Here is a 131378-nt window from a genome sequence, read left to right on the forward strand (position 1 = left end):
ACTTCCGAGGATGGATAGTGATGTAGCCCCTATTCCTCTTTAATCGAAAAAAAAAAAACAGTCTTCGTTTGCATACATCTCATAATGAGAAAATTATTTCATGAATTTATTTCTTTTATGTTCTTTTTCAAAAGTTATACAATTTAACACGTTCAAATGTGATTAACAAAATTTACATTAGGTAATCGTTTAAAAAACTGTCACAACATTCAGCACAGTAATATTTCTGAAACATAAAAATAAGATTTATAAAATGATGAAAGCTTAGAGAAAGTTGTTTTGATTTAAGTACAAGAAATTGAGTTTAAGAAGCAAATATTATTTTTTATGTTTCATACTTGCAATTAAACTGAATTTACTTCAAAACATTCATTAAACAAAAGATGTTACATTTAATTTTAATTAAAGGAGCTATTCAAGTTTTTTTTTATTATTAAAAAATATTACCAGCAACCAGTGCCGTAACTTCACCCCTCGGGGCCCTGGGGCAAAAATTTTTGGCGGAGGCCCTTTCAAAAAAATTCAGTACTCCATCTCTGACAGTCATTTTAGCTATTTATGTATTATGTTAGCGAATATATTTATGAAAACAAGTTATTTGTTCGCATATAAATTGGATTACAAAACATTGAAAGTATTCCACATTGCAAAATACAAAGTTTTAGCGAAATCAATTAATCTTGAGAAATTAAATTTTAAAAAAGTCGTACTTATAAAACACGGTTTCTAAAGAACTAATCAACCAATTACGCTCAAATTTTGTATTTTCCATGTGGAATTAGATACTTTAAAATGATACAAAAAAACAAAAAAAATGTATGCCTTACGATTCAAAAGTTTTCAGACTATTATTGTCCGGAAGTGGACTGATCGTTAAGACACGGTTGTCAGCAGATCACCAAAGTTAAGCATCACTGGCTGCATTTAGTGTGCGAGTGGGTGACCATTTGAATCAATCTGCGTAGGGACCGAGGGTGTGCGGTATTGGTCCTCGTTAAACTGTTCTACCGTAAAGTGCTCGACTTCGCGTGCTGGTCGCCGGGCTACCGAAGCGAGGGTGCCCCCCTCTGCAGAGGATCAAACCTCAAGGAATGTTTCCCAGACCGTCGCTAATAGTCTATTGTGCAGCACCAGTGCGACGTAAATGATCAACATCAAACTATTATGAAATAAAAAATGATAAATATTTACTAAAATTTATTTTTTGCATGGAATTATCTCTAGATAAAAGAATTTTATAATCGTGTGCAAAAATTTTTCAATTCCCTTAAAAAGCTCTCAATCTGTAGTGAAATACAAAAAAAAAGAAGAAAAAAAAAATAACATTTGGGGGTCCAAACTTTGGATAGCTGACCCGACCCAACTATTGGGACCATATTTCCCAGATTACAGCTACCTATTATATTACGGGGGTTAGAAAATCTAATGTTTCCTCTACATATAATGTTAATCATAAAATACCAATTTTATAAACCTGTTGAATTCGGTTATTATACCGTTAGGGTGGTCTTTTCAAGACAAAAACATTATAAAAATGAAAATTATTTTTTAGTTTCAAGTCTATAAGTTTTTGATCGCGTTATGGAAACTGAAGGAAATTATAGATTTTTTTTTTCTATCGGCACATATATCCACATTTTAAAAAGTCCTAATTGAAAAAATATACAGAAATTTTTTCTCTATATACATCGATTAACAAAAACAAAGTTGCCTTACTCCTACATGGACAGGTCCCTAGAAAATATAGCTATATTTTGAAAAGAATTCGTTCTTGAATATTTGGCCTATGTATTCATGACGCCATGTAATCATATGTGGCAAAATTATGACAAAGAGTAATACTTTTTGTTGTTGTTTTTTTTATGAAAGAAAAATGAGAAAAAGTCTAAGCATATTTGCTAATTAAAAAAAAAAAATCCTTTTAATGGTTTGTCATGACAATGAATTTTAATTGCTACGGATTTCTAAGCTGATGTTCATAGCTTTTTTATTAAATTAAATGCGTTTTTTTATTAAATTAAAGATTATTTCTTTTTATATAAAATAAAGAATGCATTTCATTTTTTAATAAAAACAAAGTTGTTAAAAACCCGAAAAATTCGAAGTTCCAATTTAAAAAATTTAAGGGTCTTAACAATTTAAAAAATATAAAATAAGAACAAAATCCATGCACACAATAAACAGTAAAATTATCAATTAAAGTACTATACAAATTAAATTTTATACACGAACATAAAAAAAAGCAATTTTTATGTTACCATTCTTATAAAAGAATTCTAACAGTATATAAATATAAAATTTAAATGTATTAAATGAATGCAAACATTTACTTTGAGTTTTCCTGTTTTCCAAAGAAAATTTGTATTAAGAATGGGAATTATTGATATCACAATTTATGTTTGAAAAAAAGGAAGTTGCAAATAATTTTAATAACTCTTAATTAAAGTTAAATTTTAATTTCAAAAATTGAACAAAATAAAAGGTAACAGAAAATTTATATCTGAATAAAAAATGGTTTATTTAAATGACTCTATCAAATGAGTTAAAAACTGGAATTTAACTGCAACGTTTTACGTTTGTCTCTGAAACTCTCTCTCTTGACAAAATGACCGAAGTATATGTCGACAAGAGTCATCCCCTTGAATGGACCTTAAAAGCTTACATCTGTTTTCCTAGAACATCTAGATAATTGCTAGTTTAAGACAACTTGAGGGACATATAGATGGTACTGTAAATATAGGACATTTTATAAAAGCACAAAAGAGCCCAGGGTTATAAAAATGATTAGGGCAATTTAAAGAAGGAAAAGGTCATTTTCCCATGGTGTAAAAGGAGATGGATATCTTTTGAGGAGTCAGATAACTGTGGGTCAACTCTGTGGGTGGTATGAAGGCTTTAACACCTTCATACCACCCACAGTCAAAAGATGCTTTCAAATATATCTATTAGTCTCAGTGAGGATGCAAAACAGTGATACTTATTTTAGTTTTCTAAACTCTTGTTATGTTTTTTTATGATGTGCTCCTCTTCTCTTTTCGTGTTTTAGTTTTAATTTTCTTAATTAGTTAAAAGTTGTAATATGTAGAAAAAAATTGAAACAAAACCGAAGTATTTTTCTTGGGGGGATTTCTACTTCAATTTGGAAAATAGCTAGTAAATTGGAAAAAAAAAAGTAGTTTGCTTTTCTGAAATTCTCAATTCTATTTTACTTTATTGTAGCGAATGTCAAATTTTCAGAAGGGGAAGCGCACATTATCTTCCATCTCAACTAAATTTCAGAGAAAAATAAAGTTTTCGATTTGGAAAATAGCTTTAAAGTCGAAAATAAGAGTTAAATATAAATTTTACTCGACTTTATTCCTGCGAATGTCTGAAATTCAGAAGGGGTGAAGTATATATTCTTTACCCCCTCACTTTAATTTAAGAGGAAAATAAAATTTTCTTTTTGGAAAATAGCTTCAAAGTTCTTTTTTTTAAACAAAAAAAAAACAATTTTTCTGGACTATATTATTTCAAATGTCTAAATTTCAGAAGATACAAATTTTTTTTTAGCCCCCCTTACTTTATATCAGAAGAAAATAAGTTTTCGATCCCCTTACTATAATTTAAGAGGAAAATGAAGTTCTCTATTTGGAAAATATCGTCAAAGTTATGAAACAAAATAATTTTTTTCTTGTTAAATTTCCAACTTTACTTGATTTTATTCTATTAATGTCTAAATTACAGAAGATGAAAAGCAAATTTTTCACCCCCTCACTTTTATTTCAGAAGAAAATAAAGCTTTCTATTCAGAAAATAGATTCAAAGATGACATTTTTTTAGTTATAAATTTTTATTATTTTCGAGCACTTTGAAATTTCAGAAGGGGCGAAACACTATGTTCGTCCCCTCATTACAATTTCGGAAGAAAATAGAGTGAAAATTGGAAATAAAATATTTTTTCTACTTTTACTTTACTTACATATAAAACATATTAATCGTCCATAACAGAATAAAGTTTCCTACTTGATGTATATCTTCAAGGCTGAGAAAGAATAGCTTTTTCCCCCTCTAAAATTACCTATTTTAATAGACTTCATCTTGGCGAATAACTAAATATCAGAAGAGGCAAAGCACATAAATGTTAGAGGAATATAAAGTTTTCTATTTCAAAAATAGCTTCAAAATTAAAATTTTTTTTTTTTTTAAATCACTGATTTTACTTGACTTTATTTTTGTGTCTAAATTTCAGGAGGGGTGAAACGCATCGTTTGCCCAATCACTTAAATTTCAGAGGGGCCCTCTGCCTCCCTTTGGTTGGCACGCCACTGAGTCAGACGCAATCAACTACATGCAGCTGTGGCCTTTCCCCTTCTCTGCAAAGCGGGTTTGTTCTTTTGAGAAAGGGAAATAATTTTCGAAAAGGTGTTTTACAGTTTCTTACACTTCCCTTTATGTTATAGTAGGTACGCAATTACAAAAAAGAAAATTTTCATCAACTCTATCTTAACACAATTTCTTTCCTACATATAATTAGAGTGCTCTATTTTGAAAAAAAAAAACATGATGTGGTCTCTGATGTCATGATGTGTGGGGCCCCCTTGACCGTCGAGGCCCCAGGGCGGTGCCCCGGCGTAGTTACGGCCCTGCCAACAACTCAGGATTCTAATGCTGAGAGAATAAAAAACAACTTATAACCAGTAACCAAGGCAACAACTTCTACCAAGATGTGCTTACAAGAATGCATTTTAATTTTAATCCACAGCTTTTCAATACTGAAGCTTATTTTACAGGCATTACATAAGTACAAAATCAGAAAAATACAATGAAAACTCCATTATAAAATATTTTGAAAAGAAAAAAACATTTCAGTTTCATTAAATTGTGTTAAATCTAATGATATTTCCATGAAATTTTTTACCAATAATAGAAGCAAGAGAGTTTTTCCTCAGTGAGAAATGGCCAATGTTCAGTCAGTCACTTTTTACATATGCCGCAAAAATGAATGCACCAGTATGAATCAGAATGCCATTTGAAAGATTCCTTTGACACGTGCAACAAGAATTAGGTTTTTCAGCTGGGTCAACAAAACAATGATTAGTTTGATTAGCTTTCGTTAAGAAAGACTTATTACAGATTCTACGAGAATATGGTTTCTCAACCAGTATCAACATGAGTGTAAATATTCAGATCACTATTATTTAAAAAAAACCTACTTCATCACATACTTCAAAGATATGCTTTGTCGCTAGTAGGAACAACACTGTATTTAGCCAGATGACATTTCTGAGAAAAATTCTTATTTAGTTATGGTACAACAAAAAAGTTTCTCCCCAGTCCAAATATAAACATCAAAGTCAGTCTTTTAAAGGAAAAAAAAACTCTTTTGAAATATATCAAAATAATGCAGTTTTTAACCAGCATGAATAAAATTATAATAAGTTGGATGCTTTTCAAGTAAAAAAAATAATTTTTTTTTGTCTACAAGAAAATGGTTTCTAAACAGTGTGAACTTGAATGTGACGAGTTAAGTAATCCTTTCTTGAAAAAGTCTTATTACATTTAGTGCATGAAAAATGCTTTTCACCAGTAAGAACACAAATGTCATATTTTGAAGAACTATTTGTGAAATACTCTCATAACATATATTATAAGAATAAGGTTTATTCCCCAGTATGAACATGACTGTGTTTACTCAAATGATGTTTCTGCGAAAAAGTCTTATTACATATTCCACAAGAATAAGGTTTCTCACCAGTATGAAGACGACTATGACGAGTCAGATGAATTCTTTGTGTAAAACTCTTATTACACATACTACAAGAATAAGGTTTCTCACCTGTATGAACTCGAATGTGTTTTAATAGACTCTCTCTATGAGAAAAACTCTTATTACATATACTACAAGAATAAGGTTTCTCACCAGTATGAACACGACTATGTTTAGTCAAACTAGAACCAGTTGGAAATCTCTTATTACATACAGTACATGAATAAAGCTCCTCACCTGTATGAACACGACTATGTAACGTCAAATAAGCTCTACTTGAAAACCCCTTATTACATTTACTACAAGAATAAGGTTTTTCACCAGTATGTACTGGAATGTGCCTAAATAGACTATCTTTTTCAGCACCAGTATGAACACTACTGTGTAGAGTCAAACGACCTCTTCTTGAAAATCTCTTATAACATATACTACAAGAATAAGGCTTCTCACCAGTATGAACATGACTATGTTGAATCAAATTACCTTTTTTTGAAAATCTCTTATAACATATACTACAAGAATAAGGCTTCTCACCTGTATGAACACGACTGTGTTGAGTTAGTAGATTTCTACGTGAAAAACTCTTATTACATATACTACAAGAATAAGGCTTCTCACCTGTATGAACACGACTGTGTTCAGTTAGTACATTTCTACGTGAAAAACTCTTACTACATATACTACAAGAATAAGGCTTCTCACCCATATTAACGCGATTATGTTTAGTGAGATCTCTTTGTGAAAAAACTCTTATTATACTCTTTTTATACTACAAGAATAGGATTTCTCACCAGTATGAAATTTGCAGTGTTTAGTGAAACTATTTCTCTTAGAAATAAATCTAGTTACATATATTACAAGAATAAGGTTATCTTGCAGGATCAAAAAAACTTTTACAGTATAGGATTACTTTTCTGAGAAAAAACTTAATTATAAGTGTAGATAAATTGTGTGTAGTTGAATAAGATCTCTAGAATAACAATCATAAATATGCTGCAAGAAATTAAGACATACTATATCCACTTAGCAATGACATTATAATAGAAATGCATAAAAATAAGAAAAAATATAATTTCCTACTCAAAATAAAATTTTTGCTTTTTCTCTTTTATTTGCAACAAATAGCTGTAAGTAGAAATTGGAAAAACAATTAGCTATTGATTAAAATGAAGGCAATAATTTAAAATAATTTTCACTATTTAATAGCACAAAGAGGACTTCAATAACACATAATTCAAAATGATCATGTTGAATCAAATCACTTACTTTGACTAAATTTTCTAAATAAGCAAAATAAAATACTGTAGAAATATGATCACTTTATAACAAGAATATGATTTATTAATTGCTGCATCAGTGAAAGGATCAATTTAAATTATATTGAGATGCAAAAATTTTTTTCCACAAACTTTAATAATATTTCTATTTTACACAAAGAACTGCAGAAATAATGAACCTCCTTTTGAAGAAAATTCTTTAAATTTAATACACTATGAATGAATGCATTCTTAGACACACTGCAAAATGAATGTTATTTTTAATTTGGAAAACTTCTTACAAAAATAAACAGTAATGCTGCTTACTATTTTGAACCTGAAGTTATCAAATTAGATTTCATTTACAATTTATTTCACACGCACATGGGTAACTATAGTACAATATATATTACAATATCTGGGTAAATATGATACAAATATATGAAACAATATATATTTTTAAGTCAGACAATATAGATATATATTTTTTACTTTCGCTGATTTGAAACATTTTACATTANTGTGTGTAGTTGAATAAGATCTCTAAAATAACAATCATAAATATGCTGCAAGAAATGAAGACATACTATATCCACTTTGCAATGACATTATAATAAAAATGCATAAAAATAAGAAAAAATATAATTTCCCATTCAAAATAAAATTTTTGCTTTTTCTCTTTTATTTGCAACAACTAGCTGTAAGTAGAAATTGGAAAAACAATTAGCTATTGATTAAAATGAAGGCAAGAATTTAAAATAATTTTCACTATTTAATAGCACAAAGAGGACTTCAATAACACATAATTCAAAATGATCATGTTGAATCAAATCACTTACTTTGAATAAATTTTTTAAATAAGCAACAACAAAAAAATACTGTAGAAATATGATCAATTCATAACAAGAATATGATTTATTAATAGGTGCGTCAGTGAAAGGATCAATTTAAATTATATTGAGATGCAAAAAAAAAAAAATCTCCACAAACTTTAATAATATTTCAATTTTACACAAAAAACTGCAGAAACAATGAACCTCTTAATGTAGAAAACTTCTCTAAATTTAATACACTATGAATCAATGCATTCTTAGACACACTGCGAAATGAATGCTATTTTTAATTTGGAAAACTTCTTACAAAAATAAACAGTAATGCTGTTTACAGCATTAACCTAATGCTGTTAACAGTAAACCTGAAATTATCAAATTAGATTTCATTTACAATTTACTTCACATGCACATGGGTAACTATAGTACAATATATATTACAATATCTGGGTAAATATGATACAAATATATGAAACAATATATATTTTTAAGTCAGACAATATAGATATATATTTTTTACTTTCGCTGATTTGAAACATTTTACATTAGAAACATATATATTTAAAAAAAAAAATTTTTATTGCTAATTTTTGTATCAATGTTTCATCATACACTATAAATACATGCTCTTATAAATCAACATGAATATGAGAGAGTCAAGACAATTTAATTTTATCTAACAATTTTAAATTGCACAAACTGCAAATAAAAAATACTTTCTCAGTGTCAACAAGAAAATCATAATCTATATTACTTGTATATAAGTATCAAATAACATATGCTTTATGAATGTAAGAGAGAGTTTAATTACCTGCAATTAAAATCTATTTACAACTGTTTAATAATGCACTGCATGGAAAAGTTTGTCCAAGGTGTTGTTTAGATTATTGCAAATTCCATTCTTCATGATTAATCTATCAGGTTCGGATATAACAAACACAAAACATTTAAATGAAATTACTTCTTATTGCATACTTCTTAATTACAACAATCATTAACTTCACCTAGAAACTTTCAAGCATAGTGCAAACATAAAATTTCAATGAAAATATTTTTCTCTTAAAATATCATTGCAAGTATGTGTCACACTTAGCCCCAATACTTTTTACCTTTAGTGTTACAACAAAGAATGTTATTGTCAACACAGAAAGATATTGCTTTCAATAATAATATCTCCTTCTGCCAGGAAGCAATTAACACACAGGGCATGAATAGTTTATTAATTACATGAATCGAACAGAAAACATGTTTTTTTTTTTAATTTTTGGGACACACACAACAGGAATTTTATTTACTGTCAGCACAAAGAAAATGTTAATTTATCATTCCATAATTTTTTTTTAAGTATAATATCCAAATCAAGTAAAATACAAAACAAAAATCAGTTTATAAGCAAGATTGTATTGTTTTAATTGGTTGGTATGTATCAGATTGTAAAAGTCTGCGATGAGCTCTTTGCCTTAGCTTATAGCTTTCTATTTCTATTTATATAGTTTAGGGTGGAGGCTTTACAGATAGCTACAGGTTGTTGTAGTAAAGTCCGAAGCGGCTTATGGATGGGTGGTCTAATGTAAACAATAACAAACGTCCTTAAACCGGAAGAAATTTAGAAAATTTCCGGTGTATCCCTCCGCTTATGTTATGACTACGAGGCGATGTGTGAACAAGCCTAATATTCTATGCAGTTTTGTTATTGTAATTTGGGTTCAAATCTAAACATAATTGTACCATTCATAAGAGCTTTCAGAAATGTATTAATTCTCAGAGGTCGTAAGGCCAAAAAAATTTTTGGAAAGTAAATATCTCATTGTGAATAATTCTTAAGGTTTTGCCATATTTTCTATTTTATCCCTTATTTGGCTGCATTTGAATAAAATGTCGCCAAAAATATCTTATTCAGTTAGCCTTATTAGAAAATATTCTAATGATTATAATATTAATATGATAATGCTAGAGTGTAAAGGTTAAAAGAAAGAATTCGGTACATGTGAAATACTGCAAAAGATATGATGGCGCGTTTTTTCAATCTGCGGCGTAAAAGTATATCGGAAGCAGTAACCCGGAAGTCTTGAGAGAGCAATTTAACCACTAGCGCCACCACCCTTAGCTTTACACGATCACCCAGGAGCTCAAACCTCGCAGCCTTCGAACGAGCAAGGAAGAGAAAAATGACATCATTTTGACGTCACGTTTCTACTCCTAGGGAAAACCTGAAACCTCGCGCTTTCGAACGGATTTTGCTAACGAACTGCGATCTTCATTTTTCCTCCCATCTATCGGAAAACTTTCACCTAACAATTTGCTGGTGAAAGCGATTCGAACGTTCGAATAAGGATGCGTTTAACGCTGGGATTAAATTAGATTTCAGATTTCAAAGATAATTTTTACCCAGATATTTTATAATCATTTACCTGGATATTTTATGAATATATTTCAGACATAATTTTTTCTCTCACAAATTTATTATTTCATATTATAAATGGATTAAATAATTAGTTTTGGTTTCTAGCAGAACTTATAATAAAATTTATAATAATCTTGCACAACTTTAAATAAAACGCGAAAAAAAAAATTTTGCTCCAAATTTTTGTGTATTCTTAGCCATAATACGTTTAGTGTAATTAATTTCTTGCAGAACTTATAAAATCTATAATAACGACTTTAAATAAAACGTGAAAATTTTTTATGTTCCAAATTTTTGTGTATTCTCAGCCATTTAGTATAATTATTGCCGTGTTTTTATTAACTCTTATTTTAATTGCCTCGTAATATTTTCAAAATATTTACAGAAAAAAATGGAATTTTTTTCTTTCAAAAATCGGTGAGTTATGACTGAGATTAGTGCATAATAAATAAAAAAGATTGCTATAACTAAATCGTATATAATATAAATAAGAATTACTATAAATTGTATACTTATTTTTAATCCGCTATGCAATTTTCTATCAGAGATTTGAAAGAACTGAAGCTTTTAGAATATGATCGGTTTTGTAATTTTTATAAAGTAGTTGATTAGTTTAGATACATAATTAAGAAGCATAATTTCATTTATTTTCACTTGTCTTTTGAGTTGGGTAGAATACAAGCGGGTAATAAAAAGCATGGAAAATGAAGAGCGGAAATTTTTTCGATATAATCGTCTTTGAATTATTATTAAGTTGCAGTTAAATTTAATTGCATAATTAAGAAACATTTTTATTATTTTTCTGTTCATACTTTAAAATGCGAAAATTTCATCTTTTATTTTCTAAGACAAAAAGATATTTTTACTCTTATATCTATAATGCCAAAATATATTCGACAATTTATTTTCTGAAAAATTATGTATTATTTTCAGAAATAAAATTTGTTAAGATTAAGATTAAAAAAATTCTAAAATCACCTTTTTTAAATTTTTTTTTGTTAGAAATAGCATTAAAAAAGCAATTGAATAAGAAAAGCGTTTTAGAGTTATTTCTTAATCTTCCGTTTGACATTTGATCTTTTTAAAATAATTACTCCTTTAATACAAGTAAAATGGTAAATAACAAATTTTAGGGTGGAAAAAAAAACTTAAGCATTATTTTCTTTTCTGTTTTGAGATTCTCCATTAGGTATCAGCTAAGTTATTCTAAAGATATTCATTTATATTTATTTGTTATTATTAAACTAGCATTATTATGTTTTTATTGAAATAATACTTTAAATTATCTTAATGTATGCGATTAATTCTACTTCAAAAAGTTTTTTTCGAATTTATGCGACGTGTAAAAATAGAGAATTTCTTTTGAATTGCTTTAGCATAATTCATTTATATACAGAATGGTAAATCATAAGAAAAAAATATCCTGCGTCAATCAGAAAAACAATTGACAGAATTTTGTTATTAAAAATGTGTGCAATGAAAACTAGCTGATATTTGCATCGAGCTAAACTACTAACACGAATTTGTAATAAAATAAAATCACGAATAATCCTTATGGCTAGACCATTTTCCATTGCTGTACAATGGAAATGTATAACTAAAAGTTCTAACTCCCAAAAGTTCTAACAAAGTTCTCACGACTTGGCACCCTTGTCTTCTGAGTTGGATTCCATATAAGAGCGTAATAAAAAGACTGGAATATAACGAAAGAAAACTTTTTTAATAAAATTGTTTTTGAAATAATTGTTTTAAAGTTGCTGATAAATTTAGATGCATAATTAAGAAACCTTTTTTTATTATTTATTTCCTTAATTTTCCTGTTCCTAATATTCCAAGAAAAAATTATTTATATTTCTAGTCTTATAATTATGACATCGAAATATACTCGAAAATTTGTTTTTCAAAAATTATGTAATATTTTAAGAAATTTTTTTTTAAAAATAAACATTAAAAGTTTTAAAAAAAAATCACGTTGTTTTAAATATTTTGTTTAAAAATTGTACTAAAAAATTCTAGATTAAAGAAAACTTTTTAGTTATTTCTTAACCTGTTGTTTGACATTTGAATTTTTGAAAATACTTATTGTTAGTATTACAAATTTTAGGGAGAGTAAAAACCAAGCATAATTGTTTTCTGTGTTAATTTTTTTTAAAAATATTAGCTAAGTATTAATAATCTGCTAAGTATTATTAATTTTCAAATATTAACTAATATATTTCGTTTTACCTGTATTCATTGGTAATTATTATACTAGTTTTTTTTTGGTATTATTTGAATAATATTTTAAGTTATCTTCATTGATGCAATTAATTCTAATTCAAAAAGTCTCTTGCAAATTTATGTGGCACCTTAAAACATATATTTTTCCGAATTACTTTTTCATAATTTATTTACATACACAATGGTAAATGATAAGGCAAAAAAAAATAAATAAAATCCAGCATCAAATGTAAAAACAATTGAGGATATTTTGAAATTGAAAATGTGTTTAATTGAAAGTATTAAAAATACTTGTAACGAGTTAAACTTTAAAAACGAATTTGTGATATAAAAAAAATCACGAACTGCCCTTATGGTTAGAACGACACTAGTGAAATTGTGTAACTAATAACTCTAGCATGAAATTCTTAAATAAAGTACAACTACTTGGCATCCTTGTCTTCTGAGTTGGGTTTAATGCAAGAGGATAATAAAAGGCAAAGAATTAATTGCAGAGAATTTTTTTCCAAATCTAGTTCAATATAACACAACGATTGAAAATACCATTTTCAAAAAAGAGATAAATTATTAAATTTGAAAAATAAATATTGCATTGTTTGAATTTATTATAAAAAATATTATAAAAGAGAAGAAAAAAATCTTTCTTTGAAAAAATAACTTACAATTATTAAAATGTATAAGTTTGCAATTGCTAAAAAAAAAAGAGGAATCATAACAACAAAAAAAAAAAAGTGAAAAATTGAAAAAGCAGTTTCTTTTAAAATTGTAATGCAGTTTTTTTTTCAGATTATTTAAACTAGCAATTATTTAAAAAATGCTAGTTTAAAGTTTATTCCATGCATTCTGCCTACTTATTAAAGCTTATTTATTGCGCGTTATTTTGATACTTATTGTAGCTTTAAAACAAAAAGATTTTAGTAGTATAAAGTATAAAGCTACACATTTTATCAATTGCAAATATTAAAAAATAATAACAATTATAAGTAATAGAAGGTGATAAAGTAATCATAAATATAATAAAAATGCAAAATTTTGTGAAATTAAATAACCTTTATTAATCATTAGTTCATTAAATCTAAAAGCTCTAGATAATGTACATATAATTTCTAAAGTTTCCTATTCTAATGATAAAATTTTTGAATGACTCAATTGCATTTATTTAAAACAACATTCAGAGTATGATTTTTAGAAAAGGCAATAAATAAAGATGTATTTGATTTGTATTATTTGATGTATTATTTTTTATTTTAAGAATATTTCTTTCTTTTTTTTGGCAAACTGTTAGTAAATATAGTTATAAGTGAATCGATTCTCTAATATTAAATACAATAATGCAAACAAGTTTAAAACGAATACTACATATTAAATTCTTGAAGAAAGATCAAAGATTAAAATATGTAGATATTTATTTTAGACTATGTATGTAATTGTCAAAGTGAAAGAAGAATACATTCTCTTTCTGAAAGAACACTGTAAACTCTGGGATAGAGGTCACGACCCCCCAGTGAAGGGAGAACGATTAAAGGATAAACAAAAGCCATTGGTCACTTTCTTATAACTATCGATACAAAACGTCACTTCCTAGGGTAAGGGTCCGAACCTTTGTTCGAGGGATGGATTCCCTTCACCGCTCTCTTCGGGAGTTGTGAGGTTTGGATTTTGTTTTACTATCGGACGGTGGTATAGAATAGACTTCGGGGAATAGTGACGTCACCGTCCGTGTTCGAAGTCTGCGAGGTTTGGGGTCCAGGAGGAAGTGATAATTTGTGTCGAAACCTATCCGCAGTTCAACAGTTTGGGTTTTGTATCAATTTACACTTGTGTAAAAATAGCATTTGTCGGAAGATATTTCGGGAGCTGATTAGTGGATGGAGAAATTAAATATTGGCAACTGCAACGCTCGAATACGCCATCTGGGAAGAGACCGGTTTCATGCCTTTGGCCCTTCTCCTCCTCTTTTCAGTTGTATAGAAATGTACTACGATATTTTCCCTTTTCATTTAATAAAAATATTTTTTAAAATTTCCATGATTCTTTTCTTTAGACAGGGTGCGTAGCCAAATCTTTGAATCAAAAATAAGCACTTTTTAAAAAATTTTCAAGCACTTTACAAAAATTTTCAAGCACTCAAAAAATTCATATTCAATCAATGATATTATTGAAAAACAAAAACTTTTTATAAAGAGTTTTAGCGTTAAAAAAAAACCCAAAAAGAAACGGACGTAAATCAAAACAATCAGTACTTTCCCACATCACCGAATGCATTCAACTTGACCCTGCACTCAGAACAAAAGTACCCTTATCCCCTACGTCAAAAAAGTGTTAGAAGCAAAATAAAATAAACAAGAATAAAATTAAAAAGAAAAACATTTCATAAGGTTTATTGAAATTACATACATTTGCTGACTTGTGTGCTCAATATAGGCTTATAAGTCATTGTCAAGTAGAAAATACAGATAGAACAATTCAGAGAAAGACATCACAAAGAATACATCCAGGGTTACGGCGGGATTCGAACCCACTACCTCCACGTTTAACAGAGCGTTTGGACCGACGATACCGCTCGGCCACTCACATTTCATAAGGAACTGATATTCTCTATCCGAATTGGAGCACTCGGGTTTCGGTTTCTTGAGTGCGCGCATGCGCAAGTCATAAAGTGGGTACGACATGAAGTCCGCGTGAATGATTACGTAGCAAACACCCCATTTTTCGTGAAATGCATGGGATCCACCAGATATCGCTGAAGAAAAAAAAATTATTTGTGGAAAAAAAAGCACTTTTTAAAAACACCAGCTGAAAAAAGCACCTTTAAAAGCTTTTAAAAACGAAATTCCCAAAAAAGCACCTTTAAGTACTTTTTACAAACGCTACGCACCCTGTTTAGAGCTATGTTTAATGTAGTTTTCAGTTCCATATAATTTTCCAACTTAAAAGATTTTATGCATATAAAAATCAAGAGTTAATTTAATCTATATGATTTCGTTCTCTATGACTCTCCACACGCTTATGGGGAAAGCATGCGAAGTGTTGCCATAAGTAGATAGTTCTGCTCTAAGCCACCTGCAGCCCATTCCGATCGCCAATTTGCAATCCTTCCGTACACCGAGTTCTTAAATGAGTTGTTCGTTAAGGAAGGCTTGACGGGAATTTTAAGGTGATGTAAGATGATAAATGAAATTTTGGTTTAGGTCTTGTTCCGCAAGCTGGTCTGCGTGTTCTTTTTCCTCTACACCATTGTGAGCTGGAACCCAAATAAACGAGAGAGAACTCACTGTCTGACTTGATTTGGCAATTTGTTCAAGAAAGAGAAGGGAGATTCTCGGAGATTTCCGGGTGCCTTTTTTGAAAGACAGAAGAATTGTCCGTTAGGCAGATATTGTGGTCGTTGCTTGTAGCGCAATGTTTGAGGACTAAAGAAAATGGCCAATCTTTCGGCTGCAAAGATCGATGTTTGAGAAGGAGGAGGATATAAGATCGTGTACCCTTTGGAGTTATATATTCCTACGCTAATTTTGTCTGATTGTTTGGAAGATAAATTGAAACTTTTGAAGGGATTTGATTTGGAGGGTGATATTTAATAACTTCATCTTGAGAGATATTCTTTGTGGCCATCCATCTATGCATAAATGATATAAGTGGAGTAGTTTCACGTTATGGAAAGCTGGAGGGAGGGAGATGTAAGTGATGGTGAGCCGGAGACGATGATTAGAGGGAGATGTGTCGGAAGTAGAATTTTGCTGATAGCGATTCATGTCGTTAAGCTAGTGAACTTAGTCCCGCTTCTTTGAGTAGGAGAGGGAGAGGTGTTCATCGAAGCAAGCCAGTTGCCACTCGAAGTGCAGCATTGCATAATACGTCTAAGGTTCGGAGACCGGTTTGGCTGGAAAAGGAAAAGATGTTACTTCCAAAGTCAAGGACACTCCTGATACAAAAGTTGACTATTCTAGGCAGGTGATCTGATTGTGCACCCCAATGTGTGCTAGAGATGCAATGGAACAGAGAGAGTTTCTAAATTATTTTTTGTTTTAACATTTTGAAGTGATAGTGAAAGGTCATGTTGCAAGAGAAATGTAAGCCGAGTATTCGAAGGTTTTGGCCCAAGGGATCGGTTTGTTGAAAATGATGAAGCTAAAATTATCTGCTATCTGTCTTCCAGGGAATTTAATGGTGGTACTTTTTTTCTGGAGCAATTTCATGGTTCCAATCACTACACTATTTCTGAGTTTGGTGGAGAGAGAGTATTGGATCTTGCGTTTAACTTCGTAACTAGATTCCGCGTCTGCAATAAGATAGATATCGTCCTCGAAGACAAGACTCAATATATCACCAGAGAAACTCAGATTTAGGTCAGGCAAGTATATCATGAAGAGGAAAGGGAAAAGAACTGACCCCTGTAGAACACCTTGATCATTGGCTGATAGCAAATTTCGCCATCACACGGCAATCTTTCTGCGTTTGACAAAATTATGGATGAAGAGGACAGCTCTGCCAGTGCCTCTAATTCAGGGGCTCTAGAATAAATTTGTCGCATCAGTCCAAACTATCATTAACAGTACCGTGTCAAGAAGCACAAACTTTAGTCCTTTTGAACTATTAACTGGTGTAAAACTCAAAAACAATCTTGACCTGCACATCAAAGAAATTTTGAACAACGAATATGAGAATTTCATAATGAGTGAAAGAAACGAACTACGAAAAAAAGTGCGAGAGAATATACTGAAAGAGCAACAGGAGAACAAAAAGAACTTTAACAAGCGTAGAAAAAAACAAAACATCTACAAACAAAGAGATTTAGTTGCTATAAAACGGACTCAATTCGTAACTGGACTTAAATTACGAAAAAAATATCTTGGACCCTACCAGGTGACGGCTGTGAAACCTAAAGGCCGTAATGACGTCCAAAAAATCCCTGGCCATGAGGGGCCAAATATCACATCCACCGCAGTAGATTTCATGAAGCCTTGGACTTCATAATCAGCATCATCAAAAAAATATATATATGCTTTTGCAAAATAAGATAAATTTTCTTTTTTTTTTAATTATTATTTCAGGAAACTCGTTCATGCTTGCGCGGACACAAGAAGTCAAGGATGCCCGATTGAAGAATGGGGAAAAGAACTGCCTCTCATTCCTTCTTCTGCTGCCATCATTCCAGCGCCATCACTTCCCCCGCTCCACCACCAGTCCTCTTTAATCGAAAAAAACAGTTTTCGTTTGCATACATCTCATAACGAGAAAATTATTTCAGGAATATCCGTGAACTGGAAAGTTATTACAAATGTCACATTAAAATTATTAACATATTTCATTATTTAGTATAATAAATAAGCAAAATACAGTTTTTTAGAATTTAAAAAAAAACCTTAATAATAATTCACTAATTTCGATTTTTTAATAGTTTAAGTTATCTTTTGTGTTCTTTTTCAAAAGTTATGCAATCTAAGACGTTCAAATATGATTAACAAAATTTATATTAAGTAATCATTTAAAAAACTGTCATAACATTCAGTACAGTAATATTTCTGAAACATAAATATAAGATTTATAAAATGATAAAAGCTTAGAGAAAGTTGTTTAGATTTAAGTACAAGAAATTGATTTTAAGAAGCAAATATTATTTTTTATGTTTCTTACTTGCAATTAAACTGAATTTACTTCAAAACATTCATTAAACAAAAGATGTTACATTTAATTTTAATTAAAGGTGCTATTTAAATTTTTTTTATTATTAAAAATATTACCAACAACTCAGGATTCTAATGCTGAGAGAATAAAAAACAATTTATAACCAGTAACCAAGGCAACAACTTCTACTAAGATGTGTTTACAAGAATGCATTTTAATTTTAATCCACAACTTTTCAATACTGAAGTTTATTTTGCAGGCATTACATAAGTACAAAATCAGAAAAATACAATGAAAACCGCATTATAAAATGTTTTGAAAAGAAAAAAACATTTCAGTTTCATTAAATTGTGTTAAATCTAATGATATTTCCGTGAAATTTTTTACTTATAAGGGAAGCAAGAAGAGAGTTTTTCCTCAGTGAGAAATGGTCAATGTTCAGTCAGTCACTTTTTACATATGCCGCAAAAATGAATGCACCAGTATGAATAAGAATGCGATTAGAAAGATTCCTTTGACATGTGCAACAAGAATTAGGTTTTTCAGCTGGGTCAACAAAACAATGATTAGTTTGATTAGCTCCTGTTAAGAAAGACTTATTATAGATTCTACAAGAATATGGTTTCTCAACCAGTATGAACATGAGTGTAAATATTCAGATCACTATTATTAAAAAAAAAAACTACTTCATTAATTACTTTAAAGATTTGCTTTGTCGCTAGTAGGAACAACACTGTATTTAGCCAGATGACATTGCTGAGAAAAACTCTTATTTAGTTATGGTACAACAAAAAAATTTCTAGCCAGTCCAAACACAAACATCAAAGTCAGTCTTTTGAAGAAAAGAAAAAAAAAACTCTTTTGAAACATATCATAAGAATGTAGTTTTTAACCAGCATGAACAAAACTATGATAACTTGGATGCTCTTCAAGTAAAAAAAAAAAATTTTTTTTTTTGTATACAAGAATATGGTTTTTAAACAGTGTGAGCCTGAATGCGAGGAGTTAGGTAATACTTTCTTGAAAAAGTCTTATTACATATAGAACTTGAAAAATGTTTTTCACCTGCATGAACACAAATGTCTTATTTTGAAGAACTATTTGTGAAAAACTCTCATAACATATATTATAAGAATAAGGTTTATTTCTCAGTATGAATGTGACTGTGTTTAGTCAAATGACGTCTCTGTGAAAAAGTTTCATTACATATACCACAAGAATAAGGTTTCTCACCAGTATGAATACGACTATGATACGTCAAATTACTTCTTTGTGTAAAACTCTTATTACACATACTACAAGAATAAGGTTTCTCACCGGTATGAACTCGAATGTGTTTAAATAGACTCTCTCTAAGAGAAAAACTCTTATTACATATAGTACAAGAATAAGGTTTCTCACCAGTATGAACACGACTATGTTGAGTCAAATTAGATCCAGTTGGAAATTTCTTATTACATATAGTACATGAATAAAGCTTCTCACCCGTATGAACACGACTATGTGAGGTCAAATAATCTCTACTTGAAAATCTCTTATTACATTTACTACAAGAATAAGGCTTCTCCCCTGTATGAACACGATAATGTACAATCAGTAGAGTTCTACGTGAAAAACTCTTATTACATGTACTACAAGAATAAGGCTTCTCACCAGTATGAACACGTCCATGTTCAGTCAGTTTAACTTTTTGTGAAAAACTCTTATCACATATATCACAAGAATAAGGTTTCTCACCAGTATGAACACGACTATGTCGAGTCAAATTATATCTAGTTGGAAATATCTTATTACATATAGTACATGAATAAAACTTTTCTCCTGTATGAACATGACCATGTCCAGTCAGTAGAACTCTTCGGGAAAAACTCTTATTACATATACTACAAGAATAAGGATTCCTACCCATATTAACACGATTGTGTTTAGTGAGATCTCTTTGTGAAAAAACTCTTATTATACTACAAGAGTAGGATTTCTCACCAGTATAAAATTTACAGAGATTAGTGAGAGTACTTCTTTTAGAAAAAAATCTACTTACATATATTACAAAAATAACGTTATCTTACAGGATCAAAAACACTTTTACAGTATATGTTTACTTTTCTGAGAAAATACTTAATTATAAGTGTAGATAAATTGTGTGTAGTTGAATAAGATCTCTAAAATAACAATCATAAATGTGCTGCAAGAAATGAAGACATACTATATCTACTTTGCAATGACATTAAAATAGAAATGCATAAATATAAGAAAAAATATAATTTTCTATTCAAAATAAAATTTTTGCTTTTCTCTTTTATTTGAAACAAATAGCTGTAAGTAGAAAATGGAAAAACAATTAGCTATTGATTAAAATGAAGGCAATAATTTAAAATAATTTTCACTATTTAATAGTAAAAAGAGGACTTCAATAACACATAATTCAAAATGATCATGTTGAATCAAATCACTTACTTTGACTAAATTTTTTAAATAAGCAAAATAAAATACAGTAGAAATATGATCACTTTATAACAAGAATGTGTTTCATTAATTGCTGCATCTGTGAAAGGATCAATTATTATATTGAGATGCAAAAATTTTTTCCCCCAAACTTTAATAATATTTCTATTTTACACAAAAAACTGCAGAAACAATGAACCTCTTTATGTTGAAAACTCCTTTAAATTTAATACACTATGAATCAATGCATTCTTAGACACACTGCAAAATGAATGTTATTTTTAATTAGGAAAACTTCTTACAAAAATAAACAGTAATGCTGTTTACTATTATGAACCTGAAATTATCAAATTAGATTACATTTACAATTTATTTCACACGCACATGGGTAAATATGGTACAAAAATATGGAACAATATATAGTTTTAAGTCAGACAATATAGATATATTTTTTTTAACTTTTGCTGATTTAAAAGATCTGACATTACAAACATATATATCTAAAAAAAAATTTTAATTGCTAATTTTTGTATCAATGATTCATCATACACTATAAATACATGCTCTTATAAATCACATAAATATGAGAGATTCAAGACAATTTAATTTTACCTAACAATTTTAAATTGCACAAATTGCAAATAAAAAATATTTTCTCAGTGTCAACAAGAAAATCATAATCTATATTACTTGTATATAAATACCAAATAACATATGCTTTATGAATGTAAGAGAGAGTTTAATTACCTGCAATTAAAATCTATGTACAACTGTTTAATAATGCACTGCATGGAAAAGTTCGTCCAAGATGTTAGTTAGATTATTGCAAATTCCATACTTCATGATTAATCTATCAGGCCTGCTTAAATAAACTGTTCGGATATAACAAACACAAAACATTTAAATAAAATTACTTCTTATTGCATAATTTTTAATTACAACAATCATTAACTTCACTTAGAAACTTTCAAGCATAGGGCAAACATTAAATTTCTATGAAAATATTTTTCTCTTAAAACATCATTGCAACTATGTGTCACCCCGATACTTTTTACCGTTAGTGTCACAACAAAGTATGTTATTGTCAACACAGAAAGATATTGCTTTCAATAATAAAATCTCCTTCTGCCAGGAAGCAATTAACACACAGGGCATGAATAGTTTATTAATTACATGAATCGAACAGAAAACACGTTTTTTTTTTTTAATTTTAGGGACACGCACAACAGGAATTTTATTTACTGTCAGCACAAGAAAATGTTATTTTATCATTCCATCAATTTTTGTTCTCATATGATATCCAAATCAAGTAAAATACAAAACAAAAATAATATAATTAAACTTTTCTTTACATATATTAAGTTGCGAAAGTCTTCTTCAGTTTAAGCAAGATAGTATTGTTTAAATTGTTTGGTAAGTTTAAGATTGTAAATGATTACGACGAGCTCTTTGCGTTAGCTTATAGCTGTCTATTTCTATTAATGTAGTTTAGGGTGGAGGCCTGACAGATAGCTAGAGGTTGTTGTAGTAAAGTCAGAAGCGGTTTGTTGCTTGGAAGAATTTGTTTGTAGAGGGATTTGAGTTTGGTCTGGGGATTAAAAGACAAGTTCACGATATCGGTAGATGCTGAATTCAGAAGCGATGACGACTGGTAAAGTTCTTTCCGAGCGTTCAGGAATGAGGAACATTCCAGGAGGAAGTGATAATTTGTGTCTATATCTCCGCAGTTTGGGTTTTGTATCAATTTACACTTGTGTAAAAATAGCATTTGTCGGAAGATATTTCGGGAGCTGATTAGTGGTCGGTGATCTTGAGATCCATCAAGGTGAGGTAAGGAAATGAAATATTGGCCATCGCAATGCTCGAATTCGCCCTCTGGGGAGAGATCGGTTTCATGCCTTTGGCCCTTTTCACCCTTCCCTCTCCTCCGCTTTTCGGTTGTAAAGGAATGTACTACGATATTTCCCTTTTCTTCATATTTTTCCTTTTCATTTAATAAACATATTTTTTAAAATTTCCATGATGCTTTTCTTTAGAACTATGTTTAATGTAGTTTTGGGTTCCATATAGTTTTCCATCTTAAAAGAGTTTAATCTACATGAAAATCAAGGGTTAATTCAATCTGTATGATTCCTTTCTCAATGACTCTCCACACGCTTAAAGGGAAAGCATGCGAAGTCTTGCCATAGGTAGATAGCTTTGCTGACGCTATTTGCAATCCTTCCTACACAGAGTTTTTAAATGAGCTGTTCGTTAAGGAAGGCTTGGCGGAGGTCTTAAGGTGATATAAGATGAGAAATGAAATTTTGGTTAGTGCTTATTTCGCAAGCTGGTCTACGAGTTCGTTTTCGTCTACCCCAGTGTGAGCTGGAACCTAAATAAATAAGAGAGAACTCACTGTCTGACTTGATTTGGCAATTTGTTCAAGAAAGAGAAGGTAGATTTTCGTGTGCCTTTTTTGAAAGACAGAAGGATTGAACGGCTGTCCGTTAGACAGATATTGTGGTCGTTGCTTGTAGTGCAATATTTGAGGGCTAAGAAAATGGCCAATCTTTTGACTGCTGTTGCGAGACTCTTTTTCGGGTATCAATAATACCCGAAAAAGCAAAATTCAAAAAGAAAGAGTTCTTTCAGTGAATGAATTGGAATCGGCGGAGAAAAAATTTATAGAAGTAAAGAAATAATAATATCCAAAAAACAAAAAAAAATTATTGTCTAGGTTTCACTAATGTCCGTCCACATTATTTTTATTTATTGTCTTAGTTCTTAGTTGTTCGTCTTTTATTTATTGTCTTATAGCCACATTATTTTAGTTATTGTCTTTGAGTGTACATATATCAACATCTTCTGGTTTCGTTATTTCTGGAACGTTGGACTGACTTTCAAAGGTTTCATTAAATGACTGCTTTTAAATTTTGTACGCTTTCATTTGAGGTAGCTATTTCTTCATCTTTCTTCCGCATATCCTCTTGATATTGAAGAAGACGTGCTGATTCTATCACAGGATTAATTCTGTACTGCTCTTGATTCTGCTCCTTTGTAATGATTTTTGCCGCATCCTCTGCAATCTTGTCAAAGAAATTAAATTCTTCTACAACTGGCTGCTTTACTACAATTTCAAAATTATCTAAATCAGGAGCTTTATGAAAAGATCCCAAGGTATTCTGATATGAGTCCAGGCTTTGGCGTTCATCTAAACTCATTGTCCCCGTTTCCTTCCTTTGGTTTTTTTTTCTTTTTATTATAGTTTTTGTTTTGTTCACTTTCTCTCTGAATAGCATCATGAGCATCTTTCTCTTTTTCATAATCTATTTTGCTCAAAGGAAGTGCTTCCTGCAAATCTTGCTCATTGGTTTCAGATACAAATTCACTATCCTTCTGCTTCCATTCTTCCCATTGCTTTCGGCTGGCATTAACTGCTTTCATATTACTAGAACCAGACTTATGCTTTGATTTATGTGTTCCAAAGGCAAAGTTTTGCAGTTCAGATACTTCATTGGATGACTTTTTCTTTTTCTCAGATTTTGACTTAGAGTCGTTCGCTTTGGTTTCATAGTTGCCTTACTCTTGCCTGGTAAACAATTACTCTGAGAGGATACATTCTTATTGACTGTTATCTGAAAATAATCCAATGCTGCTGTCTCTAACTCCTTTCTCGACTTTGTCTCGAGACATAGGATCTCTTATACCTAAAATATCAATATCCCATAGTTTTGTTATGCTGCAGGTCTGAGAAAGGAGTGAATTTATGATGAGACTTGCAAATCCATTTTCTGTTTCTTTTGGAACTCTTCCCATAATGGTCCAGCCTAATTTTGTTTCTATAGTCGTTAAACCACATTCCAGTTCATACATGTTTCCAGTAAAAAGTTGTCCACAGATGTCAGCTCAGCTCCAATGAGTAATTCAATTTCCTGTTGGCATTCACCGTAATCTGTTATCCAAATTTCAGGTTTTTCAGCTCTTTCAACCAAGGTCCTTTTAGTCTTGGCAAATTTCCACAAATAACATTTTTATCCAGAACTTGAGAAGTACAGTTGAAATTATCTTTCAAGTCTGCAACTGTTATGTTGTAGCATTTGTGAGATTCATTCTGTATAGTGGAACCTCCAAATAAAATATGTGTCAAATCTTTTGAGCCTTTTCCCACATAACCCATTTTATGAACTGTTTCTTTTAGAATATACGACTGCTGTGAGCCAATGTCAATAATCGCACGAACAGTCCGTTTTTTGGTGTTTGATTTTAACTTCACTAGTAAAGTTTGTAAAAGAACCTCTCCAGAACAGCTAGTACTATATAAAGAAGTTTTTCGTTGTCATTTCTCAGTATTTCTTTTGACTTCTGATTGATTTTGAGCTCAGCGCACATCACAGTCCAATGTTTTTTACCACAATTGATGCACTTTACAAAAGTTTTACATGCTTTTGAACGGTGTCCTACCTTAAGACAGCAAAACAAGCTTTTTCCTGTTTTATCTTTTCTAGTTTTTCTTCATGAGACATCCTAGATGCCAAAAAACAATCTTTACTTTCATGTACTTTTTGGCAAAAAATACAATTGGCTAACTTTTCCTTTTTTTGGTTACCAGAAAATAAATCGTTTGCAGTTGGTACTACTTTATCATGCATGCGCATTTGGCGATATTTTGTCTTTCGTCAATTTAGACTTCTTGAAATCAAAACCGCCAACAGCCATTGAAATTCTCTGTTCACTTTCTACCTCACTTTTCATAAATGACATCAGACCCAGACCATCAAGTCTACCTTTCGGAGTGCCGCCAATTTTCGACTGTCTTTGCCACACTCTAAGAAGCTCCTCAGGAATACATGACTCCACTAACGGGAATAAAATTGCATCATACATTTTAGTGGTTATACCCAATGATTCCAAAGCCCTTAATTGTGATTCTATTTGGTCATATAGAGAAGAAAGTGAAAAAACCATTTGTGATTTTGTGTTTTGTATAATTAAAGATAAAAGTTCTCGAATGTAAAACTCAACTAAAACATCATCTTTTCCAAATCGAGATTTAAAGCTTTCTATCACCTTTGAATAATTTTCGGCTGTTGCCGGATAACTTAAAACAAGTTCTCTCGCACGAGAATTGTCAATTGTACACTGTATAAGATATTGAAATTTATCACCAGGATCTAAAGTTAAATCTTGATCGATTTTTTTAAGCAATGACCAAAATGATAACCAGCCTTTTATACTACCGTCATATTTGGCAAGCTCAATTTTAGGAAGTTTGAATTTACGATTCGGCTGTTATAAGTTTATCAATGAATTTTCTTCATTAAGCTCTTTAAAATATTCATCAAAAATTGTTTCAACTTCATAATAATTATTACAATAATCATCAATTGACTTACTTTCAATTTCTTCTTCTGTAATATCATCGGACTGCAGCATAAGTTCCAATAATTCGTTATCCAACTTTTGAAGTTCTTCGTTTTTTAATTTAAACGTTTTAAATTTAGCTCTAACTTGTACCAAATCTTTGGTTTCGGTTGATTTCATTTAATTTAAAATCTGATTACTTAACCGAGTGAAGGAACTTCGAACTATCTTCCGTTGTTTTTGAATTTTCTCCATTGTATTATTGAAAATACTTCATATGCAAATTTGGATTGCTGCTTAATATCACGTCCTCAGGTCACCAAAATGTTGCGAGACTCTATCGGAAAGTAAAATATTCCGTCCTTCTCTACTTCTCTAAATAATAAATCTGACTAAATAATAAAACTTCTAGCAAAAAAAGATCAACATTTTACTTACATAATAAATAATCCAAGCCAATTTTGTCTGATTGTTTGGATCGGTTGCCAGAACAATACAGTTTGAGAGATTCTGGTGGTGAAACACATCAAGCAGTGCTCGAACCTGTAGAGGAGAAAATTTTTGGTATGGAATGAAAATTGTCAAGATAAATTGAAACTTTTGAAGGGTGATATTTAATAACTTCATCTTGAGAGATATTCTTGGTGGTGGTCATCTATCTATGAATAAATGGTATAAGTAGAGTTGTTTTACGCTATGGAAAGCTGGAGGGAGATGTAAGTGATGGTGAGCAGGAGAAGATGATTAGAGGGAGATGTATCGGAAGTAGAATTTTTGCCGATAGCCATTTATATCGCTAAGCTAGAGAACTCACTCCCGCTTCTTTGAGTAGGAGAGGGATAAGTGTCCATCGAGGCAAGCCAGTTGCCACTCGAAGTGAAGTGTAGCATTGCATAATACGTCTGAGGTTCGGAGACCGGTTTGGCTGGAAAAGGAAAAGATGTTACTTCCAAAGTCAAGGACACTCCTGATACAAGAGTTGACTATTTTAAGCAGGTGATCTGACTGTGCACCCCAATGTGTGTTAGAGATGCAATGGAACACAGAGAGTTTCAAAATTTTTTTTGTTTTACATTTTGAAGTGATAGTGAAAGGTCATGTTGCTAGAGAAATGTAGGCCGAGTATTCGAAGGTTTTGGACCCAAGGGATTGATTTGGAAAAAATTTTGAAGCTAAAATTATCTGTTATCCGTCTTCGAGAGAAGTTAATGGTGGTACTTTTTTTCTGTAACAATTTTAAGGTTCCAATCATTATGCTATTTCTGAATTTGATGGAGAGAGAGCATTGGATCCTGTGTTTCACTTCGTAACTAGATTCTGCGTCTGCAATCAGATAGATATTGTCTCCAAAGACGAGGCTCAATACATCATCAGGGAGACTCAGATGTAGGACAGACAAGTATATCATGAAGAGGAAAGGGAAAAGAACTGACCCCTGTGGAACACCTTTGTTCATTGGGAAATTGGCTGATAGCAAATTTCGCCATCATACGGCAATCTTTCTATGTTTGACAAAATTATGGATGAAGAGGACAGCTCTGCCCGTGATACCAGATTTTAGGAGTTTGAGGATTAAGGCTTCCTGGATGACATTGTCGGAAGCTGCGTGGATGTCAAGTGAGTAGCAGATTACGAACTTCTTTTCTTGTCGAGCCCGAAGGACTTCATGATGGAGGATAGTGAAAACTGAATCTGCTCCTTTGAATGAAGGAAACCGCAAAGGAAAGCACGAAAAATTCCTGTCTTGAGTAAAAAGTCAGTGATGCGTTTTAGGAGCATACGTTTGAGAGTTTTACTTAGAGTGGATGTTAGCGATATAGGTCCATAAAAAGACACCAGATCTGTAGGTTTTCCTTTTTGTAGATTGGAATGACGTGGGCCAATTTCCAGGGCTCTGAGATTTGTCCAGAAGCCCAGATAGAGTTTAATTCATCCAGACGTTTCTGCAGAGCTGCGTCCGAGAGAGAGCGCAATACTTTTAGGGGAAGTTTATCTGGCTCCGGTGATTTGCATTTGGAGGATGAGAGAGCATCTTTGAGTTCCTGTAAAGTGAAGAGTTGATTGAATTCCTGATCTGATCCGCTGAAGTCCAGGGGAAGCCAATTTTTGGTAGGCGGAGAAGAAGGCTGCAAATGCGTTTGCTTGTGCCAAAGCACTATAAAGTTATTGTGGTAATGCTTGAAGGTTCATGAAGGACCTCAAGGTGATTTAATATTGGACGGAGTATTTTATAGAGGGATTTAGATTGTTAAGCGTTAATGCAGATTTCATGCCAGTGTTTCCTGCGGGCTGAGTGGATTGCCTGCCGCAACTCTGCAACGAACTTTCCATAAATTTTCCACGTATCCGGATTTTGAATACGACGAGCAATTCTAAAGTATTTGCGTTTTTTACCTAATAGAAAAAAACACTGAGAGTTCCTGAAAGGTGGAAAGCGTTGATTTAGAGACGATCTAATTGAGCTGTGTTTCTTGAGTTTTTGCTGGTAAATTACTTGAAAACTTTGCGTGGAAAAGTCGTTTTCTGCGAGAATCGTTTCTTCAAGATCTGCGATTAAGTCCTCCCAATGTACTCGAATTTGTTTGCTTAATTGAGGGTTGTTGTTGGAGATTGCCAGAGTGATATTTATCAGTGATCAGCGTGATCAGCGTGATCACTATCAAATGTGTCAGAGGATACAACAAAGTTCGCTTTTGGAAAAAAGTCAGTAGAAGTGATGATGAGATAAAGAAGTGAGGGTTGGCATCCTGGCTTGAAACATGTTGGGAAGTTTGTATTTAGAAGGCAATATTGTGCTTCAAGAAGCCACTCGATAAATCTTTCTACATCTTTTGACGTTGACTGGGCTCCTAGAGCGGCGCGGTGTTGGATGAAGTCTCTTAGTAAGATGAATAAGTTAACTAGCCATTGAAGGGATTGTAGCCAGTCAACTAAAAATCGGCCCTTAGGAGCGTTGAGGTTCACGAGTGTTGTCAGAAGTAGTAATCTGCACGGCTAGTGCTTCGCTGTCGGATGGTGGTAGGTTAGATATGGGTATAACTTTCGTTGGTAAATCACGATCAACTGCAATGATTAGTCCACCCCCGCGGCCATTAATTCGATCCTGTCGAAATATTGTTTTGGTGGGAGCATGAAAATTGTCTTCTTTAGTTAAAAATGTTTCTTGAGGAATTGTCTCTTGAGATTGGAAGAAAGGTTTTAGTTTTAGTCAGTGGAGTTTGTTTTCTACGCTGCAATAGTTCCAAGTAGTAATACTTATTGTAGGCTAATGATTGTGAGTAGAATGAGGGACTGAGGATAATATTTATATCGATGTACTGTCCACTTAAATATGGAAGTAGAGTCTTACAGCTGTAGGAAACTATGATCAGAAAGCAACAAGAAATATTTAGACTAGTACCTAACAATCGAACAAAAGAGATGAAAACAGGGCTCTAAGCTTTTAATCCCTGGTATGGCTGCGAGACACTCCTGGGTGGAGATCCCCGGGTCATGCATGATTTATGCTTGACTGTCATCCATTTTATCCGGTCTTCCAGGACGATTAGTTTTCTTTTTTTGTGTTTTCTTTGAGGAGAGCGAGCGTTATTGTTGCTAGTTAAAGAGTTCTCTGACAATAGGTTCTGAAGTTCGGTGATGTTTGTTATTGCGTTTAGGGATATTTGTCTGAAGAACGTTTCAATCATTGTTTTTTGCACTGTTTGAGCAATCTATTGAACTTGCTCTTTTATAGCCGGAGCAACCATTGTGATTAGGGAGATGTTTCTAATTCTTGGATTGCTGACTGAAATTATTTTTTGGTCACGAATTTGGATGATGAGTCAGATCCTGTGATTTGAGCGTAGGTTTTTTTTTTGCTTTTAATTGATAAAGGTGCCTGGCCTCTGCTATGGTAATGTGGTTTTCAGCCTTCAGTTTACATATTTTTAATTCCTGTTGATAGTAGGAACATCTGGTGACTGTGCTAGGATGAGCTTCGTCACACCGAGCGCAGTGTCTCGCTGCCGTGCATTTTAGAGCATCATGTTTGGAGGGTCCATGTTCCGCAGTTTGTCCACATCGGGTACATACTTTTTCGTGAATACAAATTCGTGTTGGGTGGTCGAAGTACGTGCATTAAAAGCAAGCACGATGTTTGTCGACGAATAACTCAATGTTCAATATCTGGTACCATGTTCTTATTTTTGCAGGTATATAATGTCCGAGAATAGTGACGAGGACAGTAGTTGTTGGTGATGTATTTCAGTCTCTTCTGGTGAATCGAACTAGTTCAAGAGCTTGTAGGCTAGAATTGGCTGTTATTTCGGTAGATAGAGATTCTAGGGATATTTCTGGTTTAATTCCTTTTAGTAGAAATTCGGTGGACAGGAGTTCGTTTAAGATCTTCGTTTTTACTGATGTGCCAAGGATTTCAGTTAACGAAATTGCTTTGATAGCGGTGTCCAGTACGCTTGTGCATGAAATAAGTTGGTCACGGCGTGTGAATTTTAAATATTCAATTGGACCTTTAAGTTTGGAATCAAGTTCCTTTTTAAGTTCAGTTGGTTTTAACTTTGGTACGCTGGATTGTCCGTTCGTTGGTTCAACATAGATAGTGTAACTTCTAACTCTATTTTCTGTGACTAATTTTAATATGTCAGTACTTGGTATTTCTGGAGAATATGAATTCAACATTAGATTATCCATGTTTAATTTTTTAACCCCTATGGTTCACATCTAATAAGCATCATCCGATTCTTCAGCTAAGCCAAGATGTCTAATTTACGTTAACAAAGTTAAATAACGACTTACGTGTAGATATTGAAAATAATGAGTTATATAATTATCCAGTTCAGGAAGAAAACGAGACGAAATACTTTTCCGCTGACTTCTAACCAAAAATTTTTAGCACAGTAAAGGGATTATTTTGGATTTCCAAAATCAAGAAGAAAACTCATCATGCCGACTCACCTGATTAGTAAAATATATTTTTATACGAAAAAAAAAGCTCGCCAATTAGGTTTTTGCTTGCATCTCCTTACTCACGTGTGCGACTGTTTGCATGCAGTGAGAATGGCTCTTGAGTAACGATTTGCATCTTTTTAACACACATAATAAATCCAAGTGTAGGATAAACTCGATTGTAACTGCTCAAGGGAAGGTGGTGATCCAGCTACCCCTCACCTCAAACTGGAAAAATTCTAGGTAACACATCATTAGAAGTGACCCTAAACTACTTCGGAATCCTGTCACCCACGGAATGAAAAAGTCTGTATAGAATTTTTTATTCTGTCTTCCGATCACTTCATATATCCTTTGATTTAACGCTTAAAATACAAGGTCTCCGACCTCTTTTAAAGTAAACTAACTCGTAAAATCTTCCAAATGAGATCGTAATCTATTCCTTGAAGAGTTTAAGAGATAAAATTGTTTTTATTTTTGTCGAGGTGATAGATAGTAAATGTAGGAACATCAAATATTTTGTTCGAAATGGTCGCCAGTTCCTTCTGCAATAAAGAAACAAACATTTTATGTTAAACAAAAGATAAAATCTCAAGATCGGGTTTGGGGGAGTGGAAGGTTGATTAAAAGATCACACACAATTGCCGTAAGATAAGGGAATTTTTTTTTTAATTTTATTATTAAATGTATGTTTTTTCCCCTCTAAATCTTACTTGATTCTTTTCTTTCTGGAAATTATTAAAAAATATTCGTCACAACTGTGGAAAAAGTCACGTTTTATGATAACTAGAGGGAGGTCTGAAGTCGTTTTTTAAAAAAAATCACTTGATTTATGGACATCCTCATAAGCAAATGCTATTCTTCTGCAGCGTTCAACGATAAGGCATAAATAACATTTCAATTTTAAATTATGTTGGAATATTATTTGAAAAACTTTTATACTTTTTTTCTTTTTAATTAAACCTTGAGCATTCTGAGGTTGATTCACCATAAATGATCAGCATTGCTACAACGTATAAAATAATCACCTTAAATATTCAAATTTTTGCACCGTTAGATTTATGAGCTGAGGCCGTTGGATGTTACATAATAAGTTTGTAAACAACGAGTTATGTGATTCTTTTAATAAATTTCAAGAATTTACAACCATTTAATTATCTATTATCTAAGCGCTAAGGTTTATCATAAATTATTTTTTAAAAAAATTATGGATTATATTTATAGAAGTTTTTTTCTTCTTATGTCGAAACATCGTTTCTTTCCAGCGAAATTTCATATAATATGGCATGAGTAGGTCTTTAAGAATGGCCGTTAGCGCCTCGGTGCAAGTTTCTTGACTTGGTCAGCCGCTCCCTTTCATGGAACTGTAGATGAACTGGGTAATATATTGTCCTTTTTCTTGTCGATTTTTCTTCATGTGTGGCACCTAATATGTTATATGGTTATGCTATATAATATGGCACCTAATATGCATATGTCCTCGTTAAACTGTTCTACCGTAAAGTGCTCGACTTCGCGTGCAGGCTGCCGAAGCGGGAGTGCCATCTCCTCTGCTGAGGATCAAACTTGAGATGGCATGTCTTCGGATCATTCTCAGGGATGTTTTCCAGACCGTCATCAATAACCCATTGTGTAGCTCTAGTACAACGCAAATGAACAATCAAATAAAGCATATGTAATACACCTAATATCTAGAGCAGCAGCCGAAATACAGGAGTCATTTTCATTTTGAGCATCTCCTTTGGCTGCTGGGCCTGCATTTATTTATAATTGTTCCGAAACTGACAATAATCCTTTGTAACTTTCTGAATTATCACAGTTAAATAACTTGCCATTTCAATTATTTACATTAAATGTACTATTAATTTCTTTTCTTACATAATTTAAGCAAATTATATCCATAAAATACTAGAATGTTTTGATAGAAGTGAACCAATCCATTTATGAATTGAGCACACAAATTTACTTGTTCATAAAAGTCACAGCGCATTCTGCAGTGCTCGCCGTTTCCGGCGTATTCTGTAACTTTTACATTTTAACGAAAATGTATTCAATAGTTTGATACAGTAATCTTAAAAGGATAAACTGTCGAAAAATGTAATATTTTTTCCCTTCATTTTTTGAAAATTTTACTATGTTGTTTCCCTTAAAACTGTGATAAAGACAAAAACATGCTGTCTCTGAATTTAATCTTCAGATAAATGCATTTAAAAAAAATGTCTGGCCCAGACATTGTGAAATTTTGATTGGGTAAAAAGTTACAAACCAAGTTTTTTTAAATGTCCCAAAATTTCATAATATTTTCTCAGAATATTTGCGTCAATTCACGTCTTGGATATGAAAAAAAGAAAAAAAAATCTTGATACATAGAACAGTACCTACTTCAAGAGGAAATATCAACCGCAAAGGAACGGACAACTTTATGATGAGTGATTGGTCATTTCAATTTGCAAAGTGGGATGCGTCACTTCAGACACCATCTTTCAAAGGCCTCTTGTTTTGCATAATTATAATCAAAATTAGGTCCCGATAAAAATAAAAAAGATTTTTTTTTCTTTGGATGGTGCTTATTTTCGATAATTTATTGGCTGTCTGTTATTCTTCAGTTTAAGTCTTCGTGTTTCTGAAAAAGTAGCTATGATTTGATGGGTATAAATTGATGTGTTATAAAAGAACAGAGAGAAAGTTGCTATGCGTTCATATCTCATTTATGTATAAAAAAAACTTTAAAGCAGCAATATTTTAAAAGAAAGGAAGAAGCAATAGGAAAATTTCTACTAAATATATTTGAAGACCTCTAGTTTATCTTATTTATAGCAGGCGTTGAGCAGCCGATCCAATTCTGAGTTTACGACTATCAATACTCAACTCCATAACCTTGTAATTTTGAACCCAACCCAGAAGACAAGAAAAAACTCCCGAATCAAATATTTTGTATGCAGTGCATTTTTTGAGTATTTTAATTTTAATAATTTTCTTCTAATAATTGTTGCACTATAATAAGTTGCACTATGTAAAAAAAAAAAAAAAAAAAAAAAAAAAAAAAAAANAAAAAAAAAAAAAAAAAAAAAAAAAAAACGGGAGAGAAGAGGGTAAAAAAAAAAGAGAATAAAAGACATAGGAACAAAACAGAAATATTTGCTCAAAATAATGAACCCCGGCTTCCCAATTATTGAGGTGGGGGTGGTCTGGAACCTTCCGGTTACGATTCCCGTGATCACAGCTAAATAACTTGCAATTTCAATTATTTATATTAAATGTACCATTAATTCCTTTCCTTACATAATCTAAACAAATTATGTCAATAAAATGCTAAAATGTTTTAATTAGAAGTGAGCAAATCCATTTTAATTAAATATTAATTTCAAATTTTTATTTTAATTTAATATTTCAATTTTAATTATAATTAAATATTAATTTAATATTTTTAATTAATTTTTCGTGTATTTTATTTTTAATAAATTTTTTGTGTATATTATTTTTAATTAATTTTTTGTGTATTTTATTTTGAATTAATTTTCTTATATTTTTAAATATAATATATTAAGTTGCACTATGTAAAAAAAAAAGAAAAGAAAACGGGAGAGAAGAGCCGAAAAAAAAAGAGAGTAAAAGACATAGAAACAAAACAGAAATATTTACTGAAGATAAAAATTTCTACTAAATATATAGGAAGACCTCTAACATATTTTATTTGTAGCAGGCGTTGGACAGCCGATCCGATTCTGAGTTTACGACTCTCAATTTTCAACTCCGTAACCTTGTAATTTTGAAGCTAACCCAGAAGACAAGAAAAACCATTTTCACGGCTAGTCCGAAAGCAAGGAGGTACTAACCCATGATCCGTCTACCATTGAGGATATTTTTGGACAGCATTGCATTCTATACGAGCCAAAAGCAAAAATCGTATCAATTCGTCACCACTGGGATTCGAACCTTTGTCACTTCATCGGGGGGGGGGGCGAATGCTTTATCCACTGAGCCACCGCTTCGATGAGTAATCAAATTTCAAAAACAGTTCTAATCATAAAATTTCATTTCTCGAAACTATTCAACAGATTTCATTTAAATTTTGCATATTAGTTATTCAAAACCATGTAGTTTAACATTATGTAAAAGTTTGTATACAAATTCAAATAAAAGAATTTCGATCATTATAAAATAAAAAATTTATTAATGATTATAAAAATATTTTTTTAACAATTAAATTACCTTAGGATAAACAAGTTTCATTATTCTCTGCCAAACATTTTTGATTCAGATTATCCTCTAAAAGAGAAAATGTTATCATGTGCAGTTCCCGGCCATATTATTCGACGCACTATAAGATTTTATGCAAAATTATAATTATCAGTTGATGCTATATAACTATATAGTTTTTATTCATGTGAAACCAGTTTGCTTTTGTTTACGCTCCTGTATCAAGTGATTAACATTGTAATGCAATATGTTAAAAATAAAAACAAATAGGAATTATATAAGCATATAAAAAATCACCTGAATAAAAACCCATTACGTGTATAGTTAAATATAAAAGTATTGCATATAAACTCGTGCAAATCATGTACTTATAAAAAAACTACAGTGCGTCTAATAATTTGATCTAATTATTATAATATACTAATATAATGCTGGATATAATAAATATTCGATATTTATATTATATATCGCCTAATTTAACCAATTGATGCACTAACGTAAACAAGTGCAAACTGGTTTTAGTCACATAAAAACAATAAAGCTGTATAATATCACCTGATAATTAAGATTTTACGTAGAATCTTAGAGTGCGTCTAATAATTTAGCCTTCCAAGAAAGTAAAAAAATAATTTCAAAAAAAAATTTTTTTTTTTTGGAGAGGAGAGGGTTTATTTCATGCAAAGCAAGAGCACATTACTCTTATATTTATTTCATCATGTTCGTTGAAAGGAAATAGGTTTTCTTTTCCACTTTCTAAAAAAGCATTAAAAGTTCTGAACCGTGTAGATGAATGATAAGCAATGAAGTTTCCTTTATCGTCTCAGATGCATTCAGGTGATCACTTTATTTTTACGAGTTCTGTGTTTCACTTCTTTTTTGGTACGTCAGACTTCAAATAAATAAAAAGGAAAGCAAAAAATTTTGTAAACAGTATTTCGCTTATATATATTAAGGGGACCGGAAAGTAATGTCGTTTCGGTGCATTTGATATTTGTTATCAAGATTTCATTTTAAAACAATTATGTATTCACCCTCGTTAGCAACAACCTTTCAATGCCGCATCGAAAAAAATGAATCGGTTTTTAAGACTAACGAATATTTAATGCGCTGAAACGACATTACTTTCTGGTCCCCCTAATACTTTACGACGAAAATTTCATTGCTTCATAAATATCACTTGAAACCGACTTTTTCTCCTCTTAAACTATGAAGAAAATAAAAGTTTTCTTTAGCAAGATAAAATGAAATATTGTTCTGGAGATGGCTCTGTATATCTGGTGTACTAAACATAGAACATAGCTGCCAACTTGTACATCTGGTGTGCTGGACATAGAACATAGCTAACTTGTATATCTGGTGTGTCGGACATAGAACATGGCTAACTTGTATATCTGGTGTGTTGGACGTAGTACATAGCAAACTTGTATATCTGGTGTGTTGGACATAGAACATGGCAAACTTGTATATCTGGTGTGGTGGACTTAGAACATAGCTGCCAACTTGTATGTTCGTTGAAAAACGTTTTTATGTTGTAATCAACATTCAATCAAACATTTAAAAAAAGTGGAAATAATTTTCCAACAATTAAACTATTCTGCCAAAACTTAACGTCATAAATGACTTATAAATAAGTCTTATATACATAAGATTGAATTATAAGTTTATATTTGTGGGTAAAACATTTTTTTAAAACTTCTATACCCAGAGTGTTACCGTTTCAAACAAAAATATCTCTTATTGAATCTGTTTCGAGAAATAAATTAGCTAGCTTAAAAATCCTTGAAAATCATAGGATTCGGTAGACACCCAGAATTACTGAGCTTTAAAAAATTGCTATCAGTAAAAAACATTTTCTCAACGGCCATACAAGTTAGAAGCTGTGAACATGGAATGAAATCATTAATAATATCAAAATGCAAAATTAAAAAATATAGAGAAAATAGAAATTAATTTTTTAAACTGTAAATGTGAAAAAAAAGTTTTTTCAAAAGGCACGTTTTTACTAATGTTTTGAAAAAATTTCCTAAGAGATAAAACTATTGAAACAAATAATTAACTCTGAAAGCTACATTGAAAACATTACGATAAGACTTTCTACGGTTTCCCAACTTAAGCGATAACGATATGAATAACAGGACTTTAACGTATTCCAACTTCCATGATTCCAGCGCGTCTGTTATAGAACGTTAGAAATTTTTAATATCTGAGTGAGCTACCGCGTAGCGACATTAACTGATTCAACGGTAATTAAATATCGATAATCGTAGGTAGTGTTGAGGAATGGAGAGGGTTGGTGCCTTGCACCAAAGTAGGTAACGTGAAAACTGATTGGTCGTATGTACGAACTAGACATAAGTTGAGAAAATCAATTTTATGTCTAGCAGATCTGTTGTCTTAATTACTGAGAAATAAAAATTTTTAAAGAAAAAAAGTCAATTGTTAGAACACTTTATTTAGTTCTTTTTCAATACTTATCACTTATCAGAGATACCAACTTGCTACGGACAGCGAATAAATATTTTCGAGTGGTAGTCTTTTAATGTATGATTCTTCATTTAGTAAATTCGATTCATGGGTTCTTACTCACTACTACTTCTAAATAATTCAAAGTTAAGCGTTGCAGTTAAGCCCTTTAAAAAGTTGTCAAAATTAACCCAAGATCTGCATGTTTTAGTTCGCAGTTCACAACCGTTTTTTAAAACGTTTTATCGAATCCGCAGCAGTTGGCATTTCTGACTTATTGACTATTGGGTACTATAGCACTTTAAGAAGAAAAGGATCACGAATACCGGCACATGTGACCTATGCCGGTATTCGTGATCCTCTTCTCTTGAAGTGCTAGTACCCAACCTGATGCCAGCACCAGCTGGTCGTTTATAAGCAAGTTGGCGTGTTCAAGTTGAGCTAAGTTCCTGCACATAAGTTAGAATGCTAATTAACATGAAATTAATTAAATACGGCACCGTATTGCACATTGAATTTGTTGAAATTTAATTCTTCCTCGTCTTATGCATTTTATGGTTACCGTGATTTTCGTTTTGTGTACCTGGAAAATTAGATGCATAATTAATTTGTTTATGTCCTACATGGCTTCAGGCCTGTCTTTGTTAAGTAAGAAATCTATAGTGAAAGAATTGAAATCATTATGAAAGAATCTTCGTGTAAGAATATAGAAGGTGCCACTTAAAAGAATTGATACTTGACGGACTTGGCTTACTCGAAATAGAATGGGAAGAACGGTTACTAACGTAAACAAATACCACGTTTCAACAACCAATCAGGGTCGAGATACCCACACTTCGACACTTGCAGGTATCCCACTAAAACATTAATAGCTATTTATAAAAATTTCTGAGTAAATATATATATCTTATAAAAATATGTGGTAATCACGGACAGAATACGTCGGCCAAAAACTTTTTTTATTTTTTTTCAGGGTAGGTAGCACCCTCAGTATAATTTATAAGACAAATTGACCACTTAAGGAAATGTTTAAATTATTTGCGTCATTTTTGTAATTCATTAAATCTATAAGTAAAATTAAAAGCAAGTAAACAAAAAGCTGTATGAAAAAGCTGTATTATCAGCTGTATGAAAAAGTTGCGATTAAACCAAATTAAAGTCAATGAGGTTAAAAATTAAAAAAGTTATTAAAATTTTTATATATGAGAAGAAGAATTTTAGAATTTTGGGTATTAAAAATATAATTTTATACTTGTACTTTTGTTCTCATAAAACCTTTTTAACTTCGAAACTATAGGTTCTATCGACTTACTTTTGATTTTATTGTATTTAACGTAAAAAATGCATAAGAAGCAATGTTTCAATTGTCTAGATAGCTGCGTCAGACGTATAAATAGGCACAAGTACAAAAATCGTTCTTTTTATGCATCAAACTCTTATAATTCTTGTAACTCCTAAACTATTAGTCTTATTGACTTGGTCCTGATTTCATTCGATTGAGGGGGAAATTCTACATAGGAAATAATATCCTACTTGTGTAGATAAACATTTCAGACGCGTAAGTGCGTATAATTAAAATTATACTTTTTTATACTTCATACTTACTTAATCTCCTATAATTTCTGAACTATTAAACCTAAACGACTTGATTTTGGTGTCATACTACTTAGTGTAAAAGAATATATAGGTATCTATACCTCTCTTGTTTATATAATAGAGTTTAAGTTTCCTTCTTTTTAATCCTTTCAGTAAATTCAAGATGGCGGTTTAAACTCACCTAGGAAAAAAAAGGGCGAACTTCAGACAGTCATATTTTTTTTTATAACAGGTGTTAAACAGTCGACCCAATTCTGAGTTTACGACTAATAATGTTCTCCGCAGCAATGTAATTTTGAACCCAGCCCAGAAAACAAACTTCCAGATCAAGCATCGGGACAAACTAGGTCTGGTGGATTTTTTGATAAAACTAACCCATATTTGTGTTACGTGGATAGGAAAACCACGAAAGCTTTCCCTGGCCCCGACGGCAAGGAGATTCTAAAGTATGATCCGTCTACCACCCAGGATATTTTAGTTCAGCGCCCAGTCAATGCTGGGATTCGAAACTGGGTCACCTCTAGACGGCCTTGCCTTTATCATATTGGATCTAAAGCATAACTTTTAAGACGCAGGAACTCATAATTTCTTGACTACCAGATTACTTTTAAAAATTATAGCACAAATATAATATCAGATTCATTTAAGTTTTTTTTTTATATCATTATATTTTGTACTCTAATATCTTTCACTAAAATAAATTTAATAAATGGAACAATTGAGATATAAGTTTTAATTATTTTAGGAAAAGAACATAAATTTTTTTTTTAGCCTTTAAGGATTATTTCTTAATTATCATTATATATTTATAAAAATATTAGCAAGCAATTTTTCAAAATGGGACTAAAAAAATTAATTATTACTTATTTTATTATTAATTCAAATTAATTTTTATTTATTTAATTATTATTTATTTAATTATTAATTTAAATAATTAGTTTTAATTTAAAACTAGCAATAATTAAATTAATAATAATTTAAAATTAATTAAAAATTAGAGAAAATTTTAGCAATTATTGCTTTTTGCTATCATTATATATATATATGTAAAAACATTAACTAGCAATTTTTCATGTCTGGAGCTGCGGCAAAACCAAATAAGAGCTTATCAAACTATTATGCCAACAGGTTAAATTACCTTAAATAAATTCACAGTGTCCTACTTTTACATTAGATAAAGCTTATATCATTTCACGCGAAGAATAAAAAACATAAATAAAACTTCAAAAGAATATCCTGTAGGTATTCCGGTTCAGCTGCACCTTAATATCATATAGTCTCTTCAGGTCAAGAAAAGAAGGAAAGAAAGGATGGGCAAACAAGCACAAGACAGACTTTGCAAGGTCTGGGTTAAAAAGAAATTAATTTTTGTTGTTTGATAGCCGGAATCTTTATGTCAGTTGGTTTCTAGATTGTTCTGAATTCATTAATTAGATTATCGATCCCTATCTAATCTTCATCACATTAGCAAGGTTTTCTCTGGAAGAAAAACTGTTTATCGTTTGCATCTTAATTGAGCAAACTTTTCGAAGCTCTACCGGAAATACGACACATTTATTTGACGCCATTTTGTTTCATGGCCGAACTTAGTTGAAATTCCTTTCTTTGGAAATAAAAGTAGTTATCCATTTTTAAAATTACCTTTTTTTTAAAAAAAATATTGAGCAAAAAATAGTAGGACGGTTATTTCATTTATAGAATTCATCTAGTTAAAGCAAAATATTTAATATAGATATTATTATTATTATTGAGATATTATTATTATTTTTAAATAGATTGTTATATTCAAGTAACAGAACTATTCAATTAAAAGATCTCAAAGTTTCACGCATTAACCCTTTGACACAGAATTTTTATTAAATATGTTTTACATACTTTTTTCATTATTATGCATTAATTTAAGTCCAATTAAATGAAAAATATTGTATTTAGCATTTTAATAATTATGGTTATGAAATACAGCATTAAAAACGATGACTTACTATGCGTTAAAGATAAAAACTTCCAAACATGGCTCACTTCCAAACAATAATGTTTCTAATTTGCAGTTATTTAGATCTAAGTGACACAGTTATTCATCATTATTCGTGAAACAGTCATTAACGACAAAATCAATTATTGATTAATTTTTGAGTATGAATTATTTTTTTCCCGAACCATTTCCTTTGGATTTTATATTTTTTTCAAATATTATTCCGATAATCTAATAGAGTTTTTCTAGTAACTATTAGACTGTTTTTAATGAACCAAAAACACCAAAATATATTTTTGTTTGTAATTAGAGCATTAGAAAAAATATATGTACAAAGAATTAAAATCAAAATTATTTAATAAAAAGATTTCAAATGTTTATTAACTATTTATAGAGAATAGGTTCTACAGATTTAGTTTCTAATTCTATTAGGATAAAATTTATACTCTTTTTAAAATAAAGTTCTGAAATTATGAAATTATGCACGTTCTGTGAAACTGTCGGTACGTTCTTTGAACTATATACATACTAATCAGTTTCGGCAGCAGTGAGAGTTCAAGTATTTTAGTACGTATATAAGTATATTATGTACCAATTATGCCAATACCAGTATTATCTATTGCAACAATTTAGAATCGCATGGGATAGAGCGTTCATCTCCCAATGAGATGACCGGAAGTTGGAATCTCAGTGTTGGCTAGTCAAAACAAATTCTGCTTCCGGCTTGGATCAACCACAGTGGTGGCAAAAAATATATTCAGTGGTAGACAGATCGTAGGTGAGAGTCTCCTTGCCGTCGGGCTAACCATGGGAGGTTTTCGTAAATTTCGTCTCCATGCAACGCAAATACGAGTTAGTTCAATCAAAATGTCCTCCAGGTGGCTAATTTGTACCAATACTCGTTTCAGAAGTTTCCTTGTCTTTTGAATTGGGTTCAAAATTACAAGGTTACGAGTTGAACATTGATGATCGTAAACTCAAAATTGGGAGGGCTGTTCAACGCTGGTTATAAAATAAAATAATAGTTTGACAATATTTTTACGGTCCCGCGAACCAGAACAATATTTTCTCCGCTAATATGTATATTAAAACATTAAAATTTTGATTTAAATTTCAGTAATTAAGCTACGTCATTAACCACAAGTAGCATAAAAGTAAACTGAACATTTACTGAAATAAAATAAACTCTTTGAAAAAAATCATTAATACCGAAGGATCTATATTATGTTAAGATTGGAATCCGAAATACGCTAAATGGAATATAGAAGAATAAAAAAGAATACCTTATGTTCTAATTATAATTCTTGTATGAAAAATATATATATGTATCGCACAACATTTCAGCAATTCAGAACTTTTTTCCCCCTCCCCTTGTTGATAAAGTGTAAAAGAGAAAAGGAGATATGTACTAGAATTAACTTTATGTTTATCACTAATTATTTTTTTTAAAAAAAGTTTTATTTTATTTAGGAAATCCATGATGATTTATATTGGCCTATTTAACTACTCGTAAGTTTTTTTTTTATAGATATTGTTTTCTTTTTCATGTTTATCACTACTCTCTCATTTGACATTTCAGTTCTTCTTTGTTGCCAACGTGAAAAAGAAATTTAACATCTGTTTGGTGACAATGATCTCATTAGTCCTTTATATGATTAGGAGACAGAATATTGCAATGAGTATTTAATAATTGTTCAGGGCCGGGATAGCCCGGTTTGCAGGGCTCTGGGTTGAGAACTGGAGTTCGAATCCAGCCGACAGAAGACACCCTGTGTAGTAAATGGTGAATGGTGCGCGTTAAATCTCTCGGGTCACAAAGTCCTCCGTGTTCCCATAACAAATTATACCTCTGGGGGTACTGAATTGAAGATGGATTGTTCTCTGGTTCAGATCAAAATTACGATCTGTGCATGAATGAATGGCTCCTCCCTATAAATGGCTGTGACGTATGGGTGTGACAGAAGTTGAATTCTTGGCCATAAATGGCACCACAGGAAAACTAGAACAATCACACCTCCTCTGCATTCATGGCCGACGACAACAACAACAATAATTGTACAAAAATATATTACGTTACTTTTGAATTATTATAATACAATGGGCATAAATATATTTTGTCATATAAAGGCTTTACTGTAAAAAAATGTTTGAAAGTATGATTTGCTAAAAATACATTTTTCAACCTCTTTCAGTTGATATTACCGTCATGTGGGGCTACTTTGTGCAGCGGGGGCTACTTTGTGCAAATTTGAATTTGGCACTTTTCAAGTGCTGCTATTCAGTATTATGTTTTTTTCACGTTAAAATGTGTAGAATTTGAAGATAGAAGTCTCCTCTATTACTACAAATTTTTTTTCGAATTTTAAAACAATCTCAGAGTGTGTTTTGTTTATCCAATGTCAACAACTTTCCGAGAACGTCGGATGTCGAAAAGTGTGCGTGGAAACTTTATCTGTGAAATGCAAAGACGTTGATAAAACAATTGTCGTTAGTGCAAAATGTTTTATTTATACATTAAAAAACAATTATATCATGTTAGCGTTAAAAATTTTTAAAATTAATAACAAATAAACGGAAAATGAAAAAAAATGCACTGTGGGGCTACTTTCTGCAAAGTTTAATTTAATAAGAAAAAAATAAAAAGTTCTTATTAAAATAAAAGTTTAATAAGAAAAATTGTCAGACGTTATAAAAAAAATACCTGGAACGAGAAACTACCTTGATTACACTTTAGAAAAGCTGCAACAATGTTTGCAAGCAGTTGCTGGTGGTATGTCGATTGCAGAAGCTTCTCGGAAGTACAAAATCCACAGAAATACTATCTCTAATAAAATTCACAAGAAACACGTGAAACGTGCTGGTAAACTATTATTTTTCTTCTACAAAGATTTTTCTAATGAATTAATCAAACGATTTAACACATAAAAATATATTTTATAGGACATCAGGTGATTTTGACAGAAACTGAAGAGCAAGTTCTGTCATGTTCATTCAAGCATGTTATGTTCAAATTTATCAATATTATAAATGTTAATGAATATGTAATAATTATTATTTTTGAAATTTCATCCATTTCAATGTTCAAAAATGTATATGGTTTCCTTTTGTTTAAACTCAAATGTTTTGAAATAAACATTCTTTTTAAGAAAAAATTCTTTATAAAAAATGGTTTTTTAACGCTGAAAATTATTTTCAAACTAATATCTTTACATATCTTGATGTTTTTGTTATTAAAAATGTCAACAATTAACTTTTTTAACAATTTTATATCAATATTTTACTAAAAACATGATTATTAAACTGAATTCCTATCGCTGCACAAAGTAGCCCCATTTGGGGGCTACTTTGTGCAAGGTATGTTTTGACATATTATTTGTAAATATTACACACAAATAATGGCAATATTGATCAAATTCACTCGTCTGAGTCCAGTTATGAATATAATATCGATAAATTTTACTAAAGTTTGAATTAACATAGTTTTTTTACATGTCGAAGTTCAAAACTGCGAAATCCTGCACAAAGTAGCCCCACATGCCGGTAATATCTTTCTTCTCTTAATTGCTGGTAATTAACTATACGGTTCCACTTTTTATATATTCGATAAAATGTTCTTTTTTTAAAGATGACACTAAGGGAGACAATACACGTATAAGTCCGAAGGGGTCGATGCCCCCGAGTGATAGTACATATTTCTTTCAATATTTTATCGAACGAAAAACATTTTGTTTCGCTTGCAGCACGATTTTTCAGCAAGATAACTATGCCTTGAGGCGGTTTGGGATTTAGTGAAAGTCATAGAAAGTGAGTCACAGATGACTGCGATGAGGAGGTCAAATTCGCTGAAACATTTCACAGGACACGAACTTGAAAAAAAAAATTTATTGTTGCGTATCCTATTTTTCCTAAGGAATAAATGACAGTGAATACTAGTATTCGTGAAATATACAGTAATATCTGCATCATTTTTTTTTTTTAAATTTTAGGAGTGTTGTTTTTGTTGTTAGAAAACGAATTACAAGTTTATGGCAAGATATCATAAATCGAATTTTATTAAACCTCCGCACTCGGAAAAATTTAAACGCACAAATTGAACAAATGTACGCACTAAAATATTAAAACACATAATATAGTCTTAACTTGATTTCCATATAATAACAATCGAACATAGGATAAGAAAGAAAACGAATCATAAATTTATGGCCAACATAACATGAATCAAATTCTATCAATCTTCCACGCCCTTAGAAATTCAAACGCTTTTATTGAGCAAATATTAGAGTCGTGGGGACTTAGAGGATATAGCCCTCACCTCCCAATCAGATAGGTTCGAATCCTATCGTTGGCCGGTCGATACGAATTCTTCTCCCGAGTTTGCACCCACCACAATGCTGACATAAAATATCCTGGATTAGAATACCGTCGGGCTAACCGTGGAATGATTCTCGCGATTTTACTCTCCATGTACCATAAATCTGGGTTAGTTTCATCAAAAAGTACTCCAAGAAGGCAAGTTTGTCCCCATGCTTGTTCCTCAAGTCCCCTTGTCTTCTAGATTAGGTTCAAAATTACCAAGACTATGGAGTTGAACATTGGTAGTCATAAACTTAAAATTGGGTCGGCTGTTCAACAACGGTTGTAAAATAATAAAGATCGAACACGGAATAAGGAAGAAAGCATATCTTAAATCAACATAAATCGAAATTTATTAATCCTCCAGGGTCTGAGAAACTTAAATATACTAACTGAACAAATGTAAGGAGTAAAAATTAAAATCTGTAATGTAATCTTAACTTGATTTCCATTTTACAAGTCTAATCGAATATTTATCGAATTTTAGTCTAATCGAACTTGTCTAATCGAATATTTATCGACTTTTTTCTAATCGAATTTTACAAGCCTAATCGAATAGTCTATTTACATAGTCTAATCGAACACAGAAAAAAGAAGAAAGTTAATCATGAGTTTATGGCCAAAAAAACATACATCGAGTAACTAACTATTAAAATTGCGCACTCGGAGAAACTTGAACGTACTAACTGAACAAACCTAAGGAGTAAAAAATTAAAATCTATTACATAATCTTAATTTATTTACATTTAGTAATAATAAACGAGCACAGTTTTAGGATACCATTTAATATTCAGGGTTCCCACAGATTTCAGAAAAATGTAATTGTGGTTATAAATTTGCACTTATGCCATACCTCCAACATTTGTAATTTAAGCTACAATGTCCTTTTTAAATAAATGTATGTCATCAACATCATTTGACATGGAGAATTGTCGTCCCGACCAACTGTCGTCGCAACTAATTGTTGCCTCGACAAATTGTGTGCAAATTTATGTATTTGCAAAAGATAATTATCTGTTTAAACGTAAGTGTGTGTATGACTTTAACATAAACTAAATTTAATGATTTTTTATGATGCTATCCGTCAACTTATTTTTTGACGATCGTCAAATTAAATTTATAATCAACAAATAAGTATATTTTTTCTTCTTCTTTTAAATGCGGTATAAAAATAACTTGAATTTTTTTAAACTTTCCACACTTTTTTTTTTCTTCAGAAAAACAATTGTAGAAGTGTTTTTATGATCTCAATTTACCAACTATTCGAAACAAAATGAGGAAGTTACTGTTAAATGATATTTCCGCTTTGAAGTTCACTTGTAATCGCACTGAACAGAAAAATGAAACAATGATAAATTTTTATTTCCTTTTTAGTCATCATTTATACATTTAACTTTATTCTCGAGAAATATTATAAATCTGTAAAATTATTGCTGTTTTGATTACTCAAATCGAAAATATTTTTCAGATTTTTAAGCAATCTGTTTAAAACAAAACGATTGTAATTGACTTATCAGCCTGCTCGTTGTGCGTTGAGGACTAAAATCCAAAAATTTCTTTAATTATATTAATAAATTGATTATTATATCTACTAATATAAATTTTAAAAAAATGTAAGTTGTTTATAGCCCGATATAAATTGTGCGAAAATGCGCAAAACCGCATAATCATCAAATATTCACCATTTTTCAGCAAAAAGCCTTTGTTTAACAGAATAACTTACCTTCACATTCCCCCCTCCCTTCCAAAGCAACTTCGCCTTCCTTTTCAATTATGGACAGCCCGACGTGGGCCCAAGCTTTCTCAACAAGCATTAAACTTTATAAAAAACCACAACAAATGATCAAATTAAATATTGATGGCTAGGGTATATTCAAAAATATTCCAGGAATGATTGATTAAATGTTGAATTATGTTCTAACCTGGACTTTTAATTGGTTTCCAAAATTCAGAAGTAGTCTCTTAAAAAATCTAGAAGTGGTCTCTTTCGCCTAATTTCAGTTTCAGAAGGTGAAAAAGAGCTGAGTCTTGTTACAGCCAAATTTTTACGAAGCAAAGCCAAAGTTTAAACCAAACTTCAGCTTCTGAACTAACTTTACCTCGTTTTAAGAATTTTTAATACTTTATAATGCTGTTTTGATGAAATTTTTGCTTTGATATTTCAAAAATTGTAATTAAATCAAAAAAGAAAATTTAAAAGTTTTTATTTTTTTATTTAGTGCTTCTTATCTGTTTGGTTAGGTCATCCACAGCCTGTCTGTATAATTTTAAAAAACTGCCGAAAGCTTGCTGTGCGATTTTAGAAAAATTTCCGCATAATTTATAAACCCCTAATTATTAATAAAAAAATATTGCGTACTTTCTGATAAAGTATCTTAAACTTGTAAGGGAAAATTCACTATCGGGTTCTATAAACTTAGAATGGACATCTAATGAACTACATATCGGACAGATTGCAGATATTTTTTTTTCCAGTTGTTTTTCTATCATTTACAATCAGCACAGTCTGCTAGCTATTAAAGTGATTTTAAAACTTAGGAAACAAAACTTGTTCAATTGAAAACAGAGTCCGTTTTGCTTAAATTTAAGATATGATAATCTTGTTCTGGTCTGTTTCCGTGTTCTTTAACAATGTTCTTCACCCCTCAATTTGTTGACCTTTAAGTTCAATCACTATCGATAAAGCTTTCCTTTCCTTAATATAACTCACAATGAATCATTACTATTTCCGGGTGTTAAATCTGCTCTTACGTCCTAATATGTAGATAGGATGGAAAATTATTTCGTTTATTCTTTGGAAAATTTCAATCAGATTTGTCAGGTGGGTATTGATAAAATACATCCTCACCCACATAACTTAATCCTAATAAATCCCTACACAATTAAACAGTCTTTATTACATTGAAATCAATGCAATCATGCCTTTCTCGCTTAATACCGACATTTTTTATTGTTGATTTATTTTCTATTTAAAGGGAACTTTTTTGTTATTGTTAATACGCATGCGTGAAATGAAGGGAAATGACAATTAAGTTCGTATAAACATTTTTTAAAAAGTAATTTAGTTGCATATACATCGTTGAACTGCCTAGCCATATGAAATAGCGGAACTTCACGTCCGTAATCTTGTTATTTTAATCCCAACCCTGAAGACAAGGTAACTCGTGGACTAAGCCTGAGACAAACTCAGCTTTTAGGTAAACTTTAGGATTGAAATTAATTCGTCTTTGCCTTGCTTGGAGAGGAAATCCTCTCATGATTAGCTACATGGCAAAGAAGATCTAGCCCATAATCCGTCTAAAGCTCAGGCTATTTTATGTCAGCACTGTGATCTGCAAGAGTGGACAGCAAAAAGCGAATTGACTAGCCATTACGTAGATTTGTACGTACGTTTACTGGAGCCATCATAGCTGAAGTTAAATTATAAAACAAAATTATAAATAGTTCTCGTGATTTAAAATCTTGTATTTACATTTTAACTGGTAATGTTCCCATTTTGAGAGAAATTCTTTTTTTTTCCCTTTCAGAAAATAAAACTATTTCGAAACACATTGTTTTAGTGAAAACTGTTATATAGCATTTGCAATGCAAAAGCAAGACTAAAGTGTCTCTCGTCTATCGTAATGCATTGTATAAACGGTCTCGATTTGGATCTGCAATCATCCAAACGCGAATTTTTAAAAATTAAAGCTGTAGTTACCCTAAAGCAATATCCAGTTAACTTGCGAAAACTATTACTACTTGATATGTTTTTACGCCATCTGCGAGGAATACTTTGGTTAAAGCAATAAGAATGTTCTTTAAATATTGTAATCATTGGCTTATTTAGCTAACATTCTAGTTTCTTTTTATTAAATTGGCAATACATTATGGAGTTCACGTATAATAACTCCATTATTTTGTATTAATGTTGATATTATTACATTATCTTTATATCATATTTACGAGTCATTCAAAGGACCTTAAGTACTTGTAAGTAAGCAATGCATACGTACGACATTAAAACTCCTTGATCGAAAAAAAAAAAAAAAACTACTGAATTGCAAAAATAATTGAATTAGAAGAATATATATATATTTAGCAGAGAAAAAAATTACGCTGTATTTTGTTTTGTATTGTTGCTAATAAGTAGGAGGGGGTTCAAAATTGCAGAAAACAAGCTTACGAATTATTGAAGGCATTCGAAGCAGGGTGCGATTAATAGTTGGAATAGAGTTTCGAATAAAACAAAGTTTCAAGTTCAAACTATTTTTAGCGTATTTTAAACTATAATGAAAAAATTTAAAAGTATAATCAAAAAATATTTTCAAGTGAGAATAAAATTTATTTAATTTTAAACATCGAGAGCAAATGTTAAATGATAGGGTGCGCCAAGGTGGCTCAGGCGATAGAGCTCTCGCCTACTAATGAGGTGCCCAGGTTCGAATCCCAGCGTCGACTGGTTGATAGGAATTCTGTTCCTGGCTCGCAACGATCGCAGTGCTGATGTATAATATCATCAGTGGTTGACAAATCATCGGTTAGAATCCCCTTGCCGTCGGGGTAACCGTGGGAGGTTTCTCTCTCCTTGTAACGGTTAGCTTGTTTTCCCCGTGTTGCGTGGTTTTCCTTTCCATGTTAAATGTTGGCTAATTTCGTCAACAAGGATTCTACGAAGGCTAATTTGTCCCGATGCTTTATTCAGGAGTTCCCTTGTCTTCTGGGTTGGTTTTAAATTCACAAGGCTACGGAGATACATTGATAGTCGTTAACTCAGAATTGGATCTGCTATGAAATAAAAGGATAGGGTGAATTTTACCTTCACATTTTTTATAAGGATGTGGTAAATTAGCTTTTTTATGTTAAACAATTTACAGACTACTATTACTAAATTGCTTATTTTCTATAAAAAAGGAGTTTTCATAACTTAAACAATATTTGCGGCCGCTTTACTGGGAAATAATCATGGCGCATTTTTCGGTAATTTATTTATTATCTAATCACAGTAGAGCCATTTAGCAAGACTTAAAGGAAATGGTTAGCTCATGATGTGGATTAGGAGAGAAGACTCTCTACGATTTATAATTTAATGTCTCTGTTATACTTTTTTTTCTTTTTTTAATTCTTGTTCTATGATCAATTATAATATAAACAGAATAAAGAATATAATTTATCGAACAGTCTTTATGTAATAATTACGAGAAATAATAGTTTATAAAAGATAACACCCATTAATCCTTCTATCAGTCCATCAGAACTAATAGTACATGTCAAACACAAAAATATGTCGCGTATTAAACAGAGAAATAAATTTAAGAGCAAGAAAAATAGAGAGAAGCTAAAATATTTTAATTAAATTGTGATTTACTTTAGATGCTAAGAAAAAATGTCCACTTGGTCTTCATTAACACTCAACATTCTTCAACGAAGGAACATTGAAGCATTTTATTGAATTAAATAAAACAAATAACAAAACAAAAAGAATTTCATAAATTCAATTAAAAAAGCAAACGATTAACCTATCATCCAGTTGTTAATTAGCTCATTCCCACAGCAGGACGATGAAGCATACTTCTGTGATGCTAATACATAGTTTACTTTTTCCACAAATAGTAGTGAAAAAGATTATATTTTATAGCAAACAATTTTATGAAGTTTGTCTTCTTTTTTGTAGAAATTATCGTTTTCAAGTTAATTAAGAATTATTCTCTTTATATTAAGAGTATTCTTTTAAAATAACATATAGTGCCCTCAAAATTTCATTAATTCAAGATTTCATTATACACCGTTTTTTAGTTAATTATATAAAATTTTAAAAATAATTTTAACAAATTTATTAAAAAGTGTAAAAATTGAGTTAAAAGATAAAAAAAGAACTCTTAAATGCTCATAATAAAAATTAAAATCGTAATAGAAAATGAATTTAATAACATAGGTTTTCTTTTAATCAGAGAGGAAATGCACTGTTAAGGGTTTACAAACCAACCACAGTGTTCTGAGTAACCTTGACTTATCTCGTTTAAGTGGATAATTTCAGAGCGCCTTTGAGGTATTTCCTTGAAATTTGGACAAGGGAATGACTCAAGCATGACGTGAAATATAAACAAAAATTGAGATTTTCTCTTCTTCCTTTAAATCAAAAACATAAGCTACAAATATCGCTATTAGTACATGCAAATGTAGAATTATATTGGTTGTTCAAGAGAATATTTTTAATAAAGTGAAATTTCATTTTTAAATAGGTCCTTTTATTTATTAAAGACATAATTTAAATTTTCTTTTTACTTCTTAAAGTTCACTGTCCCTTTTTAGGGTAAGTGTTAAAAAACGATCATAAATCCATAGTAATTTCTTTCGAAATATTCTTTTAAGTACTCTTTTATTTTAAATTTTACCAATGGCATCACATCACAATGGCCTTCTAAGCAAATATTTTAGTAAATACAAAAAAACTTTTTTTTTAAAGCGAATTTTAAATTCTGATAATTGTTAGACATTTAGCATTGTTTTAAAATTTTACAAATGCTTCGATTTTCCCAAATAAATAAAAAAAAATTGAAGTATAATTAAGGAACATAACTAAATTCGCCAGCTTAGATGCTAGATAAAATTTGAAAAATTAATGGTAAATTAAAATAGCCAGAAAATGTTATTAAAACGTATGTAGGTAGTACGCTATTCTTGATATTGCACGCTCTCTTGTGTTAGGTAGATTTTCCTTTTATGCTAAGAAAATTTCAAACGAAAAAAAAATAGTTATTTATTAGGATATAAGTATTTAAATTGCAAAAATTTGAAAAGAATCTGTTAAAAAATTTTTAAGAAATAAAAAATTCTCTAAACTAATTAAATTATTTCTTTTAAATTTATATTTTGGTAAAGATAGTTACGTAGTTTTGTATGGCAAATATCCAAAATAAAGTGGGTAAATTCGATAAGGAAAAGTTTGCAACATAATCGAAAATTTTTTCAATCATGGTTAAATAAAATAACTGATAAAAATATTTTTTTAGAGTAATTATCATTGGGTAAACGATTTTTTTAGAGCTAACTATTATCCAAACTAAAACTATTGGGGTGATATTTATTAAACTGTATAAGTTCTAAATGCAACATATAAGGAAAAAAAATTGTAAATTAATTCATAGAAAGTACTTTTATGCGCCCATTTTCATAATTTATTTTTGATAGTTTAGATTAATTAATTAACATATCATAAGTTAACTTTTAAAATCATGAAGATTAAAACTGTTTCGATTACTAGAAATTTTGCAATAAAACAACTTAATTTCAGAAAATTGAACACGTGAATATAAAAGAATCTCTAAGATAAAATGTAAGCCATCAAAGTTATTAAAAAAGATTAATATTGTCATGAAGTTAAAATTTGCTTTATAATTAAAAATTTAATTTTACATGCATTTTATATTGTTTAAGTAAAGGGTAGAAATATTATAAAATATATCAAAAGCTTCAACTATATAAAAAACATAAATAATAGTCAATAAATTACAAGAACATTATCTTATTTAAGAGTCCAAAAATGACTCAGCAAAGGTGAATGAAATCAAGTCTGAAACGGAGACTTTCATACTAAATCAAATAAAAACGTATCACGTTTATTCTAATTTATATGCGCCTTCGGGTAAATAACATTGTTTAGTCACATCCATTTCTCCTAACCGGAAAAGAATGATGGAAAGGGAAGAAACAGGTGAAGATGAAGGGAAAATTATGCGTAATAGGGGAAAATGTCAGAGAAGGAAAACCCTTCTCAATCGCTATCTTCAGCATTCAGTTCCGTCAGCTTCATCCGTGATCTTCAGATGAAAACTTTCCGAGGAAGAGCAATGACTGAGTTCTCTGCGAATTGAAGATCTAATTGAATTTCTCCTTTCAAATAAAACAATGGCGGATAATAGAGCAGTGCAACATTTTCACGATGCTGTAAAAGCAAACGATTTATGCAAAGTTGAAGAACTTTTAAAAGAAGGTGTTTCACCAGACGAACCAACTTGGAACAATAATGGCAGACCGGCAATCTTACAAGCTACATATCAAGGTAATTTAGAAATGATAGAATTGTTATTGAAATTCGGCTCTGATCCGAATGCGAAAAATATGCTGGGAGAAACAGCATTGCATAACGCCTTCAATACGAAAACTTTTTCTTTAAAGATAGTGAGCGCACTTCTGGAACATGGTGCAAGTGTCAATATTCGAGAGACTTTAAATGGGTACACTCCAATACACTTGGCATCGAAGATGATGTCATCTAGGCTGAATAAAGATGTACAAGATGATCTTCTTCTAGCTTTAAAAACTATGTGCATTAAAGCCGATATTTCAGTAAGAAGTTCAAGACAAGAAACTCCGCTGCATCGTCTAGTTTTGGGTAACTCGGATCATTATGAATCGCTTCAAGTTCTTATTGACAATGGCTATGAAATAAATGCACAAAACGAACGGGGTGAGAGTGTGTTAATGTGTGCGATTAGCAAATGTCATGTTCGCCAAACAGAGACACTCATCAGAAATGGTGCCAACGTTAACATTAAAGACAGACATTTTCAAACAGCCTTGCACCACTGTGCACAGAAAAACCTCTTGGGAGTAGTGAGATTGCTTTTGGATGCACAGTGCAACGTGAATGCATTGGACTTGAATGGAGATACAGCGTTGCACATCGCATCCAGTAAAGGTTTGACCGATATGGTCAGAATCCTAGTGAATTTTCCAGAAACTGATGTAACCATTCAAAATATTCGCGGATCTACGCCTATTCTTAATGCCGTGGAAAGTGGATTTACACAAGTTGTTGAATTGTTGCTTGATGCATACTGTGATGCAGATTCGGAGAAAGGTCTCTTGTTGGCTTTAGATAAAGCCGAGGAGAACTTTTCGAGATGCTGGCATCCTGAAATATTTTCAATGCTTCAAGATGCATTAGAACACAAGAGAGATTTGTGGGATGAAGGCGAAACATCTCTATGATTAATTTTAGAGACATTTATGTCATAAATGCATATTTATAGAGAAAAAAAATAGTAAGTATATTTGTGGAACATTTTGGAAAGTGAGAAATTTTTTAAACTTTAAAATATGTTACAGACATTTGCATGTTAAACTATGAGTATGTTCTAATAATGTAAATCATTTAAAATAGGAAAAAATGATATATTCCTGCATGAAACAGCTACTTTGATATGCAAAATTAAACTGAAGTAACATAAATGTAAAAATATTATGATAGCTTTATCATTTTTCAATTCCTTTTGATAGCATCATACATAATAAAAGCAGTTTAATACAATATTTATGTTTTTATAAATTTTAATTTTTTTATTTCTTAATTTAACTATTATTTTATTCAAAAGAATATAAAAGAAAGTGGAGTTATATTTCCGGATGTTTTTGATTACTTTTTGAAACTAAATATATTTAAAATAACAACCTCTTTTCAATATTTCTCATTAAGTTTAAATAGTAAAACAAACTGTATGGAACTAATTATGATTATGTAATTCAAATCTTTCTTTCTAAAAATGTTTCAACAGTATAAAATTCTATCTATTTTCCTTTAATAACTCAATATATAATTTCAATTGAAATTATAGTATACATTGAGTAAATAAGAAATTTAAAAGTTAATATTATAAAACTTCAAAAATGATGCTTTGTACATGTATTAAATGTACTTAAAGATATAAAAATAGAATTTGTAGAATTTTTAATAAAATAAATTCAAAAAAAATGTGAAGCATTAGAATGAGTATTACTCCTAGAGAATTTCCAAAATCTTTATTACAATTAGACAAGTTGCATACAAAATACAACCCGTCGTGTAGCTTCAAAAACTCACCATAAAAATCACAAACATTCCATGGTAAAAATCTGAAAAATTGTGACTTATTAAATTTATACAAAAGTTCACTGTCTGAATAACAAATCTTTGAGATCACAAATTTCTCTATCTCACACAAATATCATAAAAATTTACAAATAAAATTAACAAATCAAACACTTTCCAAATTTTTAGTTGATATTTCTTAGTTATAAAGTTATATTTACAAAAGATAACAGAGAAAAAAAAATCCTTCGCCCATCAAACATAATAAATAACACTTCATCCTCTCTCTAGTAGAAAGACTAGCTCATCAATATAATAAATAATTCAAAATTAGTGCATTGCTAAGAAAAAAAACAGGTAAATTAATAAAAAGGAAATTCTTTAACATATCACTATATACATATATGATAAAAAAAAAAGAAGTTCAATGTGAAAAAATATTTTAGGAAGAATATAAAGTTTACTAAATGTTTTTTTTAAAAAATGTATTGAATAATAAGTACAATAATCATAAATTACTTTAGGAAAAAATATTGAAGAAACTTGTTATGAAACATATAAGATAAAGATTTACCATTATTAACGCTATTGAGCAAAGATATACTGTATAAGATTTATTACTATTAACACTGTTGAGCACAAAAAAAAAAAATTAGAGTCAGTTCAAATATTATGAAATTTATTTTTGGTGATTCTGGAACCCCTCAAGTTTATATGAGATTTTTTTTTTCTTATTCCAAAAGCAAATTTTAAATTTTCTTAATTTAATTACTTTTGAAATTCAGAAAGGACTTTTTCGGTTAAAAGGGATTTAGTTTACGGGTAAGCAATGCTCATACTACTTCACCATCTTGTCAATAAAAATAAACAAATCTCAATATTGCTAGATGCTTACATAACGTTTGAACAGTCTCTTATTAGAAAAATAAAAATTTCAAAAACCTATGCATGAAATTAAAAATCACCTTTATGATTTTAGCAGGCATTCTTATTTTTCACATACAATAAATAAATAAAAACATTTTTAATACTTTTGTAAAAGGGAAAAAATTCAGTGAATTCAGTTTTCAAATTCATCTTGAATCTTTTAAATTATTCTTGAAATCTTAATAATTAAGGTAGTATAAAACAAGATGTATATTTTTAATGAAAAAATTCAGTTTTACAAATTCAGTGAAAGAAAAATTAGTTTTGATTCAATAACAAAGGTTAAAATAAAATTTATGCAAAGATATTAAGATTTTAATTGGATCACAACTTCATAAAGCAATACAAAAAATTTAGCAATCACTTTCTGATTTCCCATCTTCTTTAATTTAAAAACTTCACTCTAAAGTTGGAATACAAATTAGCTAAACATTAATTCTAAATCACCAAGTTGCAATTTTTCTAAAATAGTACTAGAATTAAGATCGATATGTTTACTTTAAGGCCAATTTAAGAATCTTCTGATATATAAATTAAGCTATTCTAGGAAGACTTCTTTACATTCTATATAAAACAAAGAAAATTATCTAAGCTCTCTAAAATTACAACGTGAGAAATATACACAAACTGCTAAAATTTTTTTCTTCAGAATTATTACACTCATTAATATATTTAACATAAAGAAAAAAATTATATTATTAACATTTTTATGGACTTTCATTTTTGGGTTTAAAAAATTTGTATAAACAAAAATAGACTCATAGATAACAAATAAGTTTTGTGAAAATTTAAAATCAAATAATTACATATACAAATATATAGTTGATATAAGAATGTTTAGAATTCTTGGAGTTGAAATTATTCTTGAAATCTTATTAATTAAAGTAGTATAAAATAAAATGTATATTTTTAAGGCAAACAAATTATAAACAGTGTGAAAATGTGTCACAACTGATGCACATGCTTAAATTTTGAAACACATGTTACCGATAGTGATAAATTATTCCTAAGGTGATTAAAGTCTGATAAAATAAAATTTACACATTTGATGCTAACAAGTCATAAACAGTGAGTAACAGCTAAATATTAAAACTAAGATTATGATAGTTATTTTGAAGATGTCAATTGAAGTAAATAAGTCATCATAAATAAAAATTGAAACTAATTGGAAGAATAAATAGGTAAAATGAGTGGTTAGAGTTTATAGAATATTAAAAGGATCACAAAAATGTTGTATGCACCATAAGCTTAAAAAAGAAAATATTTACAAATAAAATGAAATTGTGCATATTAATACCCTTTTTAAGAAAAATTTCAAGTTAGTCATATTTCCTCAAGTAACTATAAAAAAAATTGTTACTTCTATTCTTTTTATTGTTATAGCTTGTTTTAATAAGAACAAAAATGTTATTTGATAAAATTTATCTCAAATAGTTGCTTAAAATTAAAATAAAAGGTAGAAAGTATTACAAAATTACCAATAGTATAACTTTCACAAGAATATTAAAACAATTGTTGCAAGCTAAGAAAAAAGAAGAGAATCATTATGGTGTATGAGTTGATCAGCAATTTGATAATAATTTATATTATATTTCATAATTAGTTTATGCAAATATGCAGAAAATTCAAAACATGGTTATCAAATGTAAAATATATTAATCAGATTATAGACTTGTATCAAATATTAAATAAATTTTAAATTTAAGATTATTTAATAAAACAGTTATCATTTATAACTTTCTTAAAAACAAAGTAGTGAAACATTTCTGTCACAAAGGAAAACATTCAATTGCACAAGCAGAGGAAATATCACTATTATTTTTAGCTTTGGATGTGATTGAAGAAACAACCTGCATTTTACAAAGTGAGTAAAAAAAAAAACACACACACACACAACTTTTTGTTTGCAAAAGAAAACCATCTGCAATTTAATGACAATTATTTAAAATAATTTACACCTATTTTTTTTAATTATGAAAATATAATACCTATAAAAATGTCAAATACTTTATTACTGCTAGTCCTTGAACTAACTGTACAATAACTTAAAATTTTTTTCAGCAATATAGTTTGTGTCACAAAGCATCTTCAAGTCATTAACTATATATTGTTATATTGTCTCAGTTTTCTCTCTGAATAGATTAGTCTTTTCAGTGGCAACTAAGTAAATTGCATAGATTTCTTAACGTTATCACTATATTCTTGGTTTTATGTGCACAAAATTGTTTTCTATTTAACCAAGAAATTAAATTTAATTGAGCATTGAACACAATAGGAGATAGTGCATTTCAAAATGTAACCAGACGAAACTTTAACAACTGACACTTTGAAAATTTTAAAAACATTCAAAACATCCATTACATGTTACAGAAAGAAATATTTCATAAAATAGATCTTTAATATTTATTAAAAAATTAAGATTAATCATAATTTTTTAGTTATAACATTTAATATTTAGTTATTATTATCTAAATAATTCCTTTTAATTTAATGTGGTACTCAAGCTACCTTTTCAAGGTATTACATGACAAGGCATGCAAAGTAAAATTTCTTTAACAGGAAATAGTAGTATATATCTCTAATTTCACAAAATATTAGTTATTTTCAAAATGTGCATCCAACAGGTACGGTCAACTTAAGTTATAGTTTTAATATTAGATTTCCTAATTATTCAAACACAGTTATTGATTAAAAGTTTATGGGAAAAAGGATTGAAAACATTAAATCAAATATTGCTTAACCTAGACAGACTAGTGCTTTTTAAAAAATAATTTCCATAACCTATATGGGAATTAGTCTGATATAGTACAGTCATTAAATAATATTTTTCTTTTAAACTTTATAATTTTCAATAAAACCCAATACACTTAAATAAGGAAACTGAGACTATGAAATGGAGGAAGAATAATCCTTTTTTGTCTAAAGTGGACCCTTCAATGCAATAATGCCCAAATTTAAACACAAAAGTAAAAATAACAGCTGTCGAAAGAAGAAGTTGAAATTAATTTAAGCAAGGACGTTGGTTGCTTATGAAACAAATTACTATCGAATGTCCATGGTTTAGAAATATTTTTTTTTTTAATGATATTAAAGGTAATGAATGAATATTTTAATAATTATAAGATACAGAACTTTGCCCACCACTATTTATTTACACAGATATATTAAAGGTCAAATTGTCAATCAACTATATTTTAATAATCTGATTAAAAATTTATAACAATTCTATTTGTTTAAAAATTTCTATTTTAGTTCACTACCTATTAGGTAATTAGAAAAAATATTTCGAAAAAATCTCAAATGTAGGAGGGTATATAATGGCTTAGTTTTCAAAAATATTTTTATCTTTTAAATTATAAGGGATATTGCAGTAAAAGTTTCTAAAGAAAATTTCCAATTTTCATTAGTGTAATAACATAAGTTAAAGATGCAGTAAATAGTATAATTGATTGAAATAATAATTTTTTTTTTTAATTTCAAAACAGAGTTTTTAAAAATTTATAACAATAATTTCAGTATTTAGAGAATTTAAAATTTGGATAATCTATGAAGTGGATTAATTAGCACTTGAAGAAATAGAAATTTGAAGGAACTCAAGAGAAATTTTCATGTAAATAAAAATTAAAACAAAGGAGGCAAACATATTTGTGTACAAATTAATTAAAAAACGTTCTTTACAATTTATTTTGATACGTACTTAAAGTCTACCGATTATTTTAAATTTGTCTTTCTAGAGCAAAATCTGATATTCATAGAATTCAGACTGAAAATTAAGTTTCAAAATGAAAAAAAAGAACAGTTCCAATACACATCTTTTAATTTCTGCAGGGAAATTATTTGGAACAAATAAAATACAAATGAAAAATTATTTTGAATGTTTTTGGTAATCGAGCTCATTAAAATTAGTGTAATTTGTTATAAAATATGCAGTGTAGAATTACATTTTCCTAATAAAAATTGATGAACACTTATGGTTGGAGACATTGAATACAAATGTTGTTTAGATTATTATTCATTTTTAACAACCAAAAATATTAAAATCCATCAGACATGACACATTATCAATCAAGACATTAACATCAAAAAACACATAACAGATATTGAGAATCAATTAGAAACAATTTCAGATTAAACTAGTTTTATTTATTGCATTGTTGCCCTGTTTTGTGAATGATTTAAAATGAATTACGATTTTACAATGGTCACTAATTGCAAAGACTAAATGTTTTAGTAAATTAATTCAGAACTTTTTCAAGAAGAATTCTCATACATTAAATTATACTCGTATTCTCTTTTTTTTTAAAAAGAAAAAAAATTCTGCTATTGGTAGGAAATGTAATGGAAAACAAAAAGCATAAAAATTTAGAAAGTTTAATGAGTGCTTTCTTGTTAAGTACAATTTAAATTTCAAATTTGATAAAAACAGAGAACCTAGTTCAATGATTAAAAACACAGATTAGTTATAAGTAAGGCCCGGATTTTGATGACATTTGCATTTTTTGTCTTTTAGAGCATTTTTTTAGATTTATAGGGCATTTTTCTTTAAATTTAGCGGCATATTTTGCATTTTAATGCATTTTTTAAAGTTTTTTGTTAATTTTTTCCAATTTTTACTATTTTTTATCAATTTTCATTATTACACTGGCTTCCAAACAATGAAGAAAATCTATAGAATATTAACAGGTGAAGCAAAATCTTTTCAAATTGAAGAAGAATTGTCAGTAAGTGAGACCGTCTTTTTCAAGTACGCACCTATAACATCAGTAGACGTTGAAAGAAGCTTCTGCAGGAATGAAAATTTACTTTCAGACAAGAGACGCTCGTTTACATTTCAAATTATCAAAAAACATTTAATAATCCAATGTAATTCTGATATTTAGTAATATTATGAGATGGAAGTTGTTATATCCATTAAAGTTTCTATACAAAATAAAAATATTTTGGTGTCAATATATTTTTCTTTTTTTGTTATTTTAGGATGTAAAACATATTTTTGAAACTTTAATGATCGTAGAACAAGTATTGCATTGCTTTATAATTTTTAAATGACTCAATAATTTTAAAGAGCAAAACATTTTTTTAATTCAATATTTTTACTTTATTTAAGGCATTTTTTGCGCAATTTTTGCATTTGTAAAGGCATTTTTTGCACTTTTTAAGGGCATTAGTTGAGATTTTTTAGGTCATCAAAATCCGGGCTCTAGTTATAAGAAAGCATACTTTCATTTTTAATTATGCTTGTTAATACATATATATATTTTCAGAAAAACACGAGCTTTACCTTCAATAGTATTTTAAAATTCAATGGATAGAACACTTTTTTTATTGATCATTGCAATATATAAAGCTGATGTTTTCTTTTTAACAATTCTTTTATTCCTACCAATAAATAATATAAGTAGTTAAAAAAAACAAACATAATATTTAAAAACTTTTATAGTTTTCCTTTCCCTCTATTAAGAAAATCTCTCATACATACATTACAAGTATACATACGACTTTTTACATTCCAATAATAAATATTTTTTAAAAGTTGTTACTTGTGTTACTTGTGTAAAATTTATACAATATTTGTTAAAGTATTTTAATTTTATTTTATATATCCATAGAATAGATAGATTAAATAAATTTGTAACAATAATGTATTTTTTATTTTTTTCCAAATAAAGCTGCTAAATCAACAATCCTGCAAACCCACGTCAGTCTCTAAAATACAAAAAATTCAGTTGATGTAAAATTATGTTAAACAGTGGTTACAACTTTAATTTATTTTTAGGGTACAATTTTATTGGTGTAAATATTGAAAGACAGGATTAGCATGGTTAAAATCACTTTCTTTTAAAAAAATCATTGATTGGAATGAACTGAGATTTTGATTTGCTTAAAAACAATTGATCTAAACAAACTGATTTTATTCAAGAAAAATATTACCTAGTTTAACTGTAAAATATTTTTAATTCAATTAGTGTAAAGATTGAAATAGGTGTAAATATTGAAAGTCAAGATTGGCACAATTAAAATCACTATATATTTTTTCTTAAAAATCATTGATTGGAATCAATCCTGATTTTAATTTGTTTAAAAGCACTTGATTTACGCTAACTGATTTAAAAAAAAAAAAATTAATATTAGTTCCAGTGTAAACTATTTTTAATGCAATATAATTAATGAATACAGGTTACATGTATTTAATAAGCAAATAAGTAATACTGCAATAATAATGTCATCAATCATTTAGCTTTCAAAATGCACCCTAAGATTATTAACATATTTTAAATAAATTATGTACATTAATAATTCAAAGGTTGGTAAATAAACCAAACTTAATTCTGAGTCAATTATTATTTTCTTGAGACATTACAATAAACAATTAGATAAGAATTGAGATGATACATACATTTCACTTTTATTAAAATATTATTAGTCGTTTTAAATATAAACTCTAGATTGTTGATGTAATTTAAAAACAAAATTATGATTGCAAAACAAACACAAAAAATACATAAATCGTCACAAAAATGTTATTAACTATTAGAATTCCAAAATATTATTCAGGCGCATTTAAAATTCGGTTGAAATGAGCAACATATTAAAAGATAAAAAGAATGGAAAATTAAAAAAAAGGAGAAAAACTATTATGGAAAATTTTTGTGTAGCTAAAAGTAACAAATAATTCCAAAAAATTTTGGAATTTAAATCATTTGGAAATTAAAATCATGCCCAATAATAAATTAATTCTATTAAATTCATACATTTAATGTCTAATTCAAATATAATTAATTTAAAATGACTGTAACATGTAATAAATGTAACAAATACATATAAAATCATTAATTGAGCTTGATTTACTACTTATTGATTTCTATTTTCTTTATCAACATATTCCAATTAAAAACTCACAGTATTAATAAAAGAGTAAACTTTTAATTTAACATAACTAACTCCCAATCAAATATTACTATAGTGACCAGTATAGTATAATAATGCTATTAAATCAAGTACTTTTGGCTCTGAATGAAATTAAAATTCAAAATATTGCTTTATATTGCTTTTAGAAAAAAGTTCTAACGAAATACGTTGAAAATGATATGCAGGAAGTTACTAAAACAAGCAACAATCATAAATATGAAAATAGTTATGGAAGAAAATATAAAAAGGATTAACAGGGGAAGAGTAAATTTATGATCATTAAATGGAGAATGTTAATTTAAAACACCATGCATTATTGATAAAGGGCCTTTACAAAAGACATTTGCATTAAGTACATGTGTCGAATAACACATTTATCACAAAAAATGAGCAATGATCTTAGTAATTCTGCACCTGGCAGAACAATGAAAATTTTGTGCATCCACTTAAAATATGAAACAGTTTTTGGTGTAAGGCATTAGGTCTTCTTAGTAGCCAGCAAATGAAGCACCAAATGAACCTAGAATAAAAAAAAAAACTTTATAAGATCAAATACAAAAGCATGAAAGATAAATTAAAATTTAAATATCATTAAATGAGAAAAAAAAGATTATTATAAAGATAAGGACTCTATAAGTAATATGAGGATTGAGAAACTTAAAGCCTAAGGGTTGTATGTGCAGTGTGCAAAATATACTTGAGAAATGAAAATGTTACTTTTTTTCTACATTAAAAAAAAAACATTTAAAGTTATATTTTGTTAAATAATCTTAAAAATTGTTTTTAGATAAACAAGTTTTGTATTTAAGCGAAATTTTTTTTTTAAAAAATTAGCTTCAGTTCGCATGATACAGTAAAATGTTTAGAAAGTAAATTTAACATTATTGGATATATTCTTTTGTCTGCACTCCTGATTATTCAGGCCTTTATATTCCAGAATACAACAGGTTAGGCAAAATTTAAATTTATTGAAAAAAAAAAGAGTAAGTTTATTCAGACAAAGAGCATTTCTGTGGCAGATTTTTAGCTTAAAACATCCACACTAATTAATCACAATATTTGAGGTTAGATCCTTGCCCCATTACAACTTTTTTAAACAATGAAACTGAATAATTTAATTTTTTATAAAAAAAACTCCATTAAATTATTAATAAAACAATAGATAAAGTAGATTATTTATATAATAAATTAATTAAATCAGCAATAAATTTTATTTAATTACATTACTTATTATTTATTTAATAGTTTTAATTTATTTAAATATAAAACTGCATCGGCACCATTACATTCAAACTAAGAAAATTTCACTTGTAAGTAAATTAAGGTTCCTACTCTATTTTTTAAACTAAAAATAAAAATCTTCTAAGACTTTATAAGTTTTAGGTATTTAAAAAAAGTTATGTAATATATAACATTTCAAAAGAAGCTCAATCCTAAGGCAGCAATTAAAACATGGGTATAAACATGTCAAGGGCATACATATATCAAAGGTTACTATTCCGTAGGGTTTATACGTAATTTTTAGAAAAAGAGTTTCCTCTGATTTTCTTCAGCAACAATTCTAAAGAATAATGCTTACAACAACACAGTACTTCCGTTAAAGAAGCACTAAAATAATAGTAATAGACAAAAAACACTAATAAAATCAAAAACGTGAGAAAAATGAAAAATATATGCACTCCTAATAAAAAATAATCACTATTATTTTGTCATACTATTTGTTTGTATTATACTAAATATATAACTACGCTACATATTAATAAACCTATAAATAAAACTCACGAGTTTAAATATTTGTCAGCATTTTAAAGAATTTTAAGCAAAGATTGCTTATCAGTAATCATCTACAAATCTTGAAAAAATGCTTATACCTTAGTTAATAAAATAAATAAAAATTCTCAATATTAAAGCAATAATTGCATTCTAAATTCAAACATTACAGCAAGTAAATTTTAATAAAGTTTAAATAAGTTTCCCTTAATCAAAAATTGGCGTATTAGCAGAAATGACATCGCGACACATCGACATTGGAGCAATTTTTGAAAAGGGGGTTCAAGTAAACAATTTTGTCGTTATTTAAAAAAAAAAAAAAACATTTCCTTAAAAAATGTTCAATTGTGCATAGTTTCGTTGTTGATCTAAAAAGAATTCAGTTGATATTGAAACAAAACCTCACTATACAAAAGTAAGAATTTTATTTTCAAAGGGAAATAAGCTTTCTAAGGATTCCTTCCTTCCTTCATGGTGTGACAAACCAGGAAGAAGCTTTTCTTTCTCAAGAAGCCTTTTTCAGGCCAACCTGCTATTGTTTTCTAATTCTTGGGCCCTAAGAATAAGAGATCTTTTTCAAGGACATTAGAAATAGAATTTACTACTCAAGTTCTGTGTTTGATAGCTAAAACATTAAATAAAAAAAAAAAAAATTGAAAAGAAAAGAATTCTACAGCAATATTCCAGAGATTAATTCCAGGCTGAAATTTTTAAAGCAAAAAGGCGACATGTCCACTGATTTGAAGTTAAAAAAAAAATTAAATGCAGAATTTAATAATTAAAAATAAATATCAAAATTGGTCAACAAAATCTGCACAATAAGAGAAAATATATATAGATGGACTGAAAACGTATGCTTAAAAAAGAAAATTATCATAAATAATTTTACTAAAATCAAAAAACATTAACTTCAGTGTTTTCACTACAGCGCGAGAATGTCGCATTTTTTTTTCTTTTCTCGCATTAAACAATGATTACCGTGAGGAATTTGCGCATTCTATAAACCAATTTCAAAATTCCCGAATTTCTCGCATTTTGAAAAAAATTTATTATTGCGCCATTTAGAATAAAATCGTTTCACTTTTCTTAATGGATCTTTCATTATTTTCAACATCTGCCCCATTATCTAGCTTCCCTATTTACCAGTATTGTTTAGAACCTTTAAGAACATCAGAACACCTTCCCTCCGAACCTCTTTCTGAACTTATTTTCTGCAACCACGTGCTTACCGTAGGTAAGGTTTCTTCATGTAAGACGTTAAAATTTTCTGCGCATTAATGTAAGATGGACAAACACGTTGTAAAGGCAATATCTTCTACTACGAAATGGACACATGAAAATGAAACAAATGTGGCTAGAAACGATCAAAACGAAACAAATACTCATTTGAGCAACCTAATGAGAATAGCTGATGAAAAAGTAGCTGTAGAACATTTTCCATATGATGATGCAGCAAAAATATTCAATGCTTTAAAAATTAGAAGATGTTAAAAATGCATTATAATTAAAGAAATGANCACTACAGTGCGAGAATCTCGCATATCTTTTTCTTTTCTCGCATTAAACAATGATTACTGCAAGGAATTTGCGCATTCTATAAACCAATTTCAAAATTCCCGAATTTCTCGCATTTTGAAAAAAATTTCTTATTGCGCCATTTAGAATAAAATCCGTTTCACTTTTCTTAATGGATCTTTCATTATTTTCAACATCTGCCCCATTATCTAGCTTCCCTATTTACCAGCATTGTTTAGAACCTTTAAGAACATCAGAACACCTTCCCTCCGAACCACGGAACCTCTTTCTGAACTCATTTCTCTGCAACCACGTGCTTACCGTAGGTAAGGTTTCTTCATGTAAGACGTTAAAAATTTTTGCGCATTAATGTAAGATGGACAAATACGTTGTAAAGGCAATATCTTCTACTACGAAATGGACACATAAAAATGAAACAAATGTGGGTAGAAACGATCAAAACGAAACAAATACTCATTTGAGCAACCTAATGAGAATAGCTGATGAAAAAGTAGCTGTAGAACATTTTCCATATGATGATGCAGCAAAAATATTCAATGTTTTAAAAATGAGAAGATGTTAAAAATGCATTATAATTAAAGAAATGATTTTTCTCAAGTCTCTTTGCGTTTTTTTTTTTTTTTTTTTTAATTTTTAGAAATCTTACTTAGCTTTTTGAAATCTCACCCTGTTTTTGAGAAAGGGTGAGAAATTCTCACCAATTTTTTTTTTCTATGATGAAAACACTGAACTTTTCATTATAAGATAGATAAGAATAGCTCACTCTTTAATTTACATAAGAAATATTGGTTAAAAAAAAAAAATCTGATTTTTCCTATATTAAGGCCTAGAGTGCTAACACTATTCCCATTTAAAGTAGAGAAACTTAGAAGAATGGGAATAGTGCTAGACACTGAAAATAACACTTTTTTCATGTGTCATAATAATATTGTATTTAAAAAATTTTAATTTTAAGAGCCATTGGGAAATTAATAATAATAATTGCTGAACAAAAGAGATTGATTAAACCACCTCGCATAAAAATAAAATTGTTATGAATTAAATGTGTCGAAAATGAGCTTTCAAATGAGCAATAGGCAATTCGCTTGTCAAAATACAATTATAAAAAATATAGAGATTTTAAAAACAATATGAAATGGCCTTAACTGCTGAAAAGTCTTTGACATTCCAGCGAGAGGTGCCATAAATCGAGCAAGTTGAAATAAAACAATTTAAGGTCATGATTTGAGTTTTGCTAGTAGCAAGATGATCATAGGTTTTTAAAATCCATAGCATGGAAACATAGGGAAATAACACAAATTTGATTCAAATATTATGATTGGCCATAATACATTTGTATTTTTGTTTAAAATTTTAACCTAAATATCAAAATATAGTATGCTGTACTTTCTCCTTGAACTGGACTAAGCTTTATGATATCAAATGATTATATATTATGATGAAATTATTTTTCAAGTATAACTTAATAGAAGTTAAAGTAAAGGTAAAAGAAATACTAACTATTATTTTTCATAAATAATGCCAGATAATTTATAACAAGAAACTCGTGTCGCATCACTATATAGAATGTACAAACATTATCAATGAAGGAATGAAAAATTATGCAAAACTTTGTTAAATCAGTTAAAAGAAGAAATAAAAAACCGCTTTTAAAAAAGGGAAGTTTTAAGATTTGGTATACAAATCTTTATCACAATATCATAAACTCCGATCACTGTATTAAAAATAAATATATCAGGAACGAGTTCGATAATCATTTACAATTAAAAAATTATCAAATGTATAAAAATATAAAATAAAGAGTGAATAAACAAATGCTAACCTTATGAAAGACATGGAAAAAAACATAATTATGTACAAGTAGTCACGATTCATATGCAGCTTTCCTACAATTATACAACCATTTGATAACACGGGCATTCTTTTCAACTATAGAAGTTTCCAAGGGTCCATGAATTCTAAGATCATGATTTCGGAGGCCTTCCTTTGGTACATCTGCTATAGAATCATCACTGCAGACACTTGATCTTACTTCATTTGAATCAACTGAACTTATACTTTCAAAAAAGCATGGGGGACTAGAAACTAGTGATGGTGATGTGATATGATGCCAAGCAGTAGCATCAAGTCCCATTGTATCGAAAAACCTTTCTATTTCTGCAGATGTGTAATTATTTCTACGAGGAAAATATTCCGAAGACCTTTTAGTGTATCTATGAGAAACATCCGATTTAGAGCGGCTCACAGGCCTTCTAAGTGGACTTGAAGGCGAATAGTAAGGGGTAAGGTGTAAAACTCCTGTTCCGTTGGAAAACCTTCTGGGTTCTTGATAAGAATCAGTAACATCCAGATCAGGCTCAGTTTTAATTACAGGTACAGCATTCCACTTTGGAACAGCATACGTAACAGATTCACAACTTTCAGGAGCAAGTACTTTAATAGAATTACCAACTGTTGATAAACTGGAGCAAGGAATTTGAGCATTACATGGTGACAAATCTGGCATGCTTTTATGAATACAACAGTCTGGCGAAAGGTCTTGTTGAACCCAACAACTTTTTCTAACAGGATCAGAATAACCCCTTCTCACTTTAGGTACTTCGGAAATTCTACAGACTTTGGGCGTCACTTCTGCTTGAGCAGTACCAAAGTTAACAGAGTCTTGTGAAACAGAAATGTTCTCTCTAGAACCTGACACAATAAGGCGTTTGAGCTGTGACTCAATATCGATAAGAACTTCAATTCTGTGATGCCTACCTCCTTGGCTAGCAAAAGAATGCTTGCGAGTTATTTGAGACTCTCTAGATTCAGAATGTGACTTAGCTCTGGCCCGTAAAGTAGGAGGTGACTTATTAGTTTGAGAAGACTGAGGTTGGAGTCTTAAATATGAAACTTTTACTTCATCAGATGTATTAAAAGCTTTCACACAATCAGGTGGAACTTTTGGAGGTGGTTGTTTAAATAATATGTCTAACTGAGGGCCAGTGCTAATGCAGAGATGTGAACTACTTTTAAATTCCTGCTTTGTGTCCAGCACACGTTCCGATTTCACATAATTAGCTTTGCTTTCTTCCAACCTTTCAACAGCACTTCTTCTATTAGCTAAAGAGAATAAATACTTTTTAATATATTGTTAATTAAAAATATATATAAAAAATTTAGATACACTACATGTGTGATGAGAAATTACTGGTAAAAGCACTAATGTTTCAATTTAGTTAATAAGTCATACACTTTTCATCTATTTGCTTCACAAATGAAAAAAAAAAAAAAATGCAAAATATGGATCAAATTATTTTAGTCTCTACTATGATTTCAAAGTTAGTGCCCAATAGCTTTAGATGTTGGCTTTACATGCAAAATAATTTGAACTAACATACTTTTAATTTGCAAAAGGAAGCCATTATTATTAAATAAAGAGCCTCACTTCAAAAATTTTATTATTTTGCATATAAAAATGCTTGACTAAGTTGTTCTAACTGCAATTGTTAAGAACACAACCAGAACATAAAATATACTGATATAATTTTTATAAATTAATCAAGAACACATTCCATAAGTATTATTGCTTATTTCATTGAAATTTAAATTAACTTCACATAACAAGTTAACTTTACTTACATATTGATCTATAAAAAAAATTAATTACATAAGGTTAAACAATCTTTTGTTCTTTTTCACACATTTTTATCTATTATATTTTAATTTTAGGGGACCAATTACAAAATATCTAATTTAATTTATTCAGAATTTGATTAGAGGATGATAATTTGATTTAAAATCTTATTTATCAAACCACAAAAAAAATTAATTAAACCGAAAGTTTAAAAAAAAAATAATCTGAAATTATAAGGAGCAATTGGAGACTATAAGAAATGACAAGTTTAATTCTTAACATACTTCCAACAAAGTTGGAAAAAATTATAATGATAAAAAAACTGACTTTTTTAAAAAAAAATTTTTTTTTACATTTACCAACCAAATCCTCTGTTATAATGTGTTAATAATACTTACCTAATAATATCAAAAAAAATTTTACAACTTAAATTTTTACTAAAATGGTTAAAATTATTATTTAATAAAATCTTAGTTAATTTTTAGAAGCTCAACTTCTTAATGAACGTTAAAGATTGAGAGACAATTTTTCAATTCGATAACTAAAGAAGAATAAATTAGTTAAGAACAGAAACCATTACTGAAAAAAAATTATTTTAAGTTACTCTGTGAAAAACAAGCCAACATAAAACTGAATGGGAATAATTAAAGCACATTTCTTAAACACATATTAAGAGCAAATTATTTTACATGCATTCAACAGAAAATTATTTAAGTTTCATGCCTCTCTTATCAATGCAGTTCCTTTTTTTTAGAAATTCTATTTTAAAATATAATAATTTACATCATTTCTTAATAAAAAACGTTCCATCATTTCTTAATAAAAAACCTTTATTATTAATGAAATCAGACTTATGAAAAAAGTTATATCTTAAAGAATTTATTTATCAATTATACTGCATAAATAATATTTTACACTTAAATCAATATTTTTTTTAAAAAAAAGTTCAGTTTGTTTAAATTAAGATTATTTAAAAAACATCACAACTGATTTCAATGAATGGTTTTTTTTCTCAAAAAAAAAAAAAAAAAAAAAAAAAAAAAAAAAAAAAAAAAAAAAAAAAAAAAAAAAAAATTTTTTTTTTTTTTTTTTTTTTTTTTTTTTTTTTTNAAAAAAAGAAAGAAAAAGAATTTAAGTTATTTAAATTGTAATTTTAATCAAGATTTAAATCATGCCAACAGACTTTCAATATTTACACCAATAAATAATGTATGTTTCACTAAAAATGAAAAATTAAGTGCCTATTTATTCAATGCAATGCCTAAAAGTATTATACACATACACACATTAAGTCTAACTTGTTTATAATAGAGAATGTAATTGTTAAAAAAATTGTCTTGGTAAATATTAGTAGACAAAAATTGTTTAAAATAAAAACTATATTATAAAAATATGAAGTAGAAAATGTAAAAAATTTCTACAGTGCACAAAAAAAAAAAAAAAAAAAAAAAAATAAAAAAAAAAAAAAAAAAAAACCCACCCTGAATAACATTTGATCTAATGATCATATCATTGTTCTAGGATTCAATCTTAATGGTTCTAAAGGATGATCTTAAATACATTAATTAATTAGTACAGACAATATTTTAAATTATGAAATCAGGCACAAAAATGTTCTATCTCTGAATAAATGTACCTTTATTTTGACGAATTTGGATTTATGACTGCTAAAATATAGGGGGTGGCTGTAATCTCTAAGTATGATCCCAATATTTTGGTCCGTAGAGCGGTTTAAAGTTTTAACCCCTTAATGTTAATTTTACTTTTTATGTATTTCACTATACCTTTTTAGGAAAATATATTTTTTTTTACACACAATTACTTAATTCGTTTAACCAAAGATAATTGCATGCAAAATATAACTTACATAAAATTTTGAGTTGTAAGCTGTACAAATTTTAACATCATTTTAAATGGCAAAATACAAAATTTCAGGCAAATCGGTTAAATAGTTCTTGAGAAGAGTGAATTCTTAAAAAGCCATATTTTTAAAATTTGATTTTTTAGGAACTATTGACCAATTTCGCACAAATTTTGGGTTTTGTGATTAAAAATTGTGTTCTTTAAAATTATGGAAAAATTTGCATACCTTACTATTCAACATTTTTTGACTAAAAAAATAATGAAAAATAACAAATACCTACTAAAAATTAAATTTTGTATGGAATTATCTCTGAATAAAGATATTTTTTAATTTTGCGCAAAAATGTTGCAATTTGTTTAAAAAGTTCTCAAGATACAGTGAAATATGCAAAAAGTAAAATCAACATTAAGATGGTCAAACTTTGGACCACTCTCCAGACCAAACTATTGGGACCAAATTTCACAGATTGCGGCTATCCCTTATATTTTGGTGGACAGAAATCTGAATCCATTGAAAAGGTATGTTTATTCTGAGCAAGTACATTTTTCTTTTCTTTCTGATTTTGTAACTTAAAATATTGTCTGCACAAATTGATTAGCATGTATGAGGTCACCCCCTTGAGCATGAAGATCCAAATATTAAATCAAAAGTTATTCAGGGTGGTCCGTTTATTTTTTTTTTGCACACAGTACAATAACTAAAATTTTTTTGAACCTCTGCTACTGTACACCTTATAAAATGTATTGCATAAAATAGATTATTATTAACATCTATTGATTCCAGAAAAGTTAGCTGTTTTTTGGTAAAATACATGATTCTTTCACATTACTGGCAGATTCTATAAAAATATCAACTCATTAAAGCTCATACAGGCATTTGAATAATAGAGCAGCAATAGATATAGATCAATCATTTGTTAATTTAAATTATGCTTATAACTATAAAATTCTATCTAGGCTTTTTAACATTGAACATTTAAAATTTCATTGTTTAACGCAGGGTCTCCTTAAATCAGGTATTATGTTAAATAAATTTAGTTACATATAAATTTATATATAGTTACAATCTGCGTCAATCAATAGCTAGAGAAAGAAACATTCTATAGCTTAAAAAAATATTGAACATGCTGTTGCTTATAGCAGATATTTTTTTTTAACATTAGAAACTTTAAACAAATTACATATTCTTTATTTAATCCATGTTAAGCAGGTTACAGATATAGTTTTAAATTGGCAAATAGCTATGCAGCAATGAAATATATATTACCTGCAAAATAAATATATAAGATTAATAAATAAAAAACAAAGTTATTTCCGAATTAGAGATTAAAAGCAGCAATTAAGGTATAAGTGTGTAGAAAAATTAAAGAAGTAAATCAAATTATAAGAACTATGAAATTATCAATTTTTAAGCTTTAAATTAAGTTTAAAATTAGATGTACTCTATCAGCATGTCTATGATATTGTATATTCAAATTAAGATTACTGACTAAAATACATATTTTAAATTTTTTAAATATCTGATTAAGAAATTACTGTTACAGGGTGCGTAGCCAAATCTTTCAAGAAAAAATAAGCACCTTTGAAGTACTTTATAAGCACTCAAAAATTATTTTAAAGCACTATATACATAAGCATAATGCAAAATAATTTTCAAAGACTTTACATGATCATGATAAAATAACTAGTTTCTAACAAAGAATTCTTTTCTTGATTATATTAGCCATTATAAAATGATCAAGAGATTTTTCGGTTCGATATCAGAGGGTGGAAAATGAAGTCTGAAATTGAGAATATCTGGCAAAATGCAGCAGAGTTGCACATTAGAGTATAATAATCTCATTGAACCCAGCTAAGTAGAAGGTCATACGGACTCGCAAGTATTTCATCAAACATGTAAACTGATTGGCGCTTTCATACACTATGGACCGACGGTATGATATGGTTGAATGAATTGTAAAAACGTTGAATAGAGCATTATAAAAAGCACACTTATACATAATATGCGTCAAAAATTGACAAGGTAAAGAAAAAAATTTCATTTTCGAAAACGGAAAAATTAAGCACTTTTTAAAAAAACTCAATAAAAAAAAGCACATTTAAGAGCTTTTAAATAACGAAAATCAAAAATAAGCACCGTTAATCACTTTTTAAAAACGCTACATTCCATGTGTTACTATTTATTGCTTTTTTAATTTATTAGTCAAAGCAAAACATAATAATTTACCTAGTTTAAAATCATGCAATACACTCACCTGCATTTTGCTGTCGCATACTAGAACGACGAACTACATTAGGACTTTTAGAAACAGTTTTTATTTGATGCTGATTCTTGCAGCTGCTAGGAAAGCAGGCTTGTATAGAAGTTGCCATCCTTGAGAAGACACTGGCTTTTACTTAGTTTGAAGTCATTCTGCAGATTTTAAAAGCAATATTTAAAAAATTAAAAAAAAAAAAAGACAGTATATGCAACAAAAATTTGTAACTAGATACAACAAAAAATTAATGTCGACTGTAAGCAGAAAGTTAAAAAAAATCTTGTTTTGTTAATAAAAACAATTTCCTTATAAATTAATTAAAATTTTGATCTGAAAGAAAATGCAGGAGATAAATGCTGATTTCAGCTTCAAGCTCTAATTTGATTCAAGATTCATTTGATTGTTCAGTAAAATGTTTGACAAAGAAACAGAACAGGTCAATTTAATTTACTTTTTTCCCCATTTAATATTTGTTTTTTCCACTTAACATTCATAACTTCATTTATAGTTATACTTCGCTTTAAAGTATCAATTATTTAGGGATGAGGGTAAAAATGTTTAAATAGAAACATATCAATTCATTTTTTTTAAACATTGAATTAAAATTATATTTATTTCAGTATTATTTCATGCAACATCTATCCCCTTTCAATAGTTTTACCTTGGCCATAGTTGGACTCAAAATTGTCTCAATATGGATCCCATATGAGCATGCACCCAGGAACCAACTTTGGGATGTCTAGATTTTTTTAAATATTGGTCCTATATAGGGCCAATATTGACCTATATTGGCTAAATAATGAATATAAAACATCGGGTGAATCGGGCAATTCCATATAGGGCCATAATCGGAAAATAATGACCCTTTAAACCTTTATTGAGCCCAGATGTGTGAATATTGGTTCGATGATGGCCCAAGTAAATATTGCTTCTAGGGTCCATATAAAAAAATTTTAAGAGCTGTTGTTGTTATGAGTGTTCAATTTTGTTTTACAATTTGTCTGATGTGTGAAAATTATAAGACTCAATTTTGAATACTGATGTAGAAAAATTTACAGAGAGTATAATAAAAAATTTACGTGTAATAATCAGTTCCATAATTATAAACTAAAACTGGTAAACTAAGAGTAAGAAATGCCATGCCACCTGCTTTGCAGTACTAAAAATTAATGTTTTGACAGTCTAAAAAGGCAATTTTTATTTGTAAACTTAATAAAAAAAAATTTCTTCGAAATTCCAATTTGTTTGCAAATTTCTTCTTACTTTAAACAATGACTATATATAATTTTATTTTATAACCGTCGTTAAACAACCACCTAATTTTAAGTTTACGACTATTAATGTTCAACTCCGTAGCCTTGTAATTTTCAACCCAATCCAGAAGACAAGGGGATTCCTGGATCAAGTAATAAGAGAAATATGCCTTCGTGGAGGACTGTTTAATGGAACTAACCTGCATTTGCAATACATGAAAAATTACAAAAACCTCCCATGGTTACCCTGACAGGAAGAGGAATCTAAGGCATGAAGCGCCTATCACCGAGGATATTTTACGTCAGCACTGCCATCACTGGGATTAGAACGCGGATTACCTCTTTGGGAGACGATTGCTCGATTACCTGAGCCACTATTGCTCCCTTATATACTTTGTTGCAAATAGAAATAAAAAAGAAAATGTATTTATTTCTTAAATTTTTTTATATTAACACTCTTTCTTATTTGTTTCAAATGAAGGTAGAGGCATAGCTAGGGGCAAATTCAGATTTTCCACATCTTATAATATAGTGTATGACTTAAAAAGGGGTGCTTGGGACCCTTTTAAGTTGTAAGTAATCAAAAACTAAAATTAACTGCACTTGGCATTGATTTTTTTTCTTCTTAAATTTAAAATTTAACACTGAATAAGATTCCATAATTTTATAATGATTTTTAAGATACCATAACTCTTTAAGTGTTCGTTATAATCACTTTAAAATTTAACAGTGTATGATACTAATGTAATTTTTATTACCCTTATATGATTGTACTTATAGTTTTATATTGAATGAGAAGTGTTTTTTCGAAAGACATTTTTCACTCAACATATTGCCAATTTGTTAAAAATAATTTAAAAAAAACAAACCTATTTTCAAAACAAACTATAGTATTAATAGACATCCTATTCAATTTTTCGGTAAATCAAATGCAAATTTTAAGAAGATATTATGAGGCCAGCAATTGGCAAATAAAACTGGTTATATTAAATAGTGAAAAGCATTTTACCCTGAAATTCATTTTTAATTACATGAATTCGGAGTACCCTTCTTGCCCCCACTAGCTACACCACTGAATGAAAGTAAAAAGGAAAGAGTTGCGATGAAATAACTAAGGATTATCACAATTGATAACTTTTCACTCATTAAAGTAAACTAATAAAAATAGTTTTCACAGTATTATAAAGAATCAAATTTTATGCTCAGATGTAACTATATGCTGACTCTGAAATCTATGACTCCATAGACGAAAAAATTAGGTTTGCATATTACTGATAATAATTAACCTCATTGGTGGTTAAATATAAAGTTGCAGTCTTCTTGTCAGAGATAAAAGATGTGAAATGTTAGCGTAGCGTAGTAATAAGTACCGAAAAAATTATCAAGATCCTTTTGTATTTACAATAAAATTGGCATAAATAAAGTGAGTCAAAAAGTGATGTATTTAATTGCGTGATGTGAAATTTAAATGTCGCAACAGCATATAAAAAATATCAGAACTTGCAAATCCTCAATCTGGGTTTAAAATAAATCAAAGTAAAAAGCAACAAAAACTGTATTAACGTTTAAAAACAACAAGCAACATAAAAGGGCCCTCAATGCAAAAATATATTCTAACAGAAGGAAAACCAGCTTAACCCACCAGATTTCTTCCTATACTTTATTCTTCCTTAATTATTTGATTGGCGGTATGATCAACTCTGCCCCTCTAGCGGTAAGCCAATCACATTTATTATTAATGCTTTTAAATATGACTATTTTAGTTATGATTATTAAATATTATGTTTAATTATTACATTTAACTTAATAACAATGCGTAAAAATAATGAATTAGAAGTATATAAAATAGTTTAACAAGGAGTGATTTAACTCCCAACAATGATGACAACAGTACAATTGTTTCAATTTATCAAGATATTACAGTAAAAAACCTATAATAGATAATGAAGAATGAAAACAGTTTAATAATAGAACAGTACTACAATAAGATCAAGCCAAATTATCTTCAAAGTCTTATTAATGACCCTTTTTATGTAGAAACACCAGTTCCCTATAATAAAATGGTAGTGATAATATAAACTTCATGAAATTGAGGATCACAAACTTATAAGTTAAGATATTTAGAAAGGAAGAGACTTATACATATTTTACATATCGATCCTGCAAGGTTTGTACTAATTTTTTTAAAGTGTAGTTATTACAAAAGAAAGATAACCCATTTATCAAAATCAGACATTTCTTAAAGATCATAGCGCATCAAATACACTAAAAATCATACAGGGAAAGCTTAAAAAAAGTTATGTAGCATTATCTAGGATGCGTAATTCTCCACAAAGAAAAATTAGAAAAAAATAATAATAATAACAAAATAGAACACAATCAAGATTTATTTAGGCAGAATTTACCAAACTTAAAATGAAAAAATTACATTGCTAATTTTCCTTGATGCAAGTGTTGGATCAATTTGAATAAAAAATTTGATTTCAAATGTAACTTTTTCTATACTTTGAATTTCTTTGTTTTGTCTGACAAAAGAAAAGATCTTTATAAATGGTCATATTAATAGATGGATAAATAGGTAGAGAATTTGTTTGCCAAATAACAGAGATGATTTTTTTTTTTTTTATCTGGGTGACAACATTTTCCTTCTTTTATCTAAAGTCAAATTTTCTTTTTAATCATTGAAACATCATGTGAAGTGCAAATCTATATTATTTCACATAGAATTTTATAATTTGTAAAAATTTAAATTATTTGAAGTGATTTATATTATTTTAAATAGAGACTTTTTTTTAGTAAAAAATTACCCAAGCACTTGGAAGCCTTGGGTCTTTCGGACCCTTAGTTTCCGGAGACCTGAAGAACCACTAAAAAAAATATTTCAATTAGACCCACTGATATTTTTCCTCCGACAAACCTAATAATCTTATAACATTGATTTATATGGTAAAACTACACTTTTTTATTATAGGATTTAATAACTCAAAATTTTTAACTTTTATTTTGACACACATACTTCAGAAAAGGCCAAAGAAATATATAATTCCGAAATATATAATCCAATATCGCTTATTAATTCAACGGTAAAGTTTACAACAGTACAATGTTAATTTATGTGTTAATTTATAAACAAATGTTAATTTATGAACAAATGTTAATTTATGAATTAATGTTAATTTATGAACAAATGTTAATTTATAAACTCGGACAAATATTAATAGAATATGCACATAAAAACTTTCTTTTGACAAAAAATCAATTAATGTTACACCTTACACTACTCTGTCATTTGTATCCATCGCACAAGGGATCTATGGAATTCATACGTTTTCTGCTATCAAAAACCATTTTTTACTAACTTGTAAAACAAAATCTGGATGATAGCATTCAAATAAATAAAAATAATTAATCAACTAACACCACAAATTGTTTGTATTCCTTATATGTCAAAATAAAACCTCTAATTTACCTCACAGAAGAAAAAAACAACTTAATACATATATTTTATTGAATCGATAAACTATTACAATTACTTACGATCTGAGTGTTTAGAAGTTTTCAGGAAAAATAGAGATTCCTGATTTGTATCACATAAGTAACCAACCAGAACATACTGCCAATTTCTCATTTTCCCTATAAGAAAAAAGAATTGGTCAAAAAATACGAATTAAAAGTATAAATTGGACAATTAACAACAACAAAAATTAAAGTTTTTGTACAACAACTTTACAGACGTAAATGAAAATTTGAACATCTGTTTCTAACTCGAGGGCGACGACATTGTATGAATCGATATTTTTGATGACGGTAAATTAAGATACATTTATGAAGAAAACATATCAAAATCGTATTATACAACAGTTTTAGCAATCATTACGCTTTAATATATAACTCAAAATCTTGATAGTTATTCTACAGGAATATTATTTTAATCTTTCGCTTTGCTTTCATGTGGAAAGCGCCAGTTGGAGAAGAAGGTCAGAGTTAAAGAAGTACAAAAAATCATAACAAATTAAGTACTTGATTAGGTTGAAAAGGAAAAATAAGAACAGTCAACCATTAACATACAACATAACATGTAAATAAATTATAATTACAACTTTAAAGTTTCGCTTTAAATTTACTTCACCCTTAGCATTCAACTAGCCAGAAGTAAAATTTTAAATAGATATTATTTATAAATGGATTCAATGTTAATAATAATTCGACATTAATTAAGATTTTAATTACATGATAACAAAATAAGAAATGTACTTGCCAATCACAAAATATACTTTTCGGTAACATTACTGGCCATTTAAGTTAGTAATAGCAAGAGTAAAATCGTCTGCTTTTTAGAGTAACGTATATGCTCTACATACTTCTTTTATAAGTAGGTATTTAAAATAAATCTAAAATTTTAAACTAAGAAAGCATTGTTAATTAGTAAGCATTTTACTTTACTATTCCGGAGTATCTTTAAAATTACGAAAAAATAATAATAAATAAAACATTCGACCTGGCGCATGCGCATACTGTCTTAAATCATTTTTTTTCACTTCCTTTCTGTTTCCATTCTCATATCCCAAGATTCTTCAGACTGTGGGCAACAGTCGCAACAAGCATTCGCTTTATATGTACTGGGATCGTGACTGCTGTTGTTGAATGAAATCAATGTGCTTGTGTTTGTGCTTTAAAATTTCTCAATTTGTGCATTTTTTTATTTTTGCCCGAACAAAAAAGTCAATTAAGACTGAAAGATACTTTTTAGGGCTATCTATATTATTTTTAACACTCAAAGGCGAGTTTTAATTAACCCATTGTTACTTGCACAACTCTCACTTGCCGATTAAAATCAAGGTGATCAGCCCTTAGGCATCCTCTTAGCTGAGAATGTCTTCTTATGGTGGTGAAAATGGATTTTATTATGGCAATCATTACCTCACAATGTGTGTAGAACCACAGACATTAAATGTTGATACTTTAAACAATGTTGCTGCTGCGAAACGTGAAGATAGCAGTGCTAATGCAATCATCGGTTCTCACTACCAAGAAAAACGGAAAAATGATCCTTGTATCGTTACTCTATCAACTGCACAAACGCAATCTAATGCAAATCAAGATGCATTTGTCCGAAATGAAGACGAAAGTGATACCAATAAACTAGTAGTAATGGAAACAGAAGAGGACAATACACAACCAGAACTTGATATAATAGTCAATAATGTTGTTGCTATATTTAATGTGAGATGTCACTTAAATCTACGACAAATTGCATTAAATGGAGCCAATGTCGAGTATAGAAGAGAGAAAAATGTAAGAAATTATGAAATATTTATAATTTAAAGATAGAGAAAAAACTAAAAGGGTTGCACTTTTAAAATATCATAATTTGATACTTAAGTTTTCTTGATAAATACCTTATTTAAAGGTCAATTATTAATGTATGCACTTAACAGTACCTGAAAGCTAAATTTATTTTATTATAGTTTCTTATTTTAAATGTACTGAATTATTGCTGAGTCACATTAAAAAATAAGTATTCAAAAGAATCTATTAAATCTGTTTCATTAGTAAATCAAGCTTCCATTATCCTTAAATGTCAATCTAATCTCACTCATTTAGTCATTTCTCTCTATATATTGAATACCTAGTGCATGATTCTATGTACAATATATGTATATTGTTTTTTTTTTTTTTAAGGTTTCTTTATGTGCTTTTTTTATGTAATTCTAATACATTTCAAATAGTTTTTACATGCCTCTTTCTATTTTAACTCAATTGTTAACTCTCATAACCATATTGAAAAACTCTTCAAAGTTCTTAATACCTTGAGAATCATTCTCACTATTTCAAAATATCATGACCTCATGGAGGAAACTATGCTATGGAAAATATGCATGTATGTGAAGTGAACTAGGTACTTTAAAAAAGGTCCCTAAAACTATAATTAGCATATGTATTATTCATAGTACCTTTTTCTTAAAATACAGCTGAAGCAGAAACTTCTAATTATTGATCAGTTAGATCTTAGCCATAATTTGTAGAAACCCCCGTTGTAATTTTAGCAAAATGTCAGATTGATAATTAAATCTGACTACGTGTGCTGCTAAATCCTGGTTAGATGTTTGACTTGTTGAATTTGAAATCGACCTAAACTAACAACTGTCAAATCTATAAAAAAGACATCTGCACTAGTTTCAGATTATTGGTTGCATTTTTGTATAAAATAGGACATAAAACTGTACCTATCATTAAAAAATATATCCTAATTACTAATGTATTTTATAAATGTTTTTTAATTGTTGAATTTATGAATAATGGCTAATCTCTATTTTGTAAAGAAACATTGTTATGCACCATTGTCCATTCAAGTGTGGTTTTATTCTGAAATCTGTTGCTATATTAATATTCTGCAGCTACAAGGAATTTTTTAAACTTAAGTCTTTCACTAATTGTGTACAAAGCTATATGCTTTCGCTTAGAGAGTTTAATACAGTAAAACCTTGCTATAACAATATTTTTGAGACGAAATAAATATATTGTTGTAGAGGAATATGTTGTTATATCGAGGGCCTACATACTTTGGGGACACAATAAGATTTTTTTAAATTTTAATGTTATATATGTATTAACTATAATTGCATATATTAATTTGCAGATAGGTTAACTATGGTTAAATATTAAAAACAATCAAGATAAAATGAGATAACAAACAAACCTGAAAACCGTTTCTATTGAAAATAATCCGATATTTTTGTTTGTTTATTCATTCTTCTGACTGTTAAGTCAACCAACAAGTATGCATTGCGTTCAAAGTACGAAAATGTTCTTCGTTTGTGAATGGTGACACCCACCCTCAACGGAAAAAATTCTCTCTCGGGTGTTAATTTGATGCTTGTGGCTATTTGTCACTCATGATCAGCTTTTAACATAAGGGAAATAAAATCGGATAGGAATGTTACACCCGTGACTTCTTAAGAGATAAGGGAAGCAATTCTAAGAATGAAAGCTTTTGGGGTGATCAACAGTGAGTCTTTTCTTGCAAAAAAAAAAAAATATGGGAAAATGCAAAAGATGATAAAATAAGATTTTTTTACATTATTTGAAAATCATTAATAAATGGAGAAATTAAGGTTGAAATTTGGAGAAAAAAATTGTTTACAGGGGTTTATTGCTTATGAAAATATCGTAATATTGAGAGGATAATAACATTAATTCATATGGAAGTTCGTTGGGACCACGAAACATCGTAATAGAGGAAGTTATTGTTGTATTGGATATCATAGTAGTGAGAGTTCACTGCACTACTAAGCATAAATGCTGGTAATGAATCTGAATGATAGTAACATTTGTGCTTTGTAGTTTATATTGGGCGATATTACGTTGCAATATCTGTTCACTGGCGAATAGCAATATATTGTAAATAAGTTTTGTCACTATTGAAAATTAATCAAAACTTTGCTGTCTTATTGGAATGGGGTTATCATAAAAACAACTAATGGTATTCAAAGCTGAAATAGAAAAAAGGAAAAATTGATCTCAATTCTTGAAAGAAAATTTTAAAGCTGAACATCTCAGTCTTCCAATTATTGTATAAAAGCGTTAATAAAAGAAACCCAACGTTCGAACAATGGAATGTTTGGCAAAAGGACTGAATAATGACGGAATATTCGTTACATCCCTACCGTTCATATTGACTACTATCACCAAAATGTCAAAAGATTTTAATGCTTGAATAAAAAATTCAAAAATGAATTGTGTTTAACCCAGGGTGGCTTCCAAGTATATGCCCTTTGAGTTGGTGCTCTGTAATAATTTTTTTAATTTCTGTACCACTGTCATACTGTTGCCAAAATGTGGCTATTATTTTTCTAGAGATACCAATACTGAAATCTTCCCTTCAATTGTATCATTATAATTGCAACTATTTTCAACAAATTATTTTAGTAAAATTGCTCTTACTTTTCTCGATTCAACATTAATACTAAAAATTCCTGTTATTTCACGATATGTCTGAATTTCTATATTTGAATGTGTGAAAAATAAAAACAAATTAAAACTTCATTACTTGATTATAGTAAGAACATCATGAGTATTATATGTGTTCAAAATAATGTTAAATGTAAATAACACAATGATACAAGATATAATGCATTCCAACCTTGTAAAAGAAAGAAAAAAAGAACCAACATAGAGTTACAATCTGGTTATTACAGGAATAAAGCTTCTTTATTGTAATAAATTACATATTCAAGCAACGAAATGCTATAAAATATTAAAAGTAATTTCATGGAGCCACAATTTTCGTGACCTTTGATTAAATATAATTGTAGTCTTTTCTTTGAAAGATTGGTCATTAAGATTATAATTGTTAATTAAGAGAAGAGATATCAGAGTAACTATTTTAACTTATACAACCTTTTACAGAGATATCAGAGTAACTATTTTTACTTATACAACTTTTCACAGAGATATCGGAGTAACTATTTTTACTTATACAACCTTTTACGGAGATATCAGAGTAACTATTTTTACTTACACAACTTTTTACAGAGATATCAACTTGCTCCGTGCAGTTGATAAATATTTTCTAAATGGTAGTTTTTTAATGTACAATAACAATGCTTAGTTTAGTAAATTTGATTTATAGGATTTTTACTAGCCGCTACTTCTGAATGATTCAAAGGCTTATATGATATGCCATTTTGTTACTGTTAAGCCGTGTTGAGCCTTTTAAAAAGTTGGCAAAATTTACTGAAAATCTGCAAATTTTAGTTTGTAATTCTCTACATGTTTTGTCGAACCTGTTGCAGTTTGCATCGCTGCTTTTAATTCTTTATTTTAAACTCGAATTAAAAATTTTGGTAGAGTTTTGGGGCCTCGTTTCTTATGAAAAATAATTATAAATTGTGATTAATTTTGTACTAACTTACTTAATTTTGTAATAACCTACTTTTATGTAGTATTTTAAAAAAATCTGTAGTTCAATATAATATTATACAGACTGAGTCGGAGAAATGATTTCTTTGCAAGTGGCATAACCATGATCAAGACTACTTCTCTTTAAGATGTAACGAATATTCAGCCACTATTAGATATTCGGCCCTTATGTTGAATATTTATCAAAGTATTACTTGGAAAACTATTTTTCGACAAAGTTTTTTTCTGGGGGTAAATTCAAATAGATTTGATAAAGAATAAACTAAAATCATGTTTTTACTATTCATTATTAGAAGTTGTTTTTACATGTATTTGTCAAGTTCTAATTAAGTTAATTTATGTTCTGAACGACAAATAGAAAAGTGAAATTTGAGGAATTGAAACTAGATGATTTTCTACTGAACCATGAGTTTTGTAATGCTGATTTTTTAAAATTATATTCAGGCAAAGCAATTATGTTGTTTTTTCAACACTTAAGGTTTTCAATATTGGAAACATTTTTTGATTTGTTTAATTTTTTGCTTGTTTTTCTGTATTTACCAGTGGCATAAAAAACTGTGATTCTCAACTTGAATGCTATATTTCAGAACTGAGAATAAAATTTCCTCCCCCGCTTCTCTTTGCTTTTTTTGGTAACTTTTCTTCATCCTTTATGTTATGACAGCATTTTTTTTAGAGCGCTTTTAATGAACATTATTCTTTGATGATTGTTTTTTTCTAAGAATATGGCAATGTGAAAGAGTTAAATTGAGATATTTCGCATTAAATCTTTCATTTAAAAATTAAGAACTGTTTTTGTTTTGGCTTCTATGTAGCTTTTTCTTTTTAAGAAACGTATGTTTTTATAAAAACGGTTTTATTATGCTGCAACAATTAAGAAGGTTTCTATTAGACTTAAAACATTACTTTTTCTTGAAAATACAACAATTGGAAAATAGATGTTTAGCTTTAAAATTTTCTTTCAAAAATTAATATCAATTTTTATTTTTTCTGTTTTGTTTCTGCATCTAATCTTTTTCATGGACGATTTTAAGGTAGCGCTGCATTTTTAAAAGAGTTTTTGATTGTGTTTTTTTTCTGTTTTAACGCTTTATGAATAATTTTTTCTGGGAAATATTATTTTTAGCATTTAAGTTTTGTTTTGAGAATTAAGACAGTATTTTTTTCTATTCCTCTCTTTGTTCAACTTTAAAACTTTAGTTTTTTTTAAATAATAGTCAGTTTTTTATTTATCTTAAATATTTCTATGTATCTTAATATCTAATTAGCTTTATTATTGTAAAAATTTTTGTTAGTTTTTTTCTCTCTCCTTTATCCTGTACCAATAATACAGCTAAGCTTTGATTACACTCCTACTTTTCTATATTATCATTTACATACTCATTTTTGTTATGATATCTAGACTTTAAGGTAAATTTTTATTTATTTAAAAATATTGACTTTCTCGTAAAAGCCAATAAAAAAAAATTAAAAATCAGTCTGTTTATTATGAAGTGTAAAATAGCTTTTAAAAGAGAAACATTTCAAAATTTTGCATTTAAGATAAAATCTTTACTATTGTATTTTATTTATAAGCTCCTTGTTATTTGCATGTTGTTAAATACTTGCAAAAAATTAATAAATTTTTTTCTTGATTTGGATTAAGCCCGGTTCTGGTTTTTTGTGTTGTTAATTTGTCATTATCTTTAATGGGTTTACTAATATTGCATTTTCCTAAAAAAAAACTTATCAGACATATTTAAAAATTAAAGTTTTCTTTACTTTCAAAAGTGCTAAATAAATGAATCAGTGTGTATATGTTATTAGTAAACGATTTTTATTCATTCATGGTCGTTAGCTGATTATTGTTAAAATGTTAAATATATATGAATTTTCAGGTGGTCAACATGAAACTGAGAAAGCCAAGAGTAACAGCTAAAATCTTTTCATCCGGCAAAGTTACCTGCACTGGAGCTACAAGGTAAAATATATTTTTAAACTTGCATTTTATTTTTAAACCTTTCATTATATTGTTATGGCCTCTTTTTTTTTTCTCTCTCTGACAGATATAAAAACTAATTTGTTAAATTAAGAAGAAGCTAAATGTAATAAGATGTGCAATCTTTTAATTCTTGTTTCTAAAACGGGAATTTAAAATGTCGGAACTTGTAATAAGCACGATTGGTAATTTTATTATTTTAAATCCTAATTTATTTTTTAAAAAAATTGCTTATTTTTAATATGAGTTATGTTTTTTATGGTTTAAAACCTTTCATCATACCTGACCAATATACAATACTTTAAAAATAAAAATTTATCTGATAGTTCAATAGGATTTGTCTATTTTTATCGATACTTATCATCATTTTAAACAGTAAATTAATATGTATGTATATAAGTTACTTCAGCTATATGCTTTTTGGTTTTTGACATACTGGTTTTGTGTACAGTAAAAACTATAAAAAAGTAGTACATGTTAAAAACTTGCCAACAATGATTAAAATTGTCATCTAAATTTTTAATTGATTTGTTGTTATCTTTGAAAAGGATTGAATTTTCCACTTTTATCTAGATAAACTTTTTTTTTGGTTCAACCAATTTTGCTATTATCTAATTTCTTTTTTAACAATCAGTTTTATATTTCTCTTTTTTTAACAGGACCCTGACCGCCCCTTCCTTAAATAGAATTTGGGCAACAACTCAATTTAATATTGTGTAACTATCTGCACTAGTTATTTAACATGTTTAGGCAAAAATAATAATAAAAAAAGGTTAATTCTTTTTTTTAATTGCTAGAAAATTCTTTTACATTCTCTCTCTCTCTCAGAATTTTAATTTATGAAGATGGCTTTTAAACAATAACATGCAATTTACTTGAGTCTTTAAGAATAGTTGTATTTTTAAAGAATTTTTTCTCCTGATGTATAAATTTTAATTTAATAAAACTGAAATTCTGGGTTAAGGATATTTTTAAGATCACTTTTGTAAATTGTCAGTTTTGTGTTGCCACTTGATGAAAATAATCATTTGGTGAAGAAAAAAAAGTATCAAAGCTGTACATTTTAAGGAAGTAATCTTAGGTTAATGTTTTTGTGAAATGACTGAAAATATCTCTGAAAAGGGGATAATCATTTGAGAAGAGAAATTTAAGTTTTAACATTTTTAAAAATATTTAAAAAAGTAATAGAAAGATTGCATTAGTTAAAATGTAAATTAAATGATGACGCTATATATTTATACCACAATAAAGCATCCTTAAATTTTCGTAATTCCACTGAGCAAAGACATGTTTTTAAAAAAGATAATTTTATGCTATTTAATCTATAACTTGACACTAATTATATTTTACACATTTGCAAGCACTATTAACTGTTACTTATATGTTAGTATAAATTATTACTTTTGGTAATTTTCATTTTTCAGTAATGGCAAGTAAATAAACATGATGCACTCCCTACCCTAAGTTAAAATTAATAGGAACTCATTCACGGGAAAAAAATATACTATAAAAAAAAATTAACAGGAACCCCTCCAAAAAAAAAACGCACTTTTATTATTACTTAATATTGCATTTTGTGCTATAAACCTTGCAGATATGAAATGAAAATTTTTTAAAATTAAATCTATTAGAATTTACTTTGAGTAGTCTTGAATTCGAGCCTTCTCGCTCCCATGGTCACTGTTTGTTATGTTAACCTATTGTTGCAGCTCTGTATTTTTTGATTTATTATGTATTTATTTTATTTACGTAATTTAATTATGTATGGTATTTTTGGTGTAAATATTTTTCCTTTTCATTTTGCAGTGATGAAGATGCTAAAACAGCAGCTAGAAAAGTTGCCAGAAGTCTGCAGCAATTAGGATTTAGAGTTAGATTTACTGATTACAGAGTAGTCAATGTGTTATGTACCTGCTATATGTACTTTGGCATAAATCTTCTCAAGTTTACTGAAAAGCATAGACAGTTGACCTGGTAATTTGAAATTTCTTTTTACCAAGTCTCTTACTTTATTTCTACGCCATTATTTTTTGGAAGTTATGTTATAAACAAAAAATCTTCAAGGTGCACACAATTTTTTCACTCATGATTTGTCTTCTATTGCAATTCTGAATTTCTTTTATTTAATCTTACTTTCATTTCTCTTTTGTAAGAAAATGTAGTTAATTATATTATTTCTTAATGAAAAATCTTCAAATTATATTTTTGAATCCTATGACGTTAAAGACTACAGGTATGTTGTGAAGTTATTTGAAAATTGGTATTTTTAGAGGTGTCATGTATTTCTGAAATCAAAGTATCATTTGTACAACATGCAAAAATGAACATTTTGATAACTTTTAGTCTAATGATTAAATTTTCATGTATTCAGACTCAATGGTTAGAGAACTTAGTCTTAAATTTGCTAATTAATTTATGTGGGTGATATTTTAAATTTTGAAATCAGACTCAAAACTGTATTCTTAAAACGTATACAAAAATGTATTTTTTGCTGATAATTTTGAATTCTTACTGGGGATATTTGCAAATTATGGGGGTATCAGCAAAATATAGTCTTTATAGCTTCGACAGAAGATTGATTGAAAGTTTAGTGATTCCTCACTATTTGTAACCTGGCTAGTTTAAAAAAATTTTTTCCAATGAATTCAATGTATCACAAAAAGTCATTAAGTATTTTATAAGTATTAAATTAGTTTTATCAAAATACTGATGAAATTTTTTAAATTGCATAAAATGTAGAAAATTTAGTTTATAAGTTGTAAGCATGACAAACAAAATTTTTTGCTATTGCAACATTTAATACTGGTAATCAAACATATTTTAAGATATATATTGTCTTTGCAAAATTAATTACTGAAAAAAACTGCATTTTTATTTTTAGTATTTTAATATGGGTTTGTCAAAAAACAAGGAGTGATAAATTATCAGAGGAAACTGAAATAAAAAATAACAAGATTTTTTATTAGAGATATTAGCCGCATGTACCCAGGAAGGGAAGAAGTGATGTAAAAACACAGGAAAGGACATCAAAAGCATTATTTAGTGATGAGCTTTGGAAAAACGGTATGAGCTATTCTGTAGAGAAAATTCCTGATTTAAATGTTAGGAAAACTAAATTTCATGGGTTTTATTCTTAGTATGTTCTTCCATATCTGGAAAGAATAACCAGGAAGTCTGTATGTGCACAGGGTGCGTAGCGTTTGTAAAAAGTACTTAAAGGTGCTTTTTTTGGGATTTCGTTTTTAAAAGCTTTTAAAGGTGCTTTTTTCAGCTGTCGTTTTTAAAAAGTGCTTTTTTTTCGAATAATTTTTTTCCCTTCCCTTCAGTGATATCTGGTGGATCCCATGCATTTCACGAAAAATGGGGAGTTTGGTACGTAATCATTCACGCGGACTTCTTTTCGTACCCACGTTATGACTTGCACATGCGCGCACTTTTGAAACCGAAACCCGAGTGCTCCAATTCGGATAGAGAATATCAGATCCTTATGAAATGTTTTTCTTTTTAATTTATTTTAATTTTGTTCTTGTTTATTTTATTTTACTTTTTAACACTTTTTTTGTCGTAAGGGTACTTTAGTTCTGAGTTCAGGGTCGAGTTGAATTCACTCTGTGATGTGGGAAAGTACTGATTGTTTCGATTTACGCCCGTTTCTTTTTTTTTTTTACGCTATAACTGTTTATAAAAAGTTTTTGTTTTTCAATAATATCATTGATTGAATATGAATTTTTTGAGTGCTTGAAAATTTTTGTAAAGTTCTTGAAAGTTTTTAAAAAGTGTTTATTTTTTATTCAAAGATTTGGCTACGCACCCTGTGTGCATCTACTACAGAAACATAGATATGATCCTTTTAGGAATCTAAGATCTCTGTCCCACTCTTCCGAGGGGTTCTGAAACAACTACAAAAAAATTTCTTTGTAGTTTTGATGAAGAACATATCAACTACACAGGCAGAGACTCGTGAATGCAGCATAGAAAAATACTTAAGGAGTAAAAACACCAGTGCAAAATTTAGACAACATTTTCAAGTTGTCATTGTCAAGTATTAATGGCTACAGAATGCACAAGGGTACACTTGTGTTGTATATTTCAAGGATGGTAGAAATAATGCATTAGACCATCAGTCAAATTCCATTATTTCTATTGACCTAACCCACAATTAAGATTGTGTGAAAATTTATGATAAAGAACCTTTATCCCTTCTAGTGTAACAAATGAAGGCTACTGGTCTCGTAAAGCTGCCAGTCAATTCAAAAATAGATTTATGTTTTCAAATTTAGTTGTCCACAAAGAATTTAACATTGATGTTGGCTGGTCATTCTTTGAAACTATTCTTGGGAAAGGTGTCCTTAATAGGTGCCAAAGTCTTAAAACATAGTTTGTTCGTGTGCAAATACACTGTTGAAACAAGACATCAATGTTAAAAGAACGGTTTAGTCTCTGCAATTCTTTTCTAAACATGAAATCATTACATTTTGTCTCCTCTAAAATACCTAATTCAATTGAAATTTCTTTGAATTCTCCTTTAAATTCTTGAATGTAAACTCTCTTGTCCCCAAACCATGCACCAAGCTGTGTTATTTACTGATTTGCCATCAGAATAAGCTGTAGCTCAGTACAAGAAGCTTCAACATCAGCTACAATTTTAGATGGCCAGTGGATAACAGTACTGTCTGATAGCAGGGAGCATAGTGTTTATAAAAAGTGCTTAAATGTGCTTATTTTTGATTTATGTTTTTTAAAAGCCCTTAAAGATGCTTTTTTTAATTCTGGGTTTCTAAAAAGTTCTTAATTTTCTATCTTTTAAATAGAGGTGTTTTACTCTGCCATGTAGATAGTCGTTCTAAATTATAAGTAATGCATGTTTTTCACAATTTTCTCTACAATATTTATCAGAAACTAGTTATTTTATCATTATTATGTAAAGTGTTTGAAAATGTTTGTGAATTTTATTGATTTTATGTTTATAAATTAAAAACTTTAAACGGTAGACAATAATAAAATTTTTATTACTGTACAGATCCTAATTAGAATTTTTTTTGGAAAGTGATTAAAAATATTTTTTGAGTGCTTAAAAAGTACTTAAAAGGTGCTTATTTTTGTTTAAAAAAATCTGACTATGCACCTTGGATAACTATTGGTGGCCTGGCCAAATAATTTCAACAGATAACAGCATTTCAGGCCCATATTTGATAACAAGTTTAAATAATTGGAAAAACCACTATTTGAAACAATTGCAGTTGACTCGTACTTATGCTCTTTGCCATGTGATAGGTCGCCTAATTCTGCGAATTTTTTTCCCATACAATTTAGAACTTGTTTTAAAGATAAATAAGATTATTATCAAATTGAAATGCAATCACCTGAAATCTAAAATGAAATTATTTTAGAATATTTGATTTGATAATAAGATCTAAATTAAAAAATTTAAAATTTCGAAACGAAAAATTATTAAAACAATAACAATTTAATCAATATTTTATCTATCAAAATACCAGTGCAAATATATTGTTAATAAAATTGAATATGTTGTTATAATGGTATGTGATCATCTAAAAAGGTTATTTTAAGTAGAACATAAAAAAATTTTTGTCATGTTTGCAACTTCATGTCTGCGACATATTTATTATTTTTAATTCAATTATTTAATTTCTTCAAACATCTTGTCATTTCTTTTGTACAGATATAAACTGAAATCGTACCATGAAAAATAACAAAAAGTTTAATTTATTTCATAAAATTCAGAAAAAGTTTTATGAATGTAGAAAAACGTTCTAAAAACTGTATTTTTCTGCATCATGTTCGCAACATTTAAAAATTTTCTTTTAAATGTGTTTAAATTCATTTTAATTTTTAAATATGCATTGGTTTAAAAGAAGCCATGCCTCATGATTTCATAATATAAAGAACTGTTAATCTAGCTCAACTTTTTATTTAATTATGAGTAATCAAACTTTGATGTCTGCAATGTGCCCAAAACTGTGAAAACATCCTGAGACCACTTAATGTTATAAAAACTTAGATATTTTGTAATCTCAAATTTTTTTAATTTATTATTATTATTATTATTTTAACTTGTTTTTTAAAAGCCCTTTTATATATTCCTTTATATTTATGCATAGTTGCCATCTCTACTGGATTTTCCAGTTCCTCCTGGTTTACTGGTTTAATAAAAATTCTCCTGGTTTTTGTGCATTTTAGAAAATTCCCTAAAATTGAGTATGTTTCCTAGAAAAAATCCCTTTTGAAATATAATTTTTGCACAGATTACTGCTTAAATATTTAAACAAGTAGGTATTACTAATATATAATGAAGCGACTCTTATTTATAGAAATCAGTTTAAAAATTTTTTTTGTTCTAAAATGTTCAGTTTGTTTTTATTCAGAACTACCTTTTTAAATTAATTAACAAAAATCTTAATTATTTCTTATGAATTATATGCCTATTCAAAATTACGAGTAAATGTAATTCACAACATTTCAAGCATATTTAATGCCAATCATGACCGGAAAATATTGCAGTTTTTCTATTCTGATGTCTATAAAAATCCCTAAAATTCCCTATCCATAAAATATTTAGCACATTTTGCAACAGTTATCATGAAATATATGTTATTTCGTAAAATCTACTGGATTTTTGCCTATCTATGTTGGCAGCTATGTATATGTGATTTTTCTGCTTATTAAGTTATCAGATTCAAGGAAATTGGTTTTTAGGGTTATTTTGTCTTTATTTTCTAAGAAATAATCCATGTTTGATTTTGCACTTTAAAACTTTGCTCCCTCTCATTCTTCATTTATTTATACTTATCAATCTTAAAACACAATCAATGTAGGCTATTTACTCCTACATTGACTTTCAATCTACTTTTGTCCTTACATCATCAAAGAGGATCTGAAAACATGGGTTTGTTGCAATCATGTGCATCAAGAAGTGTTAACTTAAAATTGAAAATTGTTTGTCGTAATAACGTCATATTGAACTAAACTCAGTGGTGTGACAGTCTATTGAGGGCCTAGACCTACTGTGCCCATCTAAGCTTTTTTGACCTTGGGCCCTGGGGTGCAGGAGCAGACATTCCGATTGAGTGCTCAGCCGAACGCGGGTTTCCCCGAGTTTAGTCCCCAAGCATGCTTGGTACTCGTTTTATTGACCCACTGAAGGGATGACAGTCTGAGTCAACCTTGCCTGACCCATGGATAGAACCTAGGGCCTGTGGCATGAGAGTGTGAAGTGCTACCACTCAGCCACTGAGTGTCAGCATTGTATTAATCAGATCAAAATTTGAAAAATCATATGCAAATTGCAGAGAAAGTGATTGAAAAACAACATGAATTTGTGACAGAATCATCGCAAAAGGAGCGCACCATAAAAAAAAGATAATTTAAATTTTGAATTGATATGTTGTAATAACATTGTATTAAAAATGTTAGAACTTGATGAAACCAAATGGAAGGATAAGAAAAAATAATTGGAAAACAACTTAGATTTATGATAAAGTTGCAAGAAATAAGGAACACATCAAAAAGTGATAGTTTAAGGTTAGCAAGTCATGATAACATTATATTAAAAATACTAGAACTCGTAAAACCAAATGGAAATTTTTTAAAAAAAAAACTGTTGAAAAATGACTTAAATTTATGGTGGAATCATCAGAAATCAAGTTTGTCAAAAAATGATTATTCAAATTCAAAATCTACTTATGAACCATATTTATTAAAATTATTTTTCAATGTATTGAGGACCTAATCATGATTGAAAGGTATGAGAGTGTAAATTTTTTAAGTCAAACTTCGGAGGGGGCAGCGCACCTCACAAATCTTCCATTGGTTGCCCTCTAGTCAACTAGCTTGAAATTTCAGCACTCAGTAAAAAATCATTGGTGAGATTGAGATATTTCAAATAGTCAATTTTAAAATTTGTGTTGCCTGCTAATATGAGATATTGCATTCTATCTGATAACAAACTAACCCTTAAATGGTTTTTTTTTTTTTTTCATTTTTTTTTCAATAATTAGCTGTTATAAATAATAATATTCAGATTTACTGAAAAAATATGTGAAATTAAGGTTCAAGAAGCAAATGTTTATTAGTGACAATTGCACAATAACTAAGGTAATAAAGAATTACTTAGACACATTATAAAGTTAATTTTTAATATAATTATTAAGACATAGACACTGAAACATTTCTGTTACATATTTTACTTGTAGGAAATACAAAGGGTGTGGGGTATTTTTTCAACACCCCTTGTAGGATAATTTTTTTTTTATCCCATTATAAGCCTTTAAATATTTTTTTATACATTTCTAAATCAATTAATCATGCATTTAAGTTATTGAAAATATATCAAATGACCAATGTATTTATATTGGAAATGCTTTATTATGCTGAAATTGAGAGAAATAAGTCATGTAAAATTTTTTAGTGTATGTATAAAAATGAATTCAACATATTTTGCAGTTTTATAACTGCGTAATTGAATATTATTTTTCTTATATATTATTAAAAATGTGAAATAAGTGATATTGTTCATGATTGATATCAAATCAACTTGCAGTCTAAAGCCTATGTTTTTTAATGTAGCTGATACTGAGTGAAAGATTTGATAATCATATCAGAGAATTATAAGTTAACAATAATAAAATGTGTGAAATTAATTATATTTTGGGGTAATATTTTATTGTCATCATTAACATTGAAAAGACTGAACATTGTTGTAAACCTAGAAAGGCTGAAGGTGCCAGTTTGGCCCTTCCCAGATTATTTATGTAGATCAATCATTCAAAATCTTAAAATATAATCATATTTAATTTAATAAAAACATATAGACTTAATTTTTGAAATTCTATGGTATTTGATTTGGTTAAAGAAAATATTTGATTAAGCAGAACACTGGCTTTTCAATTCTATGTATTCATAATGTACCCTATGTATTCATAATTGAGTTTCCTTTTCTTATAAATAATAATTATGGATATTTTGAAATATTCTTTTATTTTTTAATGAAAATAGGGTATCTTATATATATATATATACTAAAGGATACTTTATACCCAAAATTATCTGTGGTTATGGGATACCTTTGTGCCACTCTAGCTCCTCCCCATTCTAGGTATAATGTTCTTTATATATGTTTCTATAAGGCTAACACATGAATGAATAATTTTACTCAATTCTAATTTCACCTATAGTTTGTCAATGACCCTCTAGAAATCCTTAACACCCCTTAAAGTCTTCACTGCCAGTACCCTTGTTAGAAACCTATGCTCCAAATCATTAAATATGTGTGCTGTTGTAATTAAGAAATTCTCTTAGATCTTTAACATGAAAATGAATCTATAATTTTATACCATAAAGTTGCTACAATTTTATATAGCAACCTGTATTTCTCTAATAATTTTACCCAAAGTACTTTTTTACACTCTCTTCTCAGCCTTCACATACACAAAAAAAGTTTAAATGTATTTTTTTCCTTTTTTTTAATGAAAAACTAAAGAACATTCTTCCCATTTAAGCTAATTTATAAACATGTTTTTAAGGTATACAAGCAACTATTTAAAAAGTAGCCAATTACTTAAGTAAAAGTTTCCTTCTATTTAATCTATCAAAGTTAGTAATTCTAATGTTTACGAACAGTAACCATCTTCATTTGTAACCTTCAACAGTTTGTAATTTTAATCTTATGAACAGTAATCTTTTTTATTGACTCAACAGCACATCCCAAGCAGACCAATGCCTTTTGCATAAATTTTCACCAACATCTTTATTTTAGTCAATGACTTTCTAATTTTCAACCTGTAGATTATTTAAATCTTCTTTAGTACATTTAATTCATCTAATTGAGGTCTACCCCTCAGTGTATTTTCCCAGGGCTTCACCAGAAAAATCTTTTTGCAATTATTATCTTCACGCATTCCAGCTAGTTGACCAGCCAACTTTATTCTCTTTTACTACAGAAGTGTCTTCTGGTATTTTATGGAATTCAAAGTTAAATCCAATAACAAAAATTAACTTGCACCCAACCAGAAAACGCTTCTCAAAATTTCACTTATGATCCAAAAAGCCACTTTGTGGCATCTCTTCAATGATGTTCTCTGGTGTAAAGTTTTAATTTATTTTAGGCAGTTAAATTCTGGATATAATAAAAGTTAGGTGGAATTAAATTTTGCTTCAAAGCATTTTAAAACCACCTATTTGCTGTTGGGATAATTTTCTGTATTTCTAATAAAAAAAAATGTTTCTACCATTCCTGAATACACAATTTAATATATTATTTCTCATATATATTGAAAAAAGGTATACCACATTTTGTGTATTTTAGGTTGGTAAAAAAAACAATATTAAAACTTGATAATTTTGTTAATTTTTAATTTTCTTGATATTAAATACTTAACCACTGTTCTTACCTTTTTTTGAGTACATAAATCTGTGTAAAATTACTTATTTCAATGAATGTATTCATTTTTAGCTATGAACCTGAGTTACATCCTGGAGCTACTTATAAAATTAAAGAGCTTAAAGCAACTTTGAAGCTATTTACTACAGGAAGCATTACTATTACTGGTGAGTTTTACAGAAATTACATAGATACTTCTATCATGTTTCATACTTCATTACATCAGATACCATTTTTGCTCTTTTTTTTTGCATATGTCAGGTATTCTTTAATGTTCTGCACTATATTTAATACAAAAATGTCTACAAATATTGTTGTTTAACTTCTATTTTATATATACTTGTTCACACTTCTTACACTCTATTCAGACCAATAAATTAATTAGATGAATAATGTTCACATAATTTTTTATTTTATTTTTCTCATTGGAAATAGTAACTACTTACTAATTTTATTTTATTTTTTAACTGGCTTTGTTTACGACTATTGATATTCAACTCTGTAACCATGCAATTTTGAACCCAATCCAGAAGACAAAGGAACTCCTGAATTAAGCACTTCTCAAGAATCAAGAACTAACCTGCATTTGCATTGCATAGAGAGAAGAAACCTCTCCCAGTTTGCTCAACAGTAAGGGGACTCAAACCCATGATCCGCCTACCAGCGGAGATATTTTATGATAGCACTATGTTAGATGTGTGCAGAATTCTTATCAACCATCCATGGCTGGAATTTAAACTTGAGTCGCTTCATTGGGAGGCAAGCGCTCTATCTCCTCAGCTACCTCATCTCATTACTAACTAATTGAAATTATTTGGAATAAAAATTATTTATCATTGCGATTCTGCTACCCATTGAGAATATATGTGTGTAGTTTTTCATTGAGTACATGACCCTTTTCAATAAAACTAACTTGACTTAATTAAACCTTAATTAGCAACAGGGTTTCACAGTGCAAGATAAAATCAATGAGAATACGAAACAAAATCATTATGCGAGAACCACATTTTTATTGTTTTAAAATGAATGTAAAATTGCATCAATATTGCATTTAAAGCTACATAAAATTGTTATAAATGCATTCGATGCCATATAAAAGAGAGAAAAGTAAATATAATATACATGGGTGTGATAAGATAAGCATTAATATTATTAAAATTTTAATAATAGACTCATTAATAAATTCTCTGGTATTTGATGTCTTGTAGCACTTAAGTGAAATGCTGAAGCATAACATAATGCTTAATTTTTGTTATAAAGAGTTATCTAAAAATGACAATGTTCAGAAATTTAACCTTAAATTATTGGACCAAATATTCTATGTTTCAGATCGTGGATGAAGAGCTTTTAGAACATATATTATTTTTAAAAAATATCTATTGTGTTTAAGTTTTAGGATTTTAATCAGCTTATAGATTTCTATTTATAGATAATTTGATGAAAAAGTTAGGCTTATTGCAGTGGCAAAATAATTTATGATGAAAGGTTTATAATGAAGATCATAATTGGCTGAAGATGTTGATTCAAGATGCATTTTCAATTGTTCACTATTTTATTCCAGAGTGATATAGGCAAGCAGTTATTTATCAAAAATCATTAATTGCTTAATGAAGAATCAAATATGATAAATAATAATAATGTTTGATTTTTGAACTATGGTACTCCAAATTCAAGAGAGATCTTCATTTTTATGTACATATGAGCTATTAAATATAAAAAATTGTTGGGTATGGCTGCAGGGCTAAGCCCCACAGAAACCTCCGTCCACCCAGAAATAAAAAATACCAGTATTGTGTATTCGTTAGAAGAGTTTTCACCTAGGAAAGTTAAGGAATCCATGTATTGGCTGTTAATTTATTTATTTTATTGCCAAGGCTCTTTTTCTTGCTTTATGCATTCAAATGTGTTGGCAGAAAGGAAAGTGTTAGAAATAATAAAGAATTTTTATAAAATCATAAAATTTACCAACCATATTTTGGTTTTCTAATTCTATACTAATGTGTTAAGCAGATCTAAATAGAATCTCTAAAAATAGATTTTATTTTGCACTTAATTTAAGGCTGTGGCACTAATATATTACTGATTATATTACTGGATTTTATTTACTGAGAAAGAGGTTAAATAAAATAATTAAATTTTTTAATGTTAAAAAATATCTTCTGCATATTTCAGCATAACAGATATATTTATAGATATATATTTTTTCAATGTATATATTATTCTTTCTCTTACAGCTCCTAGTGTAGAGAATGCTCAGAAAGCAGTTGAACATATCTTCGAATTGGTGTATGAATTCCGAACTCCAAAACCACCAACTAAGAATTCTCAATGCCACAATAACCTGATGTCTTTGAAAAAGAAGAGTATATTTCAAATTGGTTATTCAAGTTCCGATCAAGACAGTGATATTGATTTAGAAGACAGTGATGGTAGTTTTGACTAATTATCTATTAGTTCCTAGACTAGTCTTGTTGCAAAACAATCTATGTGAACCTCAAAATAAACTGTGTAGAACTGAATTCGTATCAAAAGTTTTATATGCTTTACTAAATTAAAGAGACTTGGGTTTAATATCTTCTGCTGTGTTGTTTGTAATTGTTTTGTATCACGTGAGATGGTTTTTTTTCTTTGGTTGATTATGTTATAAGGCTTTTGTTTTGATAGTTGTATAATTTTTGTTTCTAATGCTCAGTTGCTTAAATTAAATGCGTTATTTACTGTTACTATTTAATTTATCCCAAGCTCCTGTTACTGTAACAGGTATAGCCACCATATCCTAGGATTCGTGGTGATGCAAGATAATCCTGTGCAGAAGTAATGTGTCTTTAAATTTATTTAAAAAATAGTAATACAATTCTAGATCTTTTAATCGTTTTTATGAAAATTGTAAGTTATTGGTGTTTCAATATTTTGCTTTTTAGAGTAATGAAATTAGATATCTAGAATGCTTACTATACTCAAGAAAAAGTGTCTGTTTTTTCTGAAATTAATAATATTTTTTTTCTAAATTTTATTTTCTGGGAGAAATTTTGTTACATTAATTGTACTTTTGCTGTTTCTACTCTAATAATTTATTTCATACTAAAAACAAATAAACAAAGTTTCTATGTTAAACTGGGAATCCCGGTTTTACGTTTTCCTTTCCTACGTTATCCCACTTCCTATGTCATTTTCTGCTGATCTCTGAAAATATCCTATACTGATAATGTTAAAATATACTAGATTCTAAATTACATTATTTAAAAAAAATCCTGCTTTATACATTTTTGTAACTGATCAAGATAATTTTTTCTACATAAAGTAAACACAAACTTTATCCAATCTTTTTCTTATTTTCTAAAAAAGAAAGTCTTATTTCTCAGCTGTTTGAAATTGTTCTGATATTCTTTCTATTCCATTTTGTTGTCCATTTTATGCGTGAGGGGATTTCTCTCCTAAGTCAAAATCAGAAATGTGCTGGGATGGGCAAAGCACGTTACCTTCAGTAAAGGAAGCTGAAATTATAAAATTTGCTTGTGGAATTTTTCCCATCAAAGTTCAACTAATGAATCTTGGAATAATCCTTTCATTTAAAGAATCAATTAGGAAATCATTTTTCTTCTTCTTGATTCTGGTGACCTGCAAGATGATTCTAAAAGAGAAGCAAATGTTCTGTAAGCTCCAGATTTGATTTCTAAGCATTTGACAGTGTCATTTAAATTGCATTAAAAGTGAGTTAAGTAAAGAATTCAAAATTTTAATGCAATTAAAAATAGTACTTCCAATGAAAAAACACGTTTAGCAGCAGTGAATCCAAAAGGAATTGAAACAAATGAGACAAGAAAAAAGTTGGATAAATATGACAACCAAAGCTGACCTCTTCATTGAAGATGTCAGCTTTTACTAAAGCAGGCTTTTTGGTATTCAATGGGAACAATGGCCCTTTAGAGTAAAAATTTGTAACGATAGATCTTTTGAAAGACTAAGATGTGTATATCGATTGCTATACGCATCCCAACTCTTCAATATCTAATTTAATGTCTGTTTCCGTTATTAGTGATGAAGATGAGTAAGAAATATTGGAGGGTATACCCACAACTGATCAAGAGTTTCAAAGCATAAAAACTCTAAAACAATATTTATTAATGTAAACCATAAGCAATTTTCCTGGCAATTGCTAATATTGAGCAGGATATTGTTGAATTTGTATATAAAAATAAGTAAAGATTGCTTTTTTTCTTATAGCTCACTTATTAGTAAGTGTCAATTTTTGAAAAACATGCTTACATTTTTTTTTACTCCGATTTTACCTTTTCTTGCTTTGTTTGTATTTCAATGCTAGTCCGGCAGACTTAAAATCAGGGTTCAACTGTATTTCAAAATTTCTGCTTGATTTAGTTGCCCTTGTTTTTAATAGAAAATATTTCGTAAAGTAGCTATAGGTAAACGTTTTTATATTTGCTATATTTAAAAGCTTTCCAGCTAAATTAACTATGACCCTTTTAGCGCCTTGAAAAATCTTTCAGAAACCTCTCTATTGAGTCTTATTTAATTTTAAAAATTCAATAATATTATTTATAAGATAAATGTTTTCTTACTTTGTTTTTTTGACTAACCATTTATCTTAATTCTAAACTCCACTTTACTGTTACCATCAATATAGTAGAGAATACATTTTGATTCATGCCATTCATAAACTAGTATGTATTCTAATCATGAGTAAAAAAATTAAATTTTTACTGCACTCATTATTAATTAATGGTTAGATTTATCTGCTTGCTTAATGTATTTTTATCAATATCATGACAGACATATCTTAAAATTGACATATTGTAAACTTTTGATAAATTGTATAATTATGTTAAATCTCAAACTATGATCTTTAAAATTCATTCCTTCAGATTTTGAAAGAAATTTTCTTTTTCAATCTGGGTGCTACGACACATATCTAAAAAGAATGTCAAGAAAGACTTAAATTCCAAACTATCATTTTATAATAGGAAATTTGTATATTTACAAGACGTTTAAACACCTTTAACTTTAACGATTAGTATTAATTTTTAAAATTATTTTACATGTCAATTCTGTTGTTGCCACTGTATGCATTGCAGTAGCAGATATCTATTTCTCTTCCAACTTCTAAAAAATCTGAATTAAAGTTTATTACCTTGTCTTTATAATATATAATGAGTATAAAACTATTTGGTATCAAACATATATATGATTTATATTTTGTAATTATTTTGCTAACATGAAATAAAACCCAACCATTCCATTCAGAAATTTTTTTAGTATGCAAGAAAATTTTTTCTATTTGAGTTCCTAGTTGAATGACTGAAAGCAATTATTAATTATAATTGCTTGGATCTCTGATAGAATTAGTAAACAGTATTGTTAGGATACCTTGCAAAGTGGGGTTAAAAATGTGTACTTCTGCAAATTATGGACAAATGTTCTCTCCTATATAAGCATTCTTTAAAGTATTTCTAAGCAAAAAAAAAACTTCTTTTGGATGAAAAGCAACTTAGTTTCATTCCTTGTTAGTGTTATTGCAGCATTGAAAATACAGTGATCACAAAATTTATATATATTTTTTTCTGCTTCATGTGTCTTCGATAAATTTATTTTGTATCCTTAATTTCATATAATTTCATGCTTGCAACAGTATAAATAGTTGTTAATGTATCTGGTACATTCATATAATATGCATAGGAATTAAGAAACCAAGTATTAATAGGTTGGTAATTCTTTATTAAAGCTTAAATGTTCATTAAAGTTCATTCAAGTTTTGTAGCTATGTTAATGTATATTCAGCAACAAAAAAAAAAGAAAAAATTGTGTAAAAATCAGTTTTATGATATTGTATTGAATTAAAAATAGTTTTAGTTTATAATAAAATTTATTTTATTATTAAGTATATTTATAATAAGTATATTCATTTAAATCTTAGTTAACTTCCAAGTATCTACTTAGTAGTTTATCTGGAGTTTCTTTGAAAAACGATTTTCTTTGAAAAAGTTTGTCTATGAAATGATACAGTAAATTTTTTACATAATAATTTCATAGTAGATTCTGTCTAATATAATATTATGTCTCTGGTATCATGCCCCTAATTAATTTATCAGATATCCCATTGTTTTCCTATTTAATTTTCCGTAATGATGAATTCTGCTGCACTTTGACAAAATGTTTATTAAAAGCCAATCATAAATAATAAGAAAACAGATTTTAATTCAGTAAAACACATTTGCACTGATCTAACTTATTTAGTTTAAATGCACTTATTTTGCTGAAGAACTTTTGTGAGTGTCTTTAAGGAGATATTTAAGTATGAGCTATATTTGAGCACCATCAATTGGTCAGTGCAAACTGACATTAATGTGACAGCTTTTTACCAGTTTTTTTTATCTTATTACCCAATTTTCCAGGTAATCTAGAGTTTATTGCTTTTGACCCTTTAATTTTCTTAAACTATAATGCTTATGGCAATCATTAGAGTCCGCCCAAATTTTTTCTTCTTTTCTGGATACTAATGGTAAAGGTTTTATATATTACAGTGCAGAACCCGTTATCCGGAAATCAGAAAACCAAAAAACCGGAACGAAATTCGATAAATTTTCCCGCCATTTAAAAAAAAATTATTTTTTTCCTCATAAGACTTTAGGATTTTTCTTTCTTTTTTGAAAGATGTTTACCTACCATCATTTTGTATTACTTCATTGTTTTTTCTTTTTAAGATTATTTCCAAATATTTTTTCTTTTTAGTTGGGTTTAACAATATAAAAAATGGCTTTTTGTAGCGATTCAGAAAACTGGAAAAATCAGTTATCCGGAATAGCGATGGTCCCGATCGTTCCGGATAATTGGTACCCTACTGTAATTGAAAAATGTTTTAACAAGCTTCGTTACTGTTTTACTATTTATTGCCTGTTGAGCTGGAGATTATTTACATGGAATAACTATAGGACCTTAAAAGTAAATATTTTTAAATGTATTAAAATTTAATAAATTGTATATAATTTTTTAATTACGTATATATTTGACACAGCTCGCTTTTTTTGGACTTAATGCTATCAAACCTCACATTTAATTAAATTTTTAATTTCACAGTTACTGTAGAAAGCAAACTAAAGATGTGATTATTCTTGTATTTGCTGAATGTTACTTTTAATATCATTTCTTTCCTTTTTCGAATTCCATTTTAATTTTGTGTTTTTACTTGTTAGATGCCTTAATAATTGATTAAATAATGAGATAAGAGTTATGTCAATTTTGAGTGTTGTGTAAGTATTTCAAAAGTGTTCGTCCCCTCTGTAAATGTACAATTTAACAGGCTATTCCATTATGTACAGTTTAAAATATAATTACCATTTTATTTTATTCCCATCTTTGTTTAGAGCTGACTTTAATTTTTTTAAATTGGTGTAAGGAAAAAATAATTATTTTTTTTATTAAAAAATTCAAATGTTTTTTTCTTTCTTTATAAAGTTTGAATTATTTTTTAAAATTATTAATATCTTTTTAATCTACAAAGGCAGATTTAATGAATATATTTTTATCCTCAAAACTTCTTAAAAAGTTTATTAATCAGAATGTGGAACGTAATTACAACATATTACTAAGAAAAAATGAAATTCTGAAAAATTAACTGTCCATGGAAATATAGCGAAAAAAACATTTTTAAAAGCAAATAACAAATGAAATCTATTGTAAATGACTTTAATATATTTAATCTAGAACAAAGGCAAAATTAAAAGCTTCAATCCAAATAGAATAATAGGGTAGCTGGTATTGTTTCTTTTTATATTCTTGAATATACTTTTTCTATAATTTAGAAAAACTGTGAAAAATATTTTTTACAAATTGAGACTTGGTATATTCTTTTATGAATATATGAGCATGCAATTGGGTAATAATTTGTCTCTTTAAATTATTGTTTTTTTTTTTTTTTTAATCTCATAATACAGCCAATATGTATAGTCACGGAANAAAAAAAAAAAAAAAAAAAAAAAAAAAAAAAAAACTACATAATTTAGATATTAGGAGTGATTGTTATGTTATTCAAAAATTTTTTTTACATTGTTAATATTTTTTTTTTTGTCCACTGAAAATATTTGATTGATTATTTATGATAAAATTTTAGAAAGAAAGATATGTATTTTAGAGAAATTTAAAAAAATAGTTGACTAAGAAAATCTCTGTGTTTTTATTATTTACTAGTAGAAAATGTAACTTCTCAATGTGAAAATCAAAAATTTCATGCCTGAAATATATTGAACTAAAATTAATTTCCCAGTTAGCAGGTTAATTGTGTTTTGTGATGAACAAGAATTTTTCTATGCTCACATCTTAAATACTTCTTTCAAAAAATTTAATCTTTTAATGCATTTATGTGTATATAGTTTTTTACTACTTATGATTCTGCCGTTAGTTCTGTTATGATTCTGCCTGTGTTAATTGTACCCACCATACCAGCCATTCCAATATTAGATAGAATAAAACTGTGTTTTCTCTAATAGTTTATAATGCTTTTTTGTACTTGAAAATAATGTTGAATATTATCATAATTTAAACTACAAAATGTGATATTTAATTTTTATTTTGTTTAAACTGAAAAAAAAAACTTACATTTTTTTAAATATAAATTATTTCAATTTTATACTTAGTTGATTTTGTCCCATCCCATTAATGATTTATGTAACATTAATTTAGGAAGTTGTGGATCAACTTTTACTGTTTATTAATGTTCATTAACTTCTATTTTAAACTTTTATGGTTAACTTTTTCTTGTTTTCTGTTATATTTATCATTTTCAGGGACATTTCATTGACAGGTTTTTATTACTCTCTATTTTTCCATTAAAAAAAACCCTAATTCATTCTGTTTGAGTTATGTTTACTGTTTAGTAAATGAAGGTAAAAAATAAAGTGCTTGTATTTTTATTTGCAAAAAGAATCAGAGGTTGAAATTAATGAAGTTTCTTATTGTACATGTCACTGAAATAAATAAATTAAAAAAATATACATTAACTGCAAGCTTCTTTAATTTTCAAGGATAGTTTTAGATTATTTGATTCTAAATTCTTTGTTTATTTCCCCCCCCCCTTTTTTTTTTCCAACTCAAAGTTTTAAATTCCTCTGTGCTTATCTTTGAATAGTAGCTTGAATAAATTAGCAAATTTTTTTAAATTGTGAATAGTAAATTCTTTTAAGCGTAATTTAAAGTAATAATAAATTCTTGTAATATATGAGAAATATTTATTGAAATGTTATGTTTTTTTTTTTTTACTTGCATCCAGTTAATTGTTTTACCATTTTCACTTTTTATCTTTGAATGAGTTTGGAATTGTTATGCACAGCAAATCTACTTGTACAGCTCATCAACAGCTCTGAAAATTGATGTCTAAAGTTATAAAAAAAAATATTATTTTTCTAATAACATCTAAATATTTTCCTTTATTCAACTGGTATTTCAATATTAAATTATTAATTTTAATTTATAATATTTGTTCTTAATATCCTTTTAGTATTTGCACTTAAACTGTCTCTTTTAACCTCTTATTTGACGAAATTATACTATAAAACTTTATACTCACTTCTAAGAATTTATTATACAACTGTACTCAGTTTTCTGTCATTATTGAAAGTAATTTTAATTAGTAAAATTAATTTTATCTTTTATTTATTTTAGTTATAATTTTATTGTTATTAAAAGTTAAGTTGAGTTACTAAAAGTTAAGTTGGACTTTGGTTTTTGTTTTGTAAAAAAAAAAGTTTGTTGAAGAAATGTAGTTAACCCTTGTTGTTTTTCTGTTTTATTTTAAACCTCAAAGTATTGCTTTTGTCTTAAGCAGTACAAGTCAACTTTTCACTAGTTCCCTCCCTTTGTAGATTACTGGTCTTTGAATGTATACCGAAGTCATATTATGTTTGTGTGTTAAATATGTGAATATTCTTAATTTATTTTTTCTTATGTTATTTTTGTGTGAGGTACTGTTTATTTTGTTCTTTTGTTTCTTATTTTCTATTTGTTGCTGTTATTTATAAATTATTTATTTTAATGTAGGGGTGTTTAACTTTCAGCAAAATCTAAAAGTTTTTTCATTTTTACATATTAAAATTAATAACAATGTTTGTAATAGTGGATGAAATTAAATTTATAGTGAGAAATGATTGAAATATTTACAAAATTTGCTTAATCCAAATACATTACCAATAAACATTTTATGCATTTAAATGATAAATAACAATTTGAATATATTGTAACGTAACAAATAAATTCAATGATAAATCCAGGTTTTTGTGCCTCAAAATTGTGAAAATCATTCATTATGCTTAATTAAAATATTTAAAAAGAGAAGTTAGTTGTTCCTTATTTATGTTTATTATTTAAGTTTAGTGATCCATCTTCGATTGCAGTTTTCTCAATTTTCCTTAATAAATATATTAAATATTATAGTTAATATTTAGGGATTAATATAGAAATAAATTTGTCCCTTCACGAAAATCCAAGCCAAAGAAGAAGAAAAAGCTTGAAGCTTTCCCACAAAATTCTAAACTTTTAAAACTTCACAAAAGTTTTTTTTTTTCGTCAATAGTGAATGCATTTTTTTATAGGAATTAATGACAAAAACACATTTAAATGGACCAAAAAAATCTACCAAAGAAGTGTGTTGTATAGTTTTTGAACAATCAACTAACATAAATTAGTTAATTTTCATTATAAAGGGTTTAGATGATCATATCAGAGTGCGTAGCATTTTAAAAAAGTGCTTAAAGGTGCTTAGTTTCGATTTTTAAAAGCTCTTGAAGATGCTTTTTTCATTGTGTGTTTTTAAAAAGTGCTTGATTTTCCCTTTTTCAAAATGAGATTTTTCCTTTACCATGTTGATTTTCGCTACGAATTATGCAAAAGACACAGTTCACATTGTTCTGTTCAACGTTTTCACAATTAATTTAACCCCAATCTATTTCGGCGTATTGTCAGTCCCTAGCGTATGAAAACGCCATTCGTTTTACATGATTCTAAATTTCATGATTTTTTACAATTGTCTAATACACTGCCAAAAGGAATTTTTTTTTTTGACATGACGGTTAAAACCATCAATTGTCAAAAACTTTCCAACCCTGCCTAATTATGATTTTTTTAAAGTGCTTAAAAATATTTTTTGAGTGCCTAAATTTAATTTTTCTTAAATATATTTTGTTGAACTTAAACACCCTTCTTTAAAAGTGTAAAATAAAATTCTATTGATACAGTGTGTAATAAATGTAAACACTCCATTCTGATGTTTTTATTATCTTAAAGTTAGACATGTGATTAGGCTCATGGAGATTTCATGTTGTGGAGATAGAAACTGTGTTTTGTTTTTTAAAAAAAAATGTATGAAAGCATAAATGGAAGCTTTTGTCAATACTTAGTATTGAATTTACCTGCTTGTATGCTTATTTTCCAGAATTTTTTCATGTACATGTAGCTCAATAGATTTATGTGTTTTCAATACTTGTGATGTTCTTTTGTTATCTAATTTTCCTGTTGGCAATAAAGTAGAGGAATTAATAATTACTTTTGTTTTTATATTCTATAGGTGTATATAATGTGTACAGTGCAAAAAGGAAAAAAACGGACCAACTTGATTTTTGATTTAACGATAGGATCTTGACGGGAAATTTTTTTTTTTTTTTTTTTTTTTTTACGTAGTAGTTTTGTGACCTGTGTGCAGCTTTTAAATTTATTTTTACTTAATATCTGAATACCCGTTCTTCGTACGAGGTGAAAAAAAACATCAACTTATCGGTATTGAACACCACTACTAAGTCGTACACAAAATTTCAGACAGAATTTCACAAAATTTCAGTTACCGACACAAATAATAAAGTAAAATTAATTCCAATTTTTAATATTATTTGTTGCCCTTCTCGGTTCCTTAACTTTATTGGATTAAGCAAAAACATATTTTATATTTCATCCTATCAAAATATCTGGCATAATGCTGTTGCTCAAGGTAACTCAATATTTAAATTTTACCACAGTCTAATTTATTTCTCTTCTACCTATCTATCTATACTTATCTATCAGAAAAAATTTACAGTATTGTGCAGTTTTAATCGGCACTAAGTGCAGAGATGCCAACTGCTCCGGACCCGCCAAAATAATTTAAAAAAACGGTAAATAACTACCAAGTAAATTTTGCAAGTATTTGACTATTTTTGCTGGCTTTTTAAAAGGTATAGCATAACATAAGTACTATAAAGTGGTGAATAATATAAGCCTAAGTATTATTTAGAAATAGTGGCGGATAAAAATCTACTCAATTGAATTTATTAAACCAAGAATCACAATTGATAAACTACCACTTTAAAATATATATTTGCTGTCCGGAGCAAGTTGGCATCTCTGTAAGTGTAGTGCACTACTGTTTATAAGGAGTAGTGTAGTGCTATACCAAAAAAAAAAAAACAGTTTGTAACGGTTTCCGCAGCTACTTTTAACGTTAGTTTAGTAAAGAAACAAGATTCAAACGCAGCCAATTTTTCGAATACGATTGTTACAAATCTTCGCAAGTCTGTTAATAGAAATTACACCTAATACTCCAGAGCAGCAATTTTTTCTTCTTTTATTTAGCCATTATGTATAATGACTGTTATTTAAACTAGCCATTAAGAATAATTGCTGATTTATCACTGGCCATACCTTCAGAAATACGCTCATGGAACACTAAAAGAATACTTGATTTTATTTTAATTGGGAGGAAATATATTTTCTCTATATTTCTATTTCTTGAAGAAAAGAAAATATCGACTCCGAACATTTTCTAAATTAAATATTCGTTGTTGAGAAAGATAAAGAAAGGTTAAAAGAATAAAAATTAATTTGTATAACAAACATGAAGAAATATTTTTCTTATTAATTCCTGTTCTGGTCAATTTTTTATTCGATGCCTAAATTGAATACGGATGTAAATTAAGTTCTTCAACACAGTTCATCTCCTAAAAGTAGTGGCTATATTTCGAATGTAGTTTGTATTAACTGCTATTTTAAAAAAAAAAGTAGAGGCAGTTGGTATTAACTACTTTCGTAATGAAGTAATTGTTGTTAACTACATTTAAATAAAACATAAAAACTACAAAAAAAATGTAGTTTTTCCGACCTCAGATTTTTCTAGTGTAAAGACTTGAAAATATGAATACTTTTTGCAGATTTAATAACGATCTTTATTCTGTCACGTCATGGTAATAGAGTACAATTAAAGAAGTGGAAAATAGATATCTCGAAAAATAAACTATAATTCTGAGATCCTATTGTAAGTGTGTATTATATCTTTATATTCATTCCAACTGTTATATTATAATTGTAACTGAGGTGGTTGTTGTAGCAATAATTTATCTTTTTGGAGCCGCAGTTGTACCAGCAGTCGCATCATTTGGAGTGGTTGGTGCTGCAGTGGACAATCCTGGTGTTCCACTGCCTGTCGATGGTAAAGGAGTGGCTGTAAAAATATTTTGATCGTAAATTATTGAAGATCTTTATATGAACAGAAAAGAAGAATTAATAATTACAAAAGTATCCTTAAAAAATTCATTCGTCTAGGTTTTTGGTTCAGCATTCCTATCTAGACAAGTGAGGTATTGTTTCTGGTGTTATTACGCTGGATAAAAGGAGATCAAACCGAAATCAACAGAACTAATAATTCAGAAATTTTTAAGGTTTCATGGGTAAAAAGAACAGTTTTGTACTTATGCCTATTAACGCATTTTGCATTGCTATCTAGTTAAATAACGCGTTGTTCGAATTTTTCTTTTTTGCTGAATTGAATGACATTAATAGAAGTAATAGCTGAAAAGTTATACAAAATTTTATGTAAAAAACTGCAGTTTTGTAATTATAGGGAAAAGAGGGGGTACTGCAAACAGTTTTCATAAATTTGCCAAAAGAGCTTCTTAAACCTTAGTTTGAACTTATCCAGTTTTATTATTATTAAAATATATTTTCATCTTCATTTTGAATGATGAGTTTGATGCATTAGCTAATTTTGATGCATGCTTTTCTTCAATAATCTTTTTATTTATAACAAAAAAGTTGTTTTGGGAACATTAGCCTTATGTCGTAGAGCTTGTGTAGATCTGTCTGAAAACTTGTTATTTAATCTATTTTTATTTACGAAAAAAGTTTCAGTAAAATCAAGAAGAAACTAATTTTAGTCTTAAGTAATATAATTTTAAAAATCCTCTTAATAATTAGCGTTAAAGCCTGATAAATATATTAACACTTACTTCTTCCATTTTAGCGAGAGATTTTTCTTGACGATTCAAAGTGGTAGCAAACGTTACTCTTTTGCTATGTTTATTTTCATTTTTGATGTAATGAAGTTGATTTATACAGAAACTCAAACTATTTGAGGTTGTTGCGAATCACTTTTTTCAGTGGTAGTGAACTAAAGCATAATTTTTTGAAACAAACAGGCTTTAAGAAAGATTATTAAAACTTAACCCTTTGGGGACGGGTGATTCATAAAAGCATTAGTACAAAATCAGGATTTAAATAAATAAAAAACGGTAGCTTAAATGTAGGCGTTGCTAATTTGACAGACCTACTTTGCTTTGACTTTAATTATTGTTAGTTTAATCATATATATGGGTCATTCTCACAAAAACAGTCATTTTCATGTCCCCAGTATATTTTATGTTTGTTTTACAGCTTACGAAAAAAAAAATTCAGGGAAAGTGTCCTTCAGAATGCAAGCTAACAAAAGAATAAAAATAAAATTATCAATTTTTATTTTTTATTTATTTTAGGTAATTAAAATATACCAATATGTCATTCCCTCACTTGTCCCCACTGCTGATTTAAAAAAAGAAAAAAATTGTTTCTGAAATAAAATTTTTTTTTTTACAAATTCGTGTTTTTTATTTCAGAATACTGAAATATAGAATTCAGAAAATCAATTTTAAATTTAATTTCTGATAAAAATATTAACACAGCACTATTTTAAACTTTGTCCCCAGTGTTTCGCGTCATTCCCTCACAACAATGTTCTTATCACCTGCAATCTTCTTAGAATAAAAATATTTTAATAAAAACTTCAGAAGTTAACAACTGGCATCATAGAACAAAATTGCAGTATGTTTCCATCTTCAACTTAAAGAAGCTTTGCTGTGGAATAAATTTGAATGAATCAAACCAGGTAAAATTTTTTACATTTGTCATTCCCTCATGTCATTTTTTAGAGTAAAATAAAATACAACTTCATCGAGAAAGTGGATAATTATATGTTGCTTTCTTGTATGAATATAATTGTATGTGATTGACTTCAGAAATTAATTAGGCCTAACTGTTATTTTTAAATTTTATTGAATTCGTCATTCCCTCACTAGTGTATAAAGTGAGGGAATGACGCTGAAGTGAGGGAATGATTCAAGATGAGTATATTATTAAATTTTTTTTTGTTCAATCGTGCCAGCCAATTTTATTTCCCAAACCTGTAAAAACTATTAAATATATAAGACTAAATTATAATAAATATTAGATATACTTAGTATGTTATCATTTTCAAACTTTAGGTAGATGTAACTTAGATAAAAACATGTATTAAAATAAAATATCATTCCCTCACTATTAGTGTCATTCCCTCACTTTTTAAATAGTGAAAATAATTAATTTACTTATTAATTAATTTGAAAAATAAATTAAAAAATTAATAAATTAATTTATTAAATTAATTAATTTATTTATTAAATTAATTAATTAATTATTAATTATTATAAATTAATTAATTATAAATTAATTATTTAAAAAATTAATTAATTTAAATATTAAGTATAATTTATAGGATATATACTTTCTTTATAATGCCATTACATATTTCTATTAATATAAAAAGTTTCAGAGCTTTTTATTCACTTTACTTTTTCGGGATTTTATGAACTGAAAAATGACAGTTTTCGTGAGAATGACCCATATAATCAATATTAGTTCAAAGTATAAGTAAGTAATTTTATTTTGTTCTAAAGTAATGGTGAATAATCAAACAAACAATAAATCAAACAATATAATAATAAATCAAACAATTATAACTCCGCCCACAAATAAACTGCTGAAGAACTACTTTGGTTACCAGTTTTATCTTTGTAAGTTTTACCTTGACTGATACAGTTTTATGCTGGAACGTATATGTGACAGTTGGCGCGAAAGGGTTAAGAACTTAAGCATTTGTTGTTATGACCTTTTGTGTATATTTATGTAAATTACATTGTATTTAGTGGTGAACAAAACTCTTTTAAATCTTATTTATTAAAGTTGAAATACATTATGTTTGTTGCCAATAGGAAAAATATTTTCTGAAACTGTGGAGAATCTGTAGTAGTTCGAGTCTCTGTTTTTTTATTAATTTTTTTATTTTTATAACCGTCGTTGAACAGCCGACCCAATTTTGGGTTTACGACTACTAATGTTCAATTCCGTAGCCTTGTAATTTCAAACCAATTTAGAAGACAAGGAAACTACTGTACCAGTAGCTCCAGAGGTATGATTTATTACAGGAACATGGAAGACTTTGTGACTCGACAGATTTAACGCTCATCAGTCACTATTTACTACACGGGGATTGAACCCACGACCCCTTGGACATGGGCCCAGTGCCCTACCAACCAGGCTATCCTGGCCCTTGGAGACTCTGTTTATAATAACTTTGTTAACCTGATGCATAAACAAATATGTAAGATCTGATAATAGTGTTGAGAAGTTTTTAAAAGATGGCGATGTTCACAATATTGAATTTTTGATAACAGGGTGCTTACCATAAATGGCTTGCCCTATGGCCCGAAGAAAAACGTGAGGGCTGTACTCAGTAGGACTGAATAAATTAAAAAGTAGCTGTTTCAATTTGAGGCAAAATTGTATACTCCCATCATTAAAACCTGGGATAATATTAATGCTTATGTCCTCCAGGGTTTAGTAAAAGGTTGGTAAATATCACATATTTCAACTCATATATAAACATGACGGATATATTAGTTATAATTAGAAGTGGCTTTATTAGGATAGGGGACTTTTTCCCTCCCTTTTTATTTTCTTTTTACTTATTTGATGTTTTTTCTCCTTGTCCAGGTGGAGCAGGAAGTTAGTATGTGCTAAGATATAGATTTTCTAAATATACGTTTGGTTTTCATCAGTTTTCTGTGAGTCCAGTTATGGCGAAAAATTAAGACGTCTTTATTTAGTGGGGACTCACAGTATAAATATTATATCTGAGTTCCTACTGTTCTTAGAAAACGTTCATCCATTTAATAACCTTGTAACTATGTTATTTTTATCTGTTTGAGAAACGTTCCCTAACAGACCTCTAAACGCTAAAGTGGTACCTTAAAAAAAGAAAATTTCTGTTAGTATTAACGTAAATTTACAATCACTAAAAGTTTCTGTTTATATTGACCTAATCACACTATAGCCCTGTGGAGTTATTAGTTTAAACTCATTATAGCTATTTAAAAAAGGGCAAATCAAATGTGGCTACGAAAATATTTAATAAATGTATTCATTCATAATATAGTAACTCCTATAATTAAAAACGATGAATATAAATAGTCTAAAATGACAATTAAAGAGCAAATCAACAATTTACTTTTCCACCAAAAAAGCCTTGTATTTTAGTTTTCTAATTAAAAATGAAGTGTTTTATAAAATTAAATAAATAATCCCGAGAGACTGAGGCGGTAAGATCTTATCTGATTGAAAAGTTCATTCGCTCCAAAAAATGTACAAGTATGAAATAACAGTCCACATGTTTCAAGCGCTTTAAAAAAGGCGCCCATTTTCAAGACTTGTCAGACGTGAATGTAAAAATAGAATGATTTGAAATAAAAACGTTAAAGTTTCCAACGGAAAATGGAAAAATAAAGGTGAGAAACAAAACTTGAAAAAGCACAGAAGCCGAAAGAGAAAAAATATGAGGTAGGTATTTTATTTACGTCGCACTAGAGCTGCCCAATGGGCTATTGGTGACGGTCTGGGAAACACTCCCGAGGATGAACCGAAGATATGCCATACCATAATTTTTATCCTCTGCAGAGGAGATGGCTCCTCCGCTTTGGTAGCCCGATGACCTGCGCGTGAAGTCGGGCACTTTACGGTAGAACAGTTTAACGAGGACCGATACCGCTCACCCTCGGTCCCTACGCAGGCTGATCAAAGTAGTCACCCACCCACTTACTGACAGCATCTAGTGATGCGCGACTTCGGTGTTCCACTGGGAACCGTGTCTTTTACAATCAGGACAGAAAAAAAAGATGAAAAACAGAACAAGAAAAATCACAGTGACCGAGAGACAAATAAGGGTAAAATGCAATTCCAAGCTTTAAGGAACGAGCCCCGCTGTGGACTGATCGTTAAGACACGGTTCCCTGCATATCATCGAAGTCAAGATTGTGATGGCATGTCTTCGGATCATCCTCAGGGATGTTTCCCAGAACGTCGCCAATAGCCCATTGTGCAGCTCTAGTGCGACGTAAATGAACAAATCAATCAATCAATCAATCTTTAAGGAACGCGAGAGAGGAGGAGAGGGAAAACAACACGGAACTATGTCGTTAATAAAGGAATCAGCATTGATGAATACTGATTCCCTTGTTCAGGACATCCTACCCTAAACCAAATAAAATTTAAATTAAGTTGATAGAAAGGATAGTTTGAAAGTTAGTTATTAAGTTGATAAAATTCTTTTACCATAAACTCAATAAAGCTGAGAATAAGTTGATAGAAAAAATTATTTAAAAGTTAAAAGGGTTTTATGTGTAGAAGGGTGTAATTGAAAAACAGGGTTGCAATTCCACAGGGAATTTATGCAAACATATAAAATGCAGGGAATTTTATTTCTTAGTTTTGTCTTTTAAAAAAATGCCGACCTCTCAAAGAGCAATCTTTGGGACATTTAAAGATAATAGTTCAGCTATTGTACTATATTTCATCTACAAGTTTCAGTTCAGTTTCATTTGCAAGATAATTAATCTGTTCGTACTATTTCATAGCATTTTTTTTTCTTCTTCAATATGTAGAGCTGTTCCTTATTTATATTTTTTCAGCAATTAAAACTAGCGTCGTTATCTCAATAGCTTACACAAAAGCACAGTGAATGTGTGTTTCATTTAATATATGTGGTGTGTAATGTGTTCAGGGAAAACAACGCATATATTTTTTTTCCCAGATATGAATCGCAACCCTGAAAAATTATAATTTTCCTTCATAACTTCCTCGATTTAAATTTGATTTCATTGCATTTAAAGTAAAAAAAGGTCACCAGAAAAAATGCCTTTCTTGGTTACACTTCAATGCCCCTTTCCCATTCACAGGACTTCGCCAGACGTGTGGCGAATCTTGAGAATGAGAAGTATATCTTTCGTCAGTTTCTGGATATTATTTATTTAATATCTAGGCTTATTTTAAATTTCAGTTTTAATCTTTCAACAAATTATAATTATTTGTGTTTCTATAGTTTTTGTTTCATTTTATACATTAAATTATAATGGTGAGCACATAGGTATAACTTATTTTTATTACTTAAGGTATGTTGTGCAGGTATGATTTGTTCAGTCCTTAACCGATTTAACTTTGATTACTATCGTATTTAACTTATGTTTCTTAGTAAAAAAAATTTATGTTCAATCTGACCCCAATTTGAGCATTATCCCCAAGCCCCGTGATTCGCTAATATGTAAATGGTTATGTTCTTAAGTTCAGATAAAAGTTTCATAAAAATTGTTTTGAAAAATTAAATTAAATTTTAAAATTTCTGTTTTAGATTTACTACCACTAGAAGGATTATTTCGAAGAATCCTCAATTGATAGAGGGTATGCGTCCTTTACACATGGTCTACGGCAGAGGTTTCCAATATTTTTTCGGCTATGGAACCCTAAATAGTCAACATTCTTTCGGTGGTACCACAATGTTCATTAGCAACGCGGAACAAATTAATTAGAGAATAGCAACTAACTATTTTGAAAATAAGTAATATAAATTTATTTTCAACTTTTCATTTCTTTTTCATCTTTTAAATTTTTTGTCCCAAGTTTATAAAGTTTAGCTTTCAATTAAGTTTTTAAAAACGCAAAAAGAATTGTTCTAAATGTTAGAGAATGGTTGGTTATAAGGGAAGAATATTTCTAAATTGTTGACTTTAGTTGTTTTAAACTAAAAAATTCGATGTGAAATGCTAATGCAGATTTTTATAATATGCATGCCTTTTTCATAATTTATACAATTTTTTAAAATTATTGCTATTTCTTTCTTCTCGGGCATTTTTTGTTCATCTCATAAAAATAACCTAAATATTAAACTAAAAATGATTTATTGATTACCTGTAATTGTAATTACGAATTTCAAAGCTCATTACGGGCTTAAAAAGTTTCTAATTCTCGGGCGTCGCTAACTTTCTTCACATACGTTCAATTTTTATTTGGCAAACCAAAGTCATCGTAAGGATATGGCAAATAGAGCATTCGAACAGGACTCCGTATTTTTGGTAGGCCCCACACCAGTTATATTTCAATTTATTTCATGTTTTATAACCATTGTTGAATGGCTTACCCAATCCCAATTCTGAGTTTACGATTACCAATGTTCAACTCCGTAATCCACAAGACAAGGGTCCGTAATCCATAAAACCTATCCATAAGGCAAGGAAAATCCTGGATTAAGTATTGGGAGAAGTTTGCCTTCGTGGAGGACTTTTAAATGGAACTAACCTGCTTTAGCGTTACAAGGAGAGAGAAACCATGAAAACCTCCTATGGTTAGCCTGACGGCAAGGGACTTTAATCCATAGCTTCCACTGAGGATATTTTTACGTAAGCACTGTGGCTGGCGCCAGCCGGGTACGGAATTGGTATCGACCAACTATGGCCGGGATCGAACCCGGGCCACCTCTCCCCTCTGCAGACGATCAAAATTTGATGGCATGTCTTCGGATCATTCTCAGGGATGTTTCCCAGACTGTCGCCAATAGCGTAAATGAACAACAACAACAACGGGCCACCTCATTAGATGGCGAGCACTCTAACCCAGGGCTAAAGAGAATAGAAGGGCTGGTTCACTCCTTTGAAGTATCTTTCACCGCGCCGATCCTCCGACGTCACTCTAGTGACNACGCCAGTTATATTGAGAAAAAATTTCAATGCTTGTAAAAATAAAGATTTTTTAAAAAAATTATTTCAATAATGGGCCGGGATAGCCTAGTTGGTAGAGCACTGGGCCTATGTCCAAGAGGTCGTGGGTTCGATCCCCGCCGGCCGAATATTCTCAGTGTAGTGAATGGTGACTGATGCATATTAAATCTGTCGAGTCACAAAGTCCTCCATGTTCCCATAGCAAATCAAACCTCTGGGGTTACTGGTCCTAGAGTCTTCTTGTCATTTGGATTGTTTCAAAATTACAAGGCTACGGAGTTGAACATTAGTAGTCGTAAACTCATGAAATTGGGTGGGCTGTTCAACGACGGTTGTAAAATAAAATCAAAATATTTGAATTATTGAAAGTTAGAAAGATATATTCTAATGGCACCAGCACAAAAAACTACTCATAGAAATCAAACCCATGTAATTGAAAAATAAATAAATAAAACGTTAAAATATTTTCAACTGATTATTTAAGAGGAGCCCTTAAAGAAAAAAACTTCTCATTTTGACTTTATGGGTCTTACGCCAAATAAATCATACTTATACAATAATAAAAATTTCAATATAAAATCAAGAAATGAATGTTAAATTTTTCGTTTTTAATAATGCAATTAAAAAAATCTGAATCAATAAATCATGTAATTTATTCAATAATTTAGGCTAAAATCTAACAATTAACAAGGGGTTTCATGTAGAGAGAAAGTTAAAAAGGCCCATCGAAACGTTTTGCCCCAGGCCCCGCGAAATGTAGTGACAACACTAGGATAACCCTTACAGATCCGTTTTGAGTTTAGCATAGCAAGTTTATTATTTATCATTGTAAAAAAAATTCAACTGGTTAAAAATGCAAAACAAACTTACTTGATCCACCTGCCTTAGTTGTATCTGAAAAAGATGAAAGTAGAATTCTCTTATTAGCAAAGAAATCTTAATGTTTCCACTATCATTAAATTAATCAATTGCTAAATTTTATCCCAATTCGTACCATTGATTAAATTTTCACTCATATTATAAGTAAAATTCTGATAAAAGTAAAATTAAAAGGTTTTTTGAGTTAAACTGCACTTCTGTGTTTAAAAAATCCTTATAAAAATGACTCTGTCGCCACATGAAATAAGGCTTTTTAAACACCTTTAACTGTATCCTGCAGATGGTTTTCATCATGGTTTCATCAACACCTTGAAATAGTGCCCAAATAATATACATAAAACTCAGCCTACATAAAATGACATAAGTACATTAATAACAGCCTACATAAAATGACAGCCATTTTCTGAACCTTAAAGGCTGCCCTGCAGGTGATTTCCAGAATGCGAATTGTTTGGAACTTCTTGGTTTGTTTGGCGGCTGTTTGAGAAACATCTTAAAATAGTGCCCAAACAACACATATTATATTCAGTTTTTATAAAATGACATAAGTAAGGTCCCATTTTGTGTATCTATGCCATCAGTTACCAGTTACAAAGCCAGTTAATAATAGCCAAACATTTTTACCAACTTGCAGTAGAAACATTTCTTAAACTGTTGAAATGAAAGCGAAATTTAAACTTTTAGTATTTTTCACAATTTTGTGAAATATTAGTCACCACTTTCTAAATTTTTCCATGGCCTCCCTGCCCTGCTGTCCAATTTTTTACCTATTAGGTAATTCCTACTTATAGACTTTTATCTATTAAGAACTTTTTTTCTTTTGTTTGCTTATGTTGGAAATTGAATAAATCTCGGTGTGAAGCGGCATTAACCGTTGTGTTTGGCAGGTAATCAATACAGCGAGGAAATTATAAAACTATTTCTGAGAGGATTTATTTTAATAATTATTTTTTAAAAATTGCATTACATAGTTAATTTTTCATTTCGAAAAATCTTCTATAAAATATACATCTAAATTAAAATTTATATAGGAAAATAGTTTTTTATTCACGTTCTACGACTAACAATTTTTTGTAAGAATAAACATTCAAATTTTTTTTCCACTTCTCTAATTTCTTATGATAGATTTAAAGTTCTGCTAAAAATTGAAATAGAAGAAAATCGATTACAGTAGTAGTTCTTGTAAGGGAAATTCTTGATGAAAAATCAGTGGATATCAATTTTAAAGACAATAAGTAGGATGAAATAAATCAGTATAAACTTGAAAGACTATATATAAGGTGAAGTCTATATATAGGGTGAAAGACTATATATAGGGTGACCCCCCCCCCACAAAAAAAATGCATCATTGAAATTCTGACAAATTATAATTTCTTGTAAAGTTAACATTTAATTAAACACTCCCTATTCCTACACCTTCAATGACATTTCTGGTGATGAATCATAGTTTGATTTATGGTCAAATCGGAAACAATGTTTAAAAGCTACCACAAATGCATCATAACAAGTATTTTCAAAATAATTAAGCTCCGGAATCATTAATCAAAATTTAACGATCAGTTTCAAGGAATGCTATTAACGAATATATAAAAAGCAACGTTATGTGGTATGTTGGTCCTGAGTCAACTTGCCAACACCCTCTTCAATTTACTATTTATTCTATATTCATTTAAAGTTTTAAGGCAATGTATAACGGCAATGTATATAGGCAATGTGTATATAGTAATGTCAGTTTCCTGTTTTTCAGATTTTTTTTTTTCGCTTTTGTTTTCAGTTTTAACATTGTTCATACAATTAATTTCCTCTCTAAAAGGAGTTAGTCAGTAAAAAAAAATTTCTTTAAAAAAAAGCAAAAGTAAAATTGCACTCAATAAAGGAAAGTTATTTTAATTTTTACCACTTTATTTTAATGAATTCTTTTATACAGATTTTTAAAACATAAATTTATTATAAAAACTCACCATCTTCCCTCAATATAAATATATTCGATGAAGGTACACATAGGCCACTGGGCAAATTCACATTTATAACTAATTAATTAAATTAAAGAGCATGAATCAAATTTACTTGAATTAAAAAAAAAAACCCTTATTTTACTATCTCGGTGACGACATTGGAATTTTTTTTAAAATCAAATTACTCAATCATATAAAATTCTTTGTCATTATCTTCAAAAACTATTTTGTTCCCTCCTCTAATATCAATTTTCCATTTCATCCGAAATTATAGATATAATAAACAAAAATATGCATTAAAAATAATAAAAGGTATCATTATCAAATATATTCTATGCATAAAGCCTGGCCCTTCACGAAAACAATTATTTTTAAGAACATAAAAACTTGAATAAGTTACTTACCACCTTCTCCATTTGCAGCTGAAACATTTAAAATAATAATTTATAATAATTATTTTAATACTTTTATTTTGAAATTTAAACACTTAAAACATTTAAAGCCATTAAACTCTAATGAGCACGTGCATAAAAGTAGTCGGCGAAAATCTGAGTATATTTGAAGTGTGAGATAAAGAATGCAGAATTATAAATAAACTAGTGGGCTGAGCCCCCTGCTTGCTAACGCTCGCCAACCCCCGAAAATTGCTACGCAATCTTACATGGTTTGCTTCGCAAACCAAGCTCTCTTCACTCGCTACTAACTTAGATGCATTCAAATGTACAAAATTCTAAGAATTCAAAACAATCATTCAAATCCATATAACAACTTTTTTTTTAAAAAAAAATTACATCTTTTTAGTAAATACTAAGTCATTAAAATAAATTTGAATTCAAATTAAGACTCATTGACTGAGACTCATTTTTCAAGGAATAACTAATAACAATAATAAAACGAATAAATTCGTGATATAAATCAAAAATCGTCAAATAAATTCGTAATATTGAATAGCAAGTTATTCGTGAAAAAAAGCGCTTTCGACAAAATACTAAAATAGAGATCTATCGACAAAGAGTACTCACTTCTGCCTAGCTTAATAGTATGAGATTGCCGCAGCTGAATTGTTATTTCAGTTTCCGTTTTTAAAAGCGCTATATGTTGAGCCACCTGAGCTAGATTTGGTATGTGACATTTTTAGCGGCAATCATTGGTCGATTTTCTTGCGTAGCCATTCGGGGAGTTGTAATGAGGCTTTTTTTTGTCGCATTGTAAGAGAAATATATATAGAGAGATATTCAAATTGTTTAAATCTTGTTAAAACTAATCAAGATGATATTTCAGTAAAGATTTCAGATTTACATAGAATGTTAAGCCAGAAGCATTATTATAATATTGAAGCGCATTTGTAGTTATAAATCCAACTTTAGGTTGGAAGTCGATAATTTTAAAATTAAGGTTGTTTTGAATAATTTTCAAATTAATTTCATTAATCACTTCTTCACCCAATTTAATTTTTAAATTTATATTAACTTTATAGAAGTTTGCACTGTCCACAGAGCCTAAACTGTAACTCTTTTATTCATTTATCTCCTATCCAATAATTTGGAAAAATGGCTGCTGATGCTGTGGTTTTGCGGCACACAGTGGGCCAGCATCCAAGGTTTCGTGGCCAAAATTAGCATTTCGATAAAAATTTGCTTCAAAATTTGGGGGGTTTTATGTGCAGGTAAATTGAATTCATAGTTGAAATTTTGAAATACACTAAAAATACGCAAAAAAACAAAATGGCGGCTGAAATATGGCGAGCAAAAATAAAGAAAAATAATATAGTGCGTTTAAATTATTAAATATAGCAATGAAAATATATTATAATTTTCCCAATGTTATATTAAAAATTAAAGGGAATTATATTTCCGACGTAATATTACAAAATAACGCGAAAACATGAAAAAAACAAACATAATTTTTGTTTTTCATTATATTTAGTCCACCTTTGCAATACGGGCAAAATCGGGCAAGTTTTTTCGAAAGAAGAAGCATCAAAGAAAACAACAACAAAAAGTATAGCTAATTACCTCGTGGAACGTTTTGGAACTCAGTTTCGAAAGTCATTCAAACATTGTAAAATGTCAAATGATAAGATATAAACTATAAGTTTGTCAAGAGTATTAACTAATCCAACAAATTGAAAAATTGTACTATAATTTCAGATTAATTACTCTGATAAAAATGTAACAGTAAGGTGAAATTCCAGTATATATTTCTGAAATAAAGATTTAAAAGTTACATTTTAAAAAAAATTAACATATTTTTCATTACATTGTACTCTCGTCGGTCCAAAAAGTAAATTATAATGCTTGGAATGATTATGAATACTTAATTAGGGCTATATTAAAACTGCCTACATATTTTAGATGAAAGTTTAATTTTTGACTTTCGGCCAAAGATCATGGTCTTCTGGCCCCCAGTGCGGCGGTATGGAAAGAAGTTGGTAAGGTGGTGATTTCGGAATAAACTTTGTTGAAGTTGTATTTTTAAAGAAATAATGAAAATAAATAAATAAAGTTTCTTATATTGTATTCTCTTGTTTCAGTTGATAGTCAATCAAAAGTTCATCATCAGTTCAGTTCAGTTGATCATCAAAAACATGGCCAATAGATTTTACTGTTTTGTTACGCTGTTAGAACATTACGTTTTTATAACGTAAGCCAGCACTTCCTAAATAAGGTATGTGGTGTTGCTGGCTGCTGATGTGTTACCACATATATATATATATATNNNCTCGAAGTTTCTAGGCAATAGACAATTTTTAACTTCATTTAATATATATATATATATATATATATATATTGATTTCTTTTTAATTATAACCACTATTATTGCCAGCAATCTTGGAAATATGGTTTCTAAAATTTGCTCAAGAAAAGGATCCAAAGTTTGAACCCCTTCGTGTTCATTTTTCTTTTTCTTATTTTGCCATATCTCGAGAACTTTTTAGGGAAGTGAAAATTTTTTACACGTAACTATAAAATTCGCTTGTCCAAAGATAACCCCATGCAAAAAATACATTTTAGTAAATATTTATAATTTTTTTATTATTTTATTTAATGATAGTGAATAAATTTTGAACTGGAATTATTTTAAAGTATATAATTCTAGATTTCAAAATACAAAATTTGTGCGAAATCGGTCGAATAGTTCCTGAGAAATCGAATTTTAACTATACCACTCTTTTAAAACTATACATTGATTAATATATGTATTTTAGAACTAATGCGAAACTGATAACGAGGATAGGACAAATTAATTATTTAATTGAACATTGCGTTGCAAATTAAAGCAATGATTTAAGCAGTATGGAATCAATGAATTGATCAATAAAAGGCTCAATATTTCTGCTATATTTAAAACGGTACCAAAATTTCTTCCTCGACATTTGATTATTATTCGTTTAATTAATTTAATTAAAAATAATTTCTGATTGCCGCAAAATAATTTCAAATTTTCATTGAAATTTGAAATTTCAAATGAAAATTTTTGATTTAAAATGCATATAACGTAAAATGATAAAACTCATGTTGAGATATTTTTAGAGATAGCAAAATTTTAAAATTAATTGTTAGTTTGCTACTACTTTAAATATAGTGAGAGGAAAAACGTGATATGCGCGTGTCTGGCTAATGAATAGAAAAATGTCAATGAAATTGGCAGCTTGCTTACGTGGCCGTTGACGGTTATTTATCGTTTATGAAAAGGTTTTTAATTAAAATTCTGACATTCCTGAAATAAAAAGTCTTGCTGATACAATCGAAATTACAACTTTTACAATTGGTGACTGTTTCGTTTTCATCAGAAGTGATCTTAAAACGTAAACAGTTTTCATATCGTTATACAAATTCCCGCGTATCTTAAAAAAATTTAACAGTAGAGTGGAATTTACTTTATTGTTAGAAGGAACTTCCTTATTTAATACTACACTTTAACGTTTAGAAATCTGTTTTGTCAAATTTTTCATTCATATATTCTTTAAAAATATAATAGCGGAGGTCACAAATGTTTTAAGTGTATTAAATGATTGATATACGTCTCCTTTTCATTACCATTATTATATTTCTATAAGACCTGTTAAATCTTAAATTTAATATCCAGGATATATGCTTTCAATTACCTGATAGCAATACAAACAAGCAACACGCAACCAGAAACACTCTTCTTAACTGCAAGTGCACCCCCATTTTGATGTAACATCCACTAGGAACAGACTCAAGCATTCAAACAATTTCCATATTTATAGTCTTGTTTTGAAACTGATATGATGAAAATATCATTATTATGATTCACCTGTAGGGTTCATTAAAGTATTAAATTACCCTTTAAGCATGCTTACTTTTTAAAGTTATTTGATCACGAAATGTTGAGTCGACTGTCATACTCATTAATTTATCTGTCTAGGAAAGAACTATTGACTCAGAGAGATACGCCGAGGACATTTTTGCTGGAAATAAATAATTAGAAACGACTGAATCAACAGTGAGAAGTTTCACAAACAGAAAACAGAAACCGTGTCATCATGCATTCTTATATAGCCTTTAGTCTATGATTATCTCATAGACTAATGGACTTGGAAATTTCAATTATATGAATATAGGATTGTAACTAAACAACAAATGAAACAAATCGCTCATGGGCTGCAATAGTGGCCCAACTCAAATAACACGCGTTTTGAACTAAGAACAGGTGTAAATATGAAAATACACATTCTTTTCAGCAGCAATACTAGCACAACTCATAATTCAACTTGAAGGTAGTCTTCGTTTAAGCAAACTAAGGCATTTCTTATGCATTTTCCTTAGCAATGAAAACTTTAAACCCACTTATCTCAAAACATAATTTTTTGAGTTGTGCCGCTATTGCAGGAGCGAAATGAACGATTACATTCAAAAACTATTGTTCGTAATCGCCTTAAGTGTTTAAATGTAAGAGAACGAGTAAAATTTAATATTTACTTTATTAACTCGGTCATCGGCTATAATGGTGTTACCCTTGAGTATACTGACAATCTTGTTCTTTGATTTAGTTGGTGAAGAATCATTGATATTTGTTAGATTTAATTTTATGAATACCTTTGGAAAGCCAACTTAACAATTTAATAAATTATTGTATGATTACAATTGAAGCTACAAATGAGCTATTACAACTGAAGACAATTGCTCGTAATCGTCACTGCTGTATAAAAACAAGAATATAACTGATTTTCTTAAAATTTATAAACTCGGTTCTTGGAACTTACGACATGCGTCACCATTAAGCTTTCTGATTATCTTAATTCTTTGATTCTGTTGGTTTGGAATCGTCGATATTTCATAGATTTAATTTTATAAATACTTTAGGAAAACTAACTAATTAGCAATTTTTAATTGCATGATTGTATTATTACAATTGAAGATACAAATGAGCTATTACAACCAAATAACTATTACAAGCAAAGACTGTACGTCAGAAATTTGAGCCCATATTGTTTGAAACATAAATGAGTTGGAAAATGAAAAATTGAAAAATCTTAAGGAGTTGTCTGCAGTTTCTCACGACCACTTACAAATACTTAAATATAGCTCGCGAATTACAATATAAACCCCGATCATCATCGTTAACATTTATCTGGGTGCATGTAAGACCATTTTTAGGAGTAAAAAAAATATATATATATATTTTTGAACTAATTTGAATTAAATGTCTAAATAGCAATGCATCACTACAAAAAAAAAAAAAAAAAAAAAAAAAAAAAAAAAAAAAAAAAAAAAAAAANTCCAGGCGGGCAGAAATAAGTTCCGCCGCACCAAAACCTCTGCTTACTACTCATGAGCTACATGTCTTTTTTCAACTTTTCAAAAGTGACAATTTCATTAAATCTTGCTGCACCACAATTAAAGGTATTTTAAAGAATTTGTAATTAAGTTTTCAATATGATGATCTATAAAATAAAAGTTGCGATCGCGTCGTCATTGCGATGATTTACTTATTTCAAATAAATCATCTTGCTCGAGTTATTTTTTGGAGAATTTTATTCTGACATCTTATAAGTTTCTCTAGGAGTGATGGGAAAGCAACTACAACGACTGCTGACCACAACGAATGCTTGCAAATTGTTATCACATCATAATTAACGGGATATGGGCCGATTCGGTGCCCAGTTAGAACGACAAGACAAGAAATGATGGGGAGATGTTGTGCCTAGCTGGTAATGCGTACGTTAGAATGGAACAAATCATTGAGATGTAAAGGAAATGTTTAAGCCTGAAGCCTGAGTTCCATGTTAGAGGAGAATTTGCAATCTGCAGCAGACTGCATGTGCTTTATTGATGATTGATTTGTACATGATCTTTCTAATCGAACTTTCTGATAAAACCAGATCAAGATATTTCGCACTTTTGACAATGAGGATGGTTTCATTAACACGGTGTTGCACACTTTTATTTCGACGATCGTGCTCAGAAACTCATTTCGAATGTTTAAGACTGCCATGTGAAATTGAGCGTTAGTTGTATGTTTGGAAGTGAAAATTAACACATTATTTCCTGAAAACTCTCGACGACTGTAACTGCCATTCGCTTATCACGAAATTTTTTTCTCTTCCTTAACGAACAACACAAAACGATTGATATGTTGTCTGGAAAGTTACATCTTTTTTTATCTCTCGATGTACTACTGCACAATTAACAAAATGCAATCGTGCATTACACTTGTACTAACGGTGATCCTCTTTTTATTAATTAAAATGCCTAGGACAAGGGTGCTCACAAAAATTCTAATGATCTTTTGATACAAACTTGATGATTTTTTGAGCTAACTAATTTTTAAGATACAACTTCAACAACGAATCTAATACAGTAAAACTTGTGTAAGTTGACCACTTGTGGTGCATTGTTTTAGTGGTCAACTTATAGAAGGGGTGGGTGAATGTTTACTTTTTCGTTTCCTATATCATGTTGCTACATATTTAAATTTTTTTTTTACCTGACTTAAAAGTTTTATTTAGAAAATAGCCAAATGAATATCTTAAGAAATGTGTTTAAATCTGAGTGAACTTCAATTTGTTACTTATAATTCTAATATTTAACTAATGTTTTTAAAAACAATATTTCGTTAGTTATGCGTGTGAAGTGTTTAAGAAAAATAATTTCTTAAAATATCAGAACACGAAAACATGTAATTTGAAAACTTTAACAAAAGAAAATTATTTGAACATTTTAAAATTTATTCTGTTACTACTACACTTACAAACCTGTTTATTACAAAAATATTCCCTCACTGTTGTTTGGTGCTGTTGTTTAGACTTTACATCAGCTTAAAGTTTTGAATGAAAGAAATGGTCAAAAGCTGACCCCCTACAGTTTCCCCAAATGGTCAACTCACAAAAGGGTTTAGATTAGTTTTTTTACACTATTTCACCAAACAAGTAAAATTTTAACATACATTGCAAAATGACAGAAAATTTTCTGAATTTTTTTTCTTCTGGTCAACTTATGAGGGTTTTAGAATAGAATTTCACAATACTCTTAGACAAAATTGACTTATTTCAGCGGTCAAAATACAAGATAGACAGATAGTCAAGTTACAAAGGTTTTGCTTCTTTATACTATATGGGAAAAATTCCTTTCTTGATAATTGAGGTCAACTTATGCAGGTGTCCAACTTACAAGGGTGGTCAACTTGGCAGGTTTCACTGTACTTGAAGATAGGAATTAGTTTTTAAAACGAAGTGCTAATTAACAGATTCACTAAAAGAAATTTTTGTTTGAGACTGTAGACGCTCTGAGGATGGGTGCAGCCGTTATTTGCCTACATATAAGCTAAAGTCGGGCGGTTAATGCGTTATCTGCGGCAACCTGTTTAAGAGAATAATTTGATTTTTTTTCCCTCGGGTGGATGATTTTTCTTTTATATTGGATAGTTGGAAATAGCAATTTTTGTACATTAATTTTAAACTTCCAGTCTAGACATCTTGGCTAATTATTGGAGTTTTGCTATTCTTGTAAAATTTATTAAGCCGTTCTTGGATTATAGAATATTAAGAATTGTTAATCTATGAATAAAGAATTACTATTAAGGTATTCTTGGAGCTTTTGTAGGAAAATGCTGTGATTTTTGGAACATACGACAAATTGAGTGTCATCCATATAAAATACGGTGGTGCTATTAAAATTCTGTCTGAATGTGAATGTATGAAATACATTTTCGAGACCATATATTTCCCATATTTCCTTTAAATTAAAAATTGCTTAGATAGATTAAAATATAGAACTTAATATAACTTTTTTATCTCTTAAAAAAGAATCCTGACCGTGGGACAGTCCTGAAAATGAAACGTAAAAAGAGAAGAACTTGTAGTAGAATCATTTTAATAATAAATGGTTTTTGGGGGGAGTAAATTCATTCTTAACAATAAACTATTCACATGATTCCCACAACCTGAAAAAAAATAAATTACTGGTAGCTAAGATATTTAAAGATCATTGTAAAATGTTTAATTTATTTATCACTTGTGAATTACGAAATTATTCCAGAGTTATTTTTTCACGCATTTATATTGACTTTAAATTATATACTTATTGATAGCTTATAACACCTAGATATATCTTACTTTACAACCACTTTGAAAAACTATCCAGAACGTGGGAACCCTGATTTATTGCTATGAATTTTTTCTCGGGGTCGGGGAAGAAGCAGCATTTATAATTGTTATTCTAATTCAAAAAGTTTAATGGAATAACATGAGTTTCGCTACTACTTTAAATATGAAATTTGACAGCTATACAACAAAGAAATTTCATTTCTTATGATTGCGCAAATATAACCGCCATTCAAGCTGCTCTGTCTCAAATTCACTGTCACCTTGACCAGTTTACAAAAGCAGACTCTATGGCCGCACTTCTAGCCATCAATTCCTCTGACGATCCCAAAATCATTGAAGTCATGGACTGCCGACAACTCCTTCGAAGCCTTGAGTCACACAGGAAAAACATTGTCCTTCAGTGGATACCCTCCCACTGCGGGGAGTTGTGGGAAACGAGAGTGTAGATCTTTTGGCCAAGAAGGGCGCCTCAATTGTTGGAATTCCTTCCAGCGCAATACCATTTTGTTCCAATGGTGACAAATTGCTTAAAAGACCATTCTCATGGACCTGTCCAAAAGAGTGTCCGATAAAATCCTATATTGGGCCAAGGCGTAGAGCTATGGCAGAATTCCGCCTGACCGCTGGACACGACTGTCTTCTTAAACACCTCAGCAGAATTAACATTGCTCCTTCTCCCATCTGCACGCTTTGTTACCTTGGGGAGGAAATGGATGCCGCCCATATTATGCACTGTCCTGCTTTGCGCAGGTCTTCTCTAGCTGAGCGATATTGGGAAGCCCGAGACCTTTTGAATTAATGGACTCAAGTTACTGCATTATGTTTACCATCTTTTATTGCATTTTAGATTTCTTGTTGTGCTGTAACTACTGTCCAATAAATTTGCCATTGGAAATTAAAAAAAAAAAAAAAGGAAAAATTATTGCGCAAATTTCAATGAAATATTCCTATTTGAAAATTTAACTGAAGACAATAACATCAGACCAATAGCAGCATACTATTGCAGTGATGTATCAAATTCCCGACATCAGTAGCATATGCATAACCTCATTTTCATCATATCAGCTTAGCTAAAGTTCATACTTTTAAAATACAGTCTTATCACCCTACAGCATATAATTACACAGTCAGAACCTCAATGATCAACATGAATACTCCTTTACTTTATTTGCATTCCACAACCTCATCGAAGCACTACAAAGATCAAGCTAAAGTTGATTGGGAAAAAGGTAAGCGGCCTCAGGTGCCCAGATATTTTATACAGTTTAAGTTTATATTGCATTTATTGCTACACTCCAGTCACCCAAGAGATTATGTATATGATATATGAAAGATAGATGATGTTTGAAAGAGATGATATATGACCAAGACATGATATATGAAAGATATCTTTCACTTATATAAAAGGGTCGATTGTCCACTTCGCGGACAGGTACTCTGTGATACTTCAGTCTAGGTCCAATTTCTTATGATAATTTGAATTTCTGATATGTAGTTGTCGAAAAATTACTTAAAATGAAATATACTAAATTGAAAACTACTTAAATTTCTATTATTTTAGAATATATATTTCACTTCGTCATTGTGTAATTGAAACTCTCATAATTGCAAGGTTCATGCGCACTTGGGAAAAATTAAAAACTGACATAAAGAGACTGAAAATTTCTCAATATTAGCTTCCCTTTTCAAATTAAAATTTCGCATCCTCCTCCTTCGGCTTTACATACATTTACTTAGAGAAAATAAAATATTCTGGTAGCTTCAAACATAACAATATATATAAATAAATTATATTTATATTGCTTTCACTTTTTAATTTTTTCCAGTGCATACAAACCCTGTACGAACGTACCGTTTGTAACCAAGGCTATAATTAACAGTTAATAAGCTATAATTCTCGGGATCTACCTCCTTTTTCGGAAAGGAGAAATTATGATGTCTCGAGCTCAGTAGATTCTTTTTATGTTCCTTCAAGCTGTCAGTGTTATTCCTATCTCAAGTCTCAGATTCTGTTTTATCTTTTAATTTTTCTAAATATTCAAATGCAATTTCATTTTGAATACTTTTTTTGAAGTTTATAATAGAAAGTTTAAGAATTAATTTATAGAATCCAAGCTATAATGTTAAGGAAAGAAAAAGCTTTTATATATATATATATATATATGTATGCATGTATGT

The 131378-nt window shown here is 29.1% G+C and overlaps 5 protein-coding genes and 1 long non-coding RNA gene across 7 annotated transcripts; 2 read left to right on the forward strand and 4 right to left on the reverse strand.

Moving 5' to 3' along the window:
• Positions 1-5642: 5642 nt before the first annotated feature.
• On the reverse strand, positions 5643-6455 carry LOC107447469 (zinc finger protein 271-like). The gene has a single exon (XM_071180340.1). It carries the CDS (start codon positions 6453-6455, stop codon positions 5643-5645), a length of 813 nt encoding a protein of 270 aa, XP_071036441.1.
• A 16411-nt stretch (positions 6456-22866) lies between these two features.
• On the reverse strand, positions 22867-24387 carry LOC107451844 (G kinase-anchoring protein 1). Its single transcript, XM_071180341.1, is given in 4 exon segments — positions 22867-23760; positions 23762-24080; positions 24083-24119; positions 24181-24387. Coding segments are annotated over 4 exon segments (897 nt in total). The 3' UTR covers positions 22867-23426.
• A 28765-nt stretch (positions 24388-53152) lies between these two features.
• On the forward strand, positions 53153-54692 carry LOC107447467 (putative ankyrin repeat protein RF_0381). Its single transcript, XM_016062396.3, has one exon. It carries the CDS (start codon positions 53288-53290, stop codon positions 54371-54373), a length of 1086 nt encoding a protein of 361 aa, XP_015917882.1. The 5' UTR covers positions 53153-53287; the 3' UTR covers positions 54374-54692.
• A 7600-nt stretch (positions 54693-62292) lies between these two features.
• LOC107447455 (protein FAM110B) lies at positions 62293-79984 on the reverse strand. Of its 2 annotated transcripts, none has more exons than XM_043042476.2 (5): positions 79860-79984; positions 78899-78994; positions 74106-74263; positions 68194-69473; positions 62293-63585 (listed from the first exon to the last, which is right to left on the reverse strand). In XM_043042476.2, exons 3-4 carry the CDS (start codon positions 74221-74223, stop codon positions 68236-68238), a joined length of 1356 nt encoding a protein of 451 aa, XP_042898410.1. In that variant the 5' UTR covers positions 74224-74263; positions 78899-78994; positions 79860-79984; the 3' UTR covers positions 62293-63585; positions 68194-68235. The 2 variants fall into 2 exon arrangements, with proteins under 2 accessions (XP_042898410.1, XP_042898411.1); XM_043042477.2 differs by having other exon boundaries at positions 79620-79882.
• On the forward strand, positions 79923-102537 carry LOC107447466 (TATA box-binding protein-like 1). Its single transcript, XM_016062395.3, has 5 exons — positions 79923-80656; positions 86161-86243; positions 88068-88235; positions 96733-96827; positions 98895-102537. The coding sequence occupies exons 1-5, from the start codon at positions 80234-80236 to the stop codon at positions 99101-99103; spliced, it is 978 nt and encodes a 325-aa protein (XP_015917881.1). The 5' UTR covers positions 79923-80233; the 3' UTR covers positions 99104-102537.
• Positions 102538-109935: 7398 nt separating this feature from the next.
• LOC139425364 (uncharacterized) lies at positions 109936-124876 on the reverse strand. Its single transcript, XR_011636588.1, has 4 exons — positions 124737-124876; positions 121033-121050; positions 118665-118688; positions 109936-110128 (listed from the first exon to the last, which is right to left on the reverse strand). It is a non-coding gene; the product is annotated as an uncharacterized lncRNA (long non-coding RNA).
• Between the last annotated feature and the right edge of the window lie 6502 nt (positions 124877-131378).

The sequence above is a fragment of the Parasteatoda tepidariorum genome, chromosome 4 (genome assembly GCF_043381705.1).
Source record: "Parasteatoda tepidariorum isolate YZ-2023 chromosome 4, CAS_Ptep_4.0, whole genome shotgun sequence".
In the NCBI taxonomy this organism is placed as follows: domain Eukaryota; kingdom Metazoa; phylum Arthropoda; class Arachnida; order Araneae; family Theridiidae; genus Parasteatoda; species Parasteatoda tepidariorum.

Bases quoted from the DNA above. Each gene is read 5' to 3' on its own strand.
- LOC107447469 (XM_071180340.1), bottom strand. From the start codon at position 6,455: ATGGGTGAGAAGCCTTATTCTTGTAGTATATGTAGTAAGAGTTTTTCA.
- LOC107447467 (XM_016062396.3), top strand. From the start codon at position 53,288: ATGGCGGATAATAGAGCAGTGCAACATTTTCACGATGCTGTAAAAGCA.
- LOC107447455 (XM_043042476.2), bottom strand. From the start codon at position 74,223: ATGGCAACTTCTATACAAGCCTGCTTTCCTAGCAGCTGCAAGAATCAG. The intron at 69,474-74,105 runs GTGAGTGTATTG...TATTCTCTTTAG, and splicing joins TATGCGACAGCAAAATGCAG to CTAATAGAAGAAGTGCTGTT.
- LOC107447466 (XM_016062395.3), top strand. From the start codon at position 80,234: ATGTCTTCTTATGGTGGTGAAAATGGATTTTATTATGGCAATCATTAC. The intron at 80,657-86,160 runs GTAAGAAATTAT...ATGAATTTTCAG, and splicing joins AGTATAGAAGAGAGAAAAAT to GTGGTCAACATGAAACTGAG. The intron at 96,828-98,894 runs GTGAGTTTTACA...TTTCTCTTACAG, and splicing joins AGGAAGCATTACTATTACTG to CTCCTAGTGTAGAGAATGCT.